The sequence below is a fragment of the Crotalus tigris genome, unplaced genomic scaffold (assembly GCF_016545835.1).
Source record: "Crotalus tigris isolate CLP2741 ecotype Arizona unplaced genomic scaffold, ASM1654583v1 scf7180000024364.846960, whole genome shotgun sequence".
NCBI lineage: Eukaryota > Metazoa > Chordata > Lepidosauria > Squamata > Viperidae > Crotalus > Crotalus tigris.
Window position 1 is genome coordinate 507,989 of NW_024100532.1, and position 144,179 is coordinate 652,167.

Genomic DNA, 144,179 nt, shown 5'->3' on the forward strand with positions numbered 1-144,179 from the left:
TACCGAACATTCTAGCCTCCTATTTTCTGCATAACAAGCCTATGAGGTGGCTTGGGCTGAGACAGAGAGAGATACTGGCCCAAAGTCACCCAGCCAGGGGCTACTACTCCCAGTCTCCTGATTTCTAGGCCAGATCTTAACTGCTACAGTAAACTGGTTGTTTAATTAAATATAATTAAAATAATTTATTTTTATTCAAATGTACATATTTAATGAATTTAATCAAATTAAAGCAACAGAAGAAGAACGAAAACTGGGGTTCAGTAGTTTCTTTAATCAAATTATAAAAAAAAACATTTGTAGAAGGATTGTTCTAATTCCCCCAATTATATTAAGTTTCATACAGTTTCAGAAAAAGCGAATCGGTCTAGTTTATCATATAGTATCAAGTTTAAAAACAATATATATCCAGATTAGAGGATCTAAACCATGTTAAAGAAACAACTATAAACTCTTTCCCTTTTCAATGAAATAAAATATAAAATTGTTTATTCAAGCAATTTCAATGTTCTTAATTGTTTTATTCAATATCTTTTTCAATGGTTTCTTTGGTTGAATAATAAATTGATGATTTAAGAACTGAAACAATTGGGAAAGTAGACTTTAGCAATGCCACTTATCAGATCCACCAGCCCACTGATGGATATTTATCTCAGTTGCTCAAGAGGAAGACTCAGGATGTGTCCCATGATAAAATTCAGTTGGCTTCTGGAAATGCAATCACAAAAAAGGAAGTATAAACTGACAGTTTACTGTTTCTTCAAAACAAAGTATGACATAAGGCTATTAACTCTTAAAATAATATGCAATTTAAATTAATTTAAATGTGACCACTAATCTAGACAAAAGTTCTAAGACTTTTTATTGCCAAGCTGCAGTAGAAAAGAAAATCCCATAGATCCTGGCTTCCCAGGAGGTTTGCTGTAAAAATTGGAGTCTACCAATGAGTCAGAAGAACACAGTACACTCAACTGTGGCTTTCACTGTGCCATCCAGTGCAATTCCAGGATTTTTTTTTCCTGATCAGTTACATGATTCAGACCAATCAGCATACACATTTCTATGCCAGTGTCAGTGACGAAACACAAAGATGAACTTGCTCATCCGTTTGGGGAAGAGTCTTTTGTAGCTCTTAAAATGTGTTAGTATTTCTGTTTTGTTATCCTCCCAAGTGGACTACTGCAATGTGCCACCTATGGGACTGCCGTTGAAGACCGGCTAAAAACTGCAAATCATGCCAAGTCCAAGGGCCCACGTGTTAACAAAAACCCTTATATTCTCATATAAGAACGATATTGCAGATGCTGCACTGGTTAATGGTTTGTTTCCAAATGCAATTCAAGGGGCTAGTGACCATCTTTACAGTCCTACATAGTTTGGGAACTGGCTACCTTTAAAAACTACCTGCTCCAGCCAAGCCATGCCTAGGGAGAATCCCTGCTCTATAAGAGTTGCAACAAGAAGAGTCTTGAAATCTGTTCAGGAGCTCCCAGTTGTGGGATGCCCTTTCACCAAATATAAGAACAGTATACTTGCTCTTAATATTCCTAATATAAAGAGCTGTGATGGTGTAGTGGTTAGAATGCAGTATTGCCTTCTAAATCTGCTGACTGCCAATTCGATTCTCATCAGCTCAAGGTTGACTCAGCCTTCCATCCTTCCGAGGTCGGTAAAATGAGGATTAATCCTCTATAAACCACTTAGAGGAGGCTGTAAAGCACTGTGAAGGGGTATATAAATCTAAGTGCTACTTCTAGTGCTATTCTGAAAATAATCTTTTAAAATGTGGCTTTTTAGATCTTCATTTGGGGATTGGGACAAGCATGAGAAATGTATCTGAATTGATATGAATTCGGTTGTTTGATGTTGCTATATGTAACAGCAGCATATTGTCATTATACTGAATTGACATTGATAGTATTTACTACTATTGTTGCTATATAATTTTACTGTATCATATTATATGTGCTGTAGATTATTCTTTAAACTATTCCACTTAGTATTAAAATATTCCACTTAGAGTCACAAGTTGAATAAAAGCAATTCTAATACATAAATAAGTTCATTCTATGTGTTGCTATCTTGAATAATTTGGTATCAACTGCAAGTTGGCCACTTCAGCTAGTCATCCCTATAAGGACAGATCATTTATGAGCAATTTTAAAAGAATAAGCCTGAATAAAAATCCTTGAAGGACCCCCACCTCTATTCAAAAAATTTTTTACAGTTCCAATATACCAGAAGACTTCATAGATACCTATTCATAAATTTCAATTTAACTAATTCATCTCTGAGAAACTAAATCTATTCCTAGTAGCCAACATGTTTTATAGTCATACAGACTGAGATGCCCTTCTCTAACTTACACAATTATACTGCTGTACATACCTGCAGTGAAGTATTTATTGGGTGAGGTGATAGGTTTACCATTTTCTTTCTGTCTTGATATTCTAAAGAAAAGCAATCCATAGCATTAGAATGACTACGACACACACATACTCTCAACATCCTATCTATAGCCTATAGGGACATAATGACAGCTCCTTACACTTCATCATACTTTTGGTCTAAACTCTGGAAACCAAAATCCTGACCCTCAGACAGAAAACTTCTATGCTGCCTAGTCTTGCCACCAGTACCATCTTCCTCATGGCAGAAAGAATTCTTACTATCCCAAGATGAGACCGCTGTCTTATTCATAATGTTCAGACTGCCTGAAGGTATCCATTCTTCATCTGCATCCTCTCCATACCAGGTGTCAGCATCAGCAGACCAGCTGCAATAACAAAGACAGGTCAGTATAAAAAACACAAGATAAAGCTTATTTTCATGGGACAGATGATTCTTTTCACTTCTCGCTTGCATTGCAGGTAACCAAATATTTCTTTTTCTAAAATGATATCCTTTTACCTGTTAGGGCAATTTTGCATTGAACCCAAAACCAATTATCTCCCCTGCTGCTCTCAGCTGTTTCCTAAGCCAGCTTCAGAAATTGTGGACTATAGTGGGTTGGCAATAGGATTGGACTGATGCTCAGTCCAGGCAATGGCCACTCCAAGATCAGAGCAGTCATTCCCTCTGCTGCTTTCACTTTTTGTTCTTGCAGAGAAGGCAAGCCAAATTGGGCTGGCTCCCACATGAGCCAGTCTACCAGTGACTGCATTTTCTTTTTAGAGATTGTACCCTCCCTTCCCTCCCGGCACTTTTCCTCTGCTTCCCCAGATGTTTGCAAACATGGATGTCTTCACATACATATTCCCTGCCCACATTTCCACCTTGGTCACTAAATTAGATTATTTTTTATTTTTTTCCCTTATGGTAACACCATTGTTCTGCTTTGTAGAAATGAAGGTTAGTTTCATATAAATGAAATAATATCCCTATATTGCAACTTAAAGTTTGTTAAAAGGAAAAAAAACAGGAGAAGAAAAGAATAGACTTTAGAGAACCCTGTGCACATACTGGAGTGCAAGAGTAGCATGTTATACCTGGCCTGAGCAGATCTTGAAAGGGTAGCTACTGAGAGAAGTAAACTTCATTGATTCAATGAGCCATTGCTTTATTGACTGAAATACTACTTTTAAAAAATGTGAAGAACAATGCAGTCTGGAAATCTAGAGCTCAACGCATGGGGCAGCAACATACCAGATATTGCAGCCAGTCAGAGCTGGAGCTGCTACTAAAATGGAACAAAATATTGGAGGTGTAAGGACCCACCCCACTTTGCATCTTAAGAAGACAGAACTCTTGGAATAATTCTTCCAACAGGAATCCTTTATTAAGAGAAAATGGTTGCAGGCATGCTAGACAGGACTTGGGGTCCAAGCTCTCCCATTCAAGGTTTTAAGGGGTTCCCCAGTAGTCCCACCCAATCAACCCCCCTTCCCAGTGATAGTTTCAAGTATCACAATTCCACCCCGTTTCTTCTTTCTTCCGTCTGGATGGAGACTTCAGATAACTACATGAAAGGCAAATACTCTTCTTTGTTAATGCTAATGTTCTCTGGATGCTAACGCTTTGAGGTTACAATAGGTTACAATAAACACACATTCAGCATTCAGCTCTTTGAAGTCTACTGAAGGAAGTGAGGGCCATAAAGCCCCTTTGTTCTCCCCCTTCTCTCCCTCTTATGGCAGAATCCAAAGAAGGCAGAATTGGGAGTTTCTATATTTGATAATTAAAGATGAAATATGATTGGATTCTGACATCCGGCCCCTCTTAACAATAAGAGAGATCCACCTGAAAGAAAACACAAGTAAAAAATTTAGTTAGGCTTGTTAGGATACTCTGTGTGAAACTTCTTCAATAGCTTCGGGGCTCTGACGTGACGTTTATGGACCCACTCATTTTGTGAGGCAGGGAGGTGTTTCCAGGCAACTAGGTACTGAGTTGTTCCATGATATCTCCTAGAGTCAAGGATCTCTTTTATTTCGAAGTGTTGTTCCCCCTCCACCATGATTGGAGGTGGTGGGGGGGGGATTTTTGGCCGTAGAGGTGACTGATGCTCTCTTTTCAGCAAGCTGCAATGAAAAATTGGGTGTATTTGCCTGAGGTTTTTGGGTAATTCTAATTCTACTGTTACTGGATTTATGATCCTTTTAATTGGAAAAGGTCCTATATATTTTGGTCCAAGTTTTTTACAGGGCTGTAGGGACTTTAGGTATTTTGTAGATAAGTACACCATTTCTCCTATAATGAATGGTGTAGGCTCAACCCTTTTTTTATCGGCTTGTGCTTTGTATGCCCGCCTAGCTTCATCTAGTGATTTTCTGACTATTGGCCAGGTGTTTTGTAGGTTTTCCATCCATTCTTTCAGTGAAGGGATCGTTGGTTCTTTTGGGGTTAACTCTGGCATAGGGTTGAAACTTTGACCGTTGGCTATTTGAAAAGGAGTGTAGCCTGTGCTGGAGTGGACTGCATTATTGTAGGCAACTTCTGCAAAAGGAAGTAAGTCCGTCCAATCACTCTGTTGGAAATTTAAAAAAACATCTCAAATATTGCTCAAGTACCGACTGGCACCGTTCCGCTTGTCCATCTCCTTGAGGGTGGTGGCTAGATGTCAATCCCTGAGTGGTCCCTAAGAGGGATAAAAATTCCTTCCAAAATGCAGACGTAAATTGCACTCCCCTATCAGAGATGATGCGTTGGGGTGCCCCGTGCAATCTGTAAATGTGCTGGATGAAAAGTTTTGCTAAGGCCTTTGCAGTGGGAATTTTTTGGCAAGGGATAAAGTGCACCTGTTTGGAAAATAGGTCCGTGACTGTCCAGATAACAGTATTCCCATTGCTTTCAGGCAATTCCACTATAAAATCCATGGCTATTTCCCTCCAGGGGGCTGAGGGACTTGCCACTGGTTGTAACAGCCCTGGCGATTTCCCTTGCAACCTCTTTGCTGATGCACAGGTTGGGCAGCTGGCAACATAACTTTCTATGTCCTTTTTTATTGATGGCCACCAAAATTGCCGTTTAATTAAGTGTAAAGTTTTTACAAATCCAAAATGCCCTGCTGATTTTGTGTCATGGCAAAGTTGCATGAAAGTTAGTCTTTGAGTTGTTGGTATATATAACTTTTCCCCTACCCAAGGCAATCCGTCTCTCATTGTGCACACATGTTTGTTTTTCTGGAACCAATCATCTGTTTCCAAACTTTTTCTGAATTCAATCCCAGTTTGGCTGTCCAGTTGTGGTTTTATTTTGGCTTGGGTTCTTGTGGTTACTGGCGCTGCCAGTTGTGACTCTGCCATTATTGGTCTAGAGTCTGTGGTTCGTGCGCTGTTATATTGGGGCATGCGAGATAGTGCATCTGCCAGGAAGTTCTTTCTTCCTGGTAAATGTTTGAGCTTAAATTGGAATTGGTGAAAATGCTGGGACCAGCGGGCTTGTTTGGGATTGAGTTTCCTGGAAGTTTTCAGGGCTTCTAAATTTTTGTGATCAGTCCATACCTGGAAGGGGATTTTGTTGCCTTCCAGGAACTGTCGCCACGTGAGTAATGCCCAACGTATCCCATAAGCCTCCTTCTCCCATACGGGCCAGCGCTGTTCTGTTTCCGTGAGTTTCTTAGATGTATATGCACAGGGTTGCAATACTGCATCATCATTTTCTTGTAATAGCACAGCCCCCACTGCCACATCACTTGCATCTGCCTGTATTATGAAGGGCTTGTCCATGTCTGGGTGCCTTAGTACTGGTTCGGCAGAAAAAAGTCTCTTTAGTCTCTCAAACGCTGCTTGGCACTCCATTGTCCATGTTAGTGGCTGGCTAGGTTTTACTGAGGGTGTTCCCTTCGTTTTTAGTAAGTTAGTGAGGGGCAAGGCTATCTGTGCAAATGAGGGGATGAATTGGCGGTAAAAATTTGCAAAGCCCAGGAAACTTTGTAGTTGCTTTCTTGTGCGGGGTGGTGCCCATTCTAATACTGCTCTGACCTTCTCTGGGTCCATTTCAATGCCCTGTGGGGATATGCGATAGCCTAGGTAGTCTATCCTTTCCTGGTGGAATTCGCATTTTGAGAGTTTGGCATATAGGTGAGCGGCTCGCAGCTTCTTTAAAACCGCTCTGACAAGTTTGACGTGTTCTTCTTTTGTTTCGGTAAAGATAAGAATGTCGTCCAAGTAAACAAGGACCCCCTTAAACAGGTGCTCCCTTAGAACGTCATTGATTAATTGCATAAAGACTGCAGGGCCCCCTTGTAATCCAAATGGCAAGACTTTGAATTGATAGCACCCCATGGGGCAGTTAAATGCAGTCTTCCATTCGTCCCCTTCCTTGATTCTCACTCGATAGTAAGCTTCCCTTAAGTCTAGTTTAGAAAAAATTTTCCCTTTCGATAGGTGTGACAGCATGTCTTTCATGAGGGGCAGCGGGTATAGGTTGCTTTCACTGATTGTATTCAGGGCCCTATAATCCACGCATAAACGTAAAGAGCCGTCCTTCTTCTCTCTAAAAAGGACCGGGGCAGCCACTTTAGGCTTGGCTGGCTCAATGAAACCTCTCTCCAGGTTTTTTTTTATAAATCTTTCCATTTCCTCCTTCTCCTTTGGGCTCATGGAGTATAATCTGGGCTTCGGGAGTTTTGCCCCAGGCTTGAATTCAATGGTACAGTCTGTGGGTCGGTGGGGGGGAAGCTCATTCGCCCTCTCCTCACTGAAGACTTCAGCAAGGTCCCTATATTCCTCTGGTATTTCTGTTAATCTTTTTTCCTCTCCTATGGATGCTTTTTCTATTCTTGATTCTGGTAGCCTCCCTTGGGGTTTTAAGTCCATAGGGTCCCCCTTCGGGAATTTGATTTCTGTCGTCCTCCAATTTACCCAGGGGTTCCATTTTTTCAACCATTCCATCCCTAGAATCATTGGGCATTCCATACCTGGGGTCACCACAAACGTTAAGTCCTCTTCATGGTTGCCCAGGGAGAGATGTATTGGCAAAGTGGCTAGGGTAGCTGGCACCCCCCCTGCTATGGATCCATCTAGCTGGCCAAATGAGATTGGTTGTTCCAGTCTCCTGGATGGGATGCCCAGATTCCCCACTAGTGTTGGGCTAATGAGGCAGCGGGTACAGCCAGAGTCTATTAAGGCTTTCACCTTCACAGCTTCGGGCATGGGGGGGATTAATATAGTCACTGTTTTGAAGATGGGTGTGATGCATCCACTTACCAGGGGTTCGCCCTCCGAGCTGTCATCTGAGGCATCCACCGGCCCTGTGGTGTAGGCTGGAGTCCTTTCCCCTTGGTGAGCAGAGGTGGGGGTTTCTGCAATTTCCATCATTCTCATGGCCGTTTCTTTTGGCTTAGCTGAATACTTTCCGGGTTTGTTGATTGGGGATCTGTCTGGGTTGTGCTGGGGGGCCTTTGAGCGGCATTCTACAGCTCGATGCCCTTCTCTTCCGCACTTGAAACATCTCATTTGCTTCTTGGCTGTATCCGATGATTTCACCGGTTGGTGTGTCAGCTCAGGCGGGGGGCGGCTCCATTGTTTTCCTCGGCGGTGCCTCTTCAATATGTCGATCTCTGCTTCCTCTGCCAAGACGTACCATTCCTCAAGTCGATGTGGGTCCCCTCGGGGCAGGCAAGCATCATATAGATCATAGTTTAGTCCGTCTTTGAAATGGCCAAGGAGGATGTCTTCTGGCCAATTCAGTTTGCTGGCAATGGCCCGAAATTCTTGTGTATACTCAGCCACTGGGCGTTTGCCCTGCCTCATCGTTGTTATTCTTTCACGGGCTTTGCGATCAGCCAGGGGGTCTTCAAATCGTCTTCTCAAAGAGGACATGAAACGGTTGAAGTTACTGAGTTCTGGGGCATTGGAGTCATGCAAGTTCACTACCCAATCCGCAGCTGGTCCATCCAGGGCAGATTGCACGATCCGGATGCGGGCTTTGTCGCTGGGAATATCCTGCCCATATTCCTCCATGTAGCTGAGGACTTGGGTTAGAAAAAACCCCAAGCGTGTTGGCTCCCCTTTGAATTTCACTTCCAACGGTGGACGTCTTGGAATGGATCGGTGCCTCTGTTGTGGGTGGTAGTGCCTTCCGTCCAGATTGCCATCTGTGGTCCGGTAGGGGGTGGGAGCTCCTGGATCAGTAGATGTCCCTGGGGTTGCAGGTTCCACGTCCCCCTCGGTGTCTCTCCCTTTGCGGCTCCAGGAACTGGGGCAGCCGTAGGGTTCAGTATTCTCCTCTCCTAGGGAGCTGAGAGTTCTCTTCATCAGGTCAATAGCTTTCTCTAGGATCCAGTCTGAGTACGGTGCCCAGCTTCCTCCCTCTTCACTTGCGTGCAGGGATTTCTCCATCTCCTGCTTCCATTCTGGTTGCTTGGTCCCCCGTCTCAGGGTCACCTTTCTTGATTCCTTTCCCCACTCACTTTTCTTTCCAACGCCCATCGACCAGCGAGGCTTGTGGTCCTGTGTCTCCACCACTTCTTCTCCTGAGGAATCTGGCCTCTCGGATCCCAACATCTGGCAAGGTTCCAACTGGGTCAGCGGCTCTCTTTCCAGGGAGTTTTCCCCCTCTCTTGCTCCATTGTCTGACATGGTAAATTTTTGCAAAATCCCCCGGCAAGGGTCTTCCTTCCAGGTGGATTAATTTTGCAAGTCCTGTCTAATGTAAGGACCCACCCCACTTTGCATCTTAAGAAGACAGAACTCTTGGAATAATTCTTCCAACAGGAATCCTTTATTAAGAGAAAATGGTTGCAGGCATGCTAGACAGGACTTGGGGTCCAAGCTCTCCCATTCAAGGTTTTAAGGGGTTCCCCAGTAGTCCCACCCAATCAACCCCCCTTCCAGTGATAGTTTCAAGTATCACAATTCCACCCCGTTTCTTCTTTCTTCCGTCTGGATGGAGACTTCAGATAACTACATGAAAGGCAAATACTCTTCTTTGTTAATGCTAATGTTCTCTGGATGCTAACGCTTTGAGGTTACAATAGGTTACAATAAACACACATTCAGCATTCAGCTCTTTGAAGTCTACTGAAGGAAGTGAGGGCCATAAAGCCCCTTTGTTCTCCCCCTTCTCTCCCTCTTATGGCAGAATCCAAAGAAGGCAGAATTGGGAGTTTCTATATTTGATAATTAAAGATGAAATATGATTGGATTCTGACATCAGGCCTCTCTGAAAGGCATAATATTCCATAAAGCTGGAAAACCTGACTAGAGTTGCATTTGCAATGGAGTGGATTGGAAGGGAGATGCTATTATCTATTCCTGAATACTAATGATGGGTCAAACCAAATGTATGGACCTATCCTTAAATAAGCAGGAATAATTGTTTATTCTGTATATTAAACGTTTCAGAGTTTCTGGCGTTCTCACATTTCAACATACTCTTCAGTCAGATATTATAAGGATCCATCTTCTCCTCTGTTATTTTGTAATATTGGACTTCTTATGTTTCTTACCTATTTTTGGATTTCTTCCGCTTGGCTCTGATGAGGAACACAGTCAGGGTGATACTGACCACAAAAAGCACAGCCAGTGCAAGACCAAGGCCCAGGGCAGTCTTTTGGACAGGTAATTGGCAATAACTATCCAGGTACCAGAACATATCCGATTTATTGCAACTATGGGAAAGAGAGAGGAATTGATAAAGAAGGCTCTTTCTTTTTTTTATTTTGTAATTAAAAAAAGGTTCTAGATAACTCCCAATAGAAAAATGTCATTAAAAATTATAAAATTAAAATAATTAAACATAAAAATCAAATAATATAATACTGGTAGGCATCAAATCACAATTTTCAGGATCTGTGCTGATGTCAAATTTCTGCAATCTATCTTCTGATGTCTGATGTAAGAGGGTGGCCTTCGCCTGGTTTTGGAACATTGGTATGGAGAGAGCAATCCTAACTTCTCAAGATAGAAAAATAGAATTCCAGATTTGGAATAGCTATGGGAAAAGCTTTCAGCTTTTCTGTCAGCACCCAGGCCATTTGGAGAGAGCAACTCACCAGCGTACATTTCCAAACAGAGTGCATAGGTTGGGAAAATTCTGTTTTGAAATTGAGGAACACAACCATAAACAGCTTTGCAGGCAACAACAAAGTACTCAGAAATATACTGGGAATCAAAACAAGGTTTGCAAGATGTGTGGGATTCTACTGAAACAAACTAGATATATCAGAAAGCACTCCATTACATTTTGGACCAGTTCTGCTTCCAAATAATCTCCAGAGGACAGATCCAAATGCTAAAAAGGGTGTTACTGTGATTCAGGTATGAATGTTCAAGAAACAATATTTTGCACAACTTCACATGTTCTTTTTGCAAGAGCTGTGAGACAGATTTTGTCATCTGCCATTCCCAAAGAGAGTTTAAGTTGCTCTAACTAATGTCATTGAATGACAGTCTGCTGATACACGAAGATTGGAGAAGTAACAAAACCATTTTTACTGCACAGTGGAAGCAGAACTTTGAGTTCATATCCAACTTTCTTTGTGCTGGTTCTTAATTTTATGTCTTCAGTGTTCTGGGAATCTCTTGTATTGAACCATGAAATGCTGCTGAGTCTGCATACAGGGAAAAGCCATTTGGAAGCAATTTCTTTCAAGACTTTCACCAAATCCTTCTTAGGGAACTCAGAGAGTCACTGTGGAACTACCTTCATGGTTATTGGGAAACTTTCCAAATTTCTGTTGGAAATCCATAGATCCCTAGGGGGATCATTCTAATCAAATCTCCATCCTGCACCAGTAGGGAGAGTTTCCATGTAATCAAAAAATAATCTGTCCATGACACAGACAGACAAAAAAATTCTCCATACATGGATCATAAGCAACTGTTCCAAGGTAAAACCAAGTGAAAGAGCACCCTATTGGAACTAGTAACTATTCAAGATTTAAGTAGTTGGTGGGCTGATGAATCTAAGGAGTCCTTCAATTCTCCTACTCCTTCTGTCTACTTACCTGCAGTAGGGGCCTATTTCAGAGAGTCGGCAAACACCATTGTAGCAATTCATGGAATCTTGAGTGCCATTGAAACATCTTGAGATACAGCGCACAGTGCCTTCCATCATGTGGGGATAATAGTAGTCTGCATACTTTGAATCACTAATATTTTTACAGGTGTCTGGAAAAGAAAAAAATGTGCTAAATACTATAATGAAATATGGGCAATACATGTAGGTCAAATGAACAAACTGTACTGTAAAAAACTATGAGCTGGTGACTGAGATGCAGCAAATTTGTATTTGGTCTGGTGCACCTTCTTGGTCTGCTAATTGAGCCCTCTTGGCCTGCTAATTGAGTTATGGGACTGACACTACAAGTTGACAGAAAGTAATTAGATGAAATGGATTTACTGAATTGATTACATCTATATATCATCAACAATTACAGGGACTTTAATTTATGTATGAAAAGCCAACAGTTCAGATATCCGTGGTATTGTTAGCAATAGTATATTTAAAATGTGGATTAAACAATTTAATAGTTTAAAAACATAAAACCTGATCATCTTGACACAATATCATTATCCACCCGTCTGTTTACTGAAACTTACCTTTTAATGAAAAACTTGGAATAAGAGTTGAGTTAGGTAAAGGATCAAAGCAGAGTTTTGGTCCTAAAAATATATATATAATTGTATGAATTAGTTATCTGGGGTAGTTATATGCCTGTGTTTATTTTGTTCAAGATTCTTCTGCATCAAAAACATTGTGATATTAAATAGGACCCCCAATACCAAAATATTTATCCTTTTGAAGTAATCTGGGGAAGAATAAATCATCAAATAATATGTCAAACTCCCATCAGCATTTAAGTTTAACTTTTAAATTTTTAAAAGTTAATTCAACAAAATTGGAAAATATTAGCTTATCTATATTTCTGGATCATGCTGAAACTAAACATACTGAATGTTATAAAAAAGAAAAATATTTTGAATTTTGTAGAATTTCTTCAACACCATTAATAGCTTTGGTCCTTTTTTCATTCCACACCTCAGTTTTCATTCTTGATGAATCAAGTTCTACAAATCTCTTCCCTGCCCAGCAGCAGTGGATCTGATGCCCCCCCCCCAAGATCTCCCCTCCTTTTCTCTGCCTCCTGTTCCTGGCAAAGCCTCCTGCACATGCTGCCCCCTCCCCTCAGAAGGAAAGGGAACCATAAGACCACAAACTTGCAGAACATGAATCAAAGCTGCATTTTGAGCCCTACATTCTCTGCCTTTTCCCCCAAGAAATATCGAGGAAAATAATCCCTTATTCCTGATAAGAACCAACCCCCAGTTATTGGGGGGGGGGGGAATCAGAGGGAGGCAAATAGAAAAAGGATCCAATTTGGGTCAGTCACTGGACCAGGCTTTTACTCATGCTGGAGCCCATCGTCAGGGAACTTCTCTTTACTGGAATATATGCTTTGGGTTGTTCTATGAGTCATATTTATCTGGTACCTTCCAGTGGTTGATTGGTGTGTTGATGGCATGAGATTGGCTGTTGTTTCCTTGTGCAGCCAAACCCTGGCTCCTAAGTACCTGATAAGTTGGTGGAAAATCAGCACTCCTGTTAACTAATAAGGGATCCATTTTCCAAGCTTCAATCATTTTCTTGGCTATCTTTGAACCTGCATGGCCAACAATCTTAGTAGCTTTGAAATTAAATGTGTGTCCTTGTTCATTGAAATGTGAGGCTACCAATGAGTGCGAGTCTCCTCGTCTGACTGCTCACTTGTGTTCTTGCAATCTAGTGGTTAGCTTCCTTCCTGTCTGTCCTAAATAGTCACAGACTGTATGGCAGAGTGAAAACCCACTGTGGTACCCAGCAAGTTAAACAACGGGAGACAAGGTACCTACATGAACAATTCAGGCAGAATGGGGACCCACAAGCATTTATTAGAAGATGACTGGGCAACACACAAAGGAGAGAAAGGAAGAAACAAGGTACAAGGCCAATTATTTGGCACACCTTACCATACATCAAAAACATTTCAGAAGCAGTAGAACCAGGGTTTTTTTGGTCATAGAACGCACAGAACGGAGTTCCGGCACCTTTTTTGGATGGAACCTTGTAGGGTAGGCAAGACGGGTTGTATGACGTGTATGAGTTCCGGCACATTTTTTTTTTAACATAAAAAGCACTGAGTAGAACACTTGCTTCTAGAGGCTACTATATGAGAACAAATCATACATTGCAAAGATCTCCTGGAGGTATGAGATACTTCTAATGTAATCTCCCAGATCTCCTGCATGGATTGCCGCTGTGACTATATAGAACAGATTCGGAGGAAGCTAATCACTGCAAGAAAACAAGTGCGTGGTCAGACGAAGAGTCCCAAACTCATTGACAGCCTCACATTGCAATGAACAATGACATACATTCAATTTTGATGCTACTAAGATTGTTGGCCATGCAGCTACAAAGATTGCCAGGTAAATGATTGAAGCCTGAGAAACTTGTCAGTCAACAGGAGTGCTGATTGACCAGCAGCTTATCACGTACTTAGGAGCCAAGGATTTGGCAGCAGAAGGAAACAAACAGCCAATCTCATGCCATCAATACACCAATCAACCAACAGGAAGACACCACATAAGTATGACTCATAGAATAGCCCAAAGCACATATTCCAGTAAAGAGAAGTTCTTTGAGGATGGGTTCCAGCATGAGCCCAAAAGCTTGGAAGAGTAAATCTCTGATCCTGGTGACCGACCCAGATTGGATCTTGCAACATCATCCTGGACATCTATATTTGCCTTCATTTATGAAAAAGGGTGTATTTGCCTCCATCTAGTGGGAATTTTGAGATTTGCAGCCCAGATACAGTACATTTATCTACCTACGTAATCAAAGGGGGAAGCCATTCGAAAGGACGTTTGTTCCTGCAGAAAAAAAGTGGTTCATTCTAAAAACCCTCTTGTCTAAAAGAAGAAAGACCCAGGAATCTTATTTATTTCTCAGCCAGCAAAAAGCATATCCAAGTGGAAGAGTTTATCCAGCTACACCATACCTGAAGTCTCAATACACTCCCCATCGGTATGGATGCCTGCCAAGGAGTGATTCACTGCCCCTGTAACAGCATTCAAATTCTGCTGGATCGTTTCCTCGTTGTTCTTCATTTCTATTTGGGAGATGACTTTATGTTCCACAATAATGCTGCCATTCCTAAGAGAACAATGAAGGAAGAACAACTCCTCAGGTGATGAACTACCCTTTATCCCTCAGTGAAGGTATGGTGAAGAGTGTAATAGGCCGACCCTTTTCCTCCATCAAACACAAAATGAACTATTATTTCTAGTCCTTTCCACTCCATTTAATCCACACAACTGTCTTAAGAAACAGCTTAGAATAAGAGTTTCAGATTGGCCCAAAGTTACCCTGGAAGCTTCATGACTGAGGGGATTTCAACCTGGACTTTAGTCCAAGTCTAACTGCTTTAACTCTCAAGGTCGTCATTGTTGGTGTTCCTCCTCGGAGGTTTCCTGGAACACATGGGGACTGAAAGTATATATCAGACATGCAAAATGCCCAGTCTTCAAATTCTCTAGCTATGCTTGCTTCCTCCCCTGCTCAGGCCCTCATCTATCCACACTGGGGGAAAAGAAATTGGAAGAGGAGATTATCACGTCGCCATAGATCTCTATCAGGACACTGCCATTCTGTGGGAGGGGGAGCCTTAGGGCTTTCTGTGATGTATCCATTTTACTTTGTTTCTCTTTTGCTTTGATGTATCTTCCTGGGAAATGGGAGAGGATGGGATGAGCCTCGGACCATCCACTTTGTCTCATCTCAGGAGAACAACTTCTTATCACTTTCTCAGCTCAGAATTCTCACATCTTTGCACCTCTGGATTGGTTCTTGATGGGCTGGGCAGTCGGGAGGGGTCTGAATAATGGAAGTTTAACCTAACTTTTGCACAGGAATTTTAGTTCCTGCCTGTCTTCTCTGCAATCACTATCTCTCAATAAAAGATCCTTTTGAAATGCTGCCTGTTTCAACAGTTCGACTTTCTTGAGAGACTAGTTGAGGTGAGACCTTATATTAGGCAGGATCTGCAAAGTGGTCCACCCAGAGAGACACCAGCCCTAACATGGGGACTGTGCACATGATATCTAACCAGACAGCGAGCACGAAGAAGCTGAGTTTGGGGGTGAGACCTCCACCAAGACTCACCCCAATGCAAACTCTGCCAGATGGATGGAGGAAACTGCCGTCCTGGAAGATCTCTTGAAACTGAGATGGTCTGTTGGCATGGGGAAGAAGGAAGACTAGAAAAGGACCAAAGGAGTCACCCTCATCCATGGCAGCCAAAAGCATGGCTGGTGGCCTGAAATGGAAGTGCTATACGATGCCAGTGAACTGGAGAAAGAATCAGACCACACCGACTGCCTCATGAAGCAGGCTATATGCTTCATGATGGAAGCATTCCAGGACCTGAAAATGCAAGAGGCCATAGCCTGCATGGAAAGAGAGGAAAGGATGCACAAGGGAGCTGTGTGCAGGAGGGAATTTCCAACCCTGGAGAGAATTGCTGGCATTGCTGAATCTGCAGAGAGGGTGACCACCACACCAGCTAGCCCTCCCAGGGTGGTGCGAACAACCCAGGACCCAGGTGGTGCGAACATCCAGAGAGCTGGTAGAGAGGAAGCCCAGCAGCAGGGGTAGAAGGCACCCCCCCCTTGGCATCAAGTTGGCATCAAGAATTGGGTTTCTTTCTCACCCATATCCTCACCTATATGCAAGAATATGGGCAAGATATCCCCACCGAGGGGGCTAAGGTCAGGTTGATCACCCTGGCCCTGGAAGGAGCCGCTGCCTGATGGATGGTGATCCTTCACAAAGCTAATTCACCAGAGCTCTGAAACTTTAACTGCTTCATGATGGCACTAAGACAGAGGTACGAGGACCCACTTGCTGACCAGAAAGTCAGAGACCGCATCAAGACCATTAGGTAGGGCCGTCGCCCAGTGACTGAATACACCAAAGAGTTCTGGGACCAAGCTTGCCACCTCAACTGGCCAGAGGACATCCTAGTGACCTGTTTTAAGGACAGACTGAACAACAACTTGTACCATGCCTGCATAGCCAGAGAGGCCCCTGCTTGCCTCCATAATTGGTGGGTCCTGGCTGAAAAAGACGAAATCAACCAGGCATGAAACCAGTACCAATTGGGCAGGGTGTGGAAACTGTCTCCACTAAGAGGAAGAGGGAGGCAACCAAGCTCCATGAACCGCCACCCTGCTCGACTGCCTGCTTCAAATGCAGAAAGGAGAATCACTGAGCAGCAGAGTGCCAGATGAAGACCCCAGCAAAGAAAGGAGACTGACTGCCAGGGGGGAAGCCAATGAAGCCATCGCAAAACACCAAGGACACCGCTCTAAAGAGTGCCAAGGTCATAGAGTTCTGCCACTCCTCTAAGCCTAAAGAGGGAACTCCAACCCCATCGGAAGGCCCTCCAACAGCAACTACAATGATGACCTCCTGGTAACTGGACCAATCGTGCCAGAAACCATAGAACTGTTAATCCCAGGCATGGAAAAGAAAGTTGTCCTAAAAGTGTTGCTAAATTTGGGGTGCACCAGATGCTTGATAAGCCCAACCCTAGTAGGAAAACTGGGGGTGCATCTGAGAATGCTAAAGAACTTGATTGCTAGACCGGTCGGTTGCAGGAGCTGTCCCAGCTAACTTCACTACTGAGCCGCTGGACCTGGCCATAGGAGGCCACTCTGAGACTTAAACTTTATAGCGGCACTAGGAATGGAATAGTCCCTTGTCTTAGGACTAGCTTGGCTCAAAAAATGGAACCAGTGGGTGGATTGGAGGAAGGGACTCCTGAAGTTCCCAAAGAGGAAACAAGCCCCATGCAATGGTGACCACAAGGCAAGGAAGGAATACTGCAGAGAAGTGGCTGCTAACTTGAAAAGTGAGTTGCTGCAGGGCATACCATGAGAATATCATGATTTAGTTGAGGTGTTTAGTGAGAGAGGTTCAGACAAACTCTTCACCAACCCATTGCCAAAACCAAAGTTGTACTCCATGACTCCAAGGGAGTTAACTGAACTGTGCAAGTTTATAGACACGAACTTGGCCCGAGGCTTCATTCAACTGACTAGATCCAAGGTGGCTGCCCCAGTTCTGTTCCAAGAGAAGAAAGACAGGTCTATTCATCTCTGTGTCAATTGCAGGGGTATGAACACAGTGTGCATGGAAAATGCATACCCACTCCCACCCATGAAACACATGCTGACCCTTTCAAAGGGCAGAATATTCTATAAACCAGGAACAGGAAGTACAGGTAGTATTGGAAACATACTACTGAATTAGAATTAAGCAGGAGGATGAATGGAAATCTGCTTTTAACTACCCCCTGGGGTGCTTCCAATTCAAAGTGCTCCCTTTTGGATTACAAGAGGTTCCTGCAGTGTTCATGCAGCTCATAAATGAAGTGATCCATAAGCACCTGTATAAAGGGGTTTTGGTGTATCTTGACGACATATTTACACTGAGACAAAAGTGGAACACATGAAATTGGTCAGAGCAGTTCTAAATAAACTCTGTGCGGCCAAACTGTACACTAAGCTTTCTAAGTGTGAATTCCACAAAGAAAAAATCAACTACTTGGGCTACCGGATCTCCCACGAGGGGGTGGAAGTGGACCTGAGCTGTGTTAGAGTGGGTGCCAGAAAGCAGTTGCACCAGAAAGCAGTTGCAAAGCTTCCTGGGCTTTGCAAAATTTTACTGGTAATTCATTCCATCCTTTATGGAAATTGCCCTCTCCATCACTAACATGTTGAAAACAAAAGGGGCAGACAAACTAAAACCTAGCCAGCTACTAAAATGGACTATGGAATGCCAAGCCACATTCAAAAAGTTAAAAAGACTTTTTTCCGTTGAACCAGTACTAAAGCATCCAGACCCTGAAAAACCTTTTGTTATTCAGGCTGATGCCAGCGATGTAGCAATGGGAGCCATACTGCTCCAGGAAAATGAGAGAGCCAACTATGGCTGTGTGCTTACATCTCAAAAGAAAACTCACAGAAACCGAGCAACATTGGTCGGTATGGGAAAAGAAGGCTTAGGCAGTTAGATGGGCCCTCCTCACCTGGCAAAATTTCCTGGAAGGGAATAAAATCCATGAATTGATCACAAAAACCTAGAGGCTTTGAAAACTCCAAAGAAATTGTCCCACAGGCAAGTATGGTGGACTCAACACTTCCAATGTTTTAACTTCATTCTCTGCTACTTGCTGGGGAGAAAGAATTTTCTAGCCAATACCTTGTCGAGGCTATCACAATCCAAAAGTTTTAAATCGGAAATGGTTAAGCCCTTTCCGGCAGCATGGCAATTAGTGGCTCGAGTAACCATAAGAGTGCAACCAAAGAGGCAGTCACCCATAGATAACCCTACTATCCTAGCCTCCAAAAAAGCCCTAGAGAAAGATAAGTGGTTCCTCAACCACAAGAACACTTGCTCAATGCAGGAAGGGCTAGCCTTGGTAGGAGGGAAATTGTATGTCCCAGCCAGTCAGAGACTAAAGACTATGCAAATGTGCCATCATTTGAAACTGGTTGGACATTTCAGGTTTGTAAAAACCCTGCACTTCTTAAAGAGACAGTTTTGGTGGCCATCCCTCAAGAAAGAAATTGAAAGCTATGTATTTAGCTGCCTCACATGCAGCCAAAAGGAGGCAAGGGAAAATGCCTGGTATCCTGCAACCAGTGGCGGAGCCTTCAGCACCCTGGAGAAAGATTTCTATGGATTTTATTATAGAACTGCCAGAAAGCGCAGAAACATGGTCATTTGGGTGGTGACTGACCTGTTTTCAAAACAAGTCCACTTTATCCTGTGCCAGAAAATCCCCCCAGCTAAAACTCTGGCAAAACTGTTCTTTCATCATATATATTGCTTGTATGAGGCCCTGTGTCACATAATTTCTGATAGAGGGGTCCAATTCACTTCCAAATTCTGTAGGGCCATTTTCAACCTTTTGGGGACGGATCAAGGCCTGAGTTCTAGTCACCATCCACAAATGAATTATGGGACAGAATGAATGAACTTAGTTCTAGAACAATACCTAAGATGTTTTATTAACTACCAACAAGATAATTGGACTGACCTCCTGCCATTTGCTGAGGTGATCTATAACAATGCTGTACACACCAGCACTGGTTTTACCCCTTTCCAAGTCACCACAGGACAAGATTTCAATCCAATGCCTGAGCTGCCAACTAATGAACCCACCATTCCCTCATTAAAGGAGAGGATTAATCAGTTAAAGAATACCTGGCCAGTAGTTCGCAAAGTGTTAGATGAAGCCAGAGTAGCCTACAAGGCACAGCAGATAAGAAAAGAGTCCAAACCATTCCATATTGGGGACTGAGTGTTCCTGTCTACTCAATTCCTGCAATCCCTACAACCCTCTAAGAAGTTGGCCCCAAAGTTTGTGAGGCCTTTCCCCATCAAACACATTATAAACCCTGTGAAAGTTGAATTGGAGTTACCAAAAATGTTAAGATAAGTCCACCCTGTGGTTCTATTGCACCCTTCTAAACCTGTGATAACTTCGCCTTTATGGTCAGTGTGCCCCCCCCCTCATGCCACAGCCCATCATGATAGAAGACAAACAACACTTTGAAATTAAAGAATCCTTGACTCCCGTGGAAGTCCATGGAACAACACAATACCTCATAGCATGGAAGGATCTCCCCACAGCTCAAAATAAATGGGTTCACAAGAAACACATTAGAGCCCCTAGACTACTCAAGCACTTCTAAGCTCTTTACCCAGATAAACCTAACTAACCATATCACTCTTTTCTCTCCCCTTTATTGTTTTTTATTTCCACCAGGTGGATTTCTCCTTCTTTTAGGAGCTGTAACATAGATCCCTATCAGGGCTTTCCATGATGTATCCATTTTACTTTGTTTCTCTTTTGCTTTGATGTACCTTTCTGGGAAATGGGAGGGGGAGGGATGAGCCTGGGGCCATCTGCTTTGTCTCATCTCCAGAGAACCAAGGTCATGGTGCCTGAGAACAACTTATCATCTTCTCAGCTCAGAATTCTCACAACAGCTGCACCCCTCTGGATTGGCTCCTAATGGACTGGGCAGTTGGGAGGGATCTCAACAATAGGAGTTGCACGGGAATTTTAGATTTTCCCTGTCTTCTCTGAAAATCACTATTTCTCAATAAAATATCCTTTTGAAATGCTGCCTGTTTCAAAAGTTCACCTTTCTTGAGAAATAGCTGAGGTTTTACAGAGATACTCAAACCAAAAAAGAAGATCCACAATGAGAGAAAAGTTTTATTCATATTCAAGCGAGGCTGGCCTGAATGAATGAGAGAAATCCACTTGATGGCTTATCATCCCAAAGCCTAAATTAGTCTTTTTTTAGGCACCCACCTCATTCGTAAGATCTCCACACCATGGTATCCAGGGACAGCACCATAAATATCTTTCATCTATAATGTAGAAAAAGTAGAAAAAAAAGTCTTCATAAACAAAGAAACCTAGGCCAGGGAAGAGACTTTAATTAGAAGCAAACCACCTAAAGCATTGAATACGCGGTCTGTGCTATGCCTTCCCTAATTCTCCAGCTGCAGAAAGCTGAGAGTCCAAGAAGAGAGTTTCTGGCGGGGAAGAAGACACAATGTTGGAATGAATTAGGGGTGCTGGCCTTGGTTAAAGAAGAGTGTATGATAACATTACATTGAAATGGTTTCTGAGTGACATTGATCAGATGTAGTCTGTTTCCTTGAGCCTGTAAATCTTACCTGCTTTTTAAACTGAGCCTGAATTTCCTGAGAATATTTAGAGTTTAAGTCTTCCAGAGATTTCTTGTACTCTTTGTTAGTAATCCTCACCTGAGCTTCTATTGTAATGGTCACAGATACTAAAAGAGAGGGAAAGAGATATTCATATGAACCTCAATAAGTTATTTCCCTGCAAAGGAATTCTGAAATGTGACAGGCAAGAGGTTCCCATTCTCCAATATGGCTCGAAATGCCTAAATCTAGAGATCTCTATCAGGTCTGAAAGCTCATTTTTTTATTTACTGATAAATTTTTAATTCAGATTAGTGCTGAAAGTGATCTTGGAGGTCTTCTAATTCAGGGCTTTTCAACCAGTAGTACGGGTACCACCTGTGGTACATTGGCACCTGGCAGGTGGTATGCGACCATCCTAGAAAAGTGGTAGTGGGGGAGGGGAATGAGCTGAACCAGTGGCAGCACCGCACAAGCCTGAGTGAGAGATGGCTGGAGCTGCAGGGCTGTCAGGGCTCAGCAGAAGCACCAGGATCAGCACCAGGCTCCAGCTGGAGCTCGGCGCTGATCCTGGCGCTTCTGCTGAGCCTAGAAGAAGCGCCGATCAGCTGGAATGTTGCAGCATCTCCAGGGTCTTGTGATTTACATTCAGATGCTTGGCGATTCATATTTACGATGGTCACAGTGTCCCAGGGTCATGTGACGTAACCAAAACCTGCTGCAACTACCCAGCAGATGGGGGGAATAAAAACAAAACACCCCCAACCCACCCCCGTTGCCAATCTTCAACAGAAATACTCACAACAATGAAAACCTCGGGCAGGAGGAAGAGTGAGGCCAGGCGGGCAGACAGGTGTCTTTCTCGACTGTGGCTTGAGGGGCACTTTTTTCAATGCCATTGTAACTTCAAACAGTCACTAAGTGAACTGTTGTAAGTCGAGGACTACCTGTACTTTATCACTTTTTTCCTTTTCTTTTTTGGTCATCAAGTTTTTGACACCTTCCTAGGCAACTGGTGAAACTCAGACATTGCCATATCCTAAAAGTGGTACAATGGGTGAAAAGGTTGAAAAGCCCTGTTCTAATTCAACTCCTGCTCAACAAGCAGGAGATCCTATACCATTTCAGACAAGTGGCTGTGCAATCTCTTCTTAAAAACCTCCAATAATGAAACATCCACTACTTCTGAAGGCAATGTATTCCACTGTTCCACTGGTTAATTGTTCTCATTGTTAGGATGTTTCTCCTTATTTCCAGGCTGCTTCTCTCCTTAATTAGTTTCCATCCTGTTTCTTGTCCTTCCCTTTGGTGCTTTGGAAAATAAGTTGATTCCCTCTTTTTTGTGGCAGCCCCTCAAATACTGGAATACTGCTATCATGTCACCCCTATTCCTTCTTTTCTCTAGACTAGCCAGACCCAATTTCTGCAATCATTCTTCATATGTTTTCATCTCCAGGCCTTTAATCACATTAGTTGCTCTTCTCTGCACTTTTTCCAAAGTCTCTTTGGAAATGTGGTGACCAATGTGGTAGCCAAAACTGGATGCAGTGTTCCAGGTGTAGTTTTATAAAGCGGTATTTTGATTCTCTGCCTCTGTTTATACAACCAAGGATTGAATTATCTTTTTTAGCTGCTGTCACACACTGCTGGCTCCTATTTAAGTGATCGTGCACTAGCACTCCAAGGTCCAGCTCACGGTTAGTGTTTTGAGCCAGGTTTTGCCTATTCTGTACTTGTACCTTTCATTTTTCTACCTAAGTGTAAAACCTTGCTTTTTTAAATTTATTAAATTTCATGCTGTTGGATAGGGCCCATTATACAAGTCTGACAAGATCCTTTTTGATCCTGAGCTTGTCTTCTGGGGTGTTGGCTATTCCTGCCAGTTTATTGTCATCTGCAAATTTGATGAGTTCTTCTTCTATTCCTTCATCTAAGTCATTTAGGAAGATACTGAAGAATACTGGGCCTAAGACGGAACTTTTTTTTTTGAAACACATTTTATTGGTTTTTTAAATCTTAGAAAAAGGTGCTCAGGACACACCATGGTGTTTGGGTAATGAAACATTCAACAATAGAACCATATATAAATAACTCAACTCAATACATTCATTGTCCCCTCTCTATTTCCCTCCAATAGCATAATACATTTAAAATATTCCATTTCTAATTTAAATTTCTATAATTGCTAAACCTGTTTTAAAACTTTATAAATTTACAATTACCATAATCAAATTTAATTTTAAATCAAAGGTATCAATTCAGGTATCCCTTCCAACTATATTCTAATTCTTAATCTCTTATATCCCTCATTTTATCACAAGTCTCATTTATTTCTTCTTCCACTACACAATACATATCCTAATTAAGATAAAATATTAATCTATCCTATATATATATATAATCCATCAATCGATCACTCTTTAAAATAACAAAATAGTGTTAAGCCTTAATTCATTTCAATTCATTAAACAAAATTCAAATTTCATCCAATTAATTATCATGCCTTATCACATCTATATTATCATACAGAAACATCATCTTACTAATTTAAAACAATTAATTATTGAAACAATCCAAATTTAAAAAGTCAGCATTTTTCCATTCCAATACATAATTTTCATAAAAATAAACCTATTATTCCAAAAAGTACATTCTTAATCTATTTAAAACATCTGTTCTAATAATCAACCTCCTATTTTTTTCTTACTTCTAATTCTGAATCTTAATCCTTAAAACTGTCCATAAATCAACATTGCTTTAAATCCATTACACAATTTTAAATTTCTCTTTTCAGTCTTATTCTGGCTTTTTTTCTGTGCCAAGTAAGTTTCCATAACCAAGCTTCCCTTTCAGCCAATAAATCTCTCTTTATTGCTTGTAGTGCCCTTTGAAATGATAGGAATCCCATCCTCTGCATTAGGCATCTATTTCTCTCATCCTTAAAGCTTTGTTGCTTTAAAGTTTCTAGTCTCAATCTTTGATTCTTCTGATCCTCAAAGCTGTAGATGGAATATTAATAAGATAAAATAACTTCCTCTTTTATCTCAGTTGTTTCCTCTTCTAGTATGTTTTGATTTATAGAATAGTCAGATGTAGTCTGGAGATCAGTTTGAAGATTTGAAGTACGACTTCTGGATCTTAATTCTGTAGTAAACCTTCATTGTAGCACATATTTCTACAGTGGCCTCATAAATCTTTTCCAATGTAAGTTGGCAGTTTAATTGTAAATGAGCTTTCTCCTTTTTGAAAATAATTAAAGAGAGTCTCTTTTTTCTTCTTGTGGAGGCTGTGTTTAATAAAAGTTAAACAGTATCCACCCCCACAATTCTCATAACTGCATCAGCTTATCTTTTCTCTTCAAAATTAATTTAAAGGTCCATCTATTCCATCTCCAAAGAATAACCATAAGTTGCAATATTAGATTTTCGCCACTAGATGTCCTCAGTAAGTTGAAAAAAAACTTTTCTAGACACCATTTTTCCCTTTTTCTTTCTTTTGAAATATAATGTGAAAAAAGAAATAATCTTCCAGCATAAAATGATAATACAGCTCTTAGAAAAAAAATTTTTTTTCTGTACCCCAAAGCATATGAAAATAAAGTACAGTCTTTAAAATTTTATTCTATTCTTTTGTTCAACGCCTTTCTTCCCAAACATGTAAAAGCTGCTTTTTCAAGCCAGGGAAATAATTCCAACAAGGCTCTTACAGGCAAAAAAAAAAAAAAAAAAAAAAGCAAGATAAAATGAAGAGAGGAGCAGGAAAAAACAAAGTCTCACCCGGATTGACCACGCTGGTTCTTACAGCTTAGATGTTCTTTGACTTGCGGTTTGAAGCGGCAAGGTGATCGGCCATTTTACTGGCCGATCTTCTCTGTCAGCCCTCAGAGATAGCTCGGACATCTGGAGGAGCCACCACTACTCCACAGCCGAGCAAAGCCTCCTTGACAGAAGTCGCACCCTCCAGAGCGACTTTCGACCCGCATAAGGGTCTACCGGCAGAGGGAAGCTAGCCGATGAGGAGATAAGTCTCTTTGTGCGGCTAGAGGCACCGCGATCTGGAACCGGAAGTCAAGACAGAAATTTCTTGTACCTCTCTGCTTCCTTCCTTCCATGTAAATGTATTACCATTAAGGATTACTCATTGAGTACATTTGTCAGCCAGTTACAAATCCATCTGTTGGCGATGCTGTCTATCCCACATTTTTCTAGCTTACCAAGAAGTAGGTTGCAATCTACTTTGTTGAATATCTTACTGAAATCTACATATACTATGTGGTAGTAGCAAATATCTGTAGCTCAGGTGTAGGCTGAGGGTAAAGGTTCATTCTCTGAATTTGTGTGTTGGTTTATGAATGTTTCATTACCAGGCTATGTAACATCTTCAGTGGAATATGGGGATGTCAGTGTTGGTGTGCTGCTTATAAAGGCTTCATGTTGTGAGTAGATTTTGTGATGGGGAGGTCACGTCAGGTGAGGATCACATCATATCAGGGTCTTGTGATGGGTCAGGTGTGGGTTGTGTCAAGTGTAAGTCTTGTGATGAGTCTTGTGATGGGCCAGGTCTGAATCACATCAGGTGAGGATCTTGTATATTAAGTATACTTTGAATATACTATAAGTATACTATGCCAACAGCATTTCATTGGTCTACTAATTTAGTCACTTTGTCAAAGAATGAAATAACATTGTTTTGGCATGATCTGTTTTAAACAAACCTGTGCTGGCTTCTAGTTATACTTTTATTTGTTTCTAGTTGTTTGCAGCTCTGTTATTTTATTATAATAGGAAATAGCATCCAAATCCCATCTCCATGAGTCTTCTTAGATGAAGAAACTTTATTCAGCACAAAATAGGCATATCTTCTCAGCTATTTATGAGGCTTCTGTACCCATATGGGGAAAAATATTATCCCCAAATTAATTGTTTTAGCTTGGAGCTGGCAAACCTACAGGCCTCTGTGAACCATCCTTCCCAGATAGGCAGAACTGGGAATAGAGAGCTATCTATTTTCCTACATGTTCCCAATTTACATGCATTATAAAGGAGTTTCTATTAAGCCATATTTTCCAAACCTGGTTTTTCCAAATGCAATATCTTTATTCTAGTAGGATAATCTAAAAAAACATGTGGAAGGCAAGCAATTTGAAAAAGCTGTCCTAGGCTGTCAGCAGGGAAAAAGCAATCAAGTTCTCCCTGACTGTACTTACATTCATTGATTGGAATTTCATCTATGCGGAACTCACACTTGGGTCCATAGAATAAATCCTCATTACAGAGGCATTTGGTTCCATCATAGGTTCCACCGTTGTGGCATAGCTCTGGAACAATATAAAGAAGTAAAATTTTATCACAGTGTGTGTATCTAGCAGATAAATGAGGGAGCAGCTTATAGGCATTCATGTGACACCACATTGTTTCTAAACTCTTTCAGCCTCTAACTTGACATTAACTGACAGGAAGGATGTGCAGGCTGATCATTTTTTCAAGCAATGAAGTGGAAAATAAAGTCAATGCAATTAAGAAAGTTTTAATTTTTTAAAAAAAAGTTCTTGCCTTTTTTTTCATTAGAAAAACATTCTCTCCGGCATTTTTCAATGTTTATTGATATTCTGAATCAGTATTGACATTCCTTCCTTAATACACTAACACTACAATGCAGTCACTCATATAAGCACAAAGATCTTAATCTATAGTTGTCTACAGAGGAGCATTGGAGAGGGAGTTCTGCATAACAGGCTTCCCTCAAGCCCAAATTTGGCAAGACCAGGCAATTCTTCCATGAATATAAAATAATCTGCACAAACCCATTAATGATAGGTGCTCTCTTACTCTAGAACTCTAGAACTTGGCACAAAGCAGCCATGTCCCAAAGGAGGTGTCAATCCTCCCAACCTCCCAGAACAGAGGGGAGCTTCCTGTGGCCTTTAAGCTGCGACTGAAATATCACTCTCAGCTACCCTAGCCAGGATCACCAGTCAGTAAGAGGTGATAGAGCAGTCACTATATAGGGAAATCCACAAATATGGAGGAAGAATCACCTCATATGATTAGGCAATGGTCACAGGGACACTTACAAGAGAGAATGTCAGAGGTGTGATTTTGGATAAAAATATGGTGAAAAGTGGCTAATCCAATTCATACTCAATTTACCCTAAACTGTATCATTTCTAAAAAAAAAAACTAGAAGATTCAACTTATGCTCCAGACCAAAGGTCACCAAACAAAGAGATCAAATGAAAACTGATACTCACCACTTGTGGTAGTTTTGATAGTACTCTTGGCAGTAGTAGTTTTGGTAGTGGAAGCGCTGCTAGTACTCTTGGCAGTAGTAGTTTTGGTAGTGGAAGCGCTGCTAGTACTCTCAGCAATGGTAATTTTGGTAGTGAAAGGGCTGCTGGTTTCTGCTGACGGGCTTGGTATTTCCTGGGAGGGTGTCACTGATGTGGTGACATTGCTGAAGGGGATACTGATATATGATGAAGAAGTGTAAGATTGCACAGAGAGGGTCCCGGACAAAGATGTGCTTACAGTGACATCATTCCCTGTGGGATTGGGCATAGTTGGTGAGACCTGTGCTTCTGCTGAGGGAGTACTCCCTGTGGGATTTGTACTTGGTGGAGGACTGTCTGTTCTTTCTGAAGGAGCACTGGGTGAAGCTGTGCGTCTACTAGCCTCCATCCCTGTGGTGCTGAGAGTTGTTGAGGGAGTATGTGTTTCACCCAAGGGAGCACTTGTGGAAACAATGCTTGTAGTGGCATCACTTGTTCTTGTGCTGGGCTCAGCTGAGGGCCCATGTGAGGAGGCAGAGTTATCAGTTGCAGTGGAGTGAGAAGTGAAGAAAGATGCCTTTGTGGTGACATTGCTGAAGGTGCTGCTGGTATGGGACAAAGAAGTGTAAGATTCCCCGGAGACAGTCCCAGTCAAAGCTGTGCTTACAGCAACAACATTCCCTGTGGGGCTGGCCATAGTTGGTGAGACCTGTGCTTCTTCTGAGGGAGTACTTGCGGATGCAGGTTTTGAAGTGACCTCAGTTCTTGTGCCAGTTTCATTTTCTGGTGTCGTGCCACTTGATGTAGGGGTATATGCTTCCCCTGAGAGTGAGGTCAATGCAGTTTGATGGCTGACATCAGTTAAAGTGCTGCTGGCTTCTGTGGAGGGGCTTGTTGTTTCCTTGGAGAGTGTCTTTGTTGGAGCTGGAGTTGCAGTGACATGGGTTCCGGGGGCACTACCATTTTCCGTGGGACTTTGAGTTTGATTTGCAGGAGAGTCTGTGGGATCCATGACTGTACTTCCCTTGTTGTCTGTATGGCCTGTATTGGCAATGCTTCTCTGTGTTTCACCTGGAGAAGAAGTCATGAAAACGGTGGTTTTATTGACATCTGTAATGGTAGGGCTACTATAGATTGGGAAGCCTGGGGTTTCCACCGTTAAAGGACTTGGGGAAGGTGTGCCAGAATTAACATGATTCGTGATGGCAGTGGAGGCTTTTGCAGAAGTGTGTATTTCACCCGACACAGCCCTTGTGGATGGTATGCTCGTCACATCGCTCGCTGAGGCACTTGGAGATGCTGAGGGATTGAGATCTGTATCTGAACTGGATGTTTCTTTCCTGGCAGATGTTGTACTCATGCTGCTGGTGACAAAGTCATTTAAGGTTCTAGGGGAGGAGGTATGAATTTCAGGTGAAAGGGAAGTAGTTAAAGCTATGTCGATGGTGACATCTCTCCCGGTGCTGTCAAGTGTGATCAGGGAGGTGTGTGTTTCTCCTGAGGGAGTGTTTCCGGATATGGTTGTGGTAGCCACATGAGCTAGCGTGGGACTCATATGGGTTGAGTGGTTGTACACCATTGTGGGACTGTGTGTCTCAACTAAGGTGGTCCAAATGGTAGCCAAGGTGGTACCGACATCACTCCCTGTGGGATTTGTACCTGGTGGAGGGATGTCTGTTCTTTCTGAAGGAGCACTGGGTGAAGCTGTGCCTCTACTAGCTTCCATCCCTGTGGTGCTGAGAGTTGTTGAGGGAGTGTGTGTTTCACCCAAGGGAGCACTTGTGGAAACAATGCTTGTAGTGGCATCACTTGTTCTTGTGCTGGAGTCAGCTGAGGGCCCGTGTGAGGAGGCAGAGGTATCAGTTGCAGCGGAGTGAGAAGTGAAGAAAGATGCCTTTGTGGTGACATTGCTGAAGGTACTGCTGGTATGGGACAAAGAAGTGTAAGATTCCCCGGAGACAGTCCCAGTCAAAGCTGTGCTTACAGCAACAACATTTCCTGTGGGGCTGGGCATAGTTGGTGAGACCTGTGCTTCTTCTGAGGAAGTACTTGCGGATGCAGGTTTTGAAGTGACCTCAGTTCTTGTGCCAGTTTCAATTTCTGGTGTCGTGCCACTTGATGTAGGGGTATATGCTTCCCCTGAGAGTGAGGTCAATGCAGTTTGATGGCTGACATCAGTTAAAGTGCTACTGGCTTCTGTGGAGGGGCTTGTTGTTTCCTTGGAGACTGTCTTTGTTGGAGCTGGAGTTGCAGTGACATGGGTTCCGGGGGTGCTACCATTTTCTGTGGGACTTCGAGTTTGATTTGCAGGAGAGTCTGTGGGATCCATGACTGTACTTCCCTTGTTGTCTGTGTGGCCTGTATTGGCAATGCTTCTCTGTGTTTCACCTGGAGAAGAAGTCATGAAAACGGTGCTTTTATTGACATCTGTAATGGTAGGGCTACTATAGATTGGGAAGCCTGGGGTTTCCACCGTTAAAGGACTTGGGGAAGGTGTGCCAGAATTAACATGATTCGTGATGGCAGTGGGGGCTTTTGCAGAAGTGTGTATTTCACCCGACACAGCCCTTGTGGATGGTATGCTCGTCACATCGCTCGCTGAGGCACTTGGAGATGCTGAGGGACTGAGATCTGTATCTGAACTGGATGTTTCTTGCCTGGCAGATGTTGTACTCATGCTGCTGGTGACAAAGTCATTTAAGGTTCTAGGGGAGGAGGTATGAATTTCAGGTGAAAGGGAAGTAGTTAAAGCTATGTCAATGGTGACATCTCTCCCGGTGCTGTCAAGTGTGATCAGGGAGGTGTGTGTTTCCCCTGAGGGAATGTTTCCGGATGTGGTTGTGGTAGCCACATGAGCTGGTGTGGGACTCATATGGGTTGAGTGGTTGTACACCATTGTGGGACTGTGTGTCTCAACTAAGGTGGTCCAAATGGTAGCCAAGGTGGTACCGACATCACTCCCTGTGGGATTTGTACCTGGTGGAGGGATGTCTGTTCTTTCTGAAGGAGCACTGGGTGAAGCTGTGCCTCTACTAGCTTCCATCCCTGTGGTGCTGAGAGTTGTTGAGGGAGTGTGTGTTTCACCCAAGGGAGCACTTGTGGAAACAATGCTTGTAGTGGCATCACTTGTTCTTGTGCTGGAGTCAGCTGAGGGCCCGTGTGAGGAGGCAGAGGTATCAGTTGCAGCGGAGTGAGAAGTGAAGAAAGATGCCTTTGTGGTGACATTGCTGAAGGTACTGCTGGTATGGGACAAAGAAGTGTAAGATTCCCCGGAGACAGTCCCAGTCAAAGCTGTGCTTACAGCAACAACATTTCCTGTGGGGCTGGGCATAGTTGGTGAGACCTGTGCTTCTTCTGAGGAAGTACTTGCGGATGCAGGTTTTGAAGTGACCTCAGTTCTTGTGCCAGTTTCAATTTCTGGTGTCGTGCCACTTGATGTAGGGGTATATGCTTCCCCTGAGAGTGAGGTCAATGCAGTTTGATGGCTGACATCAGTTAAAGTGCTACTGGCTTCTGTGGAGGGGCTTGTTGTTTCCTTGGAGACTGTCTTTGTTGGAGCTGGAGTTGCAGTGACATGGGTTCCGGGGGTGCTACCATTTTCTGTGGGACTTCGAGTTTGATTTGCAGGAGAGTCTGTGGGATCCATGACTGTACTTCCCTTGTTGTCTGTGTGGCCTGTATTGGCAATGCTTCTCTGTGTTTCACCTGGAGAAGAAGTCATGAAAACGGTGCTTTTATTGACATCTGTAATGGTAGGGCTACTATAGATTGGGAAGCCTGGGGTTTCCACCGTTAAAGGACTTGGGGAAGGTGTGCCAGAATTAACATGATTCGTGATGGCAGTGGGGGCTTTTGCAGAAGTGTGTATTTCACCCGACACAGCCCTTGTGGATGGTATGCTCATCACATCGCTCGCTGAGGCACTTGGAGATGCTGAGGGACTGAGATCTGTATCTGAACTGGATGTTTCTTGCCTGGCAGATGTTGTACTCATGCTGCTGGTGACAAAGTCATTTAAGGTTCTAGGGGAGGAGGTATGAATTTCAGGTGAAAGGGAAGTAGTTAAAGCTATGTCGATGGTGATATCTCTCCCGGTGCTGTCAAGTGTGATCAGGGAGGTGTGTGTTTCCCCTGAGGGAGTGTTTCCAGATGTGGTTGTGGTAGCCACATGAGCTGGCGTGGGACTCATATGGGTTGAGTGGTTGTGCACCATTGTGGGACTGTGTGTCTCAACTAAGGTGGTCCAAATGGTAGCCAAGGTGGTACCGACATCACTCCCTGTGGGATTTTTACCTGGTGGAGGGCTGTCTGTTCTTTCTGAAGGAGCACTGGGTGAAGCTGTGCCTCTACCAGCCTCCATCCCTGTGGTGCTGAGAGTTGTTGAGGGAGTGTGTGTTTCACCCAAGGGAGCACTTGTGGAAACAATGCTTGTAGTGGCATCACTTGTTCTTGTGCTGGGCTCAGCTGAGGGCCCGTGTGAGGAGGCAGAGGTATCAGTTGCAGCAGAGTGAGAAGTGAAGAAAGATGCCTTTGTGGTGACATTGCTGAAGGTGCTGCTGGTATGGGACAAAGAAGTGTAAGATTCCCCGGAGACAGTCCCAGTCAAAGCTGTGCTTACAGCAACAACATTTCCTGTGGGGCTGGGCATAGTTGGTGAGACCTGTGCTTCTTCTGAGAAAGTACTTGTTGATGCGGGTTTTGAAGTGACCTCAGTTGTCATTTCAGAGGCATTTTCTCTCAGCTGTTTAGGGTCAAGGATATCTTTCTGAGTTCTTTCATCTTCTGATTGTACCACTTCCCACTGAATATGCAGCACCTTTTTAGACTCATTATATTTAAGTCTATTTCTAGCATCACTGCTGAAGCCACCTAAAAAGAAAGATGGAAAACAATAAAGTAAGATTTTAGTGTGATACGTAATCAAGGGAATGATATTGACTGCCATAGATATTTTATATTCAAAGTTTTATTTTTCTGTCCCAGATGAAAATGTGTGACTGGAGCTATGGAAAAGTGGCTTTCCTCACCTTCATTTCACTCCAAAGAATGTTTCAAAGGAACGTTGCTTAGGATTATAGCTATAAAAAAAGCAGCATTGCACTTTTCTTTGACCATTTCCCACCTCTTTCAATCTCTGAATACAATATATCTTATTTGAAGTAGCTGTTTCATTGTTCCTATTTATAGGGCCGGGGCTAGGAGACAATGAAACAGGGAGTCTTTTTATACATATATCTCATTTACTATAGATAAAATTAAGGGGATTCCTTTATGGAATTGTCATTATTTTTTATTTTATTTCTAGTCCTGTCTTCCTCTTGGAGCAACCCATAATAAAACAATAGTAAATAATAAAAACAATCATAATTAATTAAGCCAAGAGTATCTAAAAGTAATAAATTGAAAGATTAAGTCAGAATTCATTTAAGAAAGAAAGTAAGAGATAGCTAAATCCTAGAACAGCTTGCTCCTAAAGATGTCCTTTATTGTGTCTAGAACAGGAGTGTCAAACTCAATTTCATTGAGAGCTGCATCAGCATTGTGGTTGTCCTCGGGGGGTTGGGTGGGTATGGCCAGGGTGGGCATGGCCTACTGGGTGGGCATGGCTGGAGTGAGTGTGGCCTATTGGGTGGGTGTGGCCAGCTCTACATCGTTCGCGTCAAGGGTGCCTATGGGGGCCTGGGCAGGAGTGGGACAGATCTGAGGGTCTCTGGCAGAAGGGGGTGGGACCAGGGCAAGTGCCAAGGCATGGTGCACTGGAGGAGCCTCACTGTTCCTCTCAGGCCATGTGGGAGGATCTGGATGGTGGTGCGGGCTGCCCAGAGCCCTGGGCAGCAGAGATCAAATGCCCAGCCTGCTCTAGAGCACCTGCAGCACCAAGCCCAGCTCCACGTTCCCAAGGGGGCACCCAGCTGCACTTAACTCCTTCTCAAGGCTGCTGCTGCTGTGCTTGCTCTCCTTAGCTAGGTCGCTCATGATGGGTATGAGGGCAAAGTCAGAGGGAGGCCCATTCCTTCTCCATGGGAGAAGACCTGGCTTTGTATCCAAAGCTTCTTTAGCAATAGGATGGGAGACCCCCAGGATAGGCAGGAGGAGGGGGCAAGGGGATGGTAAAAGGGCAGCAGGGCAGGACTAAGGCAGGACTCCCCTCAGACTCTCCCTCTCCTTCTTTTCTTCTTTCCTTCCTTCTTTCCTTCCTAAGAACAGAGTGGTGGGAAAATATTTGAGATGAGGGAGAAAAACAGGCAAGAAACACAGCTGGGGAGGTGTGACCCTTCGTGAGGAATAAAGAAATGCACCATTGCCTGGAAGTGGCCAGCAAATGGCCCTCACCTACTTCACATATTTGGCTTGGTGGGCTCTGGAGGAGGGGATGCCATGAACAGCATGAGAGTCAACATTACCTGTGCCATGCCGCCCAGCCCCAGCCTGCCCGGTCTCGGCAGGCAGCGGGGTGCTTTCCTCACAGCACCAAGAGGTTGATCCGGGAGGTGCAAAGCTCGCTAGCATTGCACCTTGCTCCCTGATGAAACTGGGCAGGCTGGGGGCTAGGCAGCATTGCACTTCTCATCAGATTCGTGCCACCCAGCTCAGCTTTTGGCGCTGTGAGGAGAGCGCTGCACTGCCTGCCAAAACCAGGCAGGCTAGGAATTGGGCGGCCTCGTGTGCTTTTTTCTGGATTTGCGCCACCCAGCTCAGCCTCTCAGCGCTGTGAGGAGAGTGCCCCGCTGCCTGCTGAAACCGGGCAGGCTGGGGACTGCACAGCATTGCGCTTCTTCTTGGATTTGCACTGCCCAGCTCAGCCTCTTGGCGCTATGAGGAGAGTGCCCCACTGCCTGCCAAAACCCTTCCCACAGAGCCCATCAAGCCGGATATGTGAAGTAGGCAAGGGCCATTTGCTGGTGATGATGCATTTCTTCATTCCTCACAAAGAGTGACACCTCCCCAGCATGCACCCAGGGGATGGGGCCGATGTAGCAGGGGCTGGTGCCTCGCTGTTTCCAGATGGCCTTGTGGAGCTTTGACTGAATGCGTTTCAGCACAAAATTGTACATTGGCTCCTGGCTTGTCTGGGCCAGGGCCAAGGTAGCGGGGGGCGTTCCCTCACTGTTTCTAGGATGGCTTCACGGGCCACATGAAACCACTTCGCAGGCCACATCCGGCCCCCGGGCCTTGTGTTTGACATGTCTTGTCTAAGAAATCTTGAGATCTTATGTACTTCTCTACAGAGAGATATCTGTAGTTGGGACACTGCCACTAAGTGGTCTCCTCATTGGAATCTGAACTGATGAGAAGGCAGCAATCTATGCTGTCATTTAGCTATTTTACTTATTCATCAGGTAGCTGCAATATGCACTGTCACAGCTTCCAGGAGGTCTTTGAAGTATGTACACAGAATACTGGATTTTCCTTTTGTAATATTTTTTCCAAATAGCAATTGACATTTCATCTAATTTGGCATTCCCATGTCCTAGATTGAAATTAGGATTACTTCTGTCAGTTTTGCCTTCTGTCAGTTTAATTTACTAATTTTTTCAAGTGAGTGTAACTTATAATTGCTGAAATGGAAATCCAAAATAGGTGTAAAATTAGGACTAGAATCAGTAATGGACTAAATGAAAGAATATAAACTCATGCCTTAAATTGAGTAAGTTAATATTTACTTCTGTATGAAGTTACTTTTTCATCACCTTTGAATCTGTGAATGGCTTTTTTCTTCTTCTTCCCTGTCTATAACAAACTTTAGACTGCTAGGATGAAGTCACCTTCTTGGCTTTGTCATTGGCCAAAAATAAGTCATTGTCGGTACAGGTTTCTTGTAATAGCTGACATACCAGCCAGTGGGCTGGGCTCTGCATCTCTCTACATTCCATAGCATGTTTGTTATGTATTGAGGTTAAGTTGCTTGGAAACTGTTGGAAACGGTCAGACGGCTGCACCTGTTTAAGCTCCAGACTGACTGTCTACATGTTAATTAGCTTGTCTTTAAGTGGGAAAGAATGCTTCAATTCTATTGGCTGCTGCCTAGTGGTGAGCTGTATAAATACTGGTTAAGCAGCAGTTAGGGCTGCTTCTATTGTGAACTGAATAAAGAGTTGTTGTTTGCACCATTTGCATTGTCAATGCCTCACCGAACTAGAAACATAACAGTGGTGATGAAGGTGGGATGTGCTGCAAAAAATAAAGAGCCAGAAGTCACTAGGGATAAGACCAGGCCTCAGCGCCCTGGAAGGAACTACATTCCCCTCTCTGCCTGCCAGCAAGCAACGCTGGAGGCCAATGCCCTAAGGGACCCATCCCCAGGCCCAAAAACAGAGCCTTAGCAGCACAAGGCATTGCAAGGTCAGAGACAGCTCACCATGGGCAAGCTCAGAAAATTGTCAGAGTTTGATGTGTCACATCCCAAGAGGTAGAGCTCTTACATGTCACGAGTTGAGAACTACCTGAGAGGTAACCAAATTAGCGAAGATGGCTTAAAGGCCACAAGGCTGCTGTGCGTGTACGGCCAGGTGACGTTCGATATCACCGAAAACCTGGTCACACCAGCCACACTTGAATCGGTCACCTACGCTGAGCTCAAGAAAATGCTCAAAGATCATTTCGAACTGAAGCTCTCAGTCATTGCCTGGAGACACACTTTCGAACAAAGGGAGCAACAACCAGGCGAATCTTCTGCCGAGTTCATAGCTGCTCTATGACAGGTGTCCTGGCTCTGCAATTTCCAAGACCTCGAAGAGAGACTGAGAGACCGTTTATTTTGTGGGTTGAGGAACAGGGATCTTCAGCAGAAGTTGTTCGCAAAAGAGACTTTATCATTCCAAGACGCCCTAAAGGAAACCATGGCCAAAGAAGCCACTGGGGGAGCCGTAAAAGCTTTACAGCCCTCCAAGAACACTCCTAGTCCAGAAACCATCCACCATGAGGATGTGGAGAGAGACGAGGTCCCTGACATGGACCACGAAATCGATCTGCAGAAATCACCAGCAAGAGTTCATCGGCCTCTTGACAAGGAAGTTCCCTTCACTCGATGTATGGGCTATGGAGGCCGACATAGACGCTCAAAGTGCAGATTCCACATAGCAATGTGCCGGGCATGTGGAAAGCAAGGCCACATCACCGCCATCTGTAAAGATTGCCAGAGGGACATTCCACAAGAAGAATTTCCCAGAAAAGGTACCAAGGCCCCAGGGCAACACAGTTGGCTTTTGTGCCAGCAGGAGTGTGTTTAGAACAGATGTTGATCGCGGCAGCTTCTTCTGTGGCTCCAGCTAACTACTTAGGGCAGACGGAGCAAAGGTTGTCCTGCAAGATGGCGATTCCTTAGCTGCACCAGCCAAAAGTCACAGGTACATCTATGCATAAAGACCCACCACATATGATCCGGGTGAGACCTCTCCTTCTCCTCTCTTCACCCTATTTTATTTTTTACCTGTAAAAGCTTTCTTGGAATTAATTCCCTGCCTTGCAAGAGCGGCATTTGTATGCGTGGGAAGAAAGGCGTTTGAACAAAAGGACAGATCAAGTAATTTTAATGACTATATTTTATTTGCATTTACTTTGGGGTACAGAAAAAAAGAAAAAAAATTAGAGCTTCACTATCACCTTATATGGAAGAATATCTCTTTCTCCACCTTTTCTTTTAAAAGAGAGAGAAAGGGGGGAAAATGGTGTCTGGGAAAGATTTTGTAACCTACTGAGGACATCTTGTGGCAAAAAGTTAATATTGCAATTGTCTGTTTTTCCTTGGAGATGAGGTGGTTTGACCTTCAAACTTCTTGATGAGAAAAGATAAGCTGATCCAGCTGTGGGAAATTGTGGGGGTGGATATTTTTTATATATAGCCTCCACTAAAAGATAAAAGGGACTCTCTTCAATTACTACTAAAATGGAAAAACCTTACCTACAATAAACTGTAAACTTATATTGGAAAAAATTCACGAAGCCACTGAAGAAGTATGTGCTAAAATCAAAGAGATTAGTACAGAAATTAGAGCCAGAAGCCTTGCTCCAAATTCTCCAAACTTCAAACTGATCTCCAGACCTCATCTGACTATGCTATAAATCAAAACATACTAGAAGAAGAATTAATTGAGATTAAAGAGGAATCTATTTTAACTTACAAGCATTCCATCTATATTCTCGAGGATCAGAAGAACCAAAGATTGAAACTGGATCTTTTGAAGCAACGAGGGTTTAACGACAAAAGAGCCAGATGCCCAATACAGAGGACTGGGTGTTTTCTATTGACTCAAATGATATTACAAGAAATAAAGGGATATCTACTTGCTGAGATGGAAGCCTTGTTATGGAAACCGGCCTGGCACAAAAAGAAAGCCAGAATAAGGCTGAAAAGAGAAATTTAAAACTATATGTAATGGATTAAAAGGCACTGTAGAAATATGGATTGATTTAAGGTTTAAGATTTAGAGTGTAATGGATTAAAAGACACTGTAGAAATATGGATTGATTTAAGGTTTAAGATTTAAAGTTAGAAGCGAGAGTAAAATTTGTGACTACCAGTATATGTTAAATAGATTAAGAATGTAATTTTTGAAAATAATAGGTTTATTTGTATGGAAACTATTTTGTAATGGAATGAATGAAAATGGAAGAGGTTTTATAGTGACTTGGATTGATTTAACAATTAATTGAGTATGCTAAATTAGTAAGATGATGCTGTGTGTAATAATATGGGTGTTTTTAGACATAATAATTATTGGGATAAGATTTGAATTTTGCCTAACGGATTGAAATGATTTAAGGTTTGATATTACTTTGTTTTGTTAGGGATAGACTAATTGATAGATTGTATAAGTATAAGCTAGAATTATATTTTATTTTAATTAGGACAAATATTGAGTAGTGGATGAAGAAACAAGAGAGATGTGTGATAAAATTAAGTTTAGGAGACTAAGAACTAGAATACATTTGGAAGTGATAATATGTTTATTTAAGGCTTAAGTGGATTGTGATAATTGTAAATTTATGAAGTTTAAAAACAGGATTAGGATTTATAGAAATTTAATGTAGAAATGGATTGTTTTAAATGGATTGTTATATTGTTTGAGGGAAATAGAGAGGGAATATTTAATGTATTTACTTGGGTTATTTTATTTTTTTGGTTTTGTTGTTGGATGTTTGATTTCCCCAGCACCACGGTGCGTCTTGAGCACTTCGTTGTAAGAGTTAAAAAAAACTAATAAAACTTGTTCCAAGAAAAAAAAGAACAGGTGCCCATCGCCCCATGAGACTCAAAGTCAAGCTTCATGGAGTCCCATACAACATGGAATTAGACAAGGGGTCAGCTCTATCTATAATTCCCCAAGGAACTTTTAACCACCTTTGCATTTGCAGCGGCAAACGAGTCAAACTCAAGCCATCAAATCTCCTGTTAACTGATTTCCAAAACTCCCGCATAGCGGTTAGAGGAGAAGCCACACTCAAAGTGCAGTTCAAAAGATTTGAGGGTCCACTGGATATTGTAGTAGTCGAGGGCCACTGCACAAGCCTCATCGGGGTAGATTGGTTTGATGCATTGAGCATCCAAGCATACACAGAACGCAAGCAGAGGACCTGTCGTTAGTTTGCCAAGAGTTTGCTGATGTGTTTAGCCATGACTTAGGGAAGTACAAGGGTCCTCCAATTACCCTCCACCTCAATCCTACCGCAACCCCAGTGAAGATCAAGCCTCGTAGAGTGCCTTTTGCCCTCAAACCCAAAATCAATGCAGAGCTGGACAAGCTGGTGCAACAAAAGATGTTGCAGCCAGTTGATAGCAATAGGTGGAAAACCCCCATAGTTATGCCACTTAAGGCCAATGGGGAGGTGCGCATATGCACGGATTATAAGTGCACTATTAATAGAGTGCTCCAACAACATTCATATCTAGTGCCTTAGTCAGCCACATTTTGGCATCACTACAGGGAGGTCGCATATTTGCCAAATTGGATTTGGCTCAAGCCTACCAGCAACTGCTGGTGGACAATGCCACGGCAGCAGCTCAGACTATAGTCACCCACAGGGGAGCTTTTAAGGTTAAGCGCCTACAATTTGGGGTCAGTGTCACCCCAGGGCTTTTCCAGGATGTGATAGAGTGCACGCTCAAGGGTATTCTAGGTGTGTGTCCATATTTTGATGATGTCCTCATAGCTGGGGAATCAGCAGAGAAATTGGCAGAATGGCTCAAGACCGTCCTTCAGCATTTCCGCGAAGCGGGGCTGAAACTGAAGAGAGAAAAATGCACAATAGGGGTAACTTCGACTGAATTCCTCGTTTTCCGCATAGATGCTGAAGGCATTCACCCTGCTGAATCCAAGCTCAAAGCAATTCAGCAGGCCCTAAGTCCAAAATCAAAGGGGGAGCTTCAAGGACTGCTCAATTTTTATCATGCCTTTCTACCACACAAGGCCGCAATGGCAGAGCCGTTACACCGGCTCTTGGACAAGAAGGCACAGTGGCAGTGGACGAACATCCACGAAAGGAGTTTTTCGGCAGTCAAACCACTGCTGTCTTCAAACTCAGTTTTGACACATTTTAACAAAAAGCTGCCTGTCTTCATTGCTTGTGATGCGTCCCCGTACGGGGTAGGGGTTGTGCTGAGCCATTTAATGGCTGACGGAAGACAAATTCCAATAACCTATTATTCAAGGACTCTGTCCTCAGCGGAACGTAACTATGCCCAAATAGATGAAGAGACACTGGCCATCGTGGCTGGTATTAAGAAATTTCATGACTATTTGTATGGTCAGCCATTCATGGTTTTTACAGACCACAAGCCACTCCTGGGTCTGTTCATGATGGACAAACAAACATCTCAGATTCTCTCTCCAAGGATGCTGAGGTGGTCCATTTTTCTCTCAGCTTATAATTACAGTCTGATTCACAAACCGGGCAGGGAAATGGGCCACGCAGATGGCCTTAGCAGGCTGCCCCTGCCACAATTAGAGCCAGACCCCATTCCAGCTGCTCGAATCCTGGCTATCCAGGATTTGCCGGAGTCTCCCCTTAACACAAGGGACGTGGCTGCCAAAACAGCTTTGGACAAGATGCTGAGCCGCGTGTTGAATTGGGTGCTCGCAGGATAGCTGGACTTGAGTCCGGGGCCTAATTTTCAGAGCTTCGCTAGGAGGAAGGATGAGTTATCAGCTCACAAAGGCTGCATTTTGTGGGGAAGTCAGGTCATAGTCCCACACTTCTTAAGGTCCAGGGTATTAGAGTCTCTGCATGAGGGACATCCGGGAATAGTCCGGATGAAGGCACTCGCGAGAATCTACCTGTGGTGGCCAGGGTTAGATAAAGATATTGAGGCCCAAGTACACAGCTGCTACATTTGCCAGCAATCCCAGTCAGAAATGCCGCAAGCCCCCATCCATAGATGGGAAACCACACAAGCCCCATGGTCAAGAATCCACATTGATTTTGCAGGCCCCTTTCAGGGACAGCTGTTCATTATTGTGGTGTACAGTCACTCTAAGTGGTTAGAGATTGCACCTGTCCCAACTATGATTACTGCCAGGACCATCCAGGAACTGCACAGGATCTTTGCCACACACGGATTACCCGACATGATAGTCTCAGACAATGGGGCTCAATTTACCACTTCAGAATTCCAGTCCTTTTTGAAGGCCAATATGCTCAGGAATGCCATTTCGGCCCCTTTTCACCCAGCCTCTAGCAGCCAAGCGAAACGCATGGTCCGAACGACCAAAGAGTCATTAAAAAGGATAGTAACTGGCAACTGGCAGCATAGACTAGCAGACTTCCTGCTCTGCCAATGCACGACTCCCTGCACTTCCATGGGCAGAAGCCCAGCAGAATTATGATGGGGCCATTGCTTGATCACTAATCTGGATCATCTGCATTCAGACCGAGTTACATCAGAATCAGCACAGCCAATGCCACTGAGGAGATTGCAAGTTGGCGACCGGGTTTGGGCTCGGAACTATGGGCAAGAGGCACTGTGGGTGGTAGCTGTGGTTGGTAAGATGTCAGGGCCACTCTCCTGGAAGACAGTTGCATGCTATGGAGGCACATCGACCAGCTGCATCGGAGGCTACGAACCAGCCACTGGCTCATGACCCTCGCGGAAGCCAAATCCAGGGGGAGCCCGACAGCAGCCGGACACCAGAGTCTGTGAGCGAAGGCGAGACTCTCAGGGGAGGGTCACTAGTGGACAGTAAATTGGCCCTGAACACAGAGACTGCACCCACTGAGTAATCCAGCCCGTGGAAACCGCTCCACCTATGAACACTGGCTTGGGTCTACCTGGACAGACCAGCCACAGAGACTCAAGTCTACCCATTGCAAATGGGTCCCAAAGCCCCGGTCTACCCAGTCTGGCAGGCGAGCTAATAGACCGGGGGCCTACAGCAATGTTGAGGTGCTCAGAATGGTCAAGAAGGCCACCAAAATATTTACAGGACTATGTTTAATATTTGTCATTATGAACTATCTAGGGGAAAGGGGTGTTATGTATTGAGGTTAAATTGCTTGGAAACTGTTGGAAATGGTCAGATAGCTGCACCTGTTTAAGCTCCAGACTGACTGTCTACATGTTAATTAGCTTGTCTTTAAGTGGGAAAGAATACTTCAGTTCTATTGGCTGCCACTTAGTGGTGAGCTGTATAAATACTGGTTAAGCAGCAATTAGGGCTGCTTCTGTTGTGAACTGAATAAAGAGTTGTTATTTGCACCATTCACCTCATCAATGCCTCACCGAACTAGAAACATAACAGTGTTGTTATCCACTTACAGTCTCCACTTGAACATATTGGTTAGGCACTCCAACTCTCAACATATTCAGGCTCCTCCAAGCAATATAATAAGGGAGGTGGGATCCTCCCTCTATATCCTCCTTTAATGTTATTCCTTGCTCAATGTTCTTCATCTTTTAAATCAATTTTGTTCTTGCATACCCCCAAGAATGTTTGTTCTTGCCATAAAGCTTTTCCTAGATCTGAATTGGCTGGCTTGGGGCATATGTCCATTCAGAGGATGTTGAGGATCATTCTCTTGCTTAATTTTCGCAGCGTCTACTGCTACCTCTCTCGTGATCTTAGATGGGACAATGCTGGTGTGAGGATATATTTTCTCAAATTAGCGTAGGTTTGAGACATCCGGTTACTAAGTGTACTGCTTCATTGATGGTGATGTTAATTTGTTTCACATGTGCAAATGCACCCCACACTGGAGCAGCATACTCCACCGCAGAGATGCTCTAGGTCAGGGGTAGACAACTTTGGCTCTTTTATGACTCGTGGACTTCAACTCCCAGAATTCCTAAGCCAGCCATGCTGAGGAGAAATGGAGAGGTTTCCAAGCTGAGCCATGCTGGCTCAGGAATTCTGGGAGTTGAAGTCCATGATTCATAAAAGAGCCGAGGTTGCCTACCCCTGCTCTAGGTCAAAGGTTATGTGCACAATGCAGATGGTTGAGCTCCCCATGCATAGTTTATCAATTTCCTGAGGATATGTTCCTCAAGCTGATTTTAGCCTTAGTGTTCAGGCAATGTTTTTTTTTTTTTTAAAGAGTGTCCTGTTGAACGTCACACTGAGATACTTTAGTGTTGAACAGTGCTGTAGTTGATTCCCTTGGCACATAACATCCAACTCTTTCCCTTGCATCTCATTTCTGGAGGCACACACTTGGGTCTTCTTTGGATTGAGCTTTAAATGGTTGGTAGTGTAATATTGTTGTAATTCTTCAAGTGCTGCTATAGGTTTCCCAGCTACCTCATCAAAAATTGGTCCTTGTGCAGCCACTGCTGTGTCATCCATGTAGATGAATAGACACGTGTTGAGGATCTGATTGGTCATTTGTATATACATTATACAATGTACACAATACACTTCCTTGTGGCCTGTTCTTCTGCATTCTCCATCTACTGTTCTTACCATTCAGTGTCACATAGAATCTCTGGTTCTGGAGGAAACTGCCAGTGACCCTGGCAAGCTTATTATCTCTGGTAATATTATATGATTTAGTTGGCAATATCCTATGATTAAAAGAGTCAAATGCTGCAGTTAAGTCAATGAAAGCCACTCCAGTAATTTCAATAGCTTTCTTTTGAAACCATCCTCAACATATTGCATAAAGTTTAGAATTTGACCACAACATGATCTTCCCAGTCTAAAAGCTGCTTGTTGCCTTGTGATCTTTTCATCAGTAAATTTTGAAATATGGTTGAGAATCATCGATTCCAGTGCCTTGTAGAGATGACAGAGGAGTGATACTGATTGATAATTTTTCAGATCATCTGGGTCTATTCCAGGTTTCAATAAGACAGCAACTCCAGTCTGCCTCTACAATTTCAGGATCTTAAACTTGGCTATACAGTTGTTCATCAATTGCAGGAGTCACTCCAGAGTAAGAAACCAAACTGTTTTATCTGTTATGTTCTTATATCAACATCACCTGCTACTTTATTCAATTTCATATTATTTATAGCTTCCTCCAATTTGGATACCATAAAAGGGGTATTTAATAGGCCCTTCCCTTGTTCCTTTATTTGTGCAGCTTGTTCCTGGACCTTCTTACCTTGCATTTTTCAGTGTGAATAGTTGCTTAGGCTGCACTATCTCATGTGCCACTTTCCCAGGTTCTAGGATTTTTAAAAGATGTTAATCTCTAAGGCTCACCAATTCCAGAGGCATGATTGGTGGAAATCTGAGAAAGGAACTTCACAAAGATTATTCTGATTGTAGATCTTTAAATTCCCCACAAAGGAAGAGCAAAGTTATCTCTGTGTGTTCTAATTATTACTGAGACAGCTCTGTTGTAGAGAAATGTACTTGGTGCCTTTCATTTTCATTATTTTGTATTTATTTACAAATCTATTTTTATTTTTATAACATAACGTTTGTCTGAGTTACTGGACTCAAATCTCACTTTAACATGATTTTCCATCTGACCATACTTCTCACTAGAAGGCAATGTCATTTTGTTGGAATGACTTTGTCTCTCACTTGTTAATTGGACAGCTGGTTATTAGCTGGGTGGCTGTAGGAGAGCATTTTCTATTTGACTAATCAGCTCTCTCACTATACCAAGCAAGTGCTGACCAGGATTGTTTGGAATACATGTTGAGCGCTACGCTTGTATTCAAGACAAGCCCATCAGAGAACTAATTGTCAGGTGATTGCCAAAATGTTGGAATAGCTTTAGTAAACTGAAGGAGTTATTCTCCAGCTCCACAAAATGAATAGATTAAGTCATTGTGAAGTGATGATAAGTGCTGGATTAATTCTACTCCTATATTTCTCCTGACAGCACCATCAACAGGAAGGAAGGAAGGAAGGAAGGAAGGAAGGAAGGAAGGAAGGAAGGAAGGAAGGAAGGAAGGGAGGGAGGGAGGGAGGGAGGAGATGGGAATGAGAAAGGGAGGGAAGGAAGGAGGGAAGGAGGGAAACAAGAAGGAAGGGAGGGAGGGAGGGAGGGAGGGAGGAAGGAAGGAAGGAAGGAAGGTTTTCAATGCTCACTGTCAGCTTCTCACAAAAAATTCAATAGAAAAGCTGACAGGAAGATGGAAGTTATTCCTGCACACCACTGATTGATTGATTGATTGATTGATTGATTTTTGCTTGCCCATGGATGTTCTGTTTTCAATGAGTCACAAGTTATTTTTTGAAGTAAAACTGCATTACAAATATAAACTCCTGTTTATGAACCTGCAATTAGGAAGCATAGGAAATCATGCTATTGTCTAGTCAGAGCTATTTCTCTTTCATTGTTGCAATGTCTCCTTTTAGCTGCATCACTATCAACCAGCTGAACAATTAATGTATTGATAGAACTATCGTGGTTCAAATGGAGACAACCTAAAAAGCACCCAAAGGAACATTTGTGGAAATAGCAGATAATGTTATACAAATATCCAAGCCCCACATTCCAACATAGGGAGTGCAGGAGGAAGTGGGATTCCTTCAAAAACTACCCAGAAGTTTCAATTGGTACAAAATTTGCTGGGGCAAACACTCTTTGGAAGCTGTCAGTGATTACATGTTACAGCTATTTTGTAGGCCCTATATTAACTTAACAGTGCAATTTAAAGTGCTGTTTTTAATCTACACAGCCCTTAATGGATGGGCCCTGAGTTAACTATTGGATGTGGAAGGACCAGATCTATCCACTGGAGTTGGCCTGAATAATCATGCTGGGAGAAGAAGCTGATTATCTCCTATTTTTGGGAGATCTAAGTGTGGAGGTTCTGTTTTTCCATAATGGATCCAGCTCTCTGGGATCACCTCTTGTTGGAGGTTGATTGGCTTTAATATTAACTACCTTCTGGAAGAAGCTGAAAATAGACTTTTTCTGGAGGCCATTTGATTCCAATTATAGTTGAGGTATTCCTAAACATTGTATGTTTTTAAAAAATCATTACAGTATCTGTTTGTTTTGTAATCTGGCAGTATATACTTTTCATAAATATAGTAATAGTTTATTAGAGCAGCAGATGCATCAGAAGTAAGAGAAAATACCCATTCCACTCACACAGAGCAAAGCAGATGGCACTGCCCATATCAGCAAGGGGTAGCAGTGGGGATAGGGAAGAAAAATTAATATTCAGAACCTGCCCAAATTACTATTTAGATTGATCATCTGGCCACTGCTGGGGAATGGAAGGTTAGCTGGACTGGAATCTCTTAAGCCAGCCAGTTTCACTTTCATCTTAAAGCTGAAAAATATCTTTGACTGACTTTCTGTATCGCCAAAAAGCACAAAGAGGATAAAAAAAGTTGGAATGCCAGGAGTTAGCTGTCAAAAGTGAAGCATCAAAAGACACCACTTGACTATATAAATTAGGAATTTTATTATAACAAGCCAGCACAAAAAGGAGAGTACTGTTCATTAACTATTTCTTCCCAACCATGTAAAACCATAATAATAAAATAAGAGAATAATGCTTCTTCGTGACATCTAGGATCTGTTTCCTAAGGCAGCTACCCCATTTTGCCTAAGAGGACGGCCATCCGAATGGCTTCCTTCCTTCCACAGCAGCAATTATCTCAAAGCAAAGTTAGAAAGCAGAAAATTAGATCATCTTTGATAATATGTGACTCAAACTGAAGTTGACACCAAGATATTATTAACTTTTAGTCTACATTTTTTTTAAACAGTTGCATATGCTTTAGACAAAAAATACGGATTTAGACTGCATTTTATTTTACTATTTTGGGTTTTTACCAGAATTATTTTCCAGTTAAATAAAAACTAAAGATGGGCTACTTCTTCAAAATCCTTCTGTTCAACTATTCAACTATTGAACAAGATACTTCCTGTGCCATACCAGGAATATGAAGCCCTATTTTTCCCATGAAGCCCATGTGTAGCCCAAAGTTCATTCATTTATGAGACCTAAGTCATGAGACATGTCCTGTGTCAATGTTAGTAGATAAAAAATAGCAGATTTGAACCCCCCCTTTCATTAGCATTTGTCCCAGCCTTAATATTCTTTCTCCATGTATTCTTCTTCATCCCAAATAAAACATTTGACAAACAAAAAGTTTACCCTAAGTAAAATTGGGTTCAGCTAAACTCCCGTACAGTATTCCCTGTATGAGAAAGTCCCTAACTTCTCAGATCTTACTTCACCAGCTGAATCAAATGGAAAACAGGCAATGATGCAGCTCCTTTTTTGCTACTACTCAGCTGTTTTCCCTATATTTAAACATTTATGTTAAAAGAAATTATTTTAAAAATGATGATACTGATCACAATAGCACTTAGATTTATATACCTCTTCACAGTGCTTTACAGCCGTCCCTAAACAGTTTACAGAGTCACCATATTGCCCCCCAACAATCTGTGTCCTCATTTTAGCAACCTCGGAAGAGTGGAAGGTTAAGTCAACCTTGAGCTGGTGAGAATTGAACCTCTGGCAATCAACAGTATTAGCCTGCAATACTGCTTTCTAACTACTGTGCATTCTAATCACTATTTATTGCAATGATATGCACAAGAATTCCATACATTTATCAATTTTATAGGTGGTTTTCTACTTGAAAACTATTCTATTTTTCCTATTTCAAGTCTCCTTGAAATACAATAAAATTTTGGTTATATACAGTGATGTCTTATTGAATTATCAAGACATAACCTTGCAATCGTAACTTTTTCAGTTAATTAACCAGCATACATAACTAGGATATTATACTCCCCATTGCCATATATCTCACTTTGGAGGATACATCATTAATACAGAGGGTTTTTTTTCCTTCCGGAACCATCCCACCATACGTCTGAAGAGTTATTTACAGTCTGAACTCTACTCACCTGTTTCTGCACAAAGGAAGAGGAAAAAGAGGAGAAAAAAGACCTTATTCATTAGTTAGCCTGAAAGTCTGTGGGACAATGCAAATTAGGGCTATTGGACCACTGTTGAAGACTGCAGTGTGTTTCTTGAAGTAAATGAGTTAGAAATAAGGACCTTGGACCCCTGGAAAATGAAAGGGGAAGGCTGATCATTTTATAACTGAACCATAACATTTCTTCCTTCCGTCATAGAGACTATGAGTATATGAAAGGCAATAAAGCTTACCTGGAACTTTGCCAGTCAATGTAGATGAGAAGAAAAGAGTTTCAGGCTGACTTCCTGGATATGTTTGATAGTTCTTCCCATTGGGTCACAAATCAATATAGTACAAGAAAAACACAAGCATACACCTACATCTACATAACACACACACATTACCTTTCATATCCTGATAAACCAAGTCCACAGCAGCTACAACTTTAATCTTAACTACAGGTTGGTTTTGTTCTAATCTTGAGCATGATGATTGTTTCCATCTAATTTCTTCCATATGGAATGTGGCACTCTTGACTTGATAAGATTCCTGTAAAGTTTAAAGCAATGAAAAGTCTAAATCTAAAAAAAATAAAACAATGCTTTAAACACATGTTTAAAAGGCATCTATTAAAGCATGTACAGTACTCTTTCCAGTTTTATCTATGATTATTAGATTTACTATTCACTATTTACTTTTCAACAATATGGATTTGTTCATTTTCTAGGTGGATTGGCCTTACTAGCAATGCAATCTAAAATACCCCTGCTTTGTTAACAGTCAAGTCGCTGTTTCTGGAAGGCAGAAACATTTATCCCTTACATGCACTTTTAAAGTAACCTCAAGGTATGTTTTCTGTCTCTATTTCCTAGGTACATTTTTCCATTTATGTCACCTCCTGTTCATCTGAAGTAGCATGTTTCAGATTGATATAGTTTAACCCTAGCAGTTCAATAGCTACCTTGTAGGGGTTACTTTACAGCCTCCTTTTGTAAGAGTGCTGTACTGTAATAGCACAGAGACTGTGACGCTTGTTATGGATGGCTTGTCTGAGTTTTTGTAATGTTTCACAGTAGACTTGGTGGTGCCATAGAAAATCCCACCAAATGTGAAGATGCCAAAGGAGTACTGCTAGTGAAGTTCATGGAGCATGGTTCAACCATCAGTTCAGAAATCTACTGTGAAATATTAAAAAAACTCAGACAAGCCATCCATAACAAGTGTCAGGTTGACTTTCCATGTGGTGTTGGTTCATGATAATGCTTGCCTGCACACACTAGACGCATCCAAGAACTTTTGAAGCAGTTCCGTTGGGATGTTTTTAATCACACACTCCCATAGCCCAGATTTAGCACCAAGTGACTACTACTAAGGATTTTCAAACCTTGTAAGACATTATGACAAGTGCCTCAATTTGATTGGCGATTATGTTGAAAAGTAATGTAATGTTGTAGTTTTCTAATGTGTATAATAAAAGTTCTGTATCTGCAAGTGTCTGTCATTGATAACCAAATGGAGGTTTATTTCTGAATTGCCCTGTTATATGTTTTTCACACTCAAATCAGAAAAAGCAGTATGGGTTCCTTCCTTGTTTGCTTCTTTCCCAAGTACAGGGTATCTTTTTTCATCATTTCCAAACAAAATTAAATTGTAGACAGTTTTTTATTTACCTTTCACATGCCAGCTCCATCAGTCCCCACTCAAAATGATGGTTTTCCTTCCTTTTCCTATGAAACCAAAAATCATAACAGGGTAAAAATAAAAGACCACTGTACAAACCAATGTTCTAAACAGATGTGCACAGCAAGGCAGATGGCTTTGCTGTCACATAGGATTTATTCTTATATGGAAAAAAATGAAATAAAACAAATGCACTTATCTCAGAGTTCATTCTCCCCACTTTAATTATTCATATCTACAATAGGAGAATGAGAAACTTGGTCAAGGCCACACAAAAAATCAGGACAAAGAATGAATTCAACTCTCTGGAACAATGAGAATCTGCTGCATTTACATCAGCCAATGATGTAGACCCAGTCTGGAATGGATGGGTGGCAGGGACTTTGGATCATATTAATCCTTTGTGACCTCTTCTTGCACAACAATCCTAGGCTCCGCCATTATTTACTATGTAACACTGGGAAAGGAAGCACAAGAAGACACAACTAGAGAATTGTTGCAGACTTATCCTAAGATTGGAGGTCTTCTAATCCAATCCCCTGTCCAGTGTAATAATTCTCATAGTATCCAAGACAAATGGTTGCCCAATCTTTCCTTGAAAATGATGGACCACCTCTGATTTTTGGAGACAAACTGTTCCACTGCTTAATATAGTGTCTCCCAGTCTTGGCAATCTTAAGATGAATGGACTTGAACTCCCAGAATTCCCCAGCCTGGAATACTGGTCGGGGAATTCTGGGACTTGAATTCCACCCATCTTAAAATTGCCAAGGTTGAGGAATACAGGCTTAATATATCTCAGTCAGAAAGGTCAGAGTCAGGGAATTAATTTGAATCAGTGTGTCAGGGCCCACTTCAAAATCTCATCCTAAGAAATCAGAACTCATGGAAGCAGTTTCTTCCAAAAGGAACTTTCATTAGGAGAAGCTGATAGCAAGCATAATAGACAGATCTGAGGGTTTCCTGCTCAGATCAATAGGTTAAAAGAGTCCCAAGCAAACCCCACCCCAATAGTTCATCTGGTCAGTTCAAATGGGCTAATCCCCAGGTGTTAAGTCCATGGTGGGGAAGAGCTGATAATGCCAATCTGTCTCAGGCTTGTAGCAGTGTTTGTTGGGTCTTTGCACTTCCCTTCCAAAACAGGAGATAAGCCAGATGCTCGGAGGTGCATTCCTTTCTCCCCCCTTCAAGCTGACATCCAGGGGAAGGTAGTTCAAAGAGCATGTATGCAGAGACAGCGAAAGAGTTACATTATAGCGACAGAGAAAACAAAGAGGCAGCCCGTAGCATCTTCCCCCCTCCCTTCCAGGAGCATGGCAGAACCCAGAGGAATACAAAGAATAGAATTAGAAAGAGCCCTTAATCAATATGGGTTCTGACACAGTGACTCCTGAGAGGAGGACAGGATTTTCCAAACTGCAGCTTTGTCTGCCAGCTTTTAGACTCAGGCCCTTCCTCAGTTGTTAAGGTTACCCATGAGATGACCTGTCAGTGGGTTCATGGAGTAGTATTAACTTCCTTTGGAGAGGCTTGATTTCTTTGGCCTTGAAAATGGCAGTGGTTGCCCTATCCTCAAGAAGCCATCCCTGAACCTGTTGATTTTGGAAGCCATCCCTGAACTTGACCATCAATCTATCTCCAACCTTCCTCTTTAGATTGTTGAGAAAATGGTCAAATATCAGTTTCAGAGGATCCTAAGGAAACTGATCATTTGGACCCATTTCAGTCAGGATTCATGCAGGATTCAGTATAGAGATTGTATTAGTCATACTTGATGACCTTGGGTGGAACCAGAGGTTTGTCCATACTTACGCTGTTTTATCTCTCAGTGGCTTCTGATACCATTGATCACTGAATCCTTTTGGACCAGTGCAGGGTTTGGGAGTGGGGGACATTGTGTTATGATAGGTTTTCTCCTTTTTTGATGGACATTTCCAGTCAGTATTGATGAAGTGATAAAGGAGAAGTTGTCCCTTCAACTGCATGGCACTGTAGGGTGCCACACTTTATCCCCTCCTATTTAACACCTACATGAAATTGCTAGGAGAAGTCATCTATCAATTTGGGACTGGTGTCATCAATATGCAGATGATACTCAACTGTACATCTTGATCCTATGCCAGCCAAATGATGCCATCAACATTCTGCCTCAGTGTCTGAAAGCTATGCAGATCTGGATGGGGAGTGTTGGGTATGCCTCAGGGTGCCCATGTGTCACCATTGTTCAATCAGTTACATTGGTTACCTGTGAGCTTCCAGTCACAATTCAAGGTGCTGATTATCACGTATAAAATCCTTGTTTATCATCCATAGTTTCTATGTGTCTAATAAGATTGGGCAGAAGTGGTATGCTTCAGCCATGTCAATAAAATAGTGCCTCCTTTGCATGGCACCTGACTTTGGAATGATTTCTCCCTCTACCAAAGATCCATTTGCATTTGATCCCACCTTGGTGTTCTTCCAGGACTCTTTAAAAATTGGTTGTTCTCCCAGACTTTGAGGTACTGAGCTTATTGTTTACATTTTCTGTTATAGGGATATGTTTGTATAAACTGCGTAGAGTTGTTTTAGACTTGAGCAGCCTCTAAATCTTATAAATAAAATAAATACTCTGGATCATGCATGCTTTTGATAAGGGTCAAAGGATTTAGATCTGAAAACTAGTCAACCATCTGTACCTTGAAGATTGAGCTCATGTCATGTCATGCATGGATGAGAACTTTGGATAAAAATTCAGGAAGATTGCCTTGCTTATCTTCAGAAACAGCAATAAAAACTGTATACTCTGAACCCTAATTTCTACACCTCAGATACAGTACTATATTTAGCTCTGTACTACATTTCAAGTTGCGTCATAAAATATAATGATAACGATTAGCTGATAAACAAAGTGAGGTTGCTGGTAAATAGGGTGTGCCTAGTGAACACACACTATTAGGCACCATGTCTGATCTGCAGGAGACATTCCTAGATACATCTGCTTTTTCAGTGTGAAACAACAGTTGTTGCTTTTTGCCTCTCTTTGCTCTCTCTGGAGAACAGTTCTGAAACTCATAATACTTAGATATTCAATAGGAGAAGAAATAGTGTTCTCGCCATAACATTTTCTTTGAACTTTGGTTACCATATTCTTAGATGCACATTATAAAAATTGCTATGATGACTAAGGTAGTTAATTGATAACTAATAATAGTAATAATAGTAACAGTCGGGCTGGAAATTCTGTAAGTTATCCCAAAATATTTGAACGTTTCTGTGTTAGGAAGGCTGCCTTAGAGCAACTACATATGGTTTTTAGTTGCAGGAGAAAATTCAGGAGGACAATTCTGAAGTCATGACAGGTAATCAGTCTAATCCTGTTTGTTTTAAATATCTGCTGTCATAACCTCCTGTTATTTACTACACTGTAGTGTGGAAAGAAAAGGAAAAATAAGATACACTAATAATTAAGAGAACTGTCTGTAATAGAGTGTGTGACAAAATGTAAAATAAGGCCACAAAAAAGTTAGAACCATCAAAAAACTGCTCAAATTGTATCAGCCCTTTGAGGTAGCAAGACTAAAAAAACCACAAGGCGATATAAGTCAGCACTAACAATTATAATAACAGAATCTTGCAAGTCCAAATGTGTTTCCCTTCTCCTTTTCCTTTATTTCTGTATGAATAGGGATGGGTCTATCTGGATGTTTTCTCGGACAGGATCAAGCCCCGTTTATTTAACCATTGCCTTGGTAGTGGCGCTTCCTCCTGTCTTGGAGCCTGTCCAGGTTGCCATTAACAAAAAGCAAGAGAGGCCTATTCCTATCTTATTAGATATATCATACAACTGAGAACAGAAAAATAACCTCCTTAGGGTAGAAAAACTGATCCTGAAATACAACAAGACTGAATTATTAGTCAATTATTAGTCAATTTTTCACTCTCCATGTCTTTAAAACTTTTTTTTAATAAATAATACGTTCTTATTAGAAATGTTAATGCAGAATAAAAACTAATAAGAGCTAATATTTAGAATAAAAAAGAGAAAAAAATTAAGAAAGAAGAAAAAAGTGCAGAAATCAAAGCAAAAAAAAAAAAAAAGCTTCCAGTGATGGAGAAATTCGCTCCATAGTAAGTTTCCATCTGTTACTTCTTGTCCTGCCTCCAGGTGCTTTTGGAGATGGAATGGGAAATTTGGTGTGGCCAACTTGGTGCTGTCAGCTCATCACTGTCAAGTTACCTTTGTTGGCTTATCTCCACATAGTTGGTGCAGAACATACGGCCAACTCATCATGGAGACAACTTGAGACATGCCACAGGAAGGAAAGCAGGGCAGGCTAGTGAGCGAGCGAGTGGGTGGGCAGAGAGCAGAGAGGCACCGGCAGCCAGGAGCTTCCCATTTTTACACACTGCCACTGCTGCTACCATAAGCTCTAAGCCATTCAGAGTTCAGTCTTTATGGTAGTGGCAGTGGTGTTTGGGCCATTTGGTGATGGCAATGGTAAGTGGGGTGGGTGGCAGCAAAGCAGTGGCAACCAGGCGCATCCCATTTTCACCACTTCTGGTAGTGATGAAAATGGAAGTCACCTGAACACCGCCTCCCCATTGCCTGCCTGACCTACTGCTGCTGCTGCCATCTCCAACCTCTTCAGCCCAGAGCTTGGCTCGGGGGCAGGGGGTATGAAAATAGGAAGCCCCCAACTACTGCCACCACTCTGCAATACCACCCACTTGCCTACCTGCACAGCTCTCCCTCCAACTGCCTGCAGAGTGTTGTCCCTATGGTGAGTTGGCTGTCCTCCACTGACTTGGCAGCAGTGAATTTCAGAGATAATTTGATGGTGGTGAGCTGGCAGTGGTGAGCTGGCTACACCAACTGGCCGTGCCAAGTTGTCCCCTTTGGAGAATAGGTTGACTCCCTCCTCTCTGTGACAGTCTCTCAAATATTAGAAGACTGCTATTATGTCACACCTAATCTTTCTTTTCATTAGACTAGATATATTCAGTTCCTGCAAACTTTCATGATATGTTTTAGTCTTCAGCCCTCTAATCATCTTTGTTGCTCTTCTCTGCACTTTTTCCAGAATCTCAACATCTTTTTTGTATCATGGTAACCTAAACTGGATGCAGTATTCCAAGTGTGGCTGTCCGACAGATGAAACTCTTCAAAAGAACTTCGAGGCATTGTTTACCTTAAAGAATCTTTTATAAAATTAATAATAATAAGACTAAAATACTATCCAAAAATATGACTAATTGTGATAAACAGACCTTGGTTAACTTAACAGATTTTGAAGTTGTTGATAAGGTAAAATATTTGGGGGTCATATTATCCGCTTCTAATGTAAAATTGTATAAAAACAATTATGAAAAGTTGTGGATTGGGGTACAGAAGGATTTAAAGAATTGGGATAACTTACAGTTATCTCTTATGGGTAGAATTGCAGTTATTAAAATGAATGTCCTACCAAAATTTCTTTTTTTGTTTCAAATGTTACCTATCTTAAAGAATGAACTTAATTTAAATGAATGGCAGAAAGGTATTAACAAATTTATTTGGGCAGGGAAAAAACCAAGGGTAAAACTTAAAATTATGCAAGATTTTCGTGAGAGAGGTGGACTCAAGGTACCGAATTTGAAACTATATTATGACGCTGTGGTTTTAACATTGATTAGCAATTGGACGAATTTAACAAATGTAGAAATTCTCTATTTGGAGGGTTGGGATTTACTTTTTGGATGGCATGCCTATTTAATTTTTAATAAAAAAGTGGATCGGGTTTTTAAATCTCATATTATAAGGATTTCTTTGCTTAGGGTGTGGAGGAAATATTATAAAAGTGATTTTAAAATACCATTATGGGCTATACCTTGGCATGCGATAGAGGGGATAAAGAGAGGAGTCAATATGGATACGGTTTCCTATACACAACTACTTAGATGGGATGGTCAAAATTGGCAGTTAAAATCTTTGGAAGACTTAGTACATGTAAACATTACTTACTCATGGTTTCAATACAGACAAATAGTGTATAGATGGAAGACGGATCGTAATATGGGTTGGCTTAGAGAAGATGAAAATCTTTTTAAACAAGTAAGGGATCAAAGACCAACTCATATTAAGAGGGTTTATGGGGTTTTAGTTGAAATGGATTCAGAATCTGAATTAATCAAAGATTGTATGATTAAATGGGCACAAAATATTGGTGAACCAATCCCATTGGATACCTGGAGACTTATCTGGGTGAGGAATGTTAAATTCACACAAGCGCAGAATTTAAGAGAGAATTTTTACAAAATGTTTTATAGATGGCATCTTGATCCACAAAAAATGTCTATTATGTACCCTGATCTACAGCCTAAATGTTGGAGATGCGGTTGTTTGGATGCTACTTATTACCATATTTGGTGATCGTGTAAAAATATAAAAGCTTTTTGGATTAAGATATAGTGGAATATCCAAAGAATCTTTAGAAGGAGGGTCAAATTCACCCCACAATTATTTTTATTAGGTATTGTTACTGATTGTGATGCTAAGGAAGTCATATTGATGTTAAATTTGATTACAGCCGCAAGGCTGTTAGTAGGACAATATTGGAAGAAGGAATCTTTGCCTACTTTACAAGAGTGGTTTTATAAAGTTTCTTACTTGGCGGAAATGGCAAAGATTTCGGCTTTCTTAAAGGAGCAATCTCAAGAGAAATTTTTTGTTATATGGAAAAAATGGATAAATTTTATACAACATAATTTGGATATGGAAAAATATCATTTAGCTTTTTCATAGTTTGTATAGATTGTTTTCTCTTTTCTTTTTCCGTCTTTTGTTTTCTTTTCTCTTTCTTTTATTTTTTTCTCTTTCTTTTTTTCTTTTTCTTTCTCTCTCTCTTTCCTTTTTTATTTCTTTTTTAAGTACTTTTTTAATGTTTATGTTATGTATATCTTATTATTAATTATCTCATAAGTTGTAAAAGGTTTTTTAAAATTTTAAATAAGCCTATATTCAGTTCTGGGAAGTTTGGGGAGGGGGGAGGGGGGCGGGTTTGGGAGGGTGAGGGTTGACTTGTAAAACTTTTAAAAATTTTTCAATTAAAAAAAAAAAGAATCTTTTATTGAGAAACAAAGTGTCAGCACTACATAGGTAAAGCCAAAAACTGAATTCCCCTCCCCTTGGCACAAAGTAGTAAAGCCCTCCTCCAATTAACAGTCATAAATCACATTTTCCAATTAGCTTGAAGCATGGGCTTTCTCCCCAGTTCTCCAGCCCACCAAATCTTTATCAACTCTTGGTGCAATAACCTTGGATTCCCACGGCTGAGTTATTATTGTTATGACTAGCTGGACTCTCATCCACATTCCCCCTCCCAGCATCAACGAATTCTAAAAGCGATAGAGAAAAGATGGCTACAATTCCATCTGTTGTCAAAGCAAGAACATCCAATGTTAGCAGCATTGACATCGGCCTTACCAGTGCAATAAAAAGAGGTACTAACACTTCATGTAATCTTGACACAGTCCTTCTGTTGATGTAACCTAGGACTACATAGGCTTTTTTGGCAGCTACAGCACATTGTTAACTCACACTTAAGTGGTTCTCCATTAGGACTCCTAGATCCCTCTCATAGTTACTGTTGTTAATAAGTTACTACTTATTCTAATTTTGTTTTCCTTGTCTAAACCACAATTGAGACTGGAACACAGTTCAACTCCACCTTTTGTACATGTGTTGTCATCACACACACATACAAAGAAGCAGAGCTTTTGACATTTTGTCCCCCTCTTCCATGGATTCCAAGATGTTACTTTGAGGTACTCCATAAAAAGGTCAACCTGCAATTCGCCAAAACTACTCTTGGTGACTTTTCTCCTAGATAAGGGTGGAACCTCTTCATAACAATGTCCCCAGTCTTGAATCTATGGATACAGCCCATAGGATGAGCAATGGTATAAAAAAACCATTGAAATATTTAGCCAACATCACAAACCACATTCTTTGTCCATCTCCAGCAAAGCTCATCTATCAAGCAAATTCTTTGGATTCATTACTAGACCAGAACTCAGACTGAAATATATTTAGAAAATCTGCATGCTGATTAGTCAATTGACTTAATCACTAATACTTTGCCTAAGAAAGGGTGGTCACTATTACACTGAAATTTGGTATTAAGCTAGAAAGCTGTTGCAACCTCGTCAATGGGTTAAAGCTTTTCCTGAACTGGCACAGAGAGGTAGTTGCTTTCAAGGAGAGAGAATCAGATCTTTAGCAATGAAAAAAAAATACAAACACAAAATTCAGCAATCATCACCTTCATTGATTTCAAGCAAATTAGCAAATCAGCAAATCGTACCTCATGCATATCCCCCCCCCCCGAAAGGTTGGCTGAGCCCTAGCATGAAGAAGATGTGGCAGGATGGAAATATTCAGACAAAACTGGATTTTCACCATGCTGCATAATTTTGCATGTCTCGGATCAAACACTTCCATGGGTATTTGTAGAATCTTTACACTTGATGCAAAGTCCAACATGTATCAAGCCATTTACCAGCAATCTCTTTGTTTTCGGATAGAAAGTCTTGTTAATCATTTTTTTAAACAATCATTCCATATATTTCACACCAGCTCTTTCCTCATTGGTTATGTGCAGGTGCAGTTCTGCTAGCCTCTATTCTGGTAATATGGGATTCCTTTGGCCTATTTTATCATAGTCAGCATCATCAGACCAGCTGCAAGAACAACACAAATCATTGCAAATAAACCCTAAGATAGAAACAGTATTCCCATGACACAGGTATTTTTTCCACTATTGTGTGCTACTTAGGTGAACATCTCTTTGGCTCTTTAAAAATGGTAGCCACTTAGCCCTTAGATAACTAGCAATAACAATTTCCTGTCTTAAAGATCTCAGATTTCTGGATCTTCTTACTAGAACATTCTTCCCAATCAGATGGTCCAAGGATCAATGATATGGATCCATATCAGGGATACATTCTCCCTCGTTATTGTACCATTGGCTGTCTTAGGCTTCTTACCTATTTCTGGATTTTTTCTGCTTTGCTCTGATGAGAAAAATAACAAGGATGATAATGATCACAAAGAATAGAGCCAGGGCAAGACTAAGTCCCAGCACACTCTTTTGGATGGATAATTGGCAGTCACTATCCAGGTACCAGAACATGTCCAAATTATTGCAACTGTGGGAAAGAGAAATGAATTGAGAAAGAGAGCTTTCTTTGCAAGATTCTAAGTAACTTCCAGTAGCAAGAATTCATTAAAAACGTTGCATTAAAATAATAAAACAGAAACATTAAAATAGAATAAATTAATATCAATAGGCTTCAGATTACAACTACCAAAGTAACTATAACTGTCACTTTCAGTCAGCTTGTCTTCTTAGATGAAAAAGGATTGAATTCATTTGGTTTTGGAGCACTAGTAAGTGGGGAGCCATCCTAACTCCTTAGAGTGGGAAAAGAGAAATTACCATGCAAAGAAAATTACCTCTGAACTGTGCCAAACCATGCCAAACCATCCAGGCATATATTCTCCAATGAAGTGCACAGAATAGGGAGATTCTGCTTGGAGGAAGCTATTTTATAGAAAGTAAGCAACCAAGTCATAAAAGTATTTATGGTAGCAACTAGTACTTTGAATTATATACAGAAGATACTAAGTATCAAAGCATTTTTTGCAAGATGAGCATGAACTGGGTTGGACATGTAAACAAACATTCTATTGCATTTTAGACTAGCACTACCATAGTACTAGTTTCCAAATAAGGGGCGTGATGGCTCAGCTGTTTAAAGACACTGAGCTGGTTAGCTGGGAAAGCTGACATCCTGGGTTCAAGACCCAAGCTCCAGCCCACCTAAGCAGTAAATGCATGTAGATAAACAGATACCACTTTGGTGGGAAGGTAACAGTGTTCTCTGCACCTAAGGGTATAGTCATGCTTAGGGTTTTTTTTGTCATAGAATACCCAGAATGGAGTTCCGGCACCTTTTTTGGATGGAACCTTGTAGGGTAGGCAAGGCAGGTTGTATGACGTGTGTGAGTTCCAGCACCTTTTTTTTTTTTTAAAAAAAAAAGCACTGGTCATGCTCATCATGATCACAGAAAGGATCTTTGGACAACAATGGCTCCTTTGGCTAAGAAACAGAGATGAGCACCACCCCCTAGAGTCACAAACAATTGGAGGGGGATAACCCTTACCTTTACCTTTAGTTGCCAAATAGACTCCAAGGCAGCCCGATCACATTACTGTGACCCAAACAAGAGATGATGAAGGCATGAGAGACAGTCATTAAAGTATTTTGTTCCAGAATACTGTCTAGTAATTGTGTAATTGTGATGTGCTTTTTAACATTTTTGCCATTGCTAAATAAAATAAATAAATTTAAAATACAGGGAAATTCATGCTCATTTAGTATCTTATTCATTCCTAACCTTTTAGAGTTTGTGCTAGTGTCAGTATTCCAAGAGAGCTCCTTTGAAACATCAACCAAATTATACTAGGCTACTAATTCCCTTTTCATCTTTCATAATCTGATACTCCAAATAAATCATTTTGTCTGTCATAGAATTTTACAGATTTAATACATTGATTGATCAACCCATTGGGATTCCAGTAAGAGTTTTCCTAGCGGTTCTGGAGGGTGGTTTGACTGGGACACTGCCTGGAATAGTTAGATGGCCAGGGTTTTGGACCACATTGTCCTATGCAACCTCTCCCTGTGCACTAATCCAAGAATTTACCTTGGTTTACCTCAAAGCACCTGAAGATGAAGCACCAGTAGAAATATCTGGAGCACTCGAGGAATACTCAAGCTGACTATATTATCTGATCAGATTACTATATTAGGGATTACCTCATGGTGATAAGGGTGACCAAATGTCAATATTTTCCCACCCATATTCCATCCACTGATAATTGTGCAGTGGCCTGGTTAAGGGTCATTTGGTCCGGTTGGGTAGGAATGGCTTTTCAGGACATCTACTGGGCTACTGTGAGAATTATTCAGGCTAAGTGATGAATAATGTCATTCAGATCCACTCCAACATGGATTCTGATTGTGCCAGGCAGGCCAAGGTGCCTGGGGTATGATCCGATGGTATAATCTGTAAGCATCTGAGACCCTGATGAAGTAGACAGGGCCTTCTGTGCTGTTGTTTTGGTCATATGTTTACTGGATCTGGGCCACTGCTGGGTCATAAAAATGGCCAAGGAGGTGACCTTCAGTTGGGTCCATGCTGTGATGTAAGCTATTTTGATAGAGGGAGTGATATATCTCCTGCCTCAAAACAGTGAGGCACCCTTTTCTCTTATTGTATATTTCTTTTTTCTTCTGTTTACTTGTGAATTGCCCAGAGTTACAGAGAGTTAGACAAGATACAAATTTAATAAATAAAGAAACATTTTGATAACAACTATGTTAATAACAGCTTTATATAAAATGTAGGAAAATGTGGGATTCTGCAGGCAGAAAAGTTTAGTGAGATGGGAGAACACCCCTGTGCTGGACCAGTATGTAGTCATCTGGTCAGAGTGTATAGCCAGCTTAGGAAACTGTGTGTAGAGCAAGTAGCATTTAAAGGGTTAAAATGCTGTTTCCCTTAAGGAATAGCCTTCTGGGTAATGTAGTTTATATTACCTAGTTATATCTGTGCTAGGATTGGCCACTAGAGGGTCTTGTGTTTTTATTACCGGATTTCCTGGCTACATGGCAAGGCTGTAAAGTTCCGGATTTCCTGGCTACATGCCAAGGCTGTAAAGTTCTTTTGCCAAGTCAACCAGAGCAGCATGTGAGTTTCATGAAGATGGAGGAAAGTTATTCTCTTTTTATCTGCTTGAATGGAATGAATATGAATCATGTTGATAGATGTATCTACATAACTGTGAATTACTGCTTAGAATTCCTGATCAATAAATATTCTGCATGTTACCATTATGTTGAGTTACTCTATCTGGATTATGGCCAGAGCAACCGCCTACAATCCAGAATAACCCCTGTTAGAACAAATAATTGTTTAAAATTTAATATTTATGTCCTAATGAATCTGGATCTAAGGACTCCCTCAATACTCCTCCTCCCTCTGTCTACTTACATGCAGTGGGGGCCAATTTCAGAAAGACGGCAAATCCCACTGTAGCAGTTCATGGAGTCTTGGGTGCCTTTGAAACATCTCGAGATACAACGTACAGTACCTTCCATTATGTGGGGATAATAGTAGTCTGCATACTTTGGATTACTAATATTTTTACAGGTGTCTGGAAAACAAAAAGAAGCGCTAACCTTCTAATGAAATATGGTCACTATATATAGGTCAAATGAACAAACTGTACTGCAACAAACTATGATCGGATGCAGCAAATTTGCTCAAACATAGCAAGATAATCCTGTTCCCTTACCAACTGCCCCATGTATAATACAAGCGGTTTTGAAAAATATCTTTCTTTGGCAGAAAATAAAAGATATCTGTGCAAGTTGTTATTATGATAGAACTACAGTCTCAGAGAGAGATAATCAAGATTGAAAGAACTGACTTCCGGTTCTGGATCGCAGCGCTCGCAGCTGTGCGATGAGACTGCTCTCTTCACCAGCTGATTCTCCACTGCCGGTAGACCCTTAATTGGGTTAAAAAGCCGCCTTGGAGGGCTGGCTACCGGTGAGGAGGTCCTCGTCATCCTTGGGAGAGTGGCAGCTTCTTCCAAGGACTGAGATTGCTCCTTTGGGCCGACGGTGGAAATACAATATTTACTTAGGTCCAAGTTGTGTTTTAGCAAAAGAATAAAGTCCCCTTTATATTTTCTTTATTCTTGTTTTTCAACCTTGAATTTTCCACTCTGTTTTTCTCAACATTAATGGATTCCCCTCCCCGTTCCCCCCCAGTTCATAAGAAATACTTAATCATTATTGCTTTTTCTTCATCCCCAGCTTATTGTGAGCCAGATTAAACTTATCCTTAGCTGTCCCAATTTTAAAATAGTGTTTTTCTTCTTCTCTTTGGCACAAATTTTATATAGGTAGTATCTGACATACTTCACCAACATGGCCACTTTGATTCCCCCCTGGGATATGAGGCTGAGAATTATCTCCATATTATTTTGCAGGAAACAAACTACTGTAATCTACCTTAAGGATGCTCACTGTCGCTTTTAAAGTTGATTTTTGAAAGCGTGACTGTAACATCCTAGATAAAACTTAATGAGAGGTAAAATGAAACCAAAGAATCAATCCCTTTCCTCAAGCTGTCCTACATTTAACAAAAATGACAGTATGATAGGCAGGCCTCACTACTTTGTCAATGTCAGAACTAGCAATTTATGTTCATATGTTTTTCTGCTGGCTCAAGAATTAGCAACTTATCATAGTTGTCTAGTTACTAGCTAGAGAAGAGAATAAATGACAATATCTGTTAGTGTGACTTGCATCTTCACCTCCTATCACCTCCTATCACTGCTAATGCTACAAGTGGACATATAGGAGCTAGAAAAGACTTCATTGATTGATTGATTGATTGATTCTTCATGGATTTGGTCTGGTGGGCCCGCTTGGCTTGCTAGAGGTTCCCCATCACTGAGTTATGGGACTGACACTACAAGTTAACATAAAGTAATTAGATGAAGTGGATTGACTGGATTGATAGATTGATTGAATCTATATACAGAATACAGAATAGAATAGAGCTGGAAGGGACCTTGGGGGTCTTCTAGTCCCGTCCTATGCTCAAGTAGAAGAACCTATAATATCCCAGACAAGTGACTGTCCAGTCTCTTCTTAAAAACCTCCAGTGATGGAGCACCAACCATTTCTGAAGGCAAGCTGTTCTACTGGTTAATTGTCCTCAATGTTTAGGAAGTTTCTCCTTAATTCCAGGGTGCTTCTCTCTTTGGTCAGTTTTCAATCATTGTTTCTTGTCCTGCCTTCTGGTGCTTTGGAGAATAATTTGATGCCCTCTTCATTTTGGCAGCCCCTCAAATACTGGAATACTGCTATCATGTCACCCCTGTTTCTTCTTTTCTTTAGACTAGCCAAACCCAAGTCCTGCAACTATTCTTCATATGCTTTAGTCTCCTGGACCTTGATGATGTTAGTTGCCTTTCTCTGAACTTTTTCTAAAGTCTCAACATCTTTTTTATAATATGGTGACCAAAATTGGTTGCAATATTCCAGGTATGGTCTTACTAGGGTTTTATAAAGCAGTAAAAATACTTTGTGTGATCTTGATTCTGTTCCTCTGTTTATACAACCCAGGATTGTATTAGCTTTTTTGGCTGCTGCTGCACACTGCTGACTCATAGTCAAGTGATCATCCACTAGGACTCTCACAGTTACTGTTTTTGAGCCAGGTCTTGCCTAATCTGTGCTTGTATCTTTGATTTGTCCTGCCTAACTGTAAAACTTTGCTTTTCTCCACATTAAAATTCATTTTGTTGGATAGGGCTCATTTTTCAAGTTTGTCCAGTTCTTTTTGGATCCTCAGCTTCTCTTCTGGGTGTTGGCTATTCCTGCCAGTTTAGTGTCATCTGCAAATTTGATGAGTTCCCCATCTATTCCCTCATTTAAGTCATTTATGAAGATACTGAAGAGTACTGGGCCTAAGATGGAGCATCAACTATCATCATCAAATATTCCAGGGACTTTCATTTATATATGAAAACGAGCAGTTCAAATATCCATGGTACTATTAGCAGTTACACATTTAAAATATAGATTGAACAATGAAGTAGTTTAAAAATGTAAAACAATGAAATAGTTTAAAAATGTAATCTTGGCACAGCTATCTTTAGCTACCCATCTCTTTACTGAAACTTACCTTTTAATGAAAAACTTGGAATAAGAGTTGAGTTAGGTAAAGGAACAAAGCACAGTTCTGTTCCTGAAAAAAAGGGTATAATTGTATGAATTAATTATCTGGGGTGGTTATATACCTGTGTTTATTTCCTTCCAGATTTTTTTGGCATCAAAAACATTGTGATATTAAATAGGACCCCAGCACCAAAATAATTATCCTTTTGAAGTAATCTGGGTTAGGGTTATGTTAAACATTCATCAGTGTTTAAGTTTAAGATTTTTAAAAATTAATTCAACAAAACTGGAAAATATTAGCTTGTCTATATTTCTAGATCAAGCTGAAACTAAACATGCTGAATGTTATAAAAAAAAGAGAAATATTTCTTCAACTCAGAATTTCTTCAACTCAGGCTAGGACAAACACCATTAGTACTGTTGGTCCTTTTTTCATTCCACACCTCAGTTTTCATTCCTGATGAACCAAGTTCTACAAATCTCTTCTCTGCCCAGCAGCAGTGGATCTGAGCCCCTCCCCTCAGATCTCCCCTCCCCTTCTCTGTCTGTTCTTGGGGCAAAGCCTCCCACACTCACAGCCCTTCCCCCCTCTCAGAAGAAAAGGGAATAAGCACACAAACCTGACAAATGAACCAAAGCTGCATTTGAGCCCTGCATCCTCTGCCCTTTTGCCCTGAAAAACTGAGCAAAATAATAGGCTTCGTGACCCAGATATATAACATCAGTTTTGAAGAAAAGAATCCTCCTCCAATTGAGGGCAAATAGGAAGAAGGACATGTTTGCTGCTCTCTATGTTAGTGGCTATTTTGAAATTTGCAATCCAAATATAGTACCTTGCTCTACCCCCATAATCAAGCTTTGTGGCAAGAGGGAAGCTGTTCGAAAGGAGGTTTGTGCCTGCAGAAAAATGGTGGCTCATCCTCAAAACCCTCTTGTCTAAAAAAAGAAAGACCCAGGAATCTTATTTATTTCTCAGCCAGCAAAAAGCATATCCAAGTGGAAGAGTTTATCCAGCTACACCATACCTGAAGGCTCAATACACTCCCCATCGGTATGGATGCCTGCCAAGGAGTGATTCACTTCCTCTGTAACAGCATTCAAATTCTGCTGGATCGTTTCCTCGTTGTTTTTCATTTCTATTTGGGAGATGACTTTATGTTCTACAATAATGCTGCCATTCCTAAGAGAACAATAAAGGAAGAACAACTCCTCAGGTGATGAACTACCCTTTATCCCTCAGTGAAGGTATGGTGAAGAGTGTACCATAAATTCTGGCGTATAAGACGACTTTCTAAACACTTAAAATCTTCGCAAAAGTGGGGGGTCGTCTTATACGCCGGAAAAATATTTCTCAGCAAGTTTTCTCTCCCCCCCCCCTCTCTCTCACTCAAAAAGAGTCCTAGGGTTATTATTAAAACCAGTCGATCAACTAAAGATATCTCTGAGAGTACGATAGGCATTATCTGGCTGTTGTGACGGTAAGATTTCCTGGAGGTTTAATCCCCATTCTATAATACTACATTGCAAACCGTCTCCTCTCTTCTTCCCTCCCTTTTGCATCCCAATTCCTTGCCCACCCCTCCAGAACTGCGGATTGGTAGTGGCCATCCCCTGATTAATTCATTCAAAGGAAGTAGAAAGGGATGGCCCATGTAATGGGGAAGGGGGGAAAAGAATTGTAGGGTGGTTTTTTTTATATAATGAAAACAAACCTAAGCATCTGCGTCCATTCGAGGCACTTCTCAGTGCTTCTTCATGCAAGCTTTTCAGCGTTTACCTCTCACTGCCGGTGAGAGTAGCTTGGGGGAGGCGGAGCTTATGGGTCTGGAAGGGGAGGGGTGTCAGCTAAATTCCTCTTGGAGTTAAGAAGCAGGAATGGAGTGGGGACAGAAAACAGCTACACAATCCTTTTGCCTGAGCTTATGCAAGCAGTTTCTCCCCCCCCCCCCCGCCGCCTAAATAAACTTGCATGGTGCATTTGTGGTGTTATTTATGACAGATCCTGGCTGGTCAATCTGGCTCCCATCTATAAGTACTGTAGTGCACTGAGTTTCAATAACAATTTATTGAAACAATTTACTGAAACAATTTACTCCCCCCCCCCCATTACCTGAAAAGGGGGCAACTTATCACATTTATGGAAATGCAAGTTTTCGAAGGGCGAATGCCTTTCTTACTTAGTTTATTAACTGCTTCCTTTCCTTCTTCCCTAAACATTCTGGCTGTCTCCAATTTCATTCTTGGTAGTGTTGCTTTAAAAAACTGCTGAGAAGTCCTTTTGCAGGCAGGGCAATTTTCATCAAGGTGTGTGTGCGATTGACAAGGCAGAGCCTTTGACAAACAGGCAGGCTTTCTGCTCACTCAGCTTGGAGAGGCTGTGGAGGATTCGCAGGGTGGAAGACTGAGAGGAGGAGATCCCTGTGTGCAGCCTGCTTGCTCCAAGCCAAAGCTTGCTACTGGGGGGAGGGCAATGGAAGGGACCCAGGGAGTCACACGCATGCCTACATGTGCACGCACACACCCTGAGCTACTCATTTGGACTTACAGGTGGCCAATGAGAACTCAGAAACTGTGCTCCCTTTCCCCCTCCCTCATGGAATTAGCTTGTCCACTTTTTCCCTAGGGCCTATATAGGAGTAGGCAACCTTGGCTCTTTTATGACTCATGGACTTCAACTCCCAGAATTCCTGAGCCAGCATAGCTGGCTCAGGAATTCTGGAAGTTGAAGTCCATGAGTCATAAAAGAGCCAAGGTTGCCTACCCCTGGCCTATAAGATGACAGGAAGGGTTGGGCAGGCAGGGAGAGCTGACCCACCCAATCCAAGCAGGCTTTGTATACAACAACCAGCCAAGGTTCATCGCTTGCTGTGATTGGCTGGTTGTTGTATACTGGGTACATACAGTACAGCACCAGTATCTGTACCAGTTCATACAGTACAGCACCAATACATACAGTACAGTATACAAATGTCCAATAGTCAAGACCCCATCATGGCTCCACCAGCAAGAAGAAAGAAATATGAAGCCAGTTTCAAACTTAAAGTTGTAAACTTTGCCATGGAACATAATAACTGCGCTGCTGCAAGACAATATGGAGTAACAGAAAAGATGGTTCGGGACTGGAAGGCAAATGAAAAAGCATTAAAGAGTATGCCAAGGGGTAAGTGTGCATTAAGAAGAGGCACCCCACATTGGCCAGAACTTGAAAAACATGTAGCAGACATGGTGAATGAGCATCGCCAAAACGGTTATGTAGTGACACGAAATAAAATACGTTTGTTTGCACTTCAGTGGGCCAAATCTAACCCAGATCACAGCAACAGATTTAAGGCCACTGCATCCTGGTGTACTAGATTCTTGGAAAGGCATAATATGGTACTGAGGCAAAAGACGAAAATTGCACAAAAATTACCTGCAGATCTTGATAGCAAAGTAATTAGTTTCCATCAATACATAATACAACAGCGCATTAAACATGGCTATGCATTAAGTAGTATTGGAAATATGGATGAAACTCCAATGAATTTTGATATGGTTGGAAATAAAACTGTCCATCAAAAAGGTGAAAAAACAATTTTAATTAAAACAACAGGACATGAGAAGTCCAGTTTTACAGTGGTACTAGCATGCACAGCTGATGGTGCCAAACTGAGACCAATGATTATTTTTAAAAGAAAAACAATGCCAAAACTCAAGTTCCCTGTTGGTTGTTTTGTACATGTGAATGAAAAAGGCTGGATGGATGAAGAAGGGGTAAAGCTATGGCTTGATAATGTATGGAGCAGGCGACCAGGTGGACTTATTCAAAAATGTAGTCTACTGGTGTGGGATATGTTCAGGGCTCATTTAACTCCCAGCACCAAGCAAAAGCTTGCAAGACTAAACACAGATGCGGCAGTTATTCCTGCAGGATTAACATCGTTAGTAGCCACTGGATATATGCCTAAACAAGCCATTTAAAGATCGCATTCGAGAACAGTGGAATGAATGGATGGTTAGTGGCGAAAAGTCATTCACAAAAGGAGGAAACATGCGTGCTCCACAATTGGATGTTTTGTGCAAGTTTGTCATAAAAGCCTGGAATGATATTGATGCAGAAACAATAATCAAGTCTTTCAAGAAGTGTGGCATATCAAATTCATTAGATGGTATGGAGGACGACTACTTGTGGCAAGATGAAGAGGAAGCCGAAGCTGAGACCACACCATCTGATACGGAATTCGATCCATACGATGACTGCCTTGCAAATGTATCACAAGATGTCATTGATATTTTTATGATATCAGATGATGAACAGGATGATTTTAAAGGCTTTTAAAGGGAAAGTATCATGCCAGCAAAACCTATAAAAATAGCTTGCAGTTATGATGGGCGTTGCTGACTCGCCAGGGACTTGCCCGGCACTTGCTCTCTCTATTGTTTGTTATCTTCCTCCTATCATCATCAGTTCCAGTTTGGTTGACAGCTTAGAAAACAAATAGCATGGCAGCTCCCATGGGTTTATTGTCTTATCCTTCCTTTCAGCTTTAGAGTGAATTAGGAAAAGTTTAATCACTTGCACTGTTTTATGTTTACATGTTTGATGACAAACAGCCTTATGTTTATAAGTGACAGTTTTCCTGCTAAGTACCTTTATGTCATAAGCATTTGAATTAAAATTACCATATTGAAATCAAATCTGATGTTTTTTAATTTTTATTTGGTGTGCGTTGAAAGAGGGGTAGTCTTATACGGCGAGTATAGCCCAAACTCTATATTTTAATTGGAAAAGTTGGGGGTCGTCTTATACGCCCAGTCGTCTTATATGCCGGAATATACGGTAATAGGCCGACCCTTTTCCTCCATCAAACACAAAATGAACTATTATTTCTAGTCCTTTCCACTCCATTTAATCCACACAACTGTCTTAAGAAACAGCTTAGAATAAGAGTTTCAGATAGGCCCAAAGTTACCCTGGAAGCTTCATGACTGAGGGGATTTCAACCTGGACTTTAGTTCAAGTCTAACTGCTTTAACTCTCAAGGTCATCATTGTTGGTGTTCCTCCTCGGAGGTTTCCTGGAACACATGGGGACTGAAAGTATATATCAGACATGCAAAATGCCCAGTCTTCAAATTCTCTAGCCACGCTTGCTTCCTCCCCTGCTCAGGCCCTCATCTATCCACATTGGGGGGAAAGAAATCGGAAGAGGAGATACTTAAACCAAAAAAGAGGGTCCACAATGAGAGAAAAGTTCTATTCATATTCAGGCGAGGCTGACCTGAACAAATGAGAGAAATCCTCTTGATGGCTCATCATCCCAAAGCCTAAATTAGTCTCTTTTTAGACACCCACCTCATTCGCAAGATCTCCACACCACGGTATCCAGGGACAGCACCATAAATATCTTTCATCTATAATGTAGAAAAAGTAGGAAAAAAAAGTCTTCATAAACAAAGAAACCTAGGCCAGGGAAGAGACTTTAATTAGAAGCAAACCACCTAAAGCATTGAATACACGGTCTGTGCTATGCCTTCCCTAATTCTCCAGCTGCAGAAAGCTGAGAGTCCAAGAAGAGAGTTTCTGGCGGGGAAGAAGACACAATGTTGGAATGAATTAGGGGTGCTGGCCTTGGTTAAAGAAGAGTGTAAGATAACATTACATTGAAATGATCTCTGAGTGACATTGATCAGATGTAGTCTGTTTCCTTGAGCCTATAAATCTTACCTGCTTTTTAAACTGAGCCTGAATTTCCTGAGAATATTTAGAGTTTAAGTCTTCCAGAGATTTCTTGTACTCTCTGTTGGTAATCCTCACCTGAGCTTCTACTGTAATGGTCATAGATACTAAAAGAGAGGGAAAGAGATATTCATATGAACCTCAACAAGTTACTTCCTTGTAAAAGAATTCCGAAATGTGACAAGTAAGAGGTGAATGTTTTCCCATTCTTCTTTATTCATCCCAGAATAGGGATATCTTCTCAGCTGTTTATGAGGCCTCTGTAGCCATGGTGGGGTGGTGATGGTGGTGGTGTGAAATATTAGCTCCAAATTAATCATTTTAACTTGGGGCTGGCAAATCTCTGTAAACCACCCTTCCCAGATAGGCAGAACTGTGAACGGAGAGCTATCTATCTACATGTTCCTGGTTTACATGCACTATAAAGGAGCTTCTATTAAGCCACATTTTCCAAACTTAGTTCTTCCATATGTAATCTCCTTGTTTTAGTATGATAATCCAAGATATCTGGAAGGCAAGCAATTTGAAAAAGCTGTCCTAGGCTGTCATCAGGGAAAAAGCAATCAAGTTCTCCCTGACTGTACTTACATTCATTAACTGGTATTTCATCTATGCCAAACTCACACTTGGATCCATAGAATAAATCCTCACTACAGAGGCACTTGATTCCATCATAGGTTCCACCATTGTAGCATAGCTCTGGAACAGAGAAGTTCTCATATAGATTTGGAAACTATAATCTATAAAAAGGCAATTTAAGCAGAAGCATTACTCTTTATTACATGTACAAAAATAAACAACCTAGCAGGTAAAGTGCGCTCACATGTATTCATATGACACCAGTTGTAACTGCTTTTTAAATCTCTAAATTGATATTAGCTAAAAGGAATGATAGGAAAGCAGATCAGCTTTTCAAGCAATGAAGTGAAAAATGAGCTCAGATCAGTTAAGAGGTTTATTTAAAAACAACAGGAAATATTGGTATTGATGTTGATCATGAACAGATGTCTCCATAAGATTTGAGTGGAACTTCTGTATACCATGCATCCTTCCAGGTTTTAGCCAAAATTTGGCAAAACAAGATGAAAACAATTCATCTGTGAGCATGGAGTAATCTGCACAAACCAAAGATCATGAATACTCAATGTTCTCATATTATTCTCATATTATTCTAAAGTCCTAGCACAATATCCCAAAGGAAGTGTCCATTTTCCCAGTCTCTCAGAACAGATAGAAGCTTCTTGTGGGCTTTCAACTGTTGCTGAAATATCACTCTCAGCTACCCTGGCCAGGATCCCCAGCAGTAAAAGACAAGGGAGCAGTCACTATATAGGGAAATCAACAAATAACCTGACAATATGGAGGAAAATCACCTCATATGATTAGGCAATGGTCACAGGCACACTTATAAGGTAGTATGTCAATGGTATGATTTTGGATAGAAATGGGATGAATAGTGGCTAATCCCATTTATACTCAACCTACCCTGTAAAATTAGAAGATCCAAGCTATGCTTCAGATCAAAGGTCACCATAATCTGATCACAGGAACAGATGAAAACATTGTCATGAATTTTGAAAAATTTAAAATATGAATGAGCAAACATATGGATCAAATGGAAACTGATACTCACCACTTGTGGTAGTTCTGATACTACTCTTGGCAATGGTAGTTTTGGTAGTGAAAGGGCTGCTAGTTCTCTTTGTTGTATAGGTGGTACTTATGATAGTTGTGGTATTTTTGATAATCATAGGACTGGAAAAAAATCATGGAATTGGTCCGCTGGAGACAGTAGATCTGCTGCTGCTGCTGCTACTACTACTTGTGGCCAGGGTACTTGTGGATGGTGTGGTTTTAGAGGGCTCATTCATGACGGTATTACCCTGTGAGGAAGGGCTCTGTGTTCCACTCCAAGAAGAAGTTGTAAAAGCTGAGGCTACCATCCCATTGCTTATTACCATGCTGAGTGTTGTTGTAAAGTTCTGTGTTTGTCCAGGGAGAGTTCTTGGGGAAAGGAGGTCTACAGGAGAAGTTGTGAACACTCTGCTTGCAGTTCTGTTGGGGAAGGTGGGGCTGCTATATGTTGGGGAGCCCAGGGTTTGCACTGTTAAAGAACTTGCTGTGATTCTGGTACCAGTGGGGTGTGTTGGAGAGGTGTGTGTTTCTCCTGAGAGAGCACTTGTAGAAGTTATACTTGTTGTGAAATTGCCATTGAGGCTTTCTTGAACAGGGAACTCACATTTGGGCCCATAGAATAAATCCTCATTACAGATGCATTTGATCCCATCAAATATTCCACCATTGTAGCATAGCTCTGGAAGAAAAAGACCCCTGCATGTCAATGTAATTTGGGAATGGTCATTTTTGTTTATGAATGTCTGCCGCCACTGCATGCAAGGAAACAAAGGAAGTTTTTTTTGGGGGGGGGGAAGGTCAATCAAAGATCACGAAGTTGGAATTGATTGATTGACCTTTTTTTCCCAAAAAAAACTTTGTTTCCTTGCACGTGGCAGCGGCTGCAGATTGTGAAAGAGAAATGGCACAGGGCTGGAAGTCAGGTAAGGAAAGAAAGGCAATTTCTGGGGAGAGCGAGGATTGCTTTCGTTACCTGCCCTACTTGTTCCCAAGGCCGCTTTCCGCTCAGACACATTGCTCTTGCCAATGGCCTGACTGCCCACTTCAGCGCCCTCCCTCCCCGAGCCTCCAGTGCTCCACCTGCTGCTTTGGTGACTCTGTAGGCAGAGCTGAGAAGTTCTCTTCTCTGTCAGAGAAAAGAACTTCACAGCTCTGCCTACAGAGCCATCAAAGCTGTAGCTGAATGGGCAGGTGAGGGGGAAACCTGTCCCACTTGTTCCACGGCCGCTTTCAGCTGAGCCGCATTGCAGCAGTATTGGGCGCAATACGTGAGGCAGCAAACAACTATGTCACACCGAAACTGGCCGTTTGCCGCCTCCTGCCCAGTACCTCTGCCATGAGGCCACGGAATAAGCCAGGTGGCGGTAAGAAACTGGTATACCGGTTCCTTACCTCCACCTGGCTTATTCCATGGCCTCATGGCAGTGGCATTGGGTGTGACGTGCGAGGTGGCAAATGGCTGCGGCCAGAGGCAAACAGCCACGTCATGCCGAAACCGAGGGGCCGGCAGGCTGTGGCTTCTGATGGACACAGTTGACCCCCATGTGCTCAGTGTGTGCGGGAGCCGATAATGTCAGGCAGCAGCCGCCTCGGCCCCTGCCTCGCCTTGCTTTGCCCTGTGGCAGCAGCCTCCTGCCCACTGTCCCACCCGCAGAGACCCCCTGGATCTCCCCCAACCCTGCCTGGGCTCCACAGGCATCCCTCCCCACAAGCAACATCGAGGTGGCCACACCCACCCCAGCCATCCCTACTGAATCTGCTGTGATCACCGCAGCCATGCCCATCCAATGGGCCACGCCCACCCAGCACCCGACAATACATAAGTAGGTTTTGGGTTTCAGTTTGGGCACTCAGTCTCTAAAAGGTTCATCATCACTGTTATAGGGTATTGCATGCCCAAACAACTAGACACAAGGACAGTTTTTTTCCCCATACCATCACTCTGCTAAACAACTAATTTCCACAATACTGTCAAACTATCTAGTAAGACTGTTTTACTATTCTTCTTCTCATCTTTCCTATTACCTATCTCCTTACCTTCTTTTGACTATAATTGTATTGCTTGTATCTTATGATTCATATCAATTATTTCATTTAATATCCTAGTATAATTTGACTTGGAGGAACGTTGTCCATGGGGTCGTGATGGATCAGACATGACTTCGCAACTAACAACAACAAAGTCTGATTTATGTTGTTTGTTTATTTAGTATTCTATGACTATCACTAAGTGTTATGTTTTATGATTTATGATGAATGTATTTTTATAATGATTATGGTCATGATCACTTGTTGTTTGTATGTGCACTGAGAGCTTATGCACTGGAGACAAATTCCTTGTGCATCCTATTATACTTGGCCAATAAAGTTCTGTTCTGTTCTGTTCTTTAAGCCAGGCCTTTGGGGAAAAGCTGAGTTTCTAAGGGTCATTTAAACAATATCCAGCCATTACCACCAAGACATTTTATTTTTTGGAAAAAAGCTAAATTAGCTATTTTGATGAAGTAAGATTCAACTGCCAAATGTTTATAGTAACTTCATGTTAATAAATAGCTAATACAACAAGTTGGCATTTTTTTTACTAACATCATCTTGCACTTTGAATAAAAATATTTTAAACTCTGGAGTAGATGTTACTTGACTTCTTTTTACAAAAATATATGATTTATAGATATAGCAATCTTGTATAAACTAAGATACCTATTTAGAATATGAGATTTTTGAACTATTTCTGACAGAGTTTATTGATCTAATAATTATATTGGTAGCTTAGATCAATTTATAATTGACATTTCATGTCAATCTGATTATTCATTCATGTGCACAACAGCTCCATAAGTCCCCCTAATTTCTAACACGTTTTCTGGCCAAAAACTCTTCTAGTTTTTCCTGTATTTTAAAATGCCTTTATGGCTAGGTAGAAAGTTTTGATTATATCAAGCAATTAATTATTGAATTATCAAGAGATAAAATACAACTACAGAATATAGCAAAAAGTATTTCTATACCTACAGTCATTCATCCCACTTTGGAAAATGCACCATTTAGACACAGGGAAAGTCCCCCCCCCCACTCCCCAGATCTCAGGTAGCTTGCAGTTACTTCTGGTATCCAGACGAGGATCTGCCTAAGACGTTATTCTTGGGAATTACTTCAGACATTTATAATTGCACCAAATATGCTCAAATACTGAGTTATATTTAATTCAACTTTTCTGATTAAGAAACAAGCAGAAATAATTCTGATTCTGCATTCTATTGGAAGAGTTGTTTATATCTTTGGCCCTACTCACCTGCTTCAACACAAGGGACAAGGAAGAAGAGAAAGAAGACCCTCGTCATCATTTTAGATTGTTTCTCAAAAGTCTAGGCATGAATCCAAGTCAGTGTTACTGAAGTGAGTCTCAAGCACACTTGAGGACCTCACTCTGTTTCCTAAAGAAAGAAAGATAGAACTGAGGACCTTGGACACCTGAAAGACCGAAGGGGAAAGCTGATCAGCAGTGAACAGATATGTTTTTTTTCCTCTTTTTTTTTTCTATCACAGAGTCTGTGTGTGCAGGAAGGGCAATAAAACCAAGGTGGTAGTTTATGAGTCAATGTAATAGGCTCTTCCTTTTCAAATAATCAGTTGGATAACTCCTTTTGCTCACAAACTAATATAATACAAGAGGAAAACCAAACACACACACACACACACACACACACACATACATACATATAAACATAACCACTTTTGTTTCATATCTTTTTATTTCTCATACCCTGATAAACCCATTTTTACAGTAGTACAAATAGTATAACTATCTCCAGACATAATTTGATCATAGTCTAGGACAGGATGTTTGTTTGCTACCATCTCATTTCTTCAATCTGGAACATGGAAGTTGGTGCTGTTGACCCCATATGATTCTTGGAAAGTTAACAGCAATAAAAAATATACTTAAAAGATTGAAACAGGGCTTTAAAACAATATTTGAAAGATATCTGTTAAACCATCAATTTATCTCCTTACTATTTTATATGTGATCATTAGTTAGATTTATTTTCTTTGTCTGGTGTTCAAAATGATATATATAGCACCCCGAATTTTAATTTTTCCATATAACATGAACCCTGCATGGTAGCCTGGACTAACAGAAGGTTTCTAGCCAAAGGTTATCCAGAGACCTTTCAGATTAGTGAGAGTGAATTTGACCTCACTTTGGAAATCTGGGCCTTATTACATTTTGGAACCTACAGTTCCAAGGTTTCAAGCAACTATCCTCTGGAGGGTATGTTCCCTTAACATTCCTGAAAAAGGATTCATTCTGGACTACTATGGAAAATTTACATGCATTAAATCCAGCCATTTGATACTGATTAGAGCACAGCCAAATAAGTTTGCCAAACCCACTGCCACTCCCTGGTTTCTCCCAAACCAGGAGTCAGCCATGAAATGTAGCAAGCCATTATATACCCATAACCTGTAGACCTGGCCACACAGGGACACGAGAAAGAAAACAGCGACCTGGCTTAAAGCAGATTCTATTTATTCATCCAATTTGTATAGCTACCCATTTCACCAGAAGCAATTCTGGGCAGCATATATTATGGACATGTATTTCATGGCTGGATGACAGTTTTTCAACACCTCATGTTTCTGACTGTGAAAAACAGATGGCATTGCTTCAAAAGCAGTGAAAACGGCAGGGCATCCTCTTGCTTGGAGAAAGTGTGTAATCACAATTCTTTCTGGACTCCTAAAAAGCTATAGAAAGGTTTTGGTCAGGCACTAGAGGGCACCAAAGCTATTCAGTACCTATGAGGGAAATGGAGACATGCAAGAGGGCCGAAATAGTTGTCCTACTGCATCCTTCTGTGGTAAAAAAAGAAAACAAGAAAAACAAAATATTTCCTCAAAGTTGCTCTTGTTGAAATACCTTGCTACTGGGAAATTCCTTATTTCTTTTTTTCTTTGCTTGAAAAATTCCAGACACATAGACATTTCATTTACAAATGTCCTGCTAAGGAAAAGCATGAGAAGGTTTCTCCCCCCCCCCCAAGTCACATATACTGTAAACTGTATTCAATGCTAAACCTACTACTAAACCTTTGAAATGCCTCCAATACGCATGAAATGGTTAAAAGATTCTCATAAGAAAAAATTCACAGCACGCTAAAGTGACCCTGAGTAGCGATAGGGAAAAGAACCTGTGGTCCAATAAATCATATTGTTTTTATTCACTGACCATATTTCAAAGATAGTATGGCAAGCATGCTGACCTAGTAGGAAGGGATAAATAATGATAAAGTCACACACATGGATTTATCTAAAACATTTCAATGTCAGGCTGTGGTTTCCACTGTGTCTGCCTTTTTCTTTATTTTGTCTTTGCAATGTGTGGGGCCAAAAGCATATGAGCTCTGGTTTTGGTTTTGATCATGGTCACTGGGGAAGTTTCAAAACTTTCCTATATTATTAACTGCAAGCAAATAAAATAATGTTGTATTTTATCAAAGTGATTTGACTGCTTTAGGCACCAGGTTTTGGGCCAAACACTATGTTTTTGCAAACGGTTCTCCTATTGCACAGTATTCTATAGTTTATTTTTTTGAATAAAGACATTTTAGTCAGACTTTTCTTTAGTATACATTATTTTTAATTGCAACATCATAGCAAGCTACACTAAAAGTTAGATTTTAAAGTATAGCTGAGGTTTGTTCACACGTTAGGATGAACATGTAAAATTAGAGATGACCTGCCATCTGACAGCTTCCCCTGCACAAATCATGGTAGCCAGAGAAATGTGCTGCTGCAGCTAAGCTATTCTCTAAGCATATGCTGGTCATATGGATTTAATACTCCTATTATTGTGACATTCTGGAGTAAGACACATATCCCCTCAATTTCTCTGTTTGTCCATAATATCTGAGAACTTAGCTTTTACAATACAGTTTCCCTCAGCTTCTATGCTGCTCTGACAAAGCAGAGTCTGTAAAAGGGATGGACTCACCCTTCCTATGGAAAACAGTTGAAACAAAGGAAGTCAGGAGGGAGGGAGAAGAGAGAAGCAATGGCTGCTCTCCTTGCTCCCATCAAACCAGCTTAGAAAGGAGAGAAGGAGCAAAATATTTACAGTATAACAAGTGAGATAATTCTCCTGCCTCCTTTATGAATGGTTTATATTTACTTCCTTTATACGTCTTAAAATAAATGAAAAAAAGGCAACTAAGGTAGCAGTTTAATTTTTATATGTTTTATATTGACTGTTTGGATAAAGTGCTCACTTTAAAAAGTGCAGACTTTTCAAAGCTTCTCAGCTGAACATCCAACTACTCAGTTCAAGTTTTAGACTGCTTTTTCTTTAGATTTTGAGAAAGTGCATGCTCCCCATTATACATACAAGACAAACCATTTGGTTAGATCTTTAAACAATGCATTCATCCCCTGTTCCATTAAGACTAGTTCAAGTTTTCAAAATATTTAATGCTATAGATCAGGAATTCCCAATTGGGAGTGCTCACACTCCCTGGGGGTACGAAACGATATTTCAGGGGATGCAAAAACCTGAGTTTTCAAAATTATAGTGTATATGCATAATTCATTGCCATTATTTCAAACTTTTTTAAGGGGTGCGAGAATATATCAGAAGTACTCTAGGGGTGCGGGGTATAGAAAAGGTTGGGAACCGCTACTATAGATGATATCCCTGAAAGAGGGAATTACCAAGATAACTTACACTGCATATTATATTCATTTGACTTGTGCATGGCTTATATGGAGCACCTCAATTCAAAGTAAAAAGAAGAGTTCTGCTGAGCCCCATTAATTTTCCTCCCACATAGATCTAGTACTATGCAAAAGTCTTAATCCACCATCGTATTTGCTGGTTACTGCTGCAGCAGTCCAGGGGGTTTCCCTGGCAAGTGCTACATAGTTGCACATACAGGGCAACTTTCTACATAGAATTCTATGTAGCGAGTTGCCATGTATGTACAACTACAAAGCACTTGCCAGGGAAACCCCTTGGACTGCTGCAGCCGGTAGCCAGCCCAGCTCTGCTATGGGAGGAAATAGCCATGGATTTTTTGGTTGAGCTGCTATCGTATTTGTTGTTGTAGCAATGGTATAATAACTATATATAATTATGTCTCAGTCTCCTCATTAGAACACAATCAGAAAATGCAGGATATTTGTACGTACTATTCAAAAAATGGTGGGAAAGCAGAATAAATGGCTTCCCTAGGCCAAAAAGGCAAATAAGCAGTGTGTTCTCCCCTTAAACTTGAGCAACAGCAGACACCTGGCTTTCGTAAACCATAATGGAATGAAACCCTACATCCTGTCACTGCTAACACCTGCATGTGTCCTATTATGTCTTGGCAAAATGACCAAAAGTTCTGCTATACCAGATTTGTACAAGACATGCTTGAGCACTAGATACAGTACATACACAAGTTGTTTGAGTAAAATTCATTGGAAGCTTGCTTATAAGACCAGCTTTCATTCACATCATTCCAGTCAAAATGCCAAAGATCACACAATCTGACAGACATAAAAATCATAGTTTTGCATCAGCAAGGCCATTCTTAAAGGGAAATCAACAAACACTGCATATTCAAGATATGGTGTTCAGGCTGTTATAAAGAAATTTGAGGAATCAGGCGAGATCAAGGAGAAAAAAACGGACTGGAGGGCCAAGGAAACTTTCAAATTCTGATGAGAAGTTTCTCAGAGTTTTTATTTGAGAGATCAGAGGAAATCCAGCTGGATGATCATTAAAACTTTGCTCAATCAACAAAGCAGGTGATAGTCTATAGTATGATTCTTGCATAGTACTGTATGTGTAATTGTATCATTAATCAATTAGTTCATACAAGTTGAGTCCAAACTGAAGTAATTCCAGATCGAAAGCTGATTGTTCCTGCCTGGTTACTATATTTAGAGTTCAGATATAAGGCCAGGAAACACTGCAGTTAGGAAACGTTTGCTAAGCAAAAATCAACTGAGAAGCTTTTGAACCCTAAGATTTACCAGAAGTAAATCAAAAACCTTTACTGAATCAGAAAAACATAGAGAGAAAATCAGCATACATGAAAAAGGCAGGTATATCTTTTTTCATTATCCATAAATTCTACATTTTTATTTTTGTTTTGTTTCTCTGAGTGTCCTCTTTTTTCCTGTGCTTTTTAAATCCAGTCATGCATTATTTTACCATTTTTCCAGTGATTCAAGATAGAATCCAGTGATTCAAGATAGTTCTCAAACAGCCAAAATAAAACCTCCAGGCAAATCCTTAGGGCATTTATGGGGAGGATCAAAAAGTCCAGATGAACTCTGGAATTTTGTATGTTTATTGACATTACACATGTATACAAAAGAACAAGGCATTAATAGCTCAATTGTAATTGCCATCATGGCTTTTTGATCCCCTTACTCATAGGTGCCTCTGATCTGAAACAAGATATTATCTCAGAAAGGGTGTTCACCACTATTACATTCACTTAATATTCATTAAATGGATGTACAAGATAGACCTGTATAAATAAAAACTTCAGAACTTGGTGTAATGCCACCAGTATTTATGATTCTCTACCATCATCTAAAAATGTTCTTTCCTTAGATTATTCTGTTTCCTTGGCCACTATATTACTTAAGACTCATGCTTGGAATGCTATATCCACATAACAAGTTCAGAACTTTTTTCCCATGAGCTTTAATGTAAGATGGTTGACATAATTAATCCCCCATAAGATATTTTGATCCTTTGATACACGGGTGATGGGCAGAGTTGATGTAACAAATAAATAAGATTAGCCATACTAATGTCAATCTTTAAGAGGAAAAAGAAAGATTTCCCTAATAATTAACATCTAATCATTAGCAAGCTATATGAAAAATTATAAATTAGATAGAAACAGGAAAATTTTTCACATCTAAGGTAGTCTTCAGATAAAACACAATTCTTACTCTTTTATCCTTTCAGAAAGATCTTAATTGCTTTATTGTTTTATTTCAGCAAACTTCAATAGCTAATGATAGTTTATTCAACAACCCTATCTCTTCTCTGCCATCTTGAGTCCTTTGCAAATCACTGATCACTTTCTGGGTTCATATATCCGGCTCAGACATAATGTGGTTTATTTGGTTTGTCTTAATATGTCACATGAACTCATAGTGGATTATTATAAGATTACATTTGGAATTCTATATGCTTGTTTTATGATTCCTTTAGGATTAGGATGAGTTATAAAAACTGGAGGGAGGGAGGGAGGGAGAGGAAGGAAGGAAGGAAGGAAGGAAGGAAGGAAGGAAGGAAGGAAGGAAGGAAGGAAGGAAGGAAGGAAGGAAGGACTATGCTGATCCATTGTATGGAGAACCCCAACATTTACCTCTTATGCTGTATTTATTGACTTTAAGAAGGAAAAGCTGAGATCAATAGGTGACTGCTCATATTTATATGAAAATTCTGACAAAAATAGAATTTCACTTATTGATTTTAGAGAAGTGCTACTATATGAAGCTGATCCAGTTATTCAGACAGTTACTGATATGTGCAGGTGCAAATAAGTATTGCAGTTCTTTAAGCAGGAAGGGTACAATATATTCCAGCTGCCCTCTTTGCAACCAACCACCTCAGAAAAACTTATTTATGGCCAGGAAGTCATATATCTTCAAGTTTTTAAAATACAGTATTTTATTCTGCTTGAAGGTAGGCCTTAATTATTTGTAATTAGAGCCTGGCTAAGAATAGCTAATTTCTAGTTAAAACTGGACTTCATCCCATAAAGCTTGGTCCTTTTGATCTTTCAAGCTATAGGGAAATATTGGGCAGAAAAGAACTTCCTGCAGGATGAACTTTCTCTCCAGTTCCATTTGAGAAGGGAACATGCTCTGGCAGGAGACATCCTGATAAAAAGATTTACAGAAGTGACCAGACAAGAAGACCAAGGAAGTATGTCCTCAAGCGTGGGGACAGAAAGATGTATGATGCCTTACTTTTACAGTTTACTCTTCCAAAGTTCCACCATGTATTCACCTTAGTCTGTCTTACACACATCAGCAATCCTTGAATGTAGATATAGAAATATTCCATGTAATTAATGATATTGTCCATGTGGCAAAGACTATATTCAAAACATTGACCCTTGTCCTTCTGTGATATCACCATAGAGAATCTTGCAGAATCTTGCTCTCCCCTAAAAAAATATTCCTGATAGTTCCATGAATGCTTTATGTATCTGCAATTAAAGATACTAAAACCATGTAACATGGAATGAAATGTAGTATAGCAATGTACTGAATATAGCATTGGTATAGAGAACAGGTCAAAATTTACTGAGATAAGTATTAATTGCACAGAATTTTCATGCTGGCACTAATTTGGAATTTTTCAAAGCAACTTGAAGAAGCAGCATGAAAGAAAAGGAAACAAAGGATATCAATTTATTTTAATATTTAAAGTAAATATTTAAACTACATGGAGGGATGATAGGGGGCATAGGTAGGAAATTCTTTATAAAACAGGGAGGGCTTCCCTTAGTTTTCCAGAATTCCCACCCAGTTCAGGTTCTGACAGAACCTCTAGCCCTCTATCAACACTTAACTTCCTCCTCCAGCCCCAGCCCCACCCCACATTATGAAAAATGAGTGGCAGATATTTTTTTCAAGTTGGTTGAGAAATCCAACTATATCTTGACCTGTGCCTTAATAAATAGTTAACTCAGCACCATTAATTATCCTTGTTAAGGAGGCAGGATTGAGACAGAAGACCCGCAACAAATAAATGTATGTCTACATATTTGTGCACTTCACAGAGGCCATATGGATTGTACTCCAACAATTCCATAGCTTTAGAAAATTCAGGGTTTCTGTCTCCTCTTCATTCATCCCTATATTCTTTTAGTTGGAGGAACGCAGGTTAATAGAGAATGACATATTGACATATCCAATAAAATATATAGTTCCAAGCAAAATTGTAGTTTGTTTCCAGACCTGGCATAAGTTGAAGAGCTGAGCACAAAACTTCGATAACAAAATTTCATTATTACTACAGTACATGATTTCAGGATCTTCATTTGGAAGCAAATATTTTACGCTAAAAAAGCAATCAAACAATTCAACTAACTTCAGCTATAGGTTAAAATTATGAGGAAGGCACTGATGTCATGACTTTAAGAAACAGTCAACAAGGCATTTTTGAGTCCACACCTTGCTTTGCAGAAGAACACAAGTCCACATCTTGTTTTGCTTTCATTAAGGCCCACTACTGTCTTAATTAAATATCTTCTAGAAAGTAGGCCCATTTTCAAGCCAAGGTGTGGACTAGGGAAACCAACTTTTCTGGTCTGAAAAATGACTGGGCAGTGTGTGTGTGTGTGTGTGTGTGTGTGTGTGTGTGTGTGTGTAGATAGTGAGACTGTTAGCATATAAATTAAATAAATAAATATGACAAAAATTAAATTGGGAAAGGAACTGGCAAATACCAATGGAAGCACTGCTAAACACATCACATTTGTCCCATAGATATCATTTTGGAAATCTGGGCCTTATTACATTTTGGAGCCTACAGCTCAACAAAATGAATGAAGGTTTCAAATAACTATCTTCTGGATAGTTGGAATATTAGTTAGAGATTAGAAAAATGTCTATATTTAATAGTTATTTATCCAAATAGTAAGGTGACCGACTTTTTTACAATGAAAAGGAGGACACAAATAAATTGAAGAAAAAAATATCGTAAATAAAAGAAACATTTTATTCATTGCAACAATAATACAGAATACACTATAATATGATAAATGCATAATAAAAACTTTTGTAACGATAACATTTTATATTGTAATTATACTTACATGCTGCGCCCCCTCCCACAGCTGCCCCGTCAGCACGGCTGCCCCGCCGTGTAGAGCAGGCCCTGCAGCTCCCAAAGCACCAGGTGTGCCGGCTCCGGCCCTGGGGGGCAACCTGCTATCGACACACCCTGCCTGCAGCTGCCCCCCACCACCACCCACTCTGCGCAGCCCCATGTAGAGCAGGCCCCACGGCTCCCATAGCATGGGGGCAGCCGGCCACCGCCACCCCTCACACCCCCGCCCGCAGCAGCCCCGCCGGCCCTGCCTCTTGCTCCTGCAGCCATTATTGCTCTAGCAGGGCCAAAGATCAAGAGAAAGTTACTGTGGCGTCACCGCTCCAGTCTCCTCCAGGTACCTTCGGGACTAACTAGGAGATGGTGTAGTTGGGTAGCAGGGAGGGGTGCAAAGTTCCTGCCAATTCACCTTCGCTGCAGACAATTTACATGTGCAAAGTTTGCCGGCCAGGTGTTTTGGCGCGCTCAGCAGCAATTCCTATTGGCTTTTGAAAACCAATAGGGGGAGTAGCACAGCTCATGCAAAAGTTGAAAATAAAAACACCAAAAAAGGTGCTGGAATGCCATTCTGAGCGTTCTATGAGAAAAAAAAATACCTGCAGATTAATCGTCAAAGATCGAAAAAGAGGACATGTAGGAGGACATTTTTCAAGGAAGGACAGAACTTACAAAAGGAGGACTGTCCTCCCTAAAGGAGGACAGTTGGTCACTTTACAAATAAGAATTGTATTAATTCAAGGATGGCAAAAGAGAACATTTTTGGAAGAAGAGAAACAAAGCTATTATGTGGACTATAGAATTAGAGAAACTAATTGTTATTGTTTTTTAAATATAAACCGAGACAACACAATGTTTACCAAATGTTAAAGTGATTATGTAAAAAAATAATAAAACATATTTTTTTTTTAAAAAAAAGTTTGCCAAACCCACTGCCACTCCCTGGTTTCTCCCAAACCTGGAGTCAGCCATGAAATGTAGCAAGCCATTATATACCCATAACCTGTAGACCTGGCCACACAGGGACACGAGAAAGAAAACAGCAACCTGGCTTAAAGCAGATTCTATTTATTCATCCAATTTGTATAGCTACCCATTTCACCAGAAGCGATTCTGGGCAGCATATATTATGGACAGAGGGAATTAATCTGAGGTACAGAACCGATGGGAAACTGTTCAACCTGTGAAGACTTCAGGCTGTCACCAAGATAAAGGAGACTGTGTTACGAGATCTCCTCTTTGCTGATGACTGTGCCCTTAATGCAGGATCGGAGCAGGAAATGCAAGCCAACATGGACAAATTCACAGCCGCTTGTGACAACTTTGGCCTCTTCATCAATACGAAGAAAACTGAAGTGATGTACCAGCCAGCTCCAAAAGCCCGATATCAAGAGCCTACCATCACAGTAAAGGGACAAAAGCTGCAAGCAGTGGACCAATTTACATATCTTGGTAGTACCCTCTCCCATGCAGTGACAATTGACATCGAGTTCAACTGTAGAATTGCCAAGGCAAGTTCTGCATTTGGCAGATTGCAGACTAACGTGTGGGACCGCCGTGGAATAAGTCTTGCTACCAAGCTTAAAGTGCTAACTACCCTATTGTATGCTAGTGAGACCTGGACAGTGTACAGGAGGCATGTTAGGCAACTGAACTACTTCCACATGACTTGCCTTCGTAGAATTTTGAGGATCCGGTGGCAGGATAAGATACCAGACACAGATGTCCTCTCCAGAGCAGGTCTATCATCAATTTACACTCTGTTGATGAAAGCCCAGATGCGCTGGGCGGGCTATGTTGTAAGGATGCCAGATCATCACATCCCTAAACAGCTCTTCTATGGTGAGCTGTCTCAAGGAAAGCAATCACATGGGGGACGAAAGAAGAGATACAAAGACATGTTAAAAGCTTCTCTTAAGTCCCTGGATATTAACACCATCTCTTGGGAACTTCTGGCGCATGATCGACCGACATGGCGCACCTTGGTGTACCAGGGTTGCCAGACATATGAACACAGAAGAACAATCTTGGCACAAGAAAAGCGAGCACTCCGCAAAGCCAGAGCTGCAAATGCTGAATTAACAGTGTCTACATTTCTTTGTTCAGTATGTGGCAGAACATTCCGTGCTAACATCGGTCTTATTAGCCACCTACGGACACATTGTTGATGGCTCATAACCCACAAGATGTCAAGGTCTTCATCGAAAATCGATGGACAAACAACAGTATTATGGACATGTATTTCATGGCTGGATGACAGTTTTTCAACACCTCATGTTTCTGACTGTGAAAAACAGATGGCATTGCTTCAAAAGCAGTGAAAACGGCAGGGCATCCTCTTGCTTGGAGAAAGTGTGTAATCACAATTCTTTCTGGACTCCTAAAAAGCTATAGAAAGGTTTTGGTCAGGCACTAGAGGGCACCAAAGCTATTCAGTACCTATGAGGGAAATGGAGACATGCAAGAGGGCCGAAATAGTTGTCCCTACTGCATCCTTCTGTGGTAAAAAAAGAAAACAAGAAAAACAAAATATTTCCTCAAAGTTGCTCTTGTTGAAATACCTTGCTACTGGGAAATTCCTTATTTCTTTTTTTCTTTGCTTGAAAAATTCCAGACACATAGACATTTCATTTACAAATGTCCTGCTAAGGAAAAGCATGAGAAGGTTTCTCCCCCCCCCCCAAGTCACATATACTGTAAACTGTATTCACTGCTAAACCTACTACTAAACCTTTGAAATGCCTCCAATATGCATGAAATGGTTAAAAGATTCTCATAAGAAAAAATTCACAGCACGCTAAAGTGACCCTGAGTAGCGATAGGGAAAAGAACCTGTGGTCCAATAAATCATATTGTTTTTATTCACTGACCATATTTCAAAGATAGTATGGCAAGCATGCTGACCTAGTAGGAAGGGATAAATAATGATAAAGTCACACACATGGATTTATCTAAAACATTTCAATGTCAGGCTGTGGTTTCCACTGTATCTGCCTTTTTCTTTATTTTGTCTTTGCAATGTGTGGGGCCAAAAGCATATGAGCTCTGGTTTTGGTTTTGATCATGGTCACTGGGGAAGTTTCAAAACTTTCCTATATTATTAACTGCAAGCAAATAAAATAATGTTGTATTTTATCAAAGTGATTTGACTGCTTTAGGCACCAGGTTTTGGGCCAAACACTATGTTTTTGCAAACGGTTCTCCTATTGCACAGTATTCTATAGTTTATTTTTTTGAATAAAGACATTTTAGTCAGACTTTTCTTTAGTATACATTATTTTTAATTGCAACATCATAGCAAGCTACACTAAAAGTTAGATTTTAAAGTATAGCTGAGGTTTGTTCACACGTTAGGATGAACATGTAAAATTAGAGATGACCTGCCATCTGACAGCTTCCCCTGCACAAATCATGGTAGCCAGAGAAATGTGCTGCTGCAGCTAAGCTATTCTCTAAGCATATGCTGGTCATATGGATTTAATACTCCTATTATTGTGACATTCTGGAGTAAGACACATATCCCCTCAATTTCTCTGTTTGTCCATAATATCTGAGAACTTAGCTTTTACAATACAGTTTCCCTCAGCTTCTATGCTGCTCTGACAAAGCAGAGTCTGTAAAAGGGATGGACTCACCCTTCCTATGGAAAACAGTTGAAACAAAGGAAGTCAGGAGGGAGGGAGAAGAGAGAAGCAATGGCTGCTCTCCTTGCTCCCATCAAACCAGCTTAGAAAGGAGAGAAGGAGCAAAATATTTACAGTATAACAAGTGAGATAATTCTCCTGCCTCCTTTATGAATGGTTTATATTTACTTCCTTTATACGTCTTAAAATAAATGAAAAAAAGGCAACTAAGGTAGCAGTTTAATTTTTATATGTTTTATATTGACTGTTTGGATAAAGTGCTCACTTTAAAAAGTGCAGACTTTTCAAAGCTTCTCAGCTGAACATCCAACTACTCAGTTCAAGTTTTAGACTGCTTTTTCTTTAGATTTTGAGAAAGTGCATGCTCCCCATTATACATACAAGACAAACCATTTGGTTAGATCTTTAAACAATGCATTCATCCCCTGTTCCATTAAGACTAGTTCAAGTTTTCAAAATATTTAATGCTATAGATCAGGAATTCCCAATTGGGAGTGCTCACACTCCCTGGGGGTACGAAACGATATTTCAGGGGATGCAAAAACCTGAGTTTTCAAAATTATAGTGTATATGCATAATTCATTGCCATTATTTCAAACTTTTTTAAGGGGTGCGAGAATATATCAGAAGTACTCTAGGGGTGCGGGGTATAGAAAAGGTTGGGAACCGCTACTATAGATGATATCCCTGAAAGAGGGAATTACCAAGATAACTTACACTGCATATTATATTCATTTGACTTGTGCATGGCTTATATGGAGCACCTCAATTCAAAGTAAAAAGAAGAGTTCTGCTGAGCCCCATTAATTTTCCTCCCACATAGATCTAGTACTATGCAAAAGTCTTAATCCACCATCGTATTTGCTGGTTACTGCTGCAGCAGTCCAGGGGGTTTCCCTGGCAAGTGCTACATAGTTGCACATACAGGGCAACTTTCTACATAGAATTCTATGTAGCGAGTTGCCATGTATGTACAACTACAAAGCACTTGCCAGGGAAACCCCTTGGACTGCTGCAGCCGGTAGCCAGCCCAGCTCTGCTATGGGAGGAAATAGCCATGGATTTTTTGGTTGAGCTGCTATCGTATTTGTTGTTGTAGCAATGGTATAATAACTATATATAATTATGTCTCAGTCTCCTCATTAGAACACAATCAGAAAATGCAGGATATTTGTACGTACTATTCAAAAAATGGTGGGAAAGCAGAATAAATGGCTTCCCTAGGCCAAAAAGGCAAATAAGCAGTGTGTTCTCCCCTTAAACTTGAGCAACAGCAGACACCTGGCTTTCGTAAACCATAATGGAATGAAACCCTACATCCTGTCACTGCTAACACCTGCATGTGTCCTATTATGTCTTGGCAAAATGACCAAAAGTTCTGCTATACCAGATTTGTACAAGACATGCTTGAGCACTAGATACAGTACATACACAAGTTGTTTGAGTAAAATTCATTGGAAGCTTGCTTATAAGACCAGCTTTCATTCACATCATTCCAGTCAAAATGCCAAAGATCACACAATCTGACAGACATAAAAATCATAGTTTTGCATCAGCAAGGCCATTCTTAAAGGGAAATCAACAAACACTGCATATTCAAGATATGGTGTTCAGGCTGTTATAAAGAAATTTGAGGAATCAGGCGAGATCAAGGAGAAAAAAACGGACTGGAGGGCCAAGGAAACTTTCAAATTCTGATGAGAAGTTTCTCAGAGTTTTTATTTGAGAGATCAGAGGAAATCCAGCTGGATGATCATTAAAACTTTGCTCAATCAACAAAGCAGGTGATAGTCTATAGTATGATTCTTGCATAGTACTGTATGTGTAATTGTATCATTAATCAATTAGTTCATACAAGTTGAGTCCAAACTGAAGTAATTCCAGATCGAAAGCTGATTGTTCCTGCCTGGTTACTATATTTAGAGTTCAGATATAAGGCCAGGAAACACTGCAGTTAGGAAACGTTTGCTAAGCAAAAATCAACTGAGAAGCTTTTGAACCCTAAGATTTACCAGAAGTAAATCAAAAACCTTTACTGAATCAGAAAAACATAGAGAGAAAATCAGCATACATGAAAAAGGCAGGTATATCTTTTTTCATTATCCATAAATTCTACATTTTTATTTTTGTTTTGTTTCTCTGAGTGTCCTCTTTTTTCCTGTGCTTTTTAAATCCAGTCATGCATTATTTTACCATTTTTCCAGTGATTCAAGATAGAATCCAGTGATTCAAGATAGTTCTCAAACAGCCAAAATAAAACCTCCAGGCAAATCCTTAGGGCATTTATGGGGAGGATCAAAAAGTCCAGATGAACTCTGGAATTTTGTATGTTTATTGACATTACACATGTATACAAAAGAACAAGGCATTAATAGCTCAATTGTAATTGCCATCATGGCTTTTTGATCCCCTTACTCATAGGTGCCTCTGATCTGAAACAAGATATTATCTCAGAAAGGGTGTTCACCACTATTACATTCACTTAATATTCATTAAATGGATGTACAAGATAGACCTGTATAAATAAAAACTTCAGAACTTGGTGTAATGCCACCAGTATTTATGATTCTCTACCATCATCTAAAAATGTTCTTTCCTTAGATTATTCTGTTTCCTTGGCCACTATATTACTTAAGACTCATGCTTGGAATGCTATATCCACATAACAAGTTCAGAACTTTTTTCCCATGAGCTTTAATGTAAGATGGTTGACATAATTAATCCCCCATAAGATATTTTGATCCTTTGATACACGGGTGATGGGCAGAGTTGATGTAACAAATAAATAAGATTAGCCATACTAATGTCAATCTTTAAGAGGAAAAAGAAAGATTTCCCTAATAATTAACATCTAATCATTAGCAAGCTATATGAAAAATTATAAATTAGATAGAAACAGGAAAATTTTTCACATCTAAGGTAGTCTTCAGATAAAACACAATTCTTACTCTTTTATCCTTTCAGAAAGATCTTAATTGCTTTATTGTTTTATTTCAGCAAACTTCAATAGCTAATGATAGTTTATTCAACAACCCTATCTCTTCTCTGCCATCTTGAGTCCTTTGCAAATCACTGATCACTTTCTGGGTTCATATATCCGGCTCAGACATAATGTGGTTTATTTGGTTTGTCTTAATATGTCACATGAACTCATAGTGGATTATTATAAGATTACATTTGGAATTCTATATGCTTGTTTTATGATTCCTTTAGGATTAGGATGAGTTATAAAAACTGGAGGGAGGGAGGGAGGGAGAGGAAGGAAGGAAGGAAGGAAGGAAGGAAGGAAGGAAGGAAGGAAGGAAGGAAGGAAGGAAGGAAGGAAGGAAGGACTATGCTGATCCATTGTATGGAGAACCCCAACATTTACCTCTTATGCTGTATTTATTGACTTTAAGAAGGAAAAGCTGAGATCAATAGGTGACTGCTCATATTTATATGAAAATTCTGACAAAAATAGAATTTCACTTATTGATTTTAGAGAAGTGCTACTATATGAAGCTGATCCAGTTATTCAGACAGTTACTGATATGTGCAGGTGCAAATAAGTATTGCAGTTCTTTAAGCAGGAAGGGTACAATATATTCCAGCTGCCCTCTTTGCAACCAACCACCTCAGAAAAACTTATTTATGGCCAGGAAGTCATATATCTTCAAGTTTTTAAAATACAGTATTTTATTCTGCTTGAAGGTAGGCCTTAATTATTTGTAATTAGAGCCTGGCTAAGAATAGCTAATTTCTAGTTAAAACTGGACTTCATCCCATAAAGCTTGGTCCTTTTGATCTTTCAAGCTATAGGGAAATATTGGGCAGAAAAGAACTTCCTGCAGGATGAACTTTCTCTCCAGTTCCATTTGAGAAGGGAACATGCTCTGGCAGGAGACATCCTGATAAAAAGATTTACAGAAGTGACCAGACAAGAAGACCAAGGAAGTATGTCCTCAAGCGTGGGGACAGAAAGATGTATGATGCCTTACTTTTACAGTTTACTCTTCCAAAGTTCCACCATGTATTCACCTTAGTCTGTCTTACACACATCAGCAATCCTTGAATGTAGATATAGAAATATTCCATGTAATTAATGATATTGTCCATGTGGCAAAGACTATATTCAAAACATTGACCCTTGTCCTTCTGTGATATCACCATAGAGAATCTTGCAGAATCTTGCTCTCCCCTAAAAAAATATTCCTGATAGTTCCATGAATGCTTTATGTATCTGCAATTAAAGATACTAAAACCATGTAACATGGAATGAAATGTAGTATAGCAATGTACTGAATATAGCATTGGTATAGAGAACAGGTCAAAATTTACTGAGATAAGTATTAATTGCACAGAATTTTCATGCTGGCACTAATTTGGAATTTTTCAAAGCAACTTGAAGAAGCAGCATGAAAGAAAAGGAAACAAAGGATATCAATTTATTTTAATATTTAAAGTAAATATTTAAACTACATGGAGGGATGATAGGGGGCATAGGTAGGAAATTCTTTATAAAACAGGGAGGGCTTCCCTTAGTTTTCCAGAATTCCCACCCAGTTCAGGTTCTGACAGAACCTCTAGCCCTCTATCAACACTTAACTTCCTCCTCCAGCCCCAGCCCCACCCCACATTAGGAAAAATGAGTGGCAGATATTTTTTTCAAGTTGGTTGAGAAATCCAACTATATCTTGACCTGTGCCTTAATAAATAGTTAACTCAGCACCATTAATTATCCTTGTTAAGGAGGCAGGATTGAGACAGAAGACCCGCAACAAATAAATGTATGTCTACATATTTGTGCACTTCACAGAGGCCATATGGATTGTACTCCAACAATTCCATAGCTTTAGAAAATTCAGGGTTTCTGTCTCCTCTTCATTCATCCCTATATTCTTTTAGTTGGAGGAACGCAGGTTAATAGAGAATGACATATTGACATATCCAATAAAATATATAGTTCCAAGCAAAATTGTAGTTTGTTTCCAGACCTGGCATAAGTTGAAGAGCTGAGCACAAAACTTCGATAACAAAATTTCATTATTACTACAGTACATGATTTCAGGATCTTCATTTGGAAGCAAATATTTTACGCTAAAAAAGCAATCAAACAATTCAACTAACTTCAGCTATAGGTTAAAATTATGAGGAAGGCACTGATGTCATGACTTTAAGAAACAGTCAACAAGGCATTTTTGAGTCCACACCTTGCTTTGCAGAAGAACACAAGTCCACATCTTGTTTTGCTTTCATTAAGGCCCACTACTGTCTTAATTAAATATCTTCTAGAAAGTAGGCCCATTTTCAAGCCAAGGTGTGGACTAGGGAAACCAACTTTTCTGGTCTGAAAAATGACTGGGCAGTGTGTGTGTGTGTGTGTGTGTGTGTGTGTGTGTGTGTGTGTAGATAGTGAGACTGTTAGCATATAAATTAAATAAATAAATATGACAAAAATTAAATTGGGAAAGGAACTGGCAAATACCAATGGAAGCACTGCTAAACACATCACATTTGTCCCATAGATATCATTTTGGAAATCTGGGCCTTATTACATTTTGGAGCCTACAGCTCAACAAAATGAATGAAGGTTTCAAATAACTATCTTCTGGATAGTTGGAATATTAGTTAGAGATTAGAAAAATGTCTATATTTAATAGTTATTTATCCAAATAGTAAGGTGACCGACTTTTTTACAATGAAAAGGAGGACACAAATAAATTGAAGAAAAAAATATCGTAAATAAAAGAAACATTTTATTCATTGCAACAATAATACAGAATACACTATAATATGATAAATGCATAATAAAAACTTTTGTAACGATAACATTTTATATTGTAATTATACTTACATGCTGCGCCCCCTCCCACAGCTGCCCCGTCAGCACGGCTGCCCCGCCGTGTAGAGCAGGCCCTGCAGCTCCCAAAGCACCAGGTGTGCCGGCTCCGGCCCTGGGGGGCAACCTGCTATCGACACACCCTGCCTGCAGCTGCCCCCCACCACCACCCACTCTGCGCAGCCCCATGTAGAGCAGGCCCCACGGCTCCCATAGCATGGGGGCAGCCGGCCACCGCCACCCCTCACACCCCCGCCCGCAGCAGCCCCGCCGGCCCTGCCTCTTGCTCCTGCAGCCATTATTGCTCTAGCAGGGCCAAAGATCAAGAGAAAGTTACTGTGGCGTCACCGCTCCAGTCTCCTCCAGGTACCTTCGGGACTAACTAGGAGATGGTGTAGTTGGGTAGCAGGGAGGGGTGCAAAGTTCCTGCCAATTCACCTTCGCTGCAGACAATTTACATGTGCAAAGTTTGCCGGCCAGGTGTTTTGGCGCGCTCAGCAGCAATTCCTATTGGCTTTTGAAAACCAATAGGGGGAGTAGCACAGCTCATGCAAAAGTTGAAAATAAAAACACCAAAAAAGGTGCTGGAATGCCATTCTGAGCGTTCTATGAGAAAAAAAAATACCTGCAGATTAATCGTCAAAGATCGAAAAAGAGGACATGTAGGAGGACATTTTTCAAGGAAGGACAGAACTTACAAAAGGAGGACTGTCCTCCCTAAAGGAGGACAGTTGGTCACTTTACAAATAAGAATTGTATTAATTCAAGGATGGCAAAAGAGAACATTTTTGGAAGAAGAGAAACAAAGCTATTATGTGGACTATAGAATTAGAGAAACTAATTGTTATTGTTTTTTAAATATAAACCGAGACAACACAATGTTTACCAAATGTTAAAGTGATTATGTAAAAAAATAATAAAACATATTTTTTTTTTAAAAAAAAGTTTGCCAAACCCACTGCCACTCCCTGGTTTCTCCCAAACCTGGAGTCAGCCATGAAATGTAGCAAGCCATTATATACCCATAACCTGTAGACCTGGCCACACAGGGACACGAGAAAGAAAACAGCAACCTGGCTTAAAGCAGATTCTATTTATTCATCCAATTTGTATAGCTACCCATTTCACCAGAAGCGATTCTGGGCAGCATATATTATGGACAGAGGGAATTAATCTGAGGTACAGAACCGATGGGAAACTGTTCAACCTGTGAAGACTTCAGGCTGTCACCAAGATAAAGGAGACTGTGTTACGAGATCTCCTCTTTGCTGATGACTGTGCCCTTAATGCAGGATCGGAGCAGGAAATGCAAGCCAACATGGACAAATTCACAGCCGCTTGTGACAACTTTGGCCTCTTCATCAATACGAAGAAAACTGAAGTGATGTACCAGCCAGCTCCAAAAGCCCGATATCAAGAGCCTACCATCACAGTAAAGGGACAAAAGCTGCAAGCAGTGGACCAATTTACATATCTTGGTAGTACCCTCTCCCATGCAGTGACAATTGACATCGAGTTCAACTGTAGAATTGCCAAGGCAAGTTCTGCATTTGGCAGATTGCAGACTAACGTGTGGGACCGCCGTGGAATAAGTCTTGCTACCAAGCTTAAAGTGCTAACTACCCTATTGTATGCTAGTGAGACCTGGACAGTGTACAGGAGGCATGTTAGGCAACTGAACTACTTCCACATGACTTGCCTTCGTAGAATTTTGAGGATCCGGTGGCAGGATAAGATACCAGACACAGATGTCCTCTCCAGAGCAGGTCTATCATCAATTTACACTCTGTTGATGAAAGCCCAGATGCGCTGGGCGGGCTATGTTGTAAGGATGCCAGATCATCACATCCCTAAACAGCTCTTCTATGGTGAGCTGTCTCAAGGAAAGCAATCACATGGGGGACGAAAGAAGAGATACAAAGACATGTTAAAAGCTTCTCTTAAGTCCCTGGATATTAACACCATCTCTTGGGAACTTCTGGCGCATGATCGACCGACATGGCGCACCTTGGTGTACCAGGGTTGCCAGACATATGAACACAGAAGAACAATCTTGGCACAAGAAAAGCGAGCACTCCGCAAAGCCAGAGCTGCAAATGCTGAATTAACAGTGTCTACATTTCTTTGTTCAGTATGTGGCAGAACATTCCGTGCTAACATCGGTCTTATTAGCCACCTACGGACACATTGTTGATGGCTCATAACCCACAAGATGTCAAGGTCTTCATCGAAAATCGATGGACAAACAACAGTATTATGGACATGTATTTCATGGCTGGATGACAGTTTTTCAACACCTCATGTTTCTGACTGTGAAAAACAGATGGCATTGCTTCAAAAGCAGTGAAAACGGCAGGGCATCCTCTTGCTTGGAGAAAGTGTGTAATCACAATTCTTTCTGGACTCCTAAAAAGCTATAGAAAGGTTTTGGTCAGGCACTAGAGGGCACCAAAGCTATTCAGTACCTATGAGGGAAATGGAGACATGCAAGAGGGCCGAAATAGTTGTCCCTACTGCATCCTTCTGTGGTAAAAAAAGAAAACAAGAAAAACAAAATATTTCCTCAAAGTTGCTCTTGTTGAAATACCTTGCTACTGGGAAATTCCTTATTTCTTTTTTTCTTTGCTTGAAAAATTCCAGACACATAGACATTTCATTTACAAATGTCCTGCTAAGGAAAAGCATGAGAAGGTTTCTCCCCCCCCCCCAAGTCACATATACTGTAAACTGTATTCACTGCTAAACCTACTACTAAACCTTTGAAATGCCTCCAATATGCATGAAATGGTTAAAAGATTCTCATAAGAAAAAATTCACAGCACGCTAAAGTGACCCTGAGTAGCGATAGGGAAAAGAACCTGTGGTCCAATAAATCATATTGTTTTTATTCACTGACCATATTTCAAAGATAGTATGGCAAGCATGCTGACCTAGTAGGAAGGGATAAATAATGATAAAGTCACACACATGGATTTATCTAAAACATTTCAATGTCAGGCTGTGGTTTCCACTGTATCTGCCTTTTTCTTTATTTTGTCTTTGCAATGTGTGGGGCCAAAAGCATATGAGCTCTGGTTTTGGTTTTGATCATGGTCACTGGGGAAGTTTCAAAACTTTCCTATATTATTAACTGCAAGCAAATAAAATAATGTTGTATTTTATCAAAGTGATTTGACTGCTTTAGGCACCAGGTTTTGGGCCAAACACTATGTTTTTGCAAACGGTTCTCCTATTGCACAGTATTCTATAGTTTATTTTTTTGAATAAAGACATTTTAGTCAGACTTTTCTTTAGTATACATTATTTTTAATTGCAACATCATAGCAAGCTACACTAAAAGTTAGATTTTAAAGTATAGCTGAGGTTTGTTCACACGTTAGGATGAACATGTAAAATTAGAGATGACCTGCCATCTGACAGCTTCCCCTGCACAAATCATGGTAGCCAGAGAAATGTGCTGCTGCAGCTAAGCTATTCTCTAAGCATATGCTGGTCATATGGATTTAATACTCCTATTATTGTGACATTCTGGAGTAAGACACATATCCCCTCAATTTCTCTGTTTGTCCATAATATCTGAGAACTTAGCTTTTACAATACAGTTTCCCTCAGCTTCTATGCTGCTCTGACAAAGCAGAGTCTGTAAAAGGGATGGACTCACCCTTCCTATGGAAAACAGTTGAAACAAAGGAAGTCAGGAGGGAGGGAGAAGAGAGAAGCAATGGCTGCTCTCCTTGCTCCCATCAAACCAGCTTAGAAAGGAGAGAAGGAGCAAAATATTTACAGTATAACAAGTGAGATAATTCTCCTGCCTCCTTTATGAATGGTTTATATTTACTTCCTTTATACGTCTTAAAATAAATGAAAAAAAGGCAACTAAGGTAGCAGTTTAATTTTTATATGTTTTATATTGACTGTTTGGATAAAGTGCTCACTTTAAAAAGTGCAGACTTTTCAAAGCTTCTCAGCTGAACATCCAACTACTCAGTTCAAGTTTTAGACTGCTTTTTCTTTAGATTTTGAGAAAGTGCATGCTCCCCATTATACATACAAGACAAACAATGCATTCATCCCCTGTTCCATTAAGACTAGTTTAAGTTTTCAAAATATTTAATGCTATAGATGGATATCCCTGAGAGGGAATTACTAAGGTAATTTACACTGCATATTATATTCATTTGACTTGTGCATGATTTACATGGAGTACCTCAATTCAAAATAAAAAGAAGATAAAGTGCTTACCTGTTGTGCAGGCATCCTTAACATACAAATACAGTTGAGCTCAAAATTGCTGTTGCTAAGTGAGGCAATTAAGTGAATTTTGCTCCATATTATGACCTTTCTTGCCACAATTGTTAAGTGAATCACTGCAGTTGCTAAGTTATTGCCATGATTGTTAAGTGAATCTGGCTTCCCATTGACTTTGCCTATCAGAAGGTCTCAAAGGTTGTCACTTGCACCTGAGACACTGCACCCACCATAAATATGATGCAAAGAATCTAAAGAAGAGCAATTAAAATGATTAAAAGCTGGAGGCTAAAACATATGAAGAACGATTCCAGGAGTTTGGTATTTCTAATCTAATGAAAAGAATTTGGGGTGACATGATAGCAGTGTCCCAATATTTAAGGGCCTGTCACAAAGAAGAAGGGATCAACTTATTTTCCAAAGTCCAGAAGGCAAGACAAGAAGTAACAGATGGAAATTAACCAAGGAGAGATACAACCTAGAAATAAGAAGAAATTTCATGACAGTGGGAATAATCAATCAGTAGAACAGCTTGCCTTCAGAAGTTATGGGTGCTCCATTACGGGAGGCTTTTAAGAAGGGATTGGTCATCCATTTGTCCAAAATGGTATACAGTCTCCTCCTTGAGCAGAGGAATTGGACTAGAAGACCTCCAAGATCCCTTCCGATAATGATGATGATGGTGATGGTGATGGTAATTTAGTTGCCAAGCATCTGAATTTTGATCACATGACAATGGGGTTGTTACAATAGTTGTAAATATGAAAAATGATCATAACTCACCTTTTTCAGTGCCATTGTGACTTTGAACAGTCGCTAAATGAACTTTTGTAAGTTGACCTATATATCCCCCTATGGGAGACATTGCTAGTCAAACTTTTCAAAAGCGCTCAGTTGAACATCTAACTGCTCAGTTCAAGTTTTAAACTCCTTTTTCTTTAGTTTTTGAGGAAGAGTATGCTCCTCAAGAAAGGGTATGCTCCTTGTTACATCCATAGGAGAAACCATTTAGTTAAATCTTTAAACAATACATTCATCCTCTTTTCCATTAAGATTATTGCACGTTTTCAAGATATTTAATGAAAGGCTTTTTATAGCCTATGCCATAGATGGATATCCCTGAAATAGGGAATTATTAGGATAATTTACACTGTATATCAGTGGTTCTCAACTTGTGGGTCAGGACCCCATTTGGAGTCGAACGACCATTTCACGGGGGTCGCCAAACAACGCAGTCCGCCATTTTTCCCCCTTTTCCTTAGCTGTGCTACTCCCATTTATTCTATTGGCTTTTGAAAGTCAATAGAATAGACTCTCTTGAATAGAGTCTAATTCTATTGGCTTTCAAAAGCCAATAGGAATTGTCCAGGCTGTCTCTGACCTGCTGAGCCCGCCAAAAGTCCCATTCTGCAAATGGTGCTGCAAGCCGTCTGCAGCGAAGGCGAGCTGTTTGGAAGTTTCCACCCCTCCCTGCTGAGCAACTACTAAAAGTGCAAAAGAGGGCCAGGGGTGGGAGGTGGGAGGCCGGCGGGTGCAGGGAGGGTTGTTGGTGCGCGTGGGGCCCGGCGGGTGCCTTACGTCCCTTGGGCTGGGCCAGCTGGTGGCCCAGCTGGTGGTCGGCCTGCGCCATCTCTGCCGCTTGCCAGCTACGCCTCAGCCAGCGCAGGGGGCGGCACCACACATGCGCGGCGTTCTCGGGCAGGGAAAGTCCTCGACTTACGACCGGTTGGGTAGTCCTCAACTTGGGGTCGCGGCATTAAAAAGGTTGAGAACCACTACTGTATATTATATTTGTTAGACCAGTGATAAAAGCAAATCAGTCAAAATGAAGTTTTATCTGCTATGCTAGGGGATTTTGATGTAATTATATCATGAGTGCCTATGAAAGCATGCATAAAAATAACTGTTTATATTGTTCAAAATTATATTCAATGAATCCTCTGAATACCAAAAATGTATGATACTACTACGTCCTCCAATGAAAAATAAATTTTGTAATCTCTCCACCAATTAAACTAATGACTTCATTGATGTTGGGACTGGGTGAAAACAAATATACCACTTTTAGTAATTACATTTTCTTTAATAATAGAGAATAATAAGAATTGAAGCTGGTCAAGCAGGAACCAGTTGTCAGGCTAGAAGGACCCATTTTGCCAACACAGTGCTCTTTAACATTTTCATCAATGATTTCGACGAGGGGATAGATGAGGAACTCATCAAATTTGTGGATGACACTAAGCTGGCAGGAATAGCCAACACTCCAGAAGATAGGCTCACGATACGGGAGGACCTGGACAGACTTGAACACTGGGCGCTATCTAACAAAATGAAATTCAATGGTGAAAAAAGTAAGATTCTACATTTAGGCAAGAAAAACCAAATGTACAGGTATAGTATAGGGGGTACCTTGCTCAATAGTAGTAACTGTGAGAGGGATCTCGGAGTCCTAGTGGACAATCACTTAAATATGAGCCAGCAGTGTGCTGCAGCTGCCAAAAAGGCCAACACAGTGCTGGACTGCATTAACAGAGGGATAGAATCAAGATCACGTGAAGTATTAATACCACTTTCAATGCCTTGGTAAGGCCACACTTGGAATACTGCATCCAGTTTTGGTCACCACGATGTAAAAAAGATGTTGAGACTCTAGAAAGAGCACAGAGAAGAGCAACAAAGATGATTAGGGGACTGGAGGCTAAAACATATAAGGAATGGTTGCTGGAATTGGGTATGTCTAGTTAAACGAAGAGAAGGACAAGGGGGGATATGATAGTAGTGTTCTAATATCTCAGGGGCTGCCACAAAGAAGAGGGACTCAAGCTATTCTCCAAGGGGCCTGAAGGCAGGACGAGAAGCAACGGATGGAAACTGATCAAGGAGAGAAGCAACTTAGAACTAAGTAGAAACTTCCTGACAGTTAGAACAATTAACCAATGGAACAACCTGCCTCCAGAAGTGGTGAATGCTCCAACACTGGAAGTTTTTAAGAAGAGACTGGACAGCCATTTGTCTGAAATGATGTAGGGTTCCTGCCTGAGATGACCTCCAAGGTCCCTTCCAACATTATTATTATTATTATTATTATTATTATTATTATTATTATTACAGATCAGGTGCCTTCCAAGGTCATTAGGATAATGGCCAAATAACCGCTGACTTAGAAAGACAGGTGAGCCAAGATTGAAACCTAAGCAGGCAAACCTCTAGAAGGCTTTGATTCTGTATACTTCAGTAGACAAAACTCTGGCATGTATATGATTTCATTCTTTTCCGAAATAATAATAATAATAATAATAATAATAATAATAATAATAATAATAATAATAATAATAATAGCCCCCAGTGAGGCACTACCTTGACGTGGTTGTGGGGCTTGTGTACTCTGAGGAAGATGAGAGCTATGCCAGAGGTTCAACCATACTGGACAGGTCTCATCAGAGGAGTCAGACAAAGAGTGTCTCTCCCATAAAAAAATATGGTGAGACGTAAATTTCAGAATGCCATACCGGCTCGGACGTCGCCCGGGTTAACAAGGTCCGCACTAGATATTGGAGTTCCTGGATATCTGGTGAAAAATGGGTTACAGGACTCAGGACTGTTGGCTGAGCAACCAGGGCCAGCAGCTGCAGAACTACTGGAAGAAAAGGTGTTTACCCGTCGCAGATACACAGTGATGGAAAACAAAGAAATAATGATCTGTTACTACAGATCAAGTCCAACAAGGCGAGGATATCTAAAACGAATGCACCAATTCTGGAAAGAACAACATCCAGAATCAGAAATAACAGAACAGAGACTAGCAGATCAACGCCGATTTATAACACGAAATAAAGTATTCACAGAAACAGAATTGGACGAACTGCAAAGGTTTACCCAGGGCAAAGAAATCAAAGCCTTACCAGAAGTAATTCAGAATGTAGAGGCAAACCAGGGGGAGTTGGCAGTGAAGGAATCCAGCAGAGATATACAACTGTTCTCATTTGGAAACCAGGCACCTCTTCCTCAGGAAGAACAAAACCCTCTAACTAAAGAAATAAAAGAATTGAAACAAAGAATAACTGAGCATCTAGAACAGCACAAAAACAACAGAATAAGGCTGCCTGCATTGAAGCTTGTTCCAAAGAAACAGCTAGCACAAGCATTAAAAGATGCAAATACTGCAATAGCAAGTATAAGCACCAATTCACTGCAAGAAACAAACCAACTAATGTACAGCACAGCTGCAGTTATAACAGAATACCTGGGATGCAAAATCAACAAAAAAGAAAAACAAACAAACAGTGCACCAGAAAAATGGAAGGTTAGACTAGAAAATAAGATCAGCAAGTTAAGATCACATGCAAGCAAGCTAGAACAGATGAAAGAAAAGAAGCTGAAGAACAAGAAGACCAAAGAATACCTAATCAAGAAATACCACTTAGAAACAAGGAAGATCAAGGAAGCACTGGAAATAATAAAGCAACAAATAACAGCTATAGCCAGGAAAATCAGTAGATATGAAGCTCGAATTGCAAACTATAGGCAGAACCTCCAATTTCAATCCAATCAGAAACGTTTCTACCAATCCATCAATGGAGAAACTGCAAGGAATCAGTCAGTACCTGACAAGGAAGAAACAGTGCAGTTCTGGAAGCAGATATGGGATAACCCAAAGAAATACAACAAGGATGCGGCTTGGTTAAAAGAGGTGGATGCAAATAAAACAGAAGTTGAAATGAAAGAACTAGTAATAACAACAAAAATGGTAGAAAAAAGAGCAAAGAAAATCAAAAATTGGTCAGCACCAGGTGAAGATGAACTGCATGGGTTTTGGTTGAAACATCTAACTGTTATACACCCACTCATTGCCAAGCAGTTCAACAATATACTACAAGGAGGAGAAATTGAAAAGTGGCTAACAACTGGGAAAACCTACCTAATAATGAAAAATCCAGCAAAAGGGGCAACACCAGGTAACTACAGGCCAATTACCTGCTTACCAACAACTTTCAAATTACTAACTGGTGTGGTAGCTGATGCAGTACAACAGCATCTAGTTGAAAACAATCTCTTTCCACCTGAGCAGAAAGGAAACCGCCCCAATAGCAGAGGAACAAAAGATCAACTCCTAATAGACAAAATGATCTTGGAAAACTGCAAGAGAAGGAAGACCAACCTGAATGTGGCATGGATTGACTACAAAAAGGCATTTGACTCTCTGCCACATGATTGGATAATCAAGTGCCTAGAAATAACAGGAGTAAGTAGAAACATCAGAAAATTTGTGCAAAGATCGATGGCACAATGGAAGACACAGTTGCAGATCAATGGTGAGAGCTGGGAGAGGTTAATATCAAGAGAGGAATATTTCAAGGAGATTCATTATCACCATTACTATTTGTTATTGCACTGTTTCCTCTGTCAACAATACTGAATAACTCAGGACATGGCTATCAAACATCAAAAACATCTGCCAGACTATCCCACCTCCTTTATATGGATGATCTGAAGCTGTATGGAAAAACATCATCTGAAATAGAATCGCTGCTCAACACTGTCCGTATATATAGCCAAGATATTGTAATGGAGTTTGGCTTGGACAAATGTGCCACACTTACTATCAAACAAGGAAAAATAGTGAAAACTGAAGGAATCAAGATGCCCCACGAAAATAACATTAAGAGTCTGGATGAGGAAGAGTACTACAAATACTTGGGTATCCTTCAAGCTGACAACATCAAGCACACTGAAGTCAAGAAAAAGATTAGAGGTGAATACATCAAGAGAGTGAAGAAGATCTTAAAGTCCAAACTCAATGGAGGAAATACCATAAAGGCAATCAACACCTGGGCAATCCCAGTCATTAGGTACACAGCTGGAATAGTGGACTGGACTCAAGCAGAACTAAAAGCAATGGATAGGCAGACCAGAAAAATAATGACAATGAATCATGCCCTTCATCCACGCAGTGACATTGATAGACTTTATCTACCAAGGCAAATAGGTGGGCGTGGAATGCTACAAGTACATCAGATGGTTGAAGAAGAAAAAATGGCTTTGGAAGAATATCTGAAGAACAATGATGAAGATGCACTGAAATTAGTATATCAGGAAGGCTTACTAACTACTGGAGAGACCAAACTGGCCTACAAGAAAGACCAAATGAAGAACAGAATAGAGGCATGGGAAGACAAAGCACTACATGGCCAATACATGAAAAAAATAGCTGGGAAAGCAGATAATAATAAAACCTGGCAATGGCTAAGAGCAGGAAAATTGAAGAAAGAGACCGAGGGATTAATTCTGGCTGCACAAGACCAAGCTTTAAGGACAAATGCATACAAAGTCAAAATTGAGAAGACAGCAACAGACAGTAAGTGCCGCCTATGCAAAGAAGCTGAAGAAACAGTGGACCACTTGGTAAGCTGTTGCAAGAAGATTGCACAGACTGATTACAAGCAGCGGCATGACAAAGTAGCAACAATGGTGCATTGGAAGATCTGCAAAAAATATCATTTGCCTGTAAGCAAAAACTGGTGGGATCATAAAATAGAGAAAGTCATAGAAAATGATAAAATTAAACTGCTCTGGGACTTCAGAATTCAAACAGACAAGCACCTGCAACATAACACCCCAGACTTAACAATTGTCGATAAGAAAGACAAAAAAGTCTGGATAGTGGACGTGGCAGTGCCTGGAGACAGCAGAATAGAAGAGAAAGAACTGGAGAAGATAACAAAATACAAAGACCTACAAATAGAAATAGAAAGACTGTGGCAAAAGCAAGCAAGGGTAGTACCAATAGTCATAGGCTCCTTGGGTGCAATCCCAAAACAACTGGAGCACCACTTGAACACCATTGGCATTGACAAATTTGCTATTAGTCAATTACAAAAGGCGGCCTTATTAGGAACTGCTTCCATCCTGCGACGATACCTGTAATACCATCAAACATCTACTTCTGCCTATCCCAGGTCCTGGGTAAGGACTCGATAGGTAGACAAAATGCCAAATCCAGTCTGAACATCTGGCTGACTGTGCGATGATTGATAATAATAGTAATAATAAATCTTGCTGAGCTACAGTATGTCTGGGAACCTTCTGTTAAGTAAACTAATTCCTGAATAAAGATTAGGTATCAAGGTGAGTAAGACAGTTGCATCTGAGGACTAAGCATAACTGAGCTATCTAAAACAGATATGAATGGTTCATAAGCAAGGTTTAGCCTGTGGGAAATGCTCTATCCTATTGATTATGGAATATTTTTGGTTTATCTGGTAGGACTGGGCATCAGGAGATTGTGGTTCCTATTACAATACGTTTGTAAGTTAGTACTGGGGGACTATTTGATTTATAATGTCTTATTTACACCTTATACTCTATACTGTTCAGCATCTATATTAAACTATGTAGACTATTTAGAGCTTTGGTCTGGGTTACCATCAGTATGCTTGTATTACCCAGCTCTGCTGCTTTTTGCTATCTAACTTTAGTGTTCCTGAATATTACCTAAGTTTGATATTGGGCTGAATGAAAGAGACCAAACTGAAATTAGAATAGCTATTACAATATATAGGAAAATAGAATTGGTAATTGGAGTTTAACCTGTTCTGAATGGGGTTTTCTGCATTTTTCCTTGGAAAAATAGGTTCACTTTCTCACCATCTCATGACCTCAGCAGTCATTGGCTACACAACGCAGCTATGCAAAGAATGACATTTGAATCTATCTTGGTAATTAGATCCTTGACCCCCCCAGATTTAGTCAGATATTATCAATATCTTAGTTATGCCCTGAATTAAGTGCAATGTGCATTATGTGGAACTTCCTTGAAAAGCATTTAGCAGTTGCAAGTGGTACAAAATTTGGCATTTAGCCTCTAGATTGGTACAAGATACAGAAATTATATGATACATGTATTGAAACGTGCACTAGTTACTGGTTGCTTATAGTCGTAATTTAATGCACATGTTAATTTCTGCGCAGGCAGTTTTTGGCATCTCACACTAACCCATGTAACATTGCTGCTCTGTGAGTTGCACATCTGCAAGTTTGCCTTTTTCTTATTGCTTCTGCTCAACCCACCAGATCTAGCAAAGAGGGCAGACTCTTAAGGGGGAGGGCATGATTTGTGTCCCTTCTATTAAACAACGTCTTAGTGCAAAAGCTTCCCCCAGAAATTTAGATATCCCTAACAAAATTGGCCTTTCCCCAAGGCATTTGGTACCAGGGGATAGGACAAGCCCTTTTATTTATATAGTTGGAAAGGGTCATTTATCCAGAGTGTCATAGATTATTGGTTTAATTGTTGGGTTTTAAACATTGTACACTGTCCAGAATCACTGTTGTGGGATGGGTGGCCTGAAAATTTTGCCTTTCTTTTTTTTATTAAAACATTAGTGGAAATGACATTCAAACAGTAGCTCTACTTAGTATGTTTCATGTTTATTTTATCTGAAATATTAATAAAGCACTGCACTGTCCCTCAGATGTTTGAGATAATATACAAAATGAAAGAGAACAAAATTAGACTAAAATGAAAACATTATCATAATAAAATTAAAATAAGAAAGTAGTGTTTAGAACAAAGGGACTTCAACAGAATATCATAATTTTTATTGCCATTTGAAGCACAAAAAAGGAAATTATTCTTTATGACAGGAATTACACAGAAAGGATACTTATTAGCAACTCCTGACTATATGCAAAATGACACAACTGAAAATTAGTGATTTTTCTGCAACTTCAGTTATAGGGTATCTGCATCATGACAAGGAAACATTTTCTGCCATTAAAGTCTATTTTAATTACTGATTTCCTTTCAGTTCTCTTTTTTTTTTATCAGACATATTATTATGAACACTGAAAGAAAAAAACTACAGGAAAAGAATAATCAGATGTTCACTTCTAAGAAAACATGAATGAAGGCAAATATATGTATCCCAGGAAAACAATTATGATAAATGAATGACTATCTAGTAAAACTGTCCAGTTTATCCACTTGCTGATCTGTTGTTCTGCTTCAGTAATTTTTGCATGTCACTCATTTGGGGGGGCAGGATATTTCAACTTGAGAATCCCTCAAAAAAGGAGGCATTACAGAGGTTATCAAGGTGAAAGGTAAGAAGCATTGAAGAACTGTAGAAATTTTAGTGCTCCTTACATCTTCAATCCCCCAAAATATTGAACATAATTTTTGAACTGATCTAAATGAGTTCCTTTGCAGTACACATAATGGAAGGGAAGTTGCTTTTATGAAAAAGTATGTAGCTTCTAGGGTTTATGTTAGAGCACCATGATCAAGCAATAGTATTATGTTGTTGGGGTTTGTTAAAATCAATATTACTACTAAAATGTTAGAGAGGAAAAAAAAGAGGATGCAAAGGGGAAGTTAATAGAGAAAGAGCCAATAGCTCTAGATTGTCTCAATAGTACTATGCTACTAATATAGAAAAATGTAATTGCATTGCATTTTAAAAACAGTTACAAGAATATCACACAATGACCAAACTGTGACTATGTTGAACTCTTCTAGATTGTCATGTCTGCTAACTATTCACTATTTAATTAACTTTTGCCATGAATGTCCCTCATAATTCTTTTTGCTAAACTTAGACCAACTTTCAATTCATTTTCTTGATCCATTTAGCAGGTACTTTCTGTATTTTCTCTATTCCATCTTGCTGAAGGAGAGAAATGCAGTTGAATATAATTCCACGGTGTTATCTCCTGCATGTTGAGCAAATTTTGGGGTGAGAGTAAGTAGAGTAAGTGAACCTTGTAACTGAAAAGACGGCAGTAAGGGCAGATGTCATTCCATCTCCAGTTAGTCCAAATTACTTACAAAAGGAAATCCACATGTGGGATGGTCAGAGTTTGTCCATAGAGACAATCTTAATAGGGACAAAGACAAGGAACATTATCCTAATATTTTGCCTACATGGAAACACACTATTTTATAGGGCATTACCAGTAGTGGGATTCAAATATATGAAGAACTGGTTCTCTGTATGGATGCTGCTTCCAGAAGTCCATTCTGGGCCTAGGCAACAAAAAATTAGCTACCAGTTCTGCCGAACTGGTGTGAACTGGCTGAATCCCACCACTGGGCATTATTATCTGACATTTGTAAGTGTTGGATGAGAATTTGGGTAAAAGGACAAAGATATCAGTATGCAAAAAGAAGGGCATACGGGCACTTACCATTTTCTTTCTAAAGGAAAAAAAAATCACATATAGTTTGTTTGGCCTATCTATATCCACCCTAAAATCTTTCACTGCCTTGGTGTCTCCCAAGTCTATAGTTCCCATAATTCGTTCAGAATAAGAGAAGCAGTAATATTAAATCAAATTATAACTGAGACATAAATACATCAGCATTTGCCTTGGTGACGGAGGTTTGATTTTGTTGTTTATGACCCTTCTTTTAGTACAAAGTCCCCTTATGCAACACTTCAATCAATAGTCTCCAGTGCAGTGGCTCATGCTATATAATGTTCTTAGATTGGGTAGGGTGAATTTCATAATACCCAAGAATTGAACTGAGTGTTGTAATTATACCACTTAGGCCATGGAGGCCCTATCACATCACCTTATAAAGATCAGGATTCACAATTGCATCTCACCATCTTTGCTCTTCAATACAACAAGAGCAACCAAGAAAGGAATAAGGCAGATGGGGGTTATAATGAGAGCCAGCAAAATATTTTCAGGAGGGTCCTGGAGAGGTTGATTCTTCAGGGTGCAATTGAGGAAGTAGTTATGGTGGGTGATGATGATGTATTCCTCAGCCATGGAATTGGGGTAGTCAAGCTCCAGTTTATCAGCTTCACTTTCCAGGCATTTTCTCAGGTGACTGTATGGCCTATAAAGATAACCAAGAGCCAAGGAAACAAAATAAGAAGGTAGAAGCAGAATTAATAGTGTAAGCAAGATGCCCAGAAAAAAAGTTGGTCCATTCAGACCTACTCTCTAAAATTAGAGAATGAGAAATAGTTGCATACACATAAGTGAACATATAAAGGCATGCAATCCCCATGCTTATATATGTTCTCTTATCTAAGGTAAGAAACAAGAAAACATACTGATCAAATATGTAGGAAATGAGGGAGGAATGGTCTGAGAAGGAATGTATTTCCTCAAAATGCACTGGGACTTTTGATAATATTATGTCTTCTTTTTCATATTTTTCCCACCTAATGTGGTCAAATATCTTATGATCAAAAAATGTGTAGATCCTTGGTGAGAATATTTTAAATGTATGTATTTATTTATTTAAACAATTTATATAGCCTCCCATCTCACAAAAGTGATTTTGGGAAACATACCAAGATTAAAAACAATAACTCACAACTATGCTAAAAGTTACAAACACAGCGCAACGTATTAAAAATTCCAACATTGGTACTATTTTTATTCTAACAAGTATAATAACAGAATCTTTCTAAGTCTTATCCGTGTCTAAGGAGCGGCCATCTGAGACAATTTCTCAAGTTATTTTCTTGGCCCAGATCCAGTCCAAATATCTGAGAGAGGAGCCAGGTCTTCAGTCTTTACCAAAAACTAACAGGGTTAGGGCTATTCAAATATCCAGAAGGATGCTGTTCCATAGGGCAGCTGCTGCCACAGATAATTCATGATCCCAGGTCCAACAAGATGACATTATTTATTGCTTATGTTTTTAATATGAGTCAGGACAGTTTTTGTGAGTTTTAAAGAATATTTCTAAAATATTCAAATTTCAATAAAATTCAGAATTTCAGCTTACAATTTCCTCTTTTTCGGGGGTCCCTCAAATTGCCTCCACATATCTACTTGCCAGAAAATATGGTTATTATTTTGTTTTACCCAATGTCACATGACCTACAGTTACTACTTACTACTTGCTACATGTATAACCATGTTACTTTTTAGGATTATAATTTTCAAAATAATGAAAACATGGTTAGTTCTTTTGGCCTTAAGGAATCAACCAGAGCAATGGAGAGCATCCCAAGGAAAAAGATAGATTTATATTGCAGTAAACATCAGCCCCATGAGATAGAAAGTAAACTACTCCATGGTAGGTACTTCAACTTCCACTAAGCTTATTTTAGAAGCCAATATTTCATCTTTTCTCAAGCAAAAGATGAAAACAAAACTTGTACCAAAAAAGATTCAGACTTGGATAGGCCTGGCTTATTCTTAGAAAAATTCCTTTTTACCACTCATTTTGAATGGAACAAAGATAACCAAGAACATCTGTGACACCGGGAGAAAAAAAGGGGACAGGACAGGTGTCAGCCTCTCATATAGACCAGACAGGAAACATAAGCAAATGAATTAACTTTATTGTGTTAATACAATAAAGTAAGACTACATTAACACAATCTTCCAAGTCTGAAAGTACACATTTCCCACTGCCTTTTTTTTTAATTGCTGGATTAGGTAGGACACATCTTTTCTATGATCCTTTCTCTGTCTGTTGCTCAGTTTTGGGCTCCTCTCTCTTTTATCTGATTGTTCCCTAAGCAGCACTTCTTTTCCTCATCTTCCAAGGTCATTCTCACATTTCATTATTGCATGGCTATCTAATCTCACTAATTTCAGTTAAATTTAATTATGATTAATTTACCTGAATACTACCAATTAATTCTGAAACAGCTTTTTTACAAAAATAGTGTACAAATATCTGAAATAAGAAAATATAGTACTTTACAGGTAATCTGTGTTTAATGATTATAACTTGGATTGAAAATTTGGCCATTAAGTGAAATGGTTCCCAAGTAACACTATGACTGTGCTTATAATCTTACTTCAACTTTCCTTTGACCTGTGACGGTTATAAATGTGAGGATTGGTCATAAAGTTATATTTTTATCACTGTAACAAATGCAAATGGCTGCTAATCGAGGTACTTGCTAAATGAGGACTATCTGTACAATATAATTTAAGAAAAGTATCTTCATATTCTTCTGACACAGATAATATGATACATTATGGTAAAATCATACAACATGCTTCCTCATTTAAATCTCAAGTGGCACGCCTACCCTTTCCCATGGTCAGTAAAAGGTGAAACTCTGAAATACCTGCGAATAGTCCTCCACTCACACCAATATATTTTATTGATATTGGCCATCTGCTCAGCAAACAAATCCCAACACTGTCTGTATTTGTATGCCAAATCTAGAATGAAAAATAAATAAAATGTAAGAAATTACTCTGAGGTATGAATGGTTGGGTACTGGAGAAAGATAGAAAGAAATCTACCCAGGTCATCTAATGCTAGAAGTCTCTGAGGAATGGAGAAAGGTGTTTAGAAGATGTTCTGATCTATTCCCCCATCAAAACTAGCAAACTATTACCAAGTTCCCCTTCTGATTTGACTCAGGCAAGAAGAATTACTTAACTCCATTTCAGACTTGTCTTTACAAACACTGAAGGCCATATATTATTTTATTTCACCAGACAGCACAACATTTCTACAAAGTATTTGGAAGCAAACTAATTGAGCATATATGTTTTTTTTTTTACTTTTCAATATATCTTTTCAGTTTTAACTCAAGCTTTCAAAATGATCTTAAGCAATAAACATGTTAAAATTTCAGATTTTCCCCAGATCACCAGAAAGGAGAAGAATGGAACTGCAACCATTATTCGAGACTGAATATGGTTGGATGATGGTAACAACTGCGGTAAAGGAGGAAAAGAATGATGATAAAATCCCCTTGATACATTTTTAATGAATTCTTAAGGAAATAACTCTATGGCTTGGGAGCTGGCATTTAAGGGAATCATAGGAAGAATTTGTTGAGGAAAAACTTTGACATTGGGAGAAATCTAGTATCAGATTTTCTCCTTTATTTTGTTGCTGGTGTCCAAGTATTTTTTTCTGAGAACAGCACCCCCAACTTCAGCATTGCACTATTGTTCTGTCTCTTTTATATATGTGCAATTGACATCAAGACACATGTAGATGGGGTAGAGTTGGCATTGCCTCAGCATAGTTCTGCTTTTGTCGTTTGCTCCCTTTGAGAGGCCTCTGGGAATGGCCATGGTCAATATTTTCTCATTCCTTCATATTTTGAGAGTATTTCATAATAACAACAAATATTTCAAGCATAAAATTATAACCTCAAAATTCAAAGGCATTTTGTTTGCATCTCAGGGAAGTTCTATCAGCTTCAGGTTCCTGTAGATTCTTAGAAAGAAATTAACATGCCCAGTGTTGGGAGGCAAATTGTCTCAAATAATTAAAAATACTTTATAAAAAGAAACAATGATATGCGAAGACATTTGCAAATTTTTCAGTACCGAGTGTATTATGTAAATACTTCCCTCCCATTAGGTACAATATGAGGACTATCACGTGTGGTAGATGTTGAAAGCAACTCTGGCAGAATGAGACCATTTCTCTTGAGCCACCCTGCTCATTCCTTTTTTTAGGGGCTAGAACTGCATAAGCTATAACTATCATATGCTTTCTAAATGAATGTATTTCTGTCCATGTAGAATAGAAGAAATTGCCAGCACTGAAATAAGATTCAGTATACTGCCCTATCAGCTTCTGGACATGAAAGAAGGAAGAAGAAAATCAGATTAAATTAAGCTACATGGGTAAACCCATGGTTTCTCTGAAAATAATAATTTTTGTTTTATCATTAAGATGCCCAGATATTAGCAGAATTCCCATCACAACTGCCACTTTATCAGAAGGATCCCACATGCATTAAATTAAAGGCCTATCTAACCCAGCATCATGTTTTTTCAAACACAAGAAAGCCCCCATATGTAGAACAAGACAGTTCCCTCTGATAGTCATCAGCCTGCTGCTTCTGATCTTGGACAAAGTAAGCAACCTACCAGGATAAATAACCTGTCATGATTAATAGCTATTTAAAGCCTCATCTTTCTGAATCTTTCTGAAAGTTTTTCAGATTAGTGCCATTGGCACATTTAGTAGTTGCAGATTTCTTAGTTCAGCCCTGTGCTATCTAAAATAAGCACAGTTATCTAAATAAAATTCATTTGTCCTGAATCCTCCTCCATTCTATGTCATAGAATAAACCTGGATTCTAGCACTCTAAGAAAACCTTTATCCAAATTCTTAGTATCAACTCACCCCATTTCATTTTTACCTTACCTTTAATTTCCTGAAGTGTACGATTTAGACTTTTGAAAGAGAAGGTAGCACTTTGGGGAGATACTGTTGTCCCAGAATAAGCATGAAGTGTAATAACCACTACAATTGAGAGAAAATGGAGAGGATGTAAAAATAACCTCAGGAAAAATTCTAGCTATGAGAAAATTAGAATTAAAGAGCTGTCCAGACTTACTGAAACCATTATTGGGGGAGGGTGCAGAAAATCTTATTAAAATTCAAATTCAAGTTTATGAGTTCCAAACTCACAAACAAGTTTGGAATTTTTGGTTTGGGTAAAAATGGGGAGCAGAATCCCATCCCAGAGAAAACACTAATCATCGTTTCTCCTCTCTTTTCTACTTGAGATAGCCTTTACCTTAATTTGCCTTTGTTGTTGGATGTCATTGTATGATTTTAACTCCAAATCCTCAATCAATATCTTCATTAAAATAGCTTAACATAGGCACAATTATATCCAGTTTTCCAAGACTGTACCCTTAATTAATCAAGATGCCATAAAAAGAGGGGAAAGGAAAGTGGGTCAAAAAGCACATTTAATACTGATCCTTTCAGGTATGCATTGTTGTAGTTATATAGTAAAGTAGAGAAGGAGATGCAGAATCAAATAAATTATATTATACCAAGTAGATTTTCAAAAATTATGGGGTTTTTCCCCAAAAAAGATAAGATGTAACCAGCATTCTAGATGTTGTATGCCTTTCTCCACTCTTTTTTAAGCCCCAGACAACATTGTCCTTAACATACATTTCAAAACATTGAACTTATTTGTTATGATTTTGGACATATTGGTTGTAATAAAGATGTACCTAACTCTGTTTGAGAACTTTGTAATAAAGATGTACCTAACTCTGTTTGAGAACTATTTTGTGGATCAAAATAGTTTGCTTTGTTCTATATTACTTAAACCACTGATTTTTGCCCCCACATCGAATAGCAAAATCTTGTGTTAAGTGGTTCTGTATAAATCTATAAAATGTATTTATTTGCTGTTTTTCAGTGAATGCATTCTCCCCACAGTAATGTATAGCAGTTGTCAGATTTGAAACTTTGAAGATATGTTCTTATTTGTTTGGAGCAAAGCTATTCTCCTTGAAGAGTATCATTTGCATTACTTCTTTGTGCTATTCTGAACATATCAGTTCTATAAGCAAAATACATCTGACATCTACTTTTGACAAACTCTACTATGGATCCCATAGGTTGATCTCTGAAAACAATTAGGAGAATCAGTAAATGCACCAGGATGGTAGGAAAGTGCATTTCCTGCACAAGGTCAAACCATTTTTAGCAGGAAAGTAAAAAAAGATGCCTCCATACATGGAATGCTACACTAAAGCAAGCTATCGATTTCTTTCATTTCTTTTCTGAAATCATTGCAAGCAAAAAGAAAAGAAGAAAAAAGAGATACAAGTATTTCACAAGACAGTCTGATTTATTTCCATTTTAGCCAGGATCAGAATGCAAGTGGCTTCACAAATTCTGCCAAAGTCTTAATACAACTTGGATACAGAGCAGCTTGCTCTGTCAAAGGCTGGCATTCTTCCTGTGGAAGGATGGGGGAGTATAAGCAAAACTGGAGGGAGGGACAAGAGGTCATCTCAATCCTTAGGATCTTATACCTGTAAAATACCCTCATTGTTCTTTGAAGCAGTTAAAAAAAATACTGGTGATGTGGGATCAGGGAAAATAATGGAGGAATAAGTAAATAAATTGGGTGGGGCACATGCAGAGAGCAGAAGGCAGGGCTAGTCCTATGATATGTGGCTCATTCAGGTAAGAAGCAGGATCACAGAAAGATCTGAGCATTGGATTCCTAATCCAACTATCCCCTCGGCATTCCCTAAAATGTCATTCCAAGCTGTCCAAGATGAACTGTCTGGATGTGGGCCCTCATTGTCTTTGCCAGTCTAGAGACCAAACCTACTATGGGCTGTCCAGTGCCACACTGCCCCAAGCATCCTGTGCCATATCTGGAGAACCACTTACCTGTGGAAACCAGCAAAACTAGTTTCAAGAGCAGAGCTCGTCCATCCATCTTGTACAGCCTGCCACTCTGAAGCATAGACAGTCTGCTTCTCTCCTGTGACCAGCTTGAGATTTGAATCAGAATAACAGGAAGCACCTCCTTTCCTCTTACAGGGCTAGTAGTGAGAGTGCAGGAGACATGTGAAAAATGAGATCCAGGAGCAAGCCCGGCTCCCGGGGGCTTTGCTTCAGTGAGACTAACTTCTCCTTCCCAGTTCCCCACCCATTCAGAGTTACTAGAACCTCTGCAACCCTGGGACGGCCACCTCAGGTCACCCTGCCTGCCAGCAACAGAGTGCCGTTCACAGCCCTGCAGCTTTACAAGGCCCAGAGTGCCTCAACTTGGCAATTTTTTATTCACTCAGTCAACTTGGTTGTGAAATCCAAGCGAAAGCTCCAAATGGGCAGTCAGGGCAGAGGGAAGAGCAGGGAACGTCAAGCAGTTGGAAGCAGACACTGCCTCTCTCCCTGCGCAAAACCGGACCAGGACAGACAGCCCTAAGGCAGTGTTAACATCTGCACTGCTTAACTAACTTATGTATTAGCAAGAATAAAAAGATGCCACGAAGAAAAACTGCAAAAATGTGTTTCAACCTTAAACATTAAGAGCAAGAAAAAGGGACTAGATCCTGACCAGGAGGGGAGAGTGAGGAAGAGAACAACTGATGGAGGGAGGGAGAAAGATGCTATATGTAGCCATTTATGTATTTTGGCATAAATACGTAGCAGTATGGTGAAATGCTCACTGGTATAATGACTTACTGAATGATTTCAGGCCCCAAGACCCTTTATGAGTGACATATAAATTTAATCAATAAAATAAATAATTTCAGAACAGCAAAACATCCCAACATCTTTTTTGTATCATGGTGATTGAAATTGGATGCAGTATTCCAAGTGTGGACTTACCAGAACATATAAAGTATGAACACTTCACATTATCTTGATTCAGTAGTGGGATTCAGCCAGTTCGCACCAGTTCTGCAGAACTGGTAGTTAATTTTTTGTTGCCCAGGCCCAGAATGGACTTCCGGGAGTGGCATCCACATAGAGAACTGGTTGTTCATATATTTGAATCCCACCACTGTCTTGATTTTATCCTTCTGTTGATGCATCCTAAGATGCATTGGCTTTTTTGGCAGTTGCAACACTTTGCTGGCTCATATTTAATTGGCTGTCTATAAGACAGTCATCCCCAACCTTTCTGGCTCCGTGGACAGGCAGTAATGCTAGCAGCGGCAGAGCAGCGGTGGCGATGAGGGTGCCTAAGTGTGAGACCTTACTTTTCTCACCACTGAACTGCATTTTGTTGGATAGTGCCTAGGGTTCAAGTCTGTCAAGATCCTTTTGGATCTTGAGCTTATCTCCTAAAGTGTTGGCTATTCTCCCCAGCTTGGTATCATCTTCAAATTTGATGAGTTCCTTTTATCCCCTTGTCTAAATCATTTGTGAAAATTTTGAAAACAGAAGACAGAATCTTGGGGTACTTCACTGCTTACTTCCCTCCATGTAGATGTAGTTCTACCAAGGGCTACAAGCTGTGTGTAATTGGTTAGCCAGTTAAGAATCCATTTCGTGTGTATGATGCTGTCTATTCCACATAGACTGTATTTCATTAGTTTTATTTTTTTTAAAAAAGAAATCATCTTCTACAAAATGATCCTTATTTCCAATAACAAATTTATCATGAAAACAACATCAGTTGATTACATTTTATTCCTGTAAAGCTAATGCCATTTCCTATGGTTAAAAGGCAGAACTGCCTTAATGAACTTTGGGGGTGGTAGTGGTGAGCAAAAGCAGATATAAATCATGGGAATCTTAATTCTGTGTTTGATAATATGTCTTGGCATATACTATTCCATAGTATTTTTCTCTGGGGCAACTTTGACATATGAACTTACCTGGTCCCAGGTCCTATTGGTTTCTGCAGCCTGACAAAATCTGTGCCAACTAGGAACAATTCTCTAAGATTAACTTGACAGAGGATTTTCCTTATATTTTTTGACAGAGCTCCTTTAAATAGATACTTGGAAATCAATATGTGTGTATGAGCGCTTGTGTGTATGTGCCCACATACAAATGCATGAGATTGAGATAGAGAGAGTCACTAACATAAAAACACATGATTTTTAAAAAATCATTCTTCCAGAGATAGCCAAGCAGACCTTAATCAAGAACACCTGTTTTGAGTGTTCAAAACTTTATTCACTTTCACTATAAAACATCACATACAGAACAATGACTAATTGACAAATAATTTCTTTTTTAATTAACATTGGATATACATAAACCATCTATTCCATTACAGTTTTTTCCAAATAATGCTGGGCTTCAACTACCATGATTTTCAGTTTTATTTCATATTGGGAGAGTGAACAGTCTTTATAAGGTGATAGTTTGATCAAGACTAATGACAATTTTTTGGCTATCTTCTGACTTTTTTTAATGATTTTTTTCACCCTGAATCCTGGATATCATTAGCTGTTGACTCCAACAAAACACATGATCTTCCCATTTTGATACAACAAGGCTGCATGTCAAGATAACATTCCAATAATTTGAACAACATCTCCACCCATCTGGGCATTCCTCCACCCTTAAGCAGCTATCAGAATTAATCCAAGTCATGTTGTATCTGCTTCAAGACTTAGGCCCTGTTGCCTGATAAAATAATTTATCTAACTCCTTTGCAGGTCTGGCTCAACCATGAAATCTGTAACCCAGAAATATCCCCTAATTAGAGGGCTATTTGCCACCATCATGATCCTTTTCTTAGATGGCTCTTATTTGGACTCTGTCAACCAGCCACCCATCACAGAATTCTACCACCACTTAATGCTATGTATCTGGAGGAGAAAAAGACACCACCAGTTTTCCAGAATGTATTGGGCCTAGACTCTAATACCAATGGCCAGATATTCCCATATCAGCCTACTTTCATCTCTCAGTCTGGCTAAGGAATTCTGGGAGTTGAAGTCCACAAGTCATAAAAGGGCCAAGTTTGAAGACCCCTGTCCTATCATAACAGACTCAGCAAACTCCCCACTGTCCCTCTCCAGAATAATACTGCAATAAGCAAAATTTACTTTGAAATTAGCATTTCCTTACTAAAAGTTTAAAGTTCTTTTGCTTTTATAAATATTCAATGTTTAAAGTCACAAGTTACTCATGTTAGTGGGCATCCATGGAAAATAAGCCCCGAAGATTCTGTTTCAGGGAGTTATGCTCACTTGAGAGAAGGCCTAATATTAAAGAAGTATCTTCAAATATTATATATTTGTGAGAATGATTAATAATACTCTATAGAAAACCAGTTCTGTAAGCAAGTGTGTTTATAACCAGTTAACAACCAGTGATTGAGGGAGAAGATTGAGTTCCTTTGGTCACATGAGTTCAAGCAGATGCTGGAGAACCAACAGCTATGGTTGCTTGAACTGTGATTCTTGCAATGAACAGGGAGTCAGATTATATGGACTATAATGGCTGCTTCCACTTCTGTTTTTTCTGTATTCACTAGGTAGATTATATTGTCTAAAAGACTCCTGGCTTGGATATCACTCCTGAGCCTTGCTTACTTTCACCTTTAACTTCCTCATGGATATATCATGAAGACGATGATATTTTTCTAAAGCGATTTTCATATTATAGATATTAGTTTTGAATAAAGTCCATACTGTAGAACAGTGGTTCTCAACCTTTTTAATGCCGCGACCCCCCAACCGGTCGTAAGTTGAGGACTACTCAACTGGTGCAGCACCGTTTGCAGAATGGGACTTTTGGCGGGCTCAACAGAGCAGAGACAGCCTGGACAATTCCTATTGGCTTTTGAAAGCCAATAGAAATAGATTCTATTCAAGAGAGTCTATTCTATTGGCTTTCAAAAGCCAATAGAATAAAAGGGAGTAGCACAGCTAAGGAAAAGGGGGGGAAATGATGGACTGCGTTGTTTCGCGACCCCTGTGAAATGGTCGTTCGACCCCAAATGGGGTCCCGACCCACAGGTTGAGAACCACTGCTGTAGAAGCTTCTTTGGGATTTTAAAAAATGTTTTCCTGGCTTTAGCCCTCTACCACATATCCCAAAGATCCAAGGACTCCATACAGAACTGAATGCTTTCTCCTAAAATAGTTTCTAGAGAAGAGCAAGTTAACATCTTTTATTGGTAAATGTATTCAGTCATTTTGTTTCAGAGGGCAGAGTTTGGAATATTTGTTTCAAATGTTGCTCTTTGCTTCAGTCAACCTAGCCTCTAATTTAATGTTTAACTAGTTCATCACCTTCTAGAGCTACCATACTTCGCAGTCTTAAACTACAGTAGTTTACTGGGAAGCCTTAATTGCAGTTGCCTCTAAGTCATCCAAATATGATAATTTAATAGAACTGAACCCACAAACCACTCCGCAGACCTATTACAGAGACAAAACTCCAAAGCTGGGTGCAGTTCTTTAGACGGTAGCATACATGCTCTTAGCTTAGTGCTGTTTTCCCAGCTTGGGCCTCTTTAAATGGATGTATCACATCATGCAGGTTTTGGACCAAATCCAAGAGAGAACCAAGCAAAATAGAATGCTGCCTATTGAAACCAGGCAGAGCAGCTGTATCCAAGGTTGATTTTTGTAAGCTCCTTGCCCTTTCTTTTCCATGTATGACTCAAAACCACCCACCAACATTATCAGCCCACCTTCATCTCCCTAAGCTCTGTACATTCACTGAACAAGGAGAAGTCTTCTCCCCCTCTGTCCCTCCCTCCCTCCCTTCCTCCCATACTCAGGGCCACACATCTGGAACAGATCATTTACTGACAGAGGCCTGGCTTATCCGCACCAATGCCATTTGCTGAGGTCATGATGACTGGATCCAAGGCCTTAGACGAGCAGCCTGGGTGTGCTCAGTTGCCATAAACACAGCCACTGAGTCAGAATATCTTAGAATTTGTAAAAACCAGTTAGCCCTGACCAGCCATTTCTGGCAACTGCTGTTGGATCTGCAGGCTGCCGTGCAGCATTTGTTTGCTTTAAAAAAAAAAACTCCCAAAAAAATTGGAGGTATAAAAAAAATTGTGAACATACTTAGCACAAATGTTCTGAACAGTTGGCAGTGAGAAGCTAATTAAACTAATTATTTGAAATCAATTAATTCAATCACTGAGCTCAGAATGTACCTTGCAGATAACCCATATCTCACAGGTGATCATAAATAAGGGCTATGTGGCTATGTCATAAAGCAAAATAAAATCACAGAAACTCAATATGATAAATCAAGTTCTACTTACTCAGTCTCATTGAAGTAGTAAACACTATTTATAATATTCATTTTGATAACTCAGTTTGCTAGATCTCATAAATATGGGCTTTGTCTTGCTCCTTGTTCTAGTTTCTCACTTCTGAAATAAAAATCAAGAAATTTCTGGCTTGCTTATTTATTTATTAGAAGGTTATGGCCATCTAGCTCACATATAATAATTCTAGATAGCTCACAACATTTTTAAAACCCCAACAAATAAACAATGCCACCCATACACAAAGCAGTATACTCCTCACTATGACACCATAATATTTATCATTTTCTCAGTCAGTGGCTCCTCTTCATTCTAGCTCAATGCCTAGGGAAAGAGCTATATTTTCATAGCCATCAAAAAAGGCTAAAAGGGTAGGAGACTTCCAGACCTGAAATGGGTGGCTATTTCAAAGGACCAGGGCAACTAAGGAAAAGGAGTATGAGATCTCAGCATATGGCAAAATTTAAGGGAAAAGATTTACAGTGCTCCCTCTCTGATATCAGATATTCTCAGGGAAAGTCATTTCTCGAAATAACCAGGACCTATATATTTAGAACACTACAGGTAATAGCCAACCCCCGGAATTGCTCCTGAAAAGAAAGAAAAATGAGAGCAACTCATATAACAAGCAGTGCAACATAGACAAACTAAAGAAGCTCAGAACTGCTATGCTGCCACATTCTGGATCAGCTGTAGCTTTTGAATGATCTTATTAAAGGCATAAGCAAAGTCTCCCAATCCGGGAATGGATGCTATTGGCATACAACATGAATTTATGCAAAGGTCCCCCTGACCGCAGCTGTGATCTGCTGTTTGAACAGGAACCACAAGACCAGGAAGACCTCCAAATTGCACACCACTATGTTTGGGGAATTGTATTCCAGCCCAGAGTCAAGGTTGGCAACTCACCAAGGGGCTAAAAACCCAAAGCCACTTTGTCTTGCTCCTGTGCATTTCTAGAGTAAATCTCGTTGCTAGGTTGAATCTCAGCTTGTTTTTCAGCCTATTCCATTCAAGGACTGGGTAAGCACCTAAGTGGAATCACTTGCTCAGCATGGAGTAGAGATGAACAGCTGAGTATCCTCCTCATACTGATGATACTGCACCACTTGCTGCCTAATTCCTTCACCTGGCAGCTTCATATAGATATTAAGCAGAAGAAGTGAGTGATCCCAAACCTGAGGCATTCAATATAAGAGAGGCTTAGGACTGGACCTCTCATACCAACACCAACTGGAACTGGCCATAAAGAAAGGATGAAAACCACTTCAAAGCAATGCCTTCCCCCATTCCCAATCCCTGGAAACAGTCCAGAAGATACCATAATTGATGGTATTGAAAACAACCAAGAGATCCAGGAAGGTTAGCCAAGCACAGGCATGCTTCAGTCATTTCAACAGTATCTGCCCAGCCAAAGTCCAATTCAGAAAAAAGTCAAGCAACTTTATCCAACTGATGCATAAATTAGAAAATTTTAGTTTCCTGGAACATGGACTGCATTGCCTACGTGAAGGACTCTTGGCAAGGTATGGGCTGCACCTCAAAAAACAGGGGAAAATGTACTTGAAAAAAGACTGGCTCAACTCATTAGAAGGGCTTTAGAGTAAAATTGAGAGGGAAGGGTGACCAATCATTAGAATCTCTAGAACACAGTTTTTCAATCGGTGGTACACGTACCACTGGTGGTACTTAGGTACCTGACATTTGGTATGATGGGTTGAAAAGCACTGAAAAAAAGGGTTTAAAAAGTGGAAAAGTGGATGAGGTGAAGCAGCAGCAGCACCACACAGGCTTGTGGGAAAGTCAGCTGGAGCTGCGCGAGGTGTTGCCTGGGTTCTGCTGAGAACCCAAGATCAGCACACACAGCTCCAGCTGATTGGTGACAGCCTTGTGGGTGGCAGGCAGCCGCATGCAGTCTTCAAGCGGAGATTCAACTGGAGCTGCGCGAGATGTTGCCTGGGTTCTGCTGAGAGCCCAAGATCAGTGCATGCAGCTCCAGCTGATTGGCGCTTCCAGCACATCCAGAAGAGAAAAAGAGGAAGGGGAAGAGAGACGAGAGGCTGTAAAAGGAGCAGATTTTGGTAGAAGAGAGAGAGAAAGAGAGAGAGAGAGAGAGGCAATGGGGGAAGAGAAGGGGACAGTGAAAGAGACAGAGTAGCACAGCGTTGAGGAGAGCAGTCAGCTGGAGATGCACCGAAGAGAAAAGGGGGGGGGAGACAAGATGTTATAAAAGAAGGGGGGAGAGAAGAGGGGATATAAATGAAGGGGAGACAAGAGAGGTTATAAAAGAAGGGGGAGAGAAGAGAGGATATAAAAGGAGGGGGAGAGAAGAGAGGATATAAAAGGAGGGGGAGAGAAGAGAGGATATAAAAGGTAGAGAGAGAAGAGAGGGTATAAAAGAAGGAGGGGGAGAGAAGAGAGGATATAAATGAAGGAGAGGGGAGAGAAGAGGGGATATAAAAGAAGGAGGGGGAGAGAAGAGAGGATATAAAAGAAGGGGGGAGAAGATATAAAAGAAGGAGGGGGAAAGGAGAAGATATAAAAGAAGGGGAGAGAAGAGAGGATATAAGGGGGAGATATAAAAGAAGGGGGGAGAGAAGAGAGATATAAAAAGAGGAGAGGTAAGAAATTTGTTAAATGAATTTTGCCCCATTTTATGACCTTTCTTGCCACATTTGTTAAATGAATCACTACAGTTGTTAAATTAGTAACATGGTTGTTAAGTGAATTTGATTTCCCTATTGACTTGCTTGTCAGAAGATTGCAAAGGGGATCACATGACCTTGGGACACTGTGGCCATCATAAATATGAATCAGTTGCCAATCTATTTCAAAAGAAATAAATCTACAAAAAGAGGAAGGGGAGTTGTACTATATGTAAGAGAACACTACATATCTACAGAAATGCACGTGACCAAAGATAAAAACCCTCCAGAATGTATATGGGTCAATATAAAAAGGAGAAAAGCAACATTGCCATAGGGGTATACTACAGGCCAACCAACCAATCAGAAGAAATAGATGGACTCTTTGCCCACCAGTTAACAAATGTATATAGGAAGCGTACTACAGTAGTAATGGGAGACTTCAACTACCCAAATGTCAGCTGGGAGACAAACTCTGCAGTGAGCGGGAGATCAAACAGATCAAACAGAGCCGAGGTGGCGCAGCAGGTAGAGTGCAGTACTGCAGGCCACTTTAGCTGACTGTGTTCAGCAGGTCAGCGGTTCAAATCTCACTGGCTCAAGGTTGACTCAGCCTTCCATCCTTCCGAGGTAGGTAAAATGAGGACCCAGATTGCTGGGGGCAATGTAAATATATATATATATATATACATTGCTTACTGGTGTACACCGCTTAGAGAGTGCTTGCACTTAAAGCGGTATATAAGTCTCATAAATAAATAAATAGATAAATTCCTAACAGTAACAGGCAGTAGGGAGAAAGCAGAGCTGTTTAATTTATTCTTTGCGTCAGTCTTCACACAAAAAGAAATTATAGCCCAACATACCAGAAAAACTACTGCAAAATACAAACTAGAAACAAAAATTAAAATAAGCAAGAAAATGGTAAGAGAATACCTATCCAACCTTGACAAATATAAATCACCATGACTACATCTCAGAATTCTGAAGGAGCTGGCAGATGTTATCTCAGAACCATTGCACCATATATTTAAAAAATTCTGGAGCACCGGAGAAGTACCTGAGGATTGGGAAAGGGCTGATGTGGTTCCCATCATCAAGAAAGGGAAAAAACTCAGGAAAGTACAGACTAATCAGTTTAACATCAATACCTGGGAAGATCCTAGAAAAGATAATAAAAAAACAGATCTGCGAACAACTAAAAGCAAACAAAGTTATAACTGGTAGTCAGCATGGGTTTGTTAAAAACAGATCATGCCAAACCAATCTTATTTCATTCTTTGATAAAGTGACCAAATTAGTAGACCAATGAAGCACTGTGGACATAGTATACTTAGATTTCAATAAGGCATTCGACAAAGTAGACTACTATCTACTTGCTTGGTAAGCTAGAAAAAGATGGAATAGACAATATCACCACCAGATGGATTTATAGCTGGCTGACAAACCGTACTCAACGAGTAGTCCTCAATGGTACTACATCCACATGGAAAGAAGTAAGTAGTGGGGTACCACAAGGCTCCATCTTAGGCACAATCCTCTTCAATATCTTCATCAATTACTTAGATGAGGGAATAGAAGGGGAACTCATCAAATTTGCAGATGACACTAAACTGGCAGGAATAGCCAAGACCCAGAAGAGAAGCTGAGGATCCAAAAAGATCTTGACAAACTTGAACAATGGGCCCTACCCAACAAAATGAATTTTAATGTGGAGAAAAGCAAAGTTTAACAGTTAGGCAGGACAAATCAAAGGTACAAGCACAGATTAGGCGAAACCTCACTCAAAAACAGTAACTGTGAGAGGGAGTCCTAGTGGACGATCACTTGACTATGAGACAGCAATGTGCAGCAACAGCCAAAAAAGCTAATACAATTCTGGGTTGTATAAACAGAGGAAAGAATCAAGATCACACGAAGTATTAATACTGCTTTATAAAATCCTAGTGAGACCACACCTGGAATATTGCAACGAATTTTGGTCACCATACTACAAAAAAGAAGTTGAGACCTTGGAAAAAGTTCAGAGAAGAGCAACTAAGATGGTTCAAGGCCTGAAGACTAAAACATATGAAGAACAGCTGCGGGACTTGGGTTTGGCTAGTCTAAAGAAAAGAAGAAATGGGGGTGACGTGATAACAATATTCCAGTATTTGAGAGGCTGCCACAAAGAAGAGGGGATCAAATTATTCTCCAAAGCACCAGAGAGCAGGATAAGAAACAATGGTTGGAAATTGTTCAAAGAGAGAAGCAACCTGGAATTAAGGAGAAACTTCCTAACAGTGAGGACAATTAACCAGTAGAACAGCTTGTCTTTAGAAATTGTGGGTGCTCCATCACTGGAGGTTTTTAAGAAGAAATTGGACAGTCACTTGTCTGAGATGATATAAGTTCTCCTACTTGAGTGGGGGGCTGGACTAAAAAACCTCCAAGGTCCCTTCCAGCTCTACTCTATTCTAGTCCTCCCAGCAGCCCTGCAAGGGCTTGCCCAGCCCCTCCTTATCCAGAAGGGTCCTGGTTATCATCTCTGACCTGATCAGCTAGTTGCAGATGCAATAATTATTATATATGCATAATAATTATATGTGTAACTTTTTATTTTATTTTTTATTTTATTTTTTTATATTGTGTTTTTATTATCTGTAAGCCACCTAGAGTCGCTGTGAGCGAGTAGGTGGCTATATAAATTATCTATAATAAATAAATAAAAATAAGAGGGGAGTAGTCAGCACATTCACCACACTTACTGTCACATGGTAAGTCCAAATAAAGATTCTTACCTGTAAGAATCAGTCAGGTTCATCCTTAGCCTTTCTCCGGCATCACTCTATGCATCTCTTACATCATCTCATATTCCAGGGCTCTTCTACAACCAGGGGAGCCTAGGGATCGATAATTGCAAACAGTTTGCACTGGAGCATCTGATCCAAGTTTATTGCATAAAATAACCTCAATTTCCGCCTGAAACCCTTCTATGTCAATCAGTCATTTAAGGCAGGTCAGTTGAATAGTGGGGTTGACTGCAAGGAATTCTAGGGCTATGAGGAAGTGATCTATCCATAATAAAGGACTGGTATTTGTTCTGTTTCCAAGTAAAAGGCATTGAGACGAAGCGGAGTAACAAAAACAGTCTTCCTTTATTGCAATTCACCAACAGAATAGCAACAAAATGGCGCAGTCTTTTATACTCCCCTTGCAGGGACAGCATCAGCCAATCAATGCAAGACTTTTCTCCTGCCTTGCGCATGCGTGCAAGACTGGAGACAGCCTGTCTGGTCCCAGGCAACCACGTGGTCTGCATGGGCCTTCTGCAGCTTCCTGAGGCTGCTGAGTCATTCAGCAGACCCAGGACATAACAGTGTTAATATCCCCCAACTTAGATTATGTTGTCAATAACCTGAGACACAAAATAGATCTAATGGATGATCCACACAATAAATTGGATCCCTAATAAGTTAGATCAGGTCTATGGCTGCCATGGCAACTATGAATTCCTGAGCCACCTCAGACTCCAGGCCCAAAGAAGGCACATTGAAGTTCCCCAGAACTATCAATCTGGGAAACTTTACCACCAACTTTGCCATGGAATCAAGGAGCCCAAGCAGGGTTAATGCCACGCAGCAGGGAGAGAGGGAGGCAAACAGCAAGTCTCCGCTCGCTCCTAAGTCTAGTTCAGCTAGTAATAAGTTAATCTCTCCTCTGAGACACAGCAAATTTCTAGGACTTTCCATGAAAATGAGATAAATGAATTTGTTTGGACTGTTTGTAGTATTTTAAGTAACAATAACATGCCTAGAGAATTTCAGGGATCATGATGATGATGATGGTCTTTTTTAAAATCTTTCTCATTTGATAATGACAATGATACATTAATCCAGCTCTTCATTTAATCTCTCTAGTCTAAACTGTTAAAATAATAAAGGGATTTCCCCCCCCCCAGTTTGCATAATAAACAGAGTTAAGTATCAAAACAGAGGGACTTTTCTTTCCCTGACCTTCTTTACTTTAGGATAGCAAAACTCCAAATAAATAAAAGTTTTTCTCTTCCTCCCCTTACATGTTTGCACAGCATGCAAACATTCTGTAGCTAGATAACAAAAATCCAAAGTAAATAAACTACATAAGGTTTTCTAACAAAAATAATAATAAAATGTATTATTCAGTTATACTGCTGTTACAACTACAAAATAAAGAAGGAAACAATTTATTTGGTGCAGGGTCAAAAGCAAAATAGAAAATAAAATATTGGATAAATTGTCCAGTCCCACACAAATGTACTTTTGTACTTGAGCATACTGTACGTCCTCTACTTTTTAATTTTTTTAAAGTATTTGCTCACATTTTTAATCCTTTTTATATCCTTTGTAGTCCTTTAGCCCATGTTCAAAGTTTCTAGAAGGAAACTTGATCCCCAGACTTTATGACCCTGTCCTTCCTGAATCTGGAAGAATCAGTCCTCAGAAATTTCTGGAACTGGGATTCTAGAATCATTAATGTGGTAAGTGTTCAATCTGGAAACCTAAAAGTCTTCTCTAAAGTCAGTGACAACTTTTGTGTATGAAACTATAAATCCCATCATCCATGGCCAATGTGGGAAAAGAGGATTCTGTCACTCCATAGGGAATTCTAGATGAAATCCTGGTATTGATGTAGGCATTATGATTGCTGTCTGACCCCAATGTACCCCAAAGTCCCTGCCCTAGCTGACTTTTATATGCAGGTTGTCCTTGCTTAGTGACTACAATTGAGATCAGCAACTATTGTCACTAAATGCCACAGATATTAAGTGAAACATCATATGACTATGACTTATGATTTTAATTCTGCCTTCTCTAGTTAACTCTGCTTATGCAAGCCACTTGCAAAACACGCAAATGGGAATCACATAACTGCAGAACACTGCAATTGTCGTAAAGATGAGGGTTGGTTGAAAACATTATTTACACTACCATAGCCTCCAACATACTTAAATCTATAGGTAATCCTTGATTTACAACAATTCGTTTAGTGACTATTCAAAACTACAATGGCACTGAAAAAAAGTGATTTGTGATCATTTTTCATAGGTACGACTTTTGCAGCATTCCCATGATCATGTGATTAGAATTCAGATGCTTGGCAACTGGTTCATATTTATGACTGTTGCTATGTCCCAAGGCATGTGATCACCTTTTGGAACCTATTGACAACCAAATTCAATGGGGAAGCCAGATTCATTTAACAAATGGGTTACTAACTTATCAGCTTCAGTAATTAATTTAACAACTGAGGCAAATCAAATCAAATCAGTTTATTGCAGCCAGATGGCCAGAAACAGTAAAATATCCAATTACAGGCTATTTACATACGGACTTATATAAAAATGCACTGAGCATGATCTAATGATAATTAAGAACACATATAATAAAATTAATTTTAAAATAAAAAATTATTAAAAAGATCTAAAACTAGCATTTATCGTATGTTTCCAATGAATCCCCAGTGCTGCTGCGTGGAATCCATCCACCTGCACTGTAATCACAGCCTGTTGGTCCTTAAGCAGCTACTGGAGATAAGTAGTGTCAGAACAGTCAGGATACCTATCAATTATTGGGAGGATATGGCTTTTTTTCAAATATCTCTAGAGAAAGAGCATCAGAAGAGTATGTGTCCAATAGTCTCCATCTCTCCTGAGCTACAGGAGCAGAATCTGTCAGTCAATGGTATCTTTTCATACTTGCCATTCAGGACAGCCAATGGAAACGCATGGCACCGTGTGAGTGAAAATGCTTTCCAATAGTTTGCTGACTTCAACTGGCTAAGATAACTGGCTGGAATAACGACATATCTAATAGAGTTTGGAGCCAGAAATAGCAGAGCTATCCCTAAGTCCGCTTGTCTCTCAATGTCCTCTACCCTTTGTCACAAGATATGTTTTGCTTGATCGTAGTATTGAGGCTGGAGAGAAGCCTAATTTGAGTATTGAGGCTGGAGAGAAGCCTAATTTGGCCAGGTTGGACTCAGCTGCCTTGATCCATAATGAGGAAAATTTGTTTTGGAGGATTAATGGAGTAAGGCCCTATGGAAAGAAATTAAGCTTTAGCCAGATATTTAAAGAAACTATAGAGATTCTTGCTTCAACTTTTGTCAATCCTGTCTCCAGGTGCAGAAGTGCATGTAAGACACAATGCGACATCTGGAGAATTGCTCTAATAAATTTGGATTTCCAATGATGTGAAACACAAAGCTGAGGGTCAGAACAAGATCCTGTAGAGAAGCTATGATAGCGACTTGGCCAGAAAGAGCTTAATTGCAGCTGGAACATAGTGTCCTCCTTTTGTGTGGAAAAATTTGAGGATGGCGTTCACTGATCTTTGGCCAGAGGCAGCTGCATATTCTCCATGTGTTTTTCTTGAGCCAGTGGCATGGATGACCACCCCTAGATACTTAAAGATGGTTACTTGCTCTATATTATGCCCATTAAGATACCATGAGTAGAGCTTTGGCCTTTTTGCAAAAGTCATAACCTTTGTTTTCTCATAATTTATGTCCACTTTATTGTAATTGCATTGCTGGACAAGGGCTTGCAAGGCTCTTTTAAGGTCTACTGGTGTCCTGGAGAGGAGCACAGCATCATCTGCATAAAGCAGCACCTATTTTTCGGGGGTGGTAATTTATTTTATTCAACCATTTTATCATGTCATTTACATAAAAATTGAAAAGGAGGCCAGAATGAACCTGTTTAACCCCCTTTTGAGTTTCAACTGACCACGAGAGGGACCCTTACATATTGCACCATGCCTTGAGAGATGTTTTAGTATGTAAAGCATGTAACAGACTTGGTAACTGTATCAAAAGCTGCCTTGAGATCTATAAAGGCGGCATATAATGATACAGATCTATTTGATGCATATTTTCAATCAAATGATGGAGAACTAAGCACTGATCTGTTGTGCCTCTCCCCACTCTAAACTCAGCTTGCTCTTCAGCAATCAAGTTCTCAAGATCTAGCCACTCCTTTAATTTATCTTGGAGGTGTTTGGCATAGAGTTTTCTGATTATATTTAGCAGACCTGTAATTGGCAGGGTTGTCTCTCTTTCCTTTTTTATAAATTGGGACCACAATTGCCAAGCCTCCATCCACTGGGACATAGCGGAGTCTATATAGGTGAATAGCACCACTAAGACTGGTATCCACCACCCCATATTGTTCTTTAGTAGTTCAGCAGAAATGAAATCAGCTCCTGAGTTGACCAATGAGGGATTTAATTTCAGACTCTGAAACTGGAAGCCACTCAAGTAAATCCTTCATTGTTTATCTTATTCTCTCACTGGAAGAGTTTTCATACATTCTCCGAAAGTGGAGTTCCCAGGTTGTAGGAGGTATATGAGAGTTTAAGTGGGTATAGATTCTTCCAGAGTGGCAAGCTATTAGATGCCAGAATGAAGAAGAGTTGTTTTGCTTTGCTGCCAACAACTGAGGCAAGAAAGATTGTAAAATGGGACAAAACTCACTTAATAAATTTCTTACTTAACAACAGAAAGTTTGGGCTCAATTGTGGTCGTATGTCAAGGACTATCTGTAGTAGTAAATCCCGGGGGCATCACAAAGATCTGCTAGCAAAATGGAGAGCATTCTATTAAACCAGAGTATTAATCCCATCATCGCAGTAATTAGGACTGCTCCTAAACCTCGTTGGAACTTTCAGAAAGCAGATTGGAATACTTATGCCGCACAAATACTAATATCAGATGAATCAAAGCAATCCCTAAGAACTGTGACAGGTTTGCTGGCTTAATTAAATCTGCGGCTGAAAGGAACATCCCCAAAGGCTACCAAATAGATTATGTCTCTAGATGGAAAGAGGAGACAAGTTGCTTGCATGAACAGGATGGTAATCCAGAGAAAGCAACCAAATGGCTAAAGATCCTGGACAGAGATAGAAAAGAGAAATGATCTAGAACAATAAAAAATCTAAACTTTATCCACTCTAGCAGGAAAGCCTGCTCCTTTATCCAAAAACTGGAATCATCATCTGTACCATCAAGAAAATAGTCTATCATCATCACGGAATCCATAGCTAACCATCTCATCTCTACTTCAAGCAGAACAAGATATAAGAAATTTGCCAGCCAAGTTAGATTTGAATTTAGACTGTTGAAGCATGAGCTTCTACCACTTGCTTTACATTCATACCTAGTTACACCAGAAGAAGTGCAGAAGGGATTGGATTCTTTACAAAATGGTAGAACTGCAGGATTTGATGGCATGTACCCAGAACTACTGAAGAACAGTTCACCAGCAACTAAATATTGGCTTGCCTACTTTTTTAGTTCCATACTATATTCAGGATGACTGCCTCCTATATTAAAGAATACTCAATTATTGCAATTTTGAAACCAATGAAGGATCCAAATCTTCCCCAAAGTTATAAGCCACTTGCTCTTCTCTACAAACTTTTAGAAAGATTTCTGTTAAACAGAATAATCCTAGCAGTAGAATATGTAATCCAAATAGAATATGTTGGATTTCACCTGAAATATGATTAGCAATCAAATGCTTGCACTAACTTCCTATCTGGAGAATGGATTCCAAAGGAAAATAAAAAATGTCTGTTTTTCTTGATCTCTCAGCAGTCTACAATACTGTCTGGAGAGAAGAACTTCTCCTCAAACTAATCAAGGTTAGTTTGTTGTAATACCATTGTCTTGATTGACAATATGTTGAGTAACAGATTATGTCAAATTTTCACAAAATGCAATAAAAGAAGATACCATGTTGAATAAGGGACTATCATAAGGCTCCATGACCTGCCAGAAATTGTTTCTCAGAAACGTATTTATGTTAATGATATCAATCTTATGGCCCAAAGAACCATCATCAGTGATGCTGAGGACATCCTTTCTCAAGATCTCCAGAAGCTGGATGACAATTTCAAAAAAAGGCCAGCCGAGCCTAACAAAAACAGAAATAGCCACATTTTACTTCAGCAATAGATACGCAAATTATCAGCCTTCAGTGAAGTTCTGGAACCATATTTTACAATGTAATAACTCTCCAAAGTACCTGGGGGTAACACTGGACAGATACTAACCTTCCGACAAAATCTGGAAAAAACATCTGAAAAATTGAAAAGCCACAACCATTTACTGAACAGACTGGCTGGAACATTCTGGGTGCTGATGCTAACACCCTATGAACAATATTCTTTGGTTTATTCCACAGCTGAATATTGTGCCAGCATTTGGCTTAACAACATCCACATACAAATGGTCAATATCCAACTCCACCAGACAATGCATGTCGTATCTGGCACGTTGCATCCCATGCCTGTGCAGTGGTTGCCAATACTTAGCAATATCATATCACCCCTCATTAGAAGATGATAAGCTTTCGTTCAACTATGGTCAACTATGCTGAATACCAAGGCCCTCCCTATTCATCAGGACAATGCACAACCCATCACAAGGTTGAAATCCCATAAGCCAGCATGGAAAATAATTAATCACTTAACCTCTACCCAGTTTAACCTCAAGAATGCCTGGAGAAAGGAATGGTCCAAGGTACCTTCTTATGGCTTGACCATTAGCGATCCCTTTCATCAAACCATCTGGTTTTGATCTGCCACACTCTATCTGGTCAAAATTAAACATAATTAAATGTGATATTGGAAGAAGTGCCTTTGCTCTGTATCTGTGGCAATGAAAGCTTCCTCTTGTTATGATCATGGTACTGATATTAAACATATTGTGCAAGATTGCCCATGATGTGCATTCTCTGCTTCCCTAGAAGATCTGCATGAAACAAGACCAGAGGCGATTGCCTGGATAGCTGAACAGGACATTTCATCAGTGCCATTGTAACCTGAAACAGTTGTTAAACAAATGTTCCTACGTCAAAGACTATCCGTATTGTAACAAAGAAAAGATGCAAGAATGTTTAATTCATATGTTAAATGTAAACAATGCATAAAAATTAAAGTAATTGTTCCAGGTGCTGTTGATGTTTCAGAAATTTCAGAGTAGTTGGAAGTTGGAGGAATAGATTCCTAAACCAGTTACCCTTTTTTCAGGAACTGGAAGAAAATTAATAAAACTTATAACAGTCATTTATCCAGCCACTGCGGAAAACAAATATCCTGTCCTTCTAAACCAAGAATGGACTGTTTTAAATAACATTAAATTAGCTATTTTGAAATAACACAACAAAAATGCCTCATATAATTTGGACATTTCAGAGAATGTTTAATATAGATTGCAATCATCTTGCTATCAAGATGGATTTATCCTATTATTGCCATATTTGGGGTGAAATCAATAGGATATAGTAGTTATGTGATACATAAGTTATATAGTGCATGTACTCCTAGTTATATGCTTAATATTTAGCATGGAGATTTGGAGAATAAGATCATGTGAATTAGAATTGTAGTAATAGACTGTGTTGTCTGTCGGCATATGAATTTGGTTTTGTTCATGTTATTTTTTCTGTTATTCTGTATATTTGTTTTGATAAAATAAACTAGATTTTAAAAAGTAAAAGGAAACCAGTTCTTCTTAAAGTAAAAATATAACAGGTCTCAAAAAGTTAATTTCTGGAGTTTATGGAGGATTTTTTCCCTATGTTCTGATTACAGATGATAATGCAAGAAAACATAAGGGTTTCCAAGAACAAAGATGGGATTTTCACCTACATAGTCCTTCTTTTTTAACTCCTGATTGAACATCAGGTCTCAAATGAATTTAAAAAATACTGCCAATTTTATGATTACAACCTTGAACAACAAGACAGAAATCTTCAGTTTAAAATTAATATTTAACTATTGGTGGGGTGACAAACCAATTAGGTATTTACTACAAAAATAAACATGATTGTAAAAGTGACCACCTGTATTCATGTCAGAAATAGCTCCTACAAAGCTAACTAAAGGATTAGCTGGGGACTGAAAGGATTTGCCACTGACAACACCGTTGCCCAGGAGATACCTGGTTGCCAAAAATAATGCAATCTTCACAAAGGTTTTTTTCATGTCCCCGTAAAAATGACTATGAAAACAGTATCTGCCTCATTGTACAGGAAAGTAGAAATTTTGGTTATAAAAGTTGGACTTCAGAAAAGCTGGAATATTTAAGTAGTTACTATTTACTTAAGGTACAGCTTCATAGAAATAGAGAAGATGAGAGAAAAGAATTAAGCTAACAGATGAATATATTGTTTTAGTGAATTAAAAAAAAGATGCACATACTGTAATTAAAACATTATTTTCATTTTTAAACCACTCAATAACTGAAGCTCTATAAAATGAGTTTTACAATACAATTTGAGTTAAAATATGCAATCAAATCAAATCAAATACAAAATAAAGATGTCATACTAATTAGGTAACAGCAAGGTAGTCATCACACTCTAAAACAATACAAATGCAATTAAAATGTGATTAAAATACAATTTATAGTATGGAATAGGGCTTTTTAAATGAAATATTTTAAAACCTGATTTGAGTTTGAACAGGAATTAGATTTATGGAGTATAAGCTTACCTATAGATATTAAACTTGATGGCTCTGTGTCAGTTCCAATATCATGGGCATACTATCTTGGAATCAAACTGTTGGGGAACACAAATGGTCTAGAAATTTTGCAGTTATGATCAACTTGTGGGTTTTCAATATGCATCTAACTAACCACTAAGGCAATAGGACTTTGGTCTGATCCGGCATAAGATCTTAAGTGGCACTTAAATACTAGCTAAATATGCGAGAAGTAATAGCTAGTAAACAGCCATGATTTCAACAGAACACCTAGATTCTTTACCAAAGTGACTTCTAATAAAAAATATCAATGCAATGGACAGGAAAGCATTAGGAAAAATGTGTGCAGGAGAGGAAACTGTACCAAAGAAAAGTACTAAAGAAAAATGGAGGTTAGTCATTTCAAGTGTTGATAGTCCAGAAAAAAAAAACCAATAATGAAATGCAGACTGGTGCTTTGTCTTGATGAGAAACATTCACTTACAAGTAAGGGTGAGCAGGGCATATTGGCAATGTGAAAAGAATTACTCCAAACATTTATTCCTCGTCACAAACTTAATGCCCTCCATATGAGTTGGAAAAACTCTCAGCAGCCTCAACCAGCACGGAGCTGTTGTCAGCACATCTTGAGAGCACCAGGCTGGGAAAGGCCAACCTTAAACATTTGGTTTGCTCAGGCTATTTGTATTTTCTTTTTATTGCAAAGCATGTTGAAACCATAAACTAAAAAAGACGATGGGAAAACATGCAGAACCTGGATTAGTAAACATAAACATTGTGATCATTTCTTTTATTTTTACAAACATTAAACCAGAAAGTAGCATAATATTGATTTTATTCCAACATATATCATTGTTTTTCAAGTCCTTTTTTCTTCTAGGAACATCAGTTTTTTGCTTTTTCTCCTACTTATCTTCTTACTGGTATCACTTCATTTTTACTGGGGAAGATTTTTGGATTTAATTGGAATAGCTATTCTAGACCTCACCTCCTCAATGTGTGTTGTGAAGCTTCCTTATACATTCAACTGATCTATTTTTAAATGAAACTAATATTAAAAAGATGAAGCCTTGTCTGCATTGAACATAACTCCTGATGACTCTATCTAGCTTTCTTAGCGACAGCTTAGAAATACTTTGCTTCCTCCATCGATGTTTTTGGCACTTCCCTGTCTAGCCTCCAGTTGGGCTAGACTAAGACATGCCTGCTAGACTTTCAGTCCCACCCGATTTATCTTCTAAATCCAAACCAGATCAGATTTCATCTAGCTCTGAAAGAAAACACCAATACAAATTCTCTGGATTTATAGAGTATTTAAATTGAACCATAAAAATAAAAAGTAAGTTTGCAAAGTAAACAATTACTGAAAAGAGATGTTTAATTAAAGGAAATGTCTGCACTTCTGTATATTAGTCATATCCAAAGAGTTTTCCTGCTTGAAATTAATATAGTTAATCCTACAAGGGATGTTCCATTGCCAAAGTGAAGGCAGAACCAAGATCGTTGCAACAGTAGGAAAATGCTGTCTTCCCCTGTCCTCTAATCCTCCTTGCAAATTAGGCCAGTAGTCACAGCCAAAAATAACCAAAATGTCAGGAAGAAGAATAAAATATATTGAGTACATTTTGATATTACTCAAGTAAGGGAAGAATGACTGATAGCTGTCTATCTTTTAACTAATACACAACAGTATAGTTATGTGTAGACCTTGCTATCTTCTCACCCAGTTTTTGTACATTAACAGCACATGATCTCAAATTTCTCTATCAGTCATCTGAAAATCCTGTTTTCATTTCTGCAGAAATGACAAAGAAGGCTAAAGAATGTATTCTCCCTTTGTTTCCCGAATTTCTTACATCTGGAGAAGAAAACAATGATTTGGTTTTTTATGGTGGTACCACCATAAAAAAGGAGTCATACGTTACCTGTCATTCTGCTCTTTTTCAGCTCCGAATCACTACATCTTGCCATTCGGATATGAAAAGAGTGATTACAGAAACAGGATGCTTAGAGAAATTCTGGCAAGTTAATCAGAGATTGCTTTAGTTCCAAAACAGAGCAGATCTGTTTGGAACTAAATCTAATCCCTTGGGTTAATTGGTTACATCAACTAACTTGGGTTTTGAACATATATAGCATTATGATCCAGTTAAGTGTGTCTTGGGAACAGGGCCATTATGCACACTGAAGACTCACCAACATGGGGATGGATGAGTGAGGATAAATTATTCTGGATATCAGAACGAGCAAGGAAGTAAAAACTTCCTGTCAGATAACTGTGTTTATTTCCAAAAGGATATTACTACAGGAAAGCAGGAAATGGAACTATTGTCCCAGCCAATTTGGTTGCTGAATGCCAGCCAGCCACCCAGACCCACATGTTTTTACAGTTTCATGTGTATAAATAAGAAAGTGGACCAGTGGTTTTCAAGCAAGTTCTTTCATATCAGGATTTCCAAATAATTGCAGTTTTAGACATATTATGCAAAGATTTAGCTCTCCTGTGAAATCTATGATGCTGGGAAAAGTAGAAAGAAAAAGACAACCAGCAGCAAGGTGGACCCAGTAGGAATACCATTGGAAGATCTGAAGGTTGGGAACAGATCATCCTGGAGGATCCATCTATGTTGTTATTGACTTGGTGATGTGTAATGTAATCAATCAGTCAATCACAGACCATAGAATTTGCCCACCACTGCTTTAGTATAATGCCGTCTTAATTCTTTTACAGTCCTTCATTCTTGAAACCAGTTATTTTCTTTCATCAATTTGACTAGAAGCCCCAAATGTACTACCCTCTATTTCATTTCTCCAGATTCAAACTATCTGCTCCATTCTTTCTAATGAGAAAATCAGCCTTATGTATTCTTTACAGTATTTGACTATAATTTGTATCACCCTCAACCTGCCACAAACTATAATGAATTAACTAGGACAATTATAGTTGGGCTTGTGTTCAACTGGCTGAAAAACCCTCCCAAAGGAATCTTAATAGTCATTGAGGGGAGAAGCAATTATCTCTACAGCAGGTTGGTGTGAAGATATGGTACAGTCTTCAAAGGGCACCATTAATGGGCTATCTTCCAGGTTTTGAGTCAGCAAAAAATTGTAATGACATAAAATGTATTAATCTAGATGCTGGCCACAATAATGAGGCCAAGTAGCTTTATTATTTTAATGTGGAACTAGTTAAGAAAAGTGGAGCATTCCCAATTTTTTCCCCTCACCTGGTGAAGTCAGGAGGGATACAGGTAAGTGCATGGTATGAAGATTGCCTGAATGATAAGATGCAAACACCAAAGTGCTACACATTTATTTTGAAAGAAAATAAGCCCATATCCAAACATAGTCCAGCAGACAGGTTGCAATCATGGAACCATGATGAAATGGGCAGAACCTCTCTTTTCTCTGTTCATGGAACTGATTTGTCACAATATGATATCAAAGTTCTGTACCAAAATATTGAGTCAATCATTTGGAACATGACCATTATTATTAAAGTGTATGTCCAGGGAACAAATTATTTCAGCAAGCCAACATGCTGAATTTTCACAACATCTAAAGACTGTTGCTTGAGAAATTCATATCATAATCAGTGGTCTGAATTTGGCAGGAACTTTCATTTTTCATAAAAGAAACCTTTCTCCAATGTCATTCTACATGTTTATTAATAAAAATCAAAGCATTCTTTATCTGTTTATATCTTTACTTAAATTATATACTATTTTAAAATATTGTGTGGGTTCTTTTCCATCTGAAAAAAAGAACCAAACCAACTTACCCTCAGAAAGAGGGTAAGAAACAATACATTCCATGAGCAATATCGATCTAAGATCTTAGATCTAAGAGGCTGTACTCTCAACTGTGGTTGTGATAGTGGCATAAAAGCTGGGCCAGCAATACAAGACTATCTGATCATAGTTAGATTTCATCACAGGCTGTGGCTTGATCTCCCTTTCCAGTGGAGGAAGAAAGATCAGTCCCAGGAAAAGAGAAATTGGAAAATGGATAGGAATAAACAAGGACAGCAAAGGGTTATTGTTGAGTCCTCAGCGAATGGCAAAATAACGCATGAAGCAGTTGGTAGTTCTCAGGAGCCTCTTTATTGGTATACAGCTGGTTACAACGCCGACAACGCCCAAGTTCCTCTGCTCCTTTTAAAGGCGATCCCCAGGCCAAATGGCAACAATTGGCGCGCTTGCACTTCGCGCATGCGCACGAGTGCTGGCAACAGCCAGTCTGGTCCCGGGCAGCTTGCAACTGCCCGGGACCATTGCAACGTCCCGAGCCTGCCTTCACAACACCCCTTCCCCCCCAGCTAAAACTATAATGACATAAATAGTGACACGCAACCTCAACACGAGCGTGGGAACCACACTAGCTCCATGTACCAAGTTATCAATTTTGGCTGCCATCCCCCAGTGTTCATTATTCCCAACTTGTGCAGGAATACCCTCTTACTAGTTCTGCTTTGCTAGCAGAATTACAAAATCTTCTAGATATTTAGGAGATCTTCTAGCTCTCTGTGACCTCCGAATTTCCTGGTACCCTCCAAGTACCCCTTGCCCGGGGAAGCTATATGTTTGTCCCCTTTGTTTGACCCTGGTGGTCCCTGTGGACTGTGCTCCAACGCCTGGCCTGCTTGCTTGCCCACCGGGCTCGTCAGGCCAGGACTTTGTTCTCTACTTAACCTGGTTGTCCTGCCTAGTTGCAGGCTCTCTGGGTTCTCGGTACTGTCCCAAAACTCAGTTGCTCCCTGAGTGATGCCAGAGGTGTTGTAATTGGGATTCGGTTCCTCGACCAGCTCCCTATGTGCTTGCCCCTTTCTAGGAACAGTGGCAGCGTTGGGCCAACTAGGCGGAATGTGTGCCAGCTCTCTTGCAGGGTGTGAGTTGTTTGGATGCTCCCGGTTATTCTCCCTGACTGGAGTACTGAATGGTGCTGGTGTGTAGTGATTATGCCCCCGGGGTAACTCCCTGGCTGGAGTAGGCACTGATGCCTGTGTTCTAGTTAGTCCCCACAAATTCCTGTTTGGAGCACTCGCGGAATCTTGGGATGGGCCATCTGTGACTTCCCTGTTGGTTACAGGCTGCAGCCCACACCCTTCCCCTTGCCCATAGAGGTCCCCCTCCCCCCTGGAAAAGAACCAGGAGTCTCAGTAGGAGAGTCCCGTCTTGTGCGTAGCTGGTCGATGTGTCGTCGCAGGACACGACCGTCATCCAGGGAAACCTCGTAGGACAAAGGACCTGTGACCTTGGATACTCTGGCAGGGACCCACAATGACCAGGCCCGTAATTACGGGTCCAAACCGGGGCACCCACTAACAGTTGCCTAGGTGCCCTGGGTTGTGTGGAGTTAGAAGGCAGTCTGTCGGGGTGCAGCCGGTCAAGCTTAGTAGTCAGTTTGCGCCCCCAACGAAGTTCAGCTGAGCTCCTCCCGGTAGAAGTGGAAGGTGTAGTGCGGTAGGAAAGGAGGAAGTCAGCCAACCTGTGATGCCAGTCTCCATACATCAGTCTCTTTAAAGCATCCTTGGTGATGCGTACCATGCGTTCAGCCATACCGTTGGTGGAAGGGTGCAGAGGTGGCATGACGAATCATGTTGGCCTGTAAGAAAGCTTGGAATTCGGAGGAAGTGAATTGAGGGCCGTTGTCAGACACTAACACATCAGGAAGCCCATGTGCAGCAAAAATCCCGCTCAGTACTTGAATAGTCTTTGCAGTGGTGGTGGAAGAGACAGGTACAACCTCAAGCCATTTCGAATGGCTATCAACCAGGACGAAGAAGAATTGACCCTGAAAGGGCCCAGTGTAATCAATGTGCACCCTAGACCATGGAGACTGTGTTTCCTCCCATCTATGCACAGGAGCCTGGGGCATTTCTGGGCGTGAGCGTTGACAAAGGTGGCATGCGTGCACCTTAGCTTCAATGTCCTTGTCTAACCCAGGCCACCACAAATGGCTGCGCGCAAGCGCCTTCATACGTACAATGCCAGATGACCCTCGTGGAGGGAACCTAAGACCCTAGTCCTCATTGAAGTAGGAATGACAACTCTGCTGCCCCACAGCAGACAACTCTGGAAAGTGGATAACTCGTTCCTTTTAAGCCAGAAACTCTGAAACTCAGCACCTGGACAGCTCTCTGGCCACCCAAATAAAACCCAAGACAGGACACGAGAGAGTGTGAAATCTGTGGCTGATTCAGCAGCCACATCCCTGGCATCTAAAGGAGACTCAGGCAAGGCCTGAATTGAAAGGATGTCGATTGTTGGTGCAGGATCAGCTTCTACTACTGGCAGGGGTAATCTACTGAGGCCATCAGCGTGGCCCATTTCTTTCCCCGGTTTGTGAATTAAAGAAAAATCATAGGCTGACAGAAAGATTGACCATCTCAGCATTCTGGGGGAGATGATTTGGGGGGGGGTTGTTTATGTGTGGTAAACAGCCCCAACAAAGGCTTATGGTCCGTGAAGACCATGAAATGTCTGCCATACAAGAAATCATGGAACTTTTTGATTCCAGCAACAACAGCTAAAGCCTCCCTGTCTATTTGAGCATAATTTCGCTCTGCAGAAGACAAGGTTCTGGAGTAATATGCAACAGGAACCTGAGTTCCATCCGGTCTGAGGTGGCTTAGTACTGCTCCCACCCCATAAGGAGAAGCATCACAAGCAATGCACACAGGAAGGGACTCATTGAAATGTGCAAGTACACTGTTAGAAGTAAGTAAGGCCTTAACCTCATTGAAACTTGCTTCATGTTTTTGTGACCACTGCCACACTGCCTGTTTGTCCAGGAGCCTATGAAGTGGTTCGGCTACATTAGCCTTGTTTGGAAGGAAGGAGTTGTAGAAGTTCAAAAGGCCCAGAAAGGCCTGTAGTTTGGCCTTGGACTTTGGCCTAGGAGCATACATTATAGCTTTTAATTTGGACTCAGCAGGGTGAATCCCAGTAGCATCGATTTTGAATCCCAGAAAATCTGTAGAAGGCACCCCAATTTTACATTTGTCCTTCTTGAGTTTGAGACCCGTTTTCCGGAACCTCAGCAGAACAGCCCTTAATCTTTCAGCTAAGTTGTGTGTAGAGTCTCCAGCAATTAAGACATCATCAAAATAGGGGCAAACCCCTGCTATACCCCATAGTGTGTTTTCCATTATGCTTTGGAAAATTCCAGGAGCCACATTTACTCCAAATTGTAACCTCTTTACCTTGAATGCCCCCCTGTGGGTTACAATGGTTTGAGCTACAGCAGCAGCATCGTTGACAGGCAGCTGTTGATACGCCTGAGCTAAGTCAAGCTTTGCAAAAACACGCCCCCCCTTGAGGGAGGCCAGAATATGACTGACCACAGGTACAGGATAGGCATGTTGCTGCAATGCCTTATTCAGAGTGCATTTGTAATCTGCACAGATGCGAATGTCCCCATTAGCCTTAAGAGGCGTGACAATGGGGGTCTCCCAAGGACTGGAGTCAACAGGTTCTAAGACACCTTGCTGAATCAATTTGTCTAATTCAGTGTCAATTTTCCCTTTTAGAGCAAAAGGGACCTTTCTTGCTTTTATTCTAATAGGAGTGACAGTGGGGTCTAGTTTTAAAGACACAGGGGGTCCTTTGTATGTGCCCAGCTGTGGGCTGAAGACATCTGCAAATTCTTTGCAGACTTCTTGTAGGTCTACTGTTTGCAAGCTATTGAGCCCTGTGACATGTATTCCCAAGGCCTCAAACCAATCGAGTCCTATGAGACTCGTTTGCTCACCCCCTACTACCAATACATCTAATGGACCTTCAAAATCCTTATACTGTACGTTAAGGGTGGCCTCCCCCTTAACACACACTCTGGAGTTTTGAAAGCCTGTTAACACAATGTCAGAAGGCCTAAGCTTGGCCTGAAATCCACTGCCAGAACAAATCTTTCTGAATGTATGTATGGAAATGATTGAAAGTGCAGACCCAGTGTCCAGTTCCATGACCAATGGAACCCCTTGTAACTTCACTTTAAGTGACATTTTTTTCTTAATGGGCTTGTGTGTGCCTGTCCTATAGATGCTTCTTCGCGAAGCACAGAAACCCACCCTGTTTTGGCTGGAGACCCTGGTACCTTTCAGGTGCAATTCTTCTCGGGGTTGTACCTTCTGACAGCCCAGACACACAGCTGCAATGTGGCCTTGCTTTCCGCATGCTCTACAGATAGCAGAGCGAAATCTGCAGTCGGTCCTCTTGTGACAACCTCCACATCCGAAGCATTTGGGGACAGCTGAAGAACTTTCCTTGCCTTCCTTCTGCTTCCCTTCTTTTGTTGGGTAGAGACAGTCTACTTCTTCATCAGGATCCTCTTCTGAGCTCCCTTGGACTCCTTCCTGGTGCACGGACACAGCTTCTGGAGTACTTCTGATCGGCCTCATGTTCTTGATTGTGCCACCTGCTGCCTCTTCTGCAGTAACCTCTCTCAAGGCATCCTGGAATGATAAGTCTTCTTTAGCAAAAAGTCTCTGCTGCAATTCTCTATGTCTCAGTCCACATACAAATCTGTCTCTCAGCCTTTCTTCTAAATCTTTAAACTCGCAGGATTTGGCGGCTTTTCTCAATGCAGCGATGTACTCTTTAACTGATTCGCCGGGCCGTTGGTCCCTCCGTTCAAAAATGTGGCGCCAAGCGATGACAGACAACTTGGGCTGGAAGTGTTCCTTTAGCAATTTCTTTAAGTCTGTATAGGTAACAGATTCTAGAGGTGCAGGTGCTGCTAGGTTTTCAGCGATCTCAAATGCATCTTGACCGCAAACGCACAGCAGGGTGGCGGCTTTTAAGCTATCTTCTCTCACTTGATTGACCTTAAGATAGGTTTCTACTCTGGCCACGTAAGACTCCCATCTTTCCAGATGCGTGACATCGAATTCGGAAAGTCTACCTACTTTTGCCATCTTTCAGTAGTACAGGAAGGGTCTATCAGCCAGCTTACCCCCAACGCTTGTTGAATTGGCAGGTAGCTGCTGAGTTTAACGCCGTGTCCTGCTGCTCAGGACTCCAGGGTAAGCTTACAACTTGTCTGCAATTGTTGTAAGGCATCCCATCCTCGTCGCCAGTGTTGAGTCCTCAGCGAATGGCAAAATAACGCATGAAGCAGTTGGTAGTTCTCAGGAGCCTCTTTATTGGTATACTGCATGCTGGTTACAAAGCCGACAATGCCCAAGTGCCTCTGCTCCTTTTAAAGGCGATCCCCAGGCCAAATGGCAACAATTGGCACGCTTGCACTTCGCGCATGCACGCGAGTGCTGGCGACAGCCAGTCTGGTCCCGGGCAGCTTGCAACTGCCCGGGACCGTTGCAACGTCCCGAGCCTGCCTTCACAGGCTCAGGACACAACAGTTATATTTCTTGAAATGCATTCATTGGTAAAACTTGCTTTAAAAAGTCTCATATTTTAAATTTACAAAATTATTCTGATAATTAGCCAAGCAAAACATTAATTATAGCTAGATCAATGTGTTTTATTTGAGTACTTTTACACATGACATTCAAATTGTCCTTGAACCTTTTTTGTATTGACACTATAATTAAATTGGATGCAAGAAAAAGAAATATGCTGTAGAATCAATTTATATACCATATGATGGTATATAACTTACATCAGTCAACTCTCACAGTGCCCTCAGTGCATAACCAGGCCTGAATCCTAACTGAAAGGGGTCCAGATAATCCATTTCATCCAGGACCCTCTGCAGCCACCAGGCCACCACCTTTTCCACAATCTTCGCTAAGAATGGGAGGTTGGAAACTGGATGATGGGGATCCAGCAATGATTTTTTAAGGAGGGGGCAAACCAGGTTTGCTTAAAAGCATCCAGAAATGTCCTCTCCTTTAATGTTGTATTAATCACTGTGTGGACCCACCTACAAATCCAACAAGAAAAGAATATTTGAAACAAATGCACCAGTTCTGGAAAAAACAACATCCAGAATCAGAAATAACAGAACAGAGACTAGCAGATCAATGTCAATTTATAATACAAAATAAAGTACTCACAGAAGCAGAATTGGAAAAACTGCAAAAGTTTACCCAGAGCAAAGAAACCAAAACCTTACCAGAAGTAAATGTAGAGGCAAACCAGGGGAAGTTGGCAGTAGAGAAATATAGCAGAGATATAAAACTGTTTTCATTTGGAAACCAGGCAGCTCTTCCTCAGGAAGAACAAACCCCTCTAACTAAAGAAGTAAAAGAATTGAAACAAAGAACAACTGAGCATCTAGAACAGCACAAAAACAACAGAATAAGGCTGCCTGCATTGAAGTTTATTCCAAAGAAACATCTAGCACAAGTATTAAAAGATGCAAATGCTGCAATATCAAGTATAAGCACAAACTTACTGCAAGAAACAAACCAACTAATGTACAGCACACTGCAGTTATAATTGAATGCCTGGGATGCAAAATCAAAAGAGAAGAAAAAAAACCTGAAAAGTACACCACATAAATGGAAGATTAGACTGGA

The 144,179-nt window shown here is 40.4% G+C and overlaps 2 protein-coding genes across 4 annotated transcripts; both read right to left on the reverse strand.

Annotated features, from left to right (window-relative positions):
- Positions 1–254: 254 nt before the first annotated feature.
- On the reverse strand, positions 255–65,977 carry LOC120301014 (mucin-2-like). 3 transcript variants are annotated; one of them, XM_039327657.1, is made up of 18 exons: positions 65,913–65,977; positions 65,226–65,380; positions 64,208–64,270; positions 61,496–61,658; positions 58,423–58,584; positions 49,407–49,463; positions 48,141–48,285; positions 27,434–32,320; positions 26,390–26,500; positions 21,193–21,311; positions 20,822–20,880; positions 14,429–14,583; positions 11,988–12,050; positions 11,393–11,555; positions 9,893–10,054; positions 2,670–2,776; positions 2,389–2,450; positions 255–708 (listed from the first exon to the last, which is right to left on the reverse strand). In XM_039327657.1, the coding sequence occupies exons 7-18, from the start codon at positions 48,250–48,252 to the stop codon at positions 661–663; spliced, it is 6,048 nt and encodes a 2,015-aa protein (XP_039183591.1). In that variant the 5' UTR covers positions 48,253–48,285; positions 49,407–49,463; positions 58,423–58,584; positions 61,496–61,658; positions 64,208–64,270; positions 65,226–65,380; positions 65,913–65,977; the 3' UTR covers positions 255–660. The 3 variants fall into 3 exon arrangements, with proteins under 3 accessions (XP_039183591.1, XP_039183592.1, XP_039183594.1); XM_039327658.1 differs by having other exon boundaries at positions 58,423–61,658; XM_039327660.1 differs by lacking the exons at positions 48,141–48,285; positions 49,407–49,463; positions 58,423–58,584; ... (2 more) ...; positions 65,226–65,380; positions 65,913–65,977 and adding an exon at positions 47,723–48,102.
- A 39,710-nt stretch (positions 65,978–105,687) lies between these two features.
- RAMP2 (receptor activity modifying protein 2) lies at positions 105,688–114,543 on the reverse strand. The gene is made up of 4 exons (XM_039327680.1): positions 114,225–114,543; positions 112,218–112,316; positions 110,164–110,260; positions 105,688–107,957 (listed from the first exon to the last, which is right to left on the reverse strand). The coding sequence occupies exons 1-4, from the start codon at positions 114,298–114,300 to the stop codon at positions 107,702–107,704; spliced, it is 528 nt and encodes a 175-aa protein (XP_039183614.1). The 5' UTR covers positions 114,301–114,543; the 3' UTR covers positions 105,688–107,701.
- Positions 114,544–144,179: the final 29,636 nt, after the last annotated feature.

Coding starts and splice junctions, on each gene's coding strand:
- LOC120301014 (XM_039327657.1), bottom strand. CDS start 48,252: ATGGAAGAAATTAGATGGAAACAATCATCATGCTCAAGATTAGAACAA. Junction 12,051..14,428: donor GGAGTGTATTGAGACTTCAG/GTATGGTGTAGC, acceptor ATATATTTTTAG/GACCAAAACTCTGCTTTGAT. Junction 2,451..2,669: donor AGCGGTCTCATCTTGGGATA/GTAAGAATTCTT, acceptor GCTTTTCTTTAG/AATATCAAGACAGAAAGAAA.
- RAMP2 (XM_039327680.1), bottom strand. CDS start 114,300: ATGCTTCAGAGTGGCAGGCTGTACAAGATGGATGGACGAGCTCTGCTC. Junction 112,317..114,224: donor AGTTTTGCTGGTTTCCACAG/GTAAGTGGTTCT, acceptor TCTCAATTGTAG/TGGTTATTACACTTCATGCT. Junction 110,261..112,217: donor TACACTTCAGGAAATTAAAG/GTAAGGTAAAAA, acceptor TTTTCATTCTAG/ATTTGGCATACAAATACAGA.